A 138,434-nucleotide genomic window follows, 5' to 3' on the forward strand; every position below is an offset into this window, starting at 1 on the left:
TTACACTCTAGAGAGCAGAAATCCAGCTCCACCCACCAGAACACCGACACAAGCTCCCCCAACCAGGAAGCCTTGACAAGCCACCTGTCCAACCCCAACCGCAGTGAGGAACCTCCACAACAAAGAGGAACTTCATACTACCAGAATACAGAAGGGCCACGCCTAACACAGCAATCTAAACAAGATGAAAAGACAGAGAAATACTCAGCAAGTAAAGGACAATGAGAAATGCCCACAAAGCCAAACAAAAGAGGAGGAGATAGGGAATCTATCTGAAAAAGAATTTAGAATAAGGATAATAAAAATGATCCAAAATCTTGAAAGCAAAATGGAGTTACAGATAAATAGCCTGGAGACAAAGATTGAGAAGATGCAAGAAATGTTTATCAAGGACTTAGAAGAAATAAAAAGGAATCAATATAGAATGAATAATGAAATAAAGGAGATAAAAGACACTCTGGAGGGAACCAACAGTAGAATAACGGAGGCAGAAGATAGGATAAGTGAGGTAGAAGATAGAATGATGGAAATAAACGAAGCAGAGAGGAAAAAAGAAAAAAGAATCAAAAGAAATGAGGAAAACCTCCGGGACCTCTGGGACAATATGAAACGCCCCAACATTCGAATCATAGGAGTCCCAGAAGAAGAAGATAAAAGGAAAGGCCATGAAAAAATACTCGAGGAGATAATAGTTGAGAATTTCCCTAAATTGAGGAAAGAAATAGTCACAGAAGTCCAAGAAACCCAGAGAGTTCCAAACAGGATAAACCCAAGGCGAAACACCCCAAGACACATATTAATCAAATTAACAAAGATCAAACACAAAGAACAAATATTAAAAGCAGCAAGGGAAAAACAACAAATAACACACAAGGGGATCCCCATAAGGATAACAGCTGATCTTTCAATAGAAACCCTTCAGGCTAGAAGGGAATGGCAGGACATACTTAAAGTAATGAAAGAGAATAATCTACAACCCAGATTACTGTACCCAGCAAGGATCTCATTCAGATATGAAGGAGAATTCAAAAGCTTTACAGACAAGCAAGAGCTGAGGGAATTCAGCACCACCAAACCAGCTCTCCAGCAAATGCTAAAGGATCTTCTCTAAACAGGAAACACAGAAAGGATGTTTCAACACGAACTCAAAACAACAAAGTAAATGGCAACGGGATCATACTTATCAATAATTACCTTAAATGTAAATGGGTTGAATGCCCCAACCAAAAGACAAAGGGTTGCTGAATGGATACAAAAACAAGACCCCTATATATGCTGTCTACAAGAGACCCACCTCAAAACTAGAGACACACACAGGCTGAAAGTGAAAGGATGGAAAAACATATTCCATGCAAACGGAGACCAAAAGAAAGCAGGAGTCGCAATACTCATTTCAGATAAAATAGACTTTAAAATAAAGGATGTGAAAAGGGACAAAGAAGGACACTACATAAAGATCAAAGGATCAATTCAAGAAGAAGACGTAACAATCATAAATATATATGCACCCAACATAGGAGCACCACAATATATAAGGCAAATACTAACAAGTATGAAAGGGGAAATTAACAATAACACAATAATAGTGGGAGACTTTAATACTCCACTCACGCATATGGATAGATCAACTAAACAGAAAATTAACAAGGAAACACAAACTTTAAATGATACAATAGACAAATTAGATTTAATTGATATTTACAGGAGTTTCCACCCCAAAACAATCAATTTTACCTTTTTCTCAAGTGCACATGGAACTTTCTCCAGGATAGATCACATCCTGGGCCATAAATCTAGCCTTGGTAAATTCAAAAAAATTGAAATCATCCCAGCCATCTTCTCTGACCACAATGCAGTAAGATTAGACCTCAATTACAGGAAAAAAACTATTAAAAGTTCCAACATATGGAGGCTAAACAACACGCTTCTGAATAACCAACAAATCACAGAAGAAATCAAAAAAGAAATCAAATTATGCATGGAAACGAATGAAAATGAAAACACAACAACCCAAAACCTATGGGACACTGTAAAAGCAATACTAAGGGGAAGGTTCATAGCAATACAGGCGTACCTCAAGAAACAAGAAAAAAATCAAATAAATCAACTAACTCTACACCTAAAGCAACTAGAGAAGGAAGAAATGAAAAACCCCAGGGTCAGTAGAAGGAAAGAAATCTTAAAAATTAGGGCAGAAATAAATGCAAAAGAAACAAAAGAGACCATAGCAAAAATCAACAAAACTAAAAGCTGGTTTTTCGAGAAGATAAACAAAATTGACAAGCCATTAGCCAGACTCATCAAGAAACAAAGGGAGAAGAATCAGATCAACAAAATTAGAAATGAAAATGGAGAGATCACAACAGACTCCACAGAAATACAAAGGATCATAAGAGACTACTACCAACAGCTATATGCCAATAAAATGGACAACTTGGAAGAAATGGACAAATTCTTAGAAAAGTATAACTTTCCAAAACTGAACCAGGAAGAAATAGAAGATCTTAACAGACCCATCACAAGCACGGAAATCGAAACTGTAATCAGAAATCTTCCAGCAAACAAAAGCCCAGGACCAGACGGCTTCACAGCGGAATTCTACCAAAAATTTAGAGAAGAGCTAACACCTATCCTACTCAAACTCTTCCAGAAAATTGCAGAAGATGGTAAACTTCCAAACTCATTCTATGAGGCCACCATCACCCTAATTCCAAAACCAGACAAAGATGTCACAAAAAAGGAAAACTACAGGCCAATATCACTGATGAACATAGATGCAAAAATCCTTAATAAAATTCTAGCAAACAGAATCCAACATCATATTAAAAAGATCATACATCATGACCAAGTGGGCTTTATCCCAGGAATGCAAGGTTTTTTTAACATCCGCAAATCAATCAATGTAATACACCACATTAACAAATTGAAAGAAAAAAACCATATGGTTATCTCAATAGATGCAGAAAAAGCCTTTGACAAAATTCAGCATCCATTTATGATAAAAACCCTCCAGAAAGCAGGAATAGAAGGAACATATCTCAACATAATAAAAGCTATATATGACAAACCCACAGCAAACATTATCCTCAATGGTGAAAAATTGAAAGCATTTCCCCTAAAGTCAGGAACAAGGCAAGGATGCCCACTTTCACCACTACTATTCAACATAGTTTTGGAAGTTTTGGCCACAGCAATCAGAGCTGAAAAAGAAATAAAAGGAATACAGATAGGAAAAGAAGAAGTAAAACTCTCACTGTTTGCAGACGACATGATTCTCTACATAGAAAACCCTAAAGACTCTACTAGAAAATTACTAGAGTTGATCAATGAATATAGTAAAGTTGCAGGATATAAAATTAACACACAGAAATCCCTTGCATTCCTATACTCCAATAATGAGAAAACAGAAAGAGAAATTAAGGAAACAATACCATTCACCATTGCATCAAAAAGAATAAAATACTTAGGAATATATCTACCTAAAGAAACAAAAGACTTATATATAGAAAACTATAAAACACTGATGAAAGAAATCAAAGAGGACACAAACAGATGGAGAAATATACCGTGTTCATGGACTGGAAGAATTAATATAGTGAAAATGAGTATACTACCCAAAGCAATCTATAGATTCAATGCAATCCCTATCAAGCTACCAATGGTATTTTTCACAGAACTAGAACAAATCATCTCACAATTTGTATGGAAATATAAGAAACCTCGAATAGCCAAAGCAATCTTGAGGAAGAAGAATGGAACTGGAGGAATCAACCTGCCTGACTTCAGGCTCTACTACAAAGCCACAGTCATCAAGACAGTATGGTACTGGCACAAAGATAGAAATATAGATCAATGGAACAAAATAGAAAGCCCAGAGATAAACCCACGCACCTATGGACACCTTATCTTCGACAAAGGAGGCAAGAATATTCAATGGAGAAAAGACAATCTCTTTAACAAGTGGTGCTGGGAAAACTGGTCAACCACTTGTAAAAGAATGAAACTAGAACATTTCCTAACACCGTACACAAAAATAAACTCAAAATGGATTAAAGATCTAAATGTAAGACCAGAAACAATAAAACTCCTAGAGGAAAACATAGGCAAAACACTCTCCGACATAAATCACAGCAGGATCCTCCATGACCCACCTCCTAGAATATTGGAAATAAAAGCAAAAATAAACAAATGGGACCTAATTAAAATTAAAAGCTTTTGCACAACAAAGGAAACTATAAACAAGGTGAAAAGACAGCCTTCAGAATGGGAGAAAATAATAGCAAATGAAGCAACAGACAAACAATTAATATCAAAAATATACAAGCAACTTCTGCAGCTGAATTCCCGAAAAATAAACGACCCAATCAAAAAATGGGCCAAAGAACTAAACAGACATTTCTCCAAAGAAGACATACAGATGGCTAACAAACACATGAAAAGATGCTCAACATCACTCATTATTAGAGAAATGCAAATCAAAACCACAATGAGGTATCATTTCACACCAGTCAGAATGGCTGCTATCCAAAAGTCTACAAGCAATAAATGCTGGAGAGGGTGTGGAGAAAAGGGAACCCTCTTACACTGTTGGTGGGAATGCAAACTAGTACAGCCACTATGGAGAACAGTGTGGAGATTCCTTAAAAAACTGGGAATAGAACTGCCATATGACCCAGCAATCCCACTGCTGGGCATATACACCGAGGAAACCAGAATTGAAAGAGACGCGTGTACCCCAATGTTCATCGCAGCACTGTTTACAATAGCCAGGACATGGAAGCAACCTAGATGTCCATCAGCAGACGAATGGATAAGGAAGCTGTGGTACATATACACAATGGAATATTACTCAGCCATTAAAAAAAATACATTTGAATCGGTTCTACTGAGATGGATGAAACTGGAGCCCATTATACAGAGTGAAGTAAGCCAGAAAGAAAAACAACAATACAGTATACTAATGCATATATATGGAATTTGAAAGATGGTAACGATAACCCTATATGCGAGAAAGAATAAGAGACACAGATGCATGGAACAATTTTATGGACTCTGAGGGAGAAGGCGAGGGTGGGACGTTCTGGGAGAATAGCACTGAAACATGTATATTATCATATGTGAAACAGAACACCATTCCATGTTCGATGCATGAGACAAGGGCTCAGGGCCGGGGCAATGGGATGATCCAGAAGGATGGGATGGGGAGGGAGGTGGGTGGGGGGTCCAGGAGGGGGAACACATGTAAACCCATGGCTGATTCATGTCAATGTATGGCAAAAACTATTGCAATGTTGTGAAGTGATTGGCCCCCAACTAAAATAAATAAATTTATAAAAAAAAAAAAAAAAAAAAAAAAAAAAAATAAAATTAATTAAATTACCAAAAAAGTTAATTAGAAACATGCATAATAATGTACAAAAATTATCTGACATCATAGTAGTTAGACACATGATAAAGTATTAATGTATAGTCATAGTATGTGTTTCTCTCCTACAATCCTGAATATTCATTGGAAGGACTGATGCTGTAGCTGAAGCTCCAATACTTTGGCCACCTGATGGGAAGATCTGACTCATTAGACAAGACCCTGACGGTGGTAAATATTGAAGGCAGGAGGAGAAGGGGATGACAGAGGATGAGTTGGTTGGATGGCTTCACCAACTCAATGGACATGAGTTTGAGCCATCTCTGAGAGATAGTGAAGGACAGGTAAGCAGGTCATGCTGCAGTCCATGGGGTCACAAAGAGTCAGTCATGACTGAGAGACTGAACAACAATAATATGTATAGAGATAATATGTATTCCTTTCCCTACTTGGCTTTATAACTTTGGAATTCTCATTAGCTTCAAATGGCTATTATGTATCAGATGTCTTTTAGTCATTGCCAGAAAGCTCTTACACCAGCTCTAAAAATAAATCTTTAAGAAGCAAATTGTAAGAATGGATTTTTTGGGGAGTGGGGCTAAGATGGTGGAGGAATAGGATGGGGATACCACTCTCTCCTCCACAAATTTATCAAAAGAACATCTGAACGCTGAGCAAACTTCACAAAACTACTTCTGAACGCTGGCAGAGGACGTCAGGCATCCACAAAGACAGCACATTATCTTCGAAATTATAATGAAGAGGAGAAATTATAATGTAGAAATTATAATGTAGGAGAAATTATAAAAGATAAAAAGAGAAACAAAAGAGTTAGGGACGGAGACCCGTCCCGGGGAGGGAGTCGTAAAAGAGGAGAAATTTCCAAGCACCAGGAAACCCTCTCACCGGCGGGTTTAGGGGAAGATTTCGAATCTCGGAGGGCAACATAACTGGGAGAAAAAATAAATAAAACCCACAGATTACGTGCCTAAAGGCAACTCCCAGCAAAGCACCCCAGACACTCACATCCACCACCAGCAAGTGGGGGCTGAGCGGAGAGGAGCGGGCGGCACTGCTTAGGGTAAGGACTGGGCCTGAACACCCTGAGGGCAATCTGAGGGAGCTAACGTGAGATAGTAACCTAAACTGTGGGACAGCCAGAGAGAGAGAACTATCCCGCGAAAAGCTCAAATCTAAGGCACTGCTGGCCCGCTCACAGAACAAAGGACTGAGCGATACCAGAGGAGAGCTAGCCGGTTGCGGACCGCCCCATCCCCCGCTGGACACAGCAGGCAGGCGGGGCCAGCCAGAGCTGGAAAAGGGCAAATTCGGCCCCAGAGAGGGAACCCCCTACCAAACTGCAAACAGGTTCCCAGTTTCTAAGCAAAGACTGCCTGAGATCCCGGAGGATCGACAGCTGCCGGGAGGGTCGCAGCCAGAGACCAGTTCCCCAGAACCGACACAAAGCACACCGGAGCCGGGCGCGCCCGTAAACCGAGGCGGGGACCAGGGAGGTTATAAGCCGCACCACCCCAACAGGGGAGAGTGCGTTTGCCAAACTCCTGGCTGCCTGAGCTGCTCCGACTGGGAACAGCACAAACTGCGGTCGCAACCGAGTCTGCGCCTTTGTGGAGTACCCGGGAACCTGAACCTGAGCGGCTTAGACCTGGGAAGTGCACGCATCTCAGGGCCCACTCCCTGGCCGAGTAACCTGAAGCCCGAGCAGGGTAGAAGGGGAAAGCACACACGCCGTGAGCGAGGGTGAACCCAGTCCGGCCGAGACACTGCGAGTTCTCCACACACATGCCAGTGATATACGTTTGCAGTGTTCCTCCCTCCCCACAGCACGACTAAACAAGCGAACCTAAAGAGACCACCTCCGCCCCTTTGTGGCAGGGCGGAAATTAGATACTGAAGAGACCTCCAAACAGAAGCCAAATAAACAGAGGGAAGTGAGTTGGAAGTGACAGGCCAACAGATTAAAATCCCTGTATTTAACACCGACTGCATTGAAAGGGGCCTATATATCTTGAAAAGTATAAGCAGGAACAAGGATCTATCTGAAACTGAACAGACCCCACACTGCTCACAACAGCTCCAGAGAAAGTCCGGGATATATATTTTTACCATTATCACCTTTTAAAAAAATTTTTTTTCTTCCTTTTTTCTTTAAGTCCTCTATTACACCTTTAACTTTCATTTTCATAATGCACTATTACCTTGCAAAAAAAAAACCCTATTTTTAAAGTAAACAGCATACATATATCTTATACCATTTGTGTTTTCTTTTTTTTACTGTTTTTTTCCTGTTTTACTTTTTTTACTGTTTCTTTTTTTTTACTGTTTTACTGTTTTTTTCTTTTTACAATTTCCTTTTTTTCTTTTTTTTATATTGTATGTTTTATAAGAGTCTAACCTCTACTCTAGTTTTTAATCTTTCTTTTACATAATTTATATCAATTTTGTACATTTAAGAACCCAATCTTTAGGACCCATTTTTACTCAGGAGTGTGATTACTGGCTTGATTACTCTCTCCCCCTATTGATGCTCTTTCTTTTCCCCCAGGGAACCTCTATCTCCCACCCTCCTCCTTCTCTTCTCAACCCAATTCTGTGAATCTCTGAGGGTGTTCTGGGTACCGTAGAACACTTCAGGAACAGAATACTGCCCAGATCTCTCTCTCCCCTCTTGATTCCTCCCTTTCTACTCATGCTCACTTCTATTACCTTCTTCCCCCCTCTCTATGTATGTCTGTGAACCGCTCTGAGGCTTCCAGACTGTGGAGAGCACAGAGGGAAGTGCTTACTGGCTAGACTGCTCTCTCCACGTTTGAGTCCCCCTCCTCTCCTGGTCACCTCAACCCCCCCCCCACTTCACCTTTCCATGTAACTCAGTGAACCTTTCTGGGTATCCCTCACTGTGGAGAATCTTTTCACCATTAACCTAAAAATTTTATTATTGATGCTGTATGGATGGAGAAGTCTTGAGGCTACTGCAAGAATAAGACTGATAGCCAGGGGAAACATTAATTAATAAGAGATCATCCAATAGCCTCCACATATACACTGAAACCAAGCTCCACCAAAGAGCCAATAAGTTCCAGAGCAAGACATACCACACAAATTCTCCAGCAACGCAGGAACATAGCCCTGAGCATCAATATACAGGCTGCCCATAGGCACACCAAATCCATAGACATCTCAAAACTCAATACTGGACACTCTATTGCACTCTAGAGAGAAGAAATCCAGGTCCACCCACCAGAACACCGACACAAGCTCCCCCAACCAGGAAACTTTGACAAGCCACCCGTCCAACCCTACCCAGAGTGAGGAACCTCCACAATAAAGAGGAACTTCAAACTACCAGAATACAGAAAGGCCACGCCTAACACAGCAATCTAAACAAGATGAAAAGGCAGAGAAATGCTCAGCAAGTAAAGGAAAATGAGAAATGCCCACCAAACCAAACAAAAGAGGAGGAGATAGGGAATCTATCTGAAAAAGAATTTAGAATAATGATAATAAAAATGATCCAAAATCTTGAAAGCAAAATGGAGTTACAGATAAATAGCCTGGAGACAAGGATTGAGAAGATGCAAGAAATGTTTATCAAGGACCTAGAAGAAATAAAAACGAGTCAATATATAATGAATAATGAAATAAAGGAGATAAAAGACACTCTGGAGGGAACCAACAGTAGAATAACAGAGGCAGAAGATAGGATACGTGAGGTAGAAGATAGAATGATGGAAATAAACGAAGCAGAGAGGAAAAAAGAGAAAAGAATCAAAAGAAATGAGGAAAACCTCAGGGACCTCTGGGACAATATGAAACGCCCCAACATTCGAATCATAGGAGTCCCAGAAGAAGAAGATAAAACGAAAGGCCATGAAAAAATACTCGAGGAGATAATAGTTGAAAATTTCCCTAAAATGAGGAAGGAAATAGTCACAGAAGTCCAAGAAACCCAGAGAGTCCCAAACAGGATAAACCCAAGACGAAACACCCCAAGACACATATTAATCAAATTAACAAAGATCAAACACAAAGAACAAATATTAAAAGCAGCAAGGGAAAAACAGCAAATAACACACAAGGGGATCCCCATAAGGATAACAGCTGATCTTTCAATAGAAACTCTTGAGGCTAGAAGAGAATGGCAGGACATACTTAAAGTAATGAAAGAGAATAATCTACAACCCAGATTACTGTACCCAGCAAGGATCTCATTCAGATATGAAGGAGAATTCAAAAGCTTTACAGACAAGCAAGAGCTGAGGGAATTCAGCACCACCAAACCAGCTCTCCAACAAATGCTAAAGGATCTTCTCTAAACAGGAAACACAGAAACGATGTTTAAACATGAACTCAAAACAACAAAGCAAATGGCAACGGGAACATACTTATCAATAATTACCTTAAATGTAAATGAGTTGAATGCCCCAACCAAAAGACAAAGGCTGGCTGAATGGATACAAAAACAAGACCCCTATACATGCTGTCTACAAGAGACCCACCTCAAAACTAGGGACACATACAGACTGAAAATGAAGGGATGGAAAAACATATTTCATGCAAACGGAGACCAAAAGAAAGCAGGAGTCGCAATACTCATTTCAGATAAAATAGACTTTAAAATAAAGGCTGTGAAAAGGGACAAAGAAGGACACTACATAATGATCAAAGGATCAATCCAAGAAGAAGATGTAACAATTATAAATATATATGCACCCAACATAGGAGCACCACAATATATAAGGCAAATACTAACAAGTATGAAAGGGGAAATTAACAATAACACAATAATAGTGGAAGACTTTAATACTCCACTCACACATATGGATAGATCAACTAAACAGAAAATTAACAAGGAAACACAAACTTTAAATGATACAATAGACAAATTAGATTTAATTGATATTTACAGGACTTTCCACCCCAAAACAATCAATTTCACCTTTTTCTCAAGTGCACACGGAACTTTCTCCAGTATAGATCACATCCTGGGCCATAAATCTAGCCTTGGTAAATTCAGAAAAATTGAAATCATGCCAGCCATCTTCTCTGACCACAATGCAGTAAGATTAGACCTCAATTACAGGAAAAAAACTATTACAAATTCCAACATATGGATGCTAAACAACACGCTTCTGAATAACCAACCAATCACAGAAGAAATCAAAAAAGAAATCAAATTATGCATAGAAACGAATGAAAATGAAAACACAACAACCCCAAACCTACGGGACAGTGTAAAAGCAATGCTAAGGGGAAGGTTCATAGCAATACAGGCGTACCTCAAGAAACAAGAAAAAAATCAAATAAATCAACTAACTCTACACCTAAAGCAACTAGAGAAGGAAGAAATGAAGAACCCCAGTGTCAGTAGAAGGAAAGAAATCTTAAAAATTAGGGCAGAAATAAATGCAAAAGAAACAAAAGAGACCATAGCAAAAACCAACAAAACTAAAAGCTGGTTTTTCGAGAAGATAAACAAAATTGACAAGCCATTAGCCAGACTCAACAAGAAACAAAGGGAGAAGAATCAGATCAACAAAATTAGAAATGAAAATGGAGAGATCACAATAGACTACACAGAAATACAAAGGATCATAAGAGACTACTACCAACAGCTATATGCCAATAAAATGGACAACTTGGAAAAAATGGACAAATTCTTAGAAAAGTATAACTTTTCAAAACTGAAACAGGAAGAAATAGAAGATCTTAATAGACCCATCACAAGCACGGAAATCGAAACTGTAATCAGAAATCTTCCAGCAAACAAAAGCCCTGGACCAGACGGCTTCACAGCAGAATTCTACCAAAAATTTAGAGAAGAGCTAACACCTATCCTACTCAAACTCTTCCAGAAAATTGCAGAAGATGGTAAACTTCCAAACTCATTCTATGAGGCCACCATCACCCTAATTCCAAAACCAGACAAAGATGCCACAAAAAAAGAAAACTACAGGCCAATATCACTGATGAACATAGATGCAGAAATCCTTCAGAAAATCCTAGCAAACAAAAACCAACATCATATTAAAAAGATCATACATCATGACCAAGTGGGCTTTATCCCAGGAATGTAAGGTTTCTTTAACATCCGCAAATCAATCAATGTAATACACCACATTAACAAATTGAAAAATAAAAACCATATGATTATCTCAATAGATGCAGAAAAAGCCTTTGACAAAATTCAACATCCATTTATGATAAAAACCCTCCAGAAAGCAGGAATAGAAGGAACATACCTCAACATAATAAAAGCTATATATGACAAACCCACAGCAAACATTATCCTCAATGGTGAAACAGTGAAAGCATTTCCCCTAAAGTCAGGAACAAGGCAAGGATGCTCACTTTCACCACTACTATTCAACATAGTTTTGGAAGTTTTGGTCACAGCAATCAGAGCTGAAAAAGAAATAAAAGGAATACAGATAGGAAAAGAAGAAGTAAAACTCTCACAGTTTGCAGATGACATGATCCTCTACATAGAAAACCCTAAAGATTCTACCAGAAAATTACTAGAGCTAATCAATGAATATAGTAAATTGCAGGATATAAAATTAACACACAGAAATCCCTTGCATTCCTATACTCCAATAAGGAAAAAACAGAAAGAGAAATTAAGGAAACAATAACATTCACCATTGCAACAAAAAGAATAAAATACTTAGGAATATATCTACCTAAAGAAACAAAAGACTTATATATAGAAAACTTTAAATCACTGATGAAAGAAATCAAAGAGGACATACACAGATGGAGAAATAGACCGTGATCATGGATTGGAAGAATTAATATAGTGAAAATGAGTATACTACCCAAAGCAATCTATAGATTCAATGCAATCCCTATCAAGCTACCAATGGTATTTTTCACAGAACTAGAACAAATCATTTCACAATTTGTATGGAAATATAAGAAACCTCGAATAGCCAAAGCAATCTTGAGAAAGAAGAATGGAACTGGAGGAATCAACCTGCCTGACTTCAGGCTCTGCTACAAAGCCACAGTCATCAAGACAGTACGGTACTGGCACAAAGATAGAAATATAGATCAATGGAACAAAATAGAAAGCCCAGAGATAAACCCACACACCTATGGACACCTTATCTTCGACAAAGGAGGCAAGAATATACAATGGAGGAAAGACAATCTCTTTAACAAGTGGTGCTGGGAAAACTGGTCAACCACTTGTAAAAGAATGAAACTAGAACACTTCCTAACACCGTACACAAAAATAAACTCAAAATGGATTAAAGATCTAAACGTAAGACCAGAAACTATAAAACTCCTAGAGGAAAACATAGGCAAAACACTCTCTGACATAAATCACAGCATGATCCTCCATGACCCACCTCCCAGAATATTGGAAATAAAAGAAAAAATAAACAAATGGGACCTAGTTAAGCTTAAAAGCTTTTGCACAACAAAGGAAACTATAAGCAAGGTGAAAAGACAGCCTTCAGAATGGGAGGAAATAATAGCAAATGAAGCAACGGACAAACAATCAATCTTAAAAATATACAAGCAACTCCTGCAGATGAATTCCAGAAAATAAACGACCCAATCAAAAAATGGGCCAAAGAACTAAACAGACATTTCTCCAAAGAAGACATACAGATGGCTAACAAACACATGAAAAGATGCTCAACATCACTCATTATTAGAGAAATGCAAATCAAAACCACAATGAGGTACCATTTCACACCAGTCAGAATGGCTGCTATCCAAAAGTCTACAAGCAATAAATGCTGGAGAGGGTGTGGAGAAAAGGGAACCCTCTCAACACTGTTGGTGGGAATGCAAACTAGTACAGCCACTATGGAGAACAGTGTGGAGATTCCTTAAAAAACTGGGAATAGAACTGCCATATGACCCAGCAATCCCACTGCTGGGCATACACACCGAGGAAACCAGATTTGAAAGAGACGCTTGTACCCCAATGTTCATTGCAGCACTGTTTACAATAGCCATGACATGGAAGCAACCTAGATGTCCATCAGCAGACGAATGGATAAGGAAGCTGTGGTACATATACACAATGGAATATTACTCAGCCATTAAAAAGAATATATTTGAATCAGTTCTATTGAGATGGATGAAACTGGAGCCCATTATACAGAGCGAAGTAAGCCAGAAAGAAAAACACCAATACCGTATACTAATGCATATATATGGAATTTGAAAGATGGTAATGATAACCCTATATGCGAGACAGAATAAGAGACACAGATGCATAGAACAGTCTTATGGACTCTGAGGGAGAAGGTGAGGGTGGGGCGTTCTGGGAGAATTGCATTGAAACATGTATATTATCATATGTGAAACAGAACACCATTCCATGTTCGATGCATGAGACAAATACTCAGGGCTGGGGCAATGGGATGACCCAGAGGGATGGGATGGGAAGGGAGGTGGGAGGGGGGTCCAGGAAGGAGAACACATGTAAACCCATGGCTGATTCATGTCAATGTATGGCAAAAACTACTACAGTATTGTAAAGTAATTAGCCCCCAACTAAAATAAATAAATTTATTTAATAATAAAAAAAAAGAAACTGCCAAAAAAAAAAAAAAAAGAATGGATTTTCCTCTTGCTCATGACCATGCTTTATGCTTAGTAGATACTCAATAAACAGTTTTTGTTTTCATTGACAAAATGTGGAGTCCTCACTCGCCAATAGTTGGAATTCTTTATTCAGATTTTCTTGGGCTTTCTCCCAAATTTAGATTTATGTCATATTAGTCTCCTATTGCTCCCTGGCCCAAGCGTCCAAGAGAAGATGCTTTTGAATTTATCAGATCTTTATCTGATCTTTATCAGTCTTTATCAGATCTGTAGCTTTGATGGACATACTACATGTGATTTAAGTTATGGTAGAATGATCAAGATGTGAAGAGGAAAATGTGAGATGATTCCACCATGAAGTAGAGCAGAATTTTGCAACTAGGGGTAGTTTTGTCTTCAAGAGAAAAATGGAGATGTATGGAGACTTTATATATTTATTCATTTATTTTTTTGGTGTCACAGCTCAGCTGGGAGAGAGGTTTCAGGTGCAGTGGCATCTAATGGACAGAAGCTACATGATGCCTTTAAACATCCTTCAGTGCACAGGACAGCCACACAGCAAAGACCCACAGCAAAGGTCATCTGGCTCCAAATGTAATGGTACTGAAGTTGAGAAGTTTTGCTGCAGAAGCAAACCAAACCCCAGTTAGGTTGGTGATATAGCTAAGGGAAAAGGGTTCAGGTAAAGTACCTTTCCAGGTGGCACTAGTGGTAAAGAACCTGCCTGCCAATGCAGGAGATGTAAGAGACACAGTTTCCATCCCTGGGTCTGGAAGATCCCCTGGAGAAGGGAAAGGCACCCAGGCCAGTATTCTTGCCTGGAGAATCCCATGGACAGAGGAGCATGGCTGGCTATGGTCTATGGGGTATCAAAGAGTCGGACAGGACTGAAGTGACTTAGCACACAAGCAGACACAAAGTAGCTTCTGTGCTTATAGTTTCTGTGTCTGCAGAACCAGAAAGGGGAGAAAAGAAACAGTGTCCCAGAAGGTGATCAAACCAGTCTCTTGATATTTTCTTTCATCTTCTCACACCAATCCTGGCTCCAGTGGTACCTAAAACAGGGATAGTTCAGGTATATTATATGCAAAGCAGTGGAAGCTTAGTCTCAGTCCCACTAAACATTTCTTCTGCAGTGCAATAATACATAAAATTGCCTAATTTCTGTAACTTTATAATCCTGAACACATGGCTTCAAGATTCAGACACTCAATAAGACGTTAACAGCTTTAAGTCTAATGAGTGAGGAAGACTTCAGATTCTTATATTATTCTTTAGATGTTGCTACAAATGTAGAAGGGGTTTCCCTGGTGGCTCAGACAGTAAAGAATCTGTCTGCAATGCAGGAGATCTGGGTTTGATCTCTGAGTTGGGAAGATCCCATGGAGTAAGTCATGGTAATCCACTCTAGTATTTTTGCCTGGAGAATCCCCATGGACAGAGGAGCCTGGTGGGCTACAGTCCATGGGATCACAAAGAGCCAGACACAACTGAATGACTAAGCACACAGATGTAGAAGAGAACAGTAAGGTTGTCTCACGAAGAGTTGGGATGCATCAGAATCTGCCAATAGATAAAGATAAGTGATGCATAAAGAAACAAGGAAAACAAAACAAATCTTGCATTTCCTTAATGCCATTACATATAAAGGCAATTTCAAGGCTTTCTGTAAAGTGATAAAAACCACTGTAATATTCCTTAACAAAATGTCAACTTACTTTTACCCACTGACTAGTGAAATGAAACCGGTCAAGGTTGCAGACTTCCTGCTGATGGATTCAATAATCTGTCTGCATCCCCAACTAGGGAAGGGGGGATTTAATGACTGTCAAATTATGGGCTTTATTACATTAATAATAATTGCATAGTTCTTTCAACAGCATTCAGATAGGTGGAGCAATAGCCTGATAGAAATCAAGAAGAAATAGGCCTTAGGCAAATTGCAGAATTTGTCACACAGGTAACAAAATGAAAGGAAGCCTAAGAAAGATTAGAATATGTAATTTTTAAAGAATATTGAGGGGATTTATAGGAAGGGAAAGATTGATTTAATGGGAAATATCATATTTAAAGGGATGCAGAATAACAATGCTTAAATGAGATCCAGAAATGTTCTTGGACATAAAATGGTCATCTCCGTGTGCTTTTCTGTATGTTTTTCTCATACATATTATTCCAAACTTGGTTTCAACTGGTAGAAAGCAGCATATTTAAATATTAATCATTCTGAACAAGCAAATCTTGATTCAAAATCCTGGCAACTATTAATATAAGAGATAATGAGCCATTTTTTATGAAATCTCTGAGCAGACTGATTAATATGCTTTGTGTGTTTATTGAGACAGATGAAAGGAGAGAAGATAAAGACTGATGATGAAAGTACACTTCTGAAGAATCAGTGATTACTTCCACTTCATTTTATTGTTGTTTTTTCCCCTTGTGCTGTTAATACCCAAATAAACAAAGTACAAATGTAGGATGTAATTTGTGAAAAAATATGCAAATTACATAAAAGCTTTCTTTTTTATTTTTATATCTTTTCTGGAGGTTTTTCTTTTTTGTAAAGAACCATTTCTTGGGTTTATTGATCTATTTTAGTGCTTGAGTCTGTTTCATTTTTTTTTTAAATAAATTTATTTATTTTAGTTGGGGGCTAATTACTTTACAATATTGTAATAGTTTTTGCCATACATTGACATGAATCAGCCATGGGTTTACATGTGTTCCCCTTCCTGGACCCCCAGCCACCTCCCTCCCCATCCCATCCCTCTGGGTCATCCCATTGCCCCGGCCCTGAGCCTTTGTCTCATGCATCGAGCATGGAATGGTGTTCTGTTTCACATATGATTTTTGTACTTAGACATTTATTATCTACTTCTCTCCAAACACCTAAGGCTTTTTTAGGTCTGCAAATGTTTGTGTTGAATAGCTTGTTTTATGACTTTGCTAGCTTGACTAATGTTTATTGAAGATTATATATTCACTTTGAGTATCTCAGAGAGTTTAATTGGGTATGTACTTAAAATAGAATCATGAATGAAGACTCCATGTATCCCTTGCATTATTGCAATAATTATCAATGTTTGCCAGTCTTCTTTCATGTTTCCCAATTCTTTTCCTTGCAAGATATGATGCAATTTTAATCACAAATACTCCAGTTTTATGATTATTTTCATTGATCCCTTAACAGTATTATTTATTAATTTTTCTCTTAATCAAGTAAATTTTAATATGCTTACTAAAGTGTTTAAAATTTTAATGTAGACACTGAACATTTCATTTGACTTAGTCTTATCTATTGTCTCAGTCATTGGTAATGATTTCTAATTGGTGATTGCTAGCTCATAGAAATGTTATTCACCTTTTCTCTTTGCATAATTTATTGTTTTAAAAATATTACTTATGTTTTGTGGAGTTTATTGAGAGACTATAAAGAAGCTAAATTTTTTAAATGGCAGACACTAATAGCTAATAATTCATGATATATTTTCCAGCTATTTCATATAAATAAATATACATATATGTATATATTTATTTACATAAAATATATTTATTTATTTATTTTGAAGTATAGTTGAGTTACAATAGTGTTGGGAGTATAGCAAAGTAATTCATTTATACACACATATATAAGTATATATTTTTTCAGATTTTTTTCCCTTACAGGCTGTTATAAAACATTGAGTATATTTCCCTGTGCTACAGAGTAGGTCCTTGATGGCTATATATTTTGTATATATACTGTGTTTGTGTCAACCCTAAATTTCTAATTTATTCCCTTCTTCCTCACAGTAACTATAAATTTGCCCTCTATGTCTGTGGGTCTATCTCTGCTCTGTATTACAAGTCCATATGTACCACTTTTTTAGATTCTACATATAAGCAATATCACATAAGATTTGTCTTTGTCTGGCTTACTTCACTTAGTATGAAAACCACTAGGTCCATTGTTGCTGCTTCAAATGGCATCATTTCGCTCCTTTTTTTATGGCTGTGTAGCATTGTATACATATACCACATATTTATACATTCATCTGTTGATGGACATTTAGGTTGCTTCAGTACTACCAAACCAGTTTTACAACAAATGTTAAAGGGATTTATATAGTCAAGAGATACAAGAGAAGAAAAAAGATCTACAAAATCAACCCCAGACAATTAAGAAAATGGCAATAGGAACATATATGTCAATAATTACTTTAAATGTAAATGGATTAAATGCTCCAACCAAAAGACAGTGACTGGCTGAATGGATAAAAAAACAAGACCCATATGTATGCTGCCTATAAGAAACCTACTTCAGACCTAAATATACATATAAACTGAAAGTAAGTTCAGTTCAGTTCAGTCGCTCAGTCGTGTCCGACTCTCTGTGACCCCATGAATTGCAGCACGCCAGGCCTCCCTGTCCATCACCAACTCCCAGAGTCTACACAAACCCATGTTCATCGAGTCGGTGATGCCATCCAACCATCTCATCCTCTGTCGTCCCCTTCTCCTCCCGCCCCCAAACCTACCCAGCATCAGGGTCTTTTCCAATGAGTCAGCCCTTCGCATGAGGTGGCCAAAGTATTGGAGTTTCAGCTTCAACATCAGACCTTCCAATGAACACCCAGGATTGATCTCTTTTAGGATGGATTGATTGGATCTCCTTGCAGTCCAAGGGACTCTCAAGAGTCTTCTCCAACACCACGGTTCAAAAGCATCAATTCTGCGGCACTCAGCTTTCTTCACTGTCCAACTCTCCCATCCATACATGACCACTGGAAAAACGATAGCCTTGACTAGACGGACTTTTGTTGGCAAAGTAAGGTCTCTGCTTTTAAACATGCTATCTAGGTTGGCCATAACCTTCCTTCCAAGGAGTAAGCGTCTTTTAATTTCATGGCTGCAGTCACCATCAGCAGTGATTCTGGAGCCCAAAAAAGTAAAGTCTGACATTGTTTCCACTGTTTCCCCATCTATTTCCCATGAAGTGATGGGACCAGATGCCATGATCTTAGTTTTCTGAATGTTGAGCTTTAAGCCAACTTTTTCACTCTCCTCCTTCACCTTCATCAAGAGGCTCTTTAGTTCTGCACTCTCTGCCATAAGGGTGGTGTCATCCGCATATCTGAGGTTATTGATATTTCTCCTGGCAATCTTGATTCCAGCTTGTGTTTCTTCCAGCCCAGCATTTCTCATGATGTACTCTGCATATAAGTTAAATAAGCAGGGTGACAATATACAGCCTTGACGTACTCCTTTTCCTATTTGGAACCAGTCTGTTGTTCCATGTCCAGTTCTAACTGTTGCTTCCTGACCTGCATACAGGTTTCTCAAGAGACAGGTCAGATGGTGTGGTATTCCCATCTCTTTCAGAATTTTCCACAGTTTATTGTGATCCACACAGTCAAAGGCTTTGGCATAGTCAATAAAGCAGAAATAGATGTTTTTCTGGAACTCTCTTGCTTTTTCGATGATCCAGCGGATATTGGCAATTTGATCTCTGGTTCCTCTGCCTTTTCTAAAACCAGCTTGATCATCTGAAAGTAAGAGGATGGGAAAATATATTCCATGCAAATAGGAAGCTGGAGTATCATTCCTCATATCAGATGAAAAATGACCTTAAAATAAAGAATATTACAAGAGATAAGGAAGGACACTACATAATGATCAAGGTATCAATCCAACAGGAAGACATAACAATTGTAAATACCTATGCACCTAATTTAGAGGCACTTCAGTACATAAGACAAACAGTAACAGACATAAAAGGAAAAACTGACAGAAACACAATAATAGGAGGAGATTGTAACACCCCACTCACACCAATGGATAGATCATCAAAACAAAAAATTAATAAGGAAACTCAAGTCTTAAATGATGCATTAGATGATATGGGTCTCACTGATATCTTTAGGACACTCCATCCAAATGCAGAATATACCTTCTTCTTAAGTGCACATGGAACATTCTTCAGGATAGACTACATCCTGGGTCACAAATCAAACCTCAGTAAATTTAAGAAAATTGAAATCATATCAAGCATCTTCTCTGACTGCAAAGCTAAAACTGTAAGAAACACAGACACACAGAGATTAAACAACACATTTCTAAATACCCAACAGATTACCAAAGAAATCAAAAGGGAAATCACAAAATTTCCAGAAACAAATGACAATGAAAACATGACAACTTAAAACCTATTGGATGCAGCAAAAACAGTTCTAAGAGGCAAGTTTATAAAAATATAATCCTACCTCAAGAACCAAGAAAAATATCCAATAGACAACCGAACTTTACACCTAAAACAACTGGAAAAAGAGGAACAAAAAACCCTCAAAATTAGTAGAAGGAAAGAAATCATAAAGGTCTGAACAGAAGTCAATGAAAAAGAAATGAAAGAAACAATAGCAAAGACTAATAAAAGTAAAAGATGGTTCCTTGAGAAGATAAACAAATTTGACAAACATTTAGCCATACTCATCAAGAAAAATACAGAAAAGAATTAAATCAACAAAATTAGAATTTAAAAAGGAAACATTACAACAAACAATGCAGAAATAAATATGATTATAAAAAGCTAGTATGACAATAAAATGGATAACTTAGAAGAAATGGACAGATTCTTAGAAAAGTTCAATCTTCCAAGACTGAACCAGGAAGAAATAGAAGTTATGAACAACCCAATTACAAGCACTGAAATTGAAGCTGTGATCAAAAATCTCCCATAAAACAAAAGCCCATGACCAGATGGCTTCACAGGAGAATTCTAGCAAACATTTAGAGAAGAGCTAATGTCTATCCTTCGAAAACACTTTCAAAAAGTTGCAGAGGCAGAAAAACTTCCAAACTCATACTATGAGACCACCATCACCCTGATACCAAAACCAGACAAAGACAACACAAAAAGAGAAAACTACAAGCCGATATCACTAATGAACATAGATGCAAAAATCGTCAACAAAATTTTAGCGAACAGAATTCAGCAACACATCAAAAACTCATGCACCATGATCAATTTGAGTTTGTTCCAGGGATTCAAAAATTCAATAGACACAAATCAATTAATGTGTTACACCGTATTAACAAATGGAAAGATAAAAATCATATAATCATCTCAATAGTTGCAGAAAAAGCCTTTTACAAAATTCAGCACCTATTTATGATTAAAACTCTTCAAAAAATGGGCATAGAAGGAATCTATCTCAATATATTAAAGGCTATATATAAAATATGATAAGCCTAGAGCAAATATTATTCTCAATGGTGGAAAAACTGAAAGCATTCCCCCTAAGGTCAGGAACAATACAATGGAGTCCACTTTCACCACCATTATTCAGCATAGTTCTGAAAGTCCTAGCTAAAGCAGTCAGAGAAGAAAAAGAAATAAAAAGAATCCATATCAGAAAAGAAGAAGTAAAGCTCTCAGTGTTTGCAGATGACATGATACTGTACATAGAAAACCCTTAGGATAGTATCAGAAAATTAGTAGAGCTCATCAGTAAACTTAGCAAATTTGCAGAATACAAAATCAATACACAGAAATCACTTGCATTTCTATATACTAACAATGAAAAATCAGAAAGAGAATTTAAAGAATAAATCCCATTCACCATTGCAGCAAAAAGAATTAAATATATAAGGGTAAACTTACGTGCAGAGACAAAAGAATTTGTAGACAGAAATTTATAAGACACTAATGGAATAAATCAAAGAGGACATAAACAGATGGGGAGATATACCATGTTTCTGGGTAGGAAGAATCAATATTGTGAAAATGACTAACTACCAAATGCAATCTAAGATTCAATGCGATCCTTATCAAATTCCCAATGACATTTTTCACAGAATTAGGACAAAAAATTTCACAATTCATAAGGAAACACAAAAGACCCCGAATATCCAAAGCAGTCTTCAGAAAGAAGAATGGAGCTGGAGGAATCCACCTTCCTGACTTCAGATTATACTACAAAGCTACTGTCGTCAAGACAGTATAGTACTGGCACAAAAAACAGAAATATAAACCAATGGAACAAGATATAAAGCCTAGAAATAAACCCATGCATGTATGGGTACCTTATTTTTGACAAAGTAGGCAAGAATATACAATAGGGCAAAGATAGCCTCTTCAATAAATGGTGCTGGGAAAATTGGACAGCTACAGATAAAACAACGAAATTAGAACACTTCCTAACACCATACACAAAGATGAACTCAAAATGGATTAAAGACCTAAATGTAAGATCAGAAACTTTAAAACTCTTAGAGGAAAACGTAGGCAGAACACTTGATGACATAAATGAAAGCAAGGTCCTCTGTGGCCCACCTCCTAGAGTAATGGAAATAAAAGCAAAAGTAAACAAATGGGACCAGATTAAACTTAAAAGCTTTTGCACAGCAAAGGAAACTCTCAGTTCAGTTCAGTTCAGTCACTCAGTCGTGTCCGACTCTTTGCCATTCCATGAACCACAGCACGCCAGGCCACCCTGTCCATCACCAACCCCTTGAGTCCACCCAAACCCATGTCCCTCAAGTCAGTGATGCCATCCAGCCATCTCATCCTCTGTCGTCCCCTTCTCCTCCTGCCTGCAATCTTTCCCAGCATCAGGAAGGAAAAGACAACCCTCAGAATGGGAGAAAATAATAGCAAATGAAACAACTGATGAAGGATTAATTTCCAAAATATCTAAGCAGCTCATGCAACTTAATCCCAGAAAAAACAACCAATGAAAGGGGGGGGGCACTAAACAGACATTTCTCCAAAGGAGACATGGCTAACAAACATATGAAAAGATGCTCAACATTGGTCATTATAAGAGAAATGCAAATAAAAACTGCAATGAGATATCATCTCACACTGGTCAGAATGGCCCTCATCAAAACGTCTACAAATAATAACTGCTGGAGAGGGTGTGGAGAAAAGGGAACACTCTTGCACTGTTGGTGGAAATCTAAATTGACACAGCCACTATGGAAGACAGTAAGGAGATTCCTTAAAAAAACAAGGAATAAAACCACCATATGACCCAGCAATCTCAATCCTAGGCATATACTCTGTGGAAAGCAAAATTAAAAGAGACACATGTATACCATTGTTCACTGAAGCACTGTTTACAATAGATAGAACAAGGAAGCAACCTAGATGTCCATTGACAGATGAATGGATAAAGAATTAGTGGTATATATACACAATGGAACATTACTAAACCATAAAAAGGAACACATTTGAGTCAGTTCTAATGAGGTAGATGAGCCTAGAACCTTTTATACAGAGTGAAGTGAGTCAGAAAGAGAAAAAAAAAATACCGTATTCTAACACATATACATGGAATCCAGAAAAATGGTACCGAATATTTTATTTATAGAGTAGCAGGGAGAAACAGACATAGAGAATAGACTTATGGACATGGGGAGAGAGGAGGAGAGGGTGAGATGTATGGAAAGAGTAACATGGAAACTTACATTACCATATGTAAACTAGATAGCCAATGGGAAATTGCTGTATGGCTCAGGAAACTCAAACAGGGGCTCTATATCAACCTAGAGGGGTGGGATGGGGAGAGAGATGGAAGGGAGGTTCAAAAGGGAAGGAATATATGTATACCTATGGTTGATTCATGTTGAGGTTTGACATAAAGCAGTAAAATTCTGTAAAGAAATTATACTTCAATACAAAAATTAAAATATGCTCTTGAACAACCAATAGGTAAATAAAAATTAAAAGGGAGTAAAAAAAATGTCTTGAGACAAATGAAAATAAAAACACTCCATTCTAAAATTTCTGGGATGCAGTAAAAGTAGTTCTAAGAGTATTGTTCCTAGTGATAAACACCTATATTAAGAAAAAAAGAAGGAGCTCAAATAAACAACCTAACTTCACACCTCAAAGAACTATATATAGTAGAACAAACTATGCCAAAGCTAGGAGAAAAAGGACATAACAAGGATAAAAATGGACATAAACCCGATAGACATTAAAAATGTAATAAAAAAGATCATTAAAACTAAAAGCTGATTTTTTAAAGAAAAGATAAGCATAATATGCAAATAGAGTGGTAATGGCATGGAAATAGACTAAAGATCAGTGAAACAAAATAAAGATCCAATAACTAACCCTCCCATATATGGTAAATTAGTTTGAGAAAGGAGCCAAAAACATACAATGGGGAAACAATAATCTCTTCAATAAATGGTGTTGGAAAAACTGGATAACCACATGTAAAAGAATGAAGGTAGATTATTAATAAATTCAAACTCAAAATAGATTAAAGAGCTAATATAAGATCTGGTAAAAACCCTGGTAGAAAATAAAGTAAGCTTCCTTGATGTTAGTGCTGGCAATAATTTTTTGGATTTGGCAAGAAAAACAAAGACAGTAAACGCAAAAATAAACAAGTGGGACCACATCAAACTGAAAAACTTCTGCTCAGCAAAGGAAATATCAACATAGAGAATGTAAGAAACCTAGAGAATGTAAGAAAATACTTGCAAATCATGTATCTGATGTAAGGTTAACATCCAAAATATATAAAAAAGCTTACAAAACTCAAGAACAAAGAACCAACAAATCTGATCAGAAAATGTGTAAAAGAACTGAGTAGTTATTTTTCTGAAGAAGACATACAAATGGCCAGCAAGTTTCTGTAAAGATCATCAGTTCTGTTCAATCGCTCAGTCTTGTCCGACTCTTTGCAACCCCATGGATTGCAGCATGCCAGGCCTCCCTGTCCATCACCAACTCCCGAAGTTTACCCAAACCCATGTCCATCGAGTCGGTGATGCCATCCAACCATCTCATCCTCTGTCGTCCCCTTCTCCTCCTGCCCCCAATCCTTCCCAGCATTAGGGTCTTTTCCAATGAGTGAACTCTTTGCAAGAGGTGGCCAAAGTATTGGAAGTTCAGCTTCAACATTAGTCCTTCCAATGAACACCCAGGACTGATCTCCTTTAGGATGGACTGGTTGGATCTCCTTGCAGTCCAAGGGACTCTCAAGAGTCTTCTCCAACACCACAGTTCAAAAGCATCAATTCTGCTGTGCTCAGCTTTCTTCACCATCCAACTCTCACATCCATATGTGACCACTGGAAAAACCATAGCCTGGACCAGATGGACCTTTGTTGGCAAAGTAATGTCTCTGCTTTTAAATATGCTATCTAGGTTGGTCATAACTTTCCTTCCAAGGAGTAAGCGTCTTTTAATTTCATGGCTGCAATCACCATCAGCAGTGATTTTGGAGCCCAAAAAATAAAGTCTGACACTGTTTCCCCATCTATTTCCCATGAAGTGATGGGACCAGATGCCATGATCTTAGTTTTCTGAATGTTAGGAAAATGCAACTCAAAATCAGGTTGATATCTCACCTCTTAGAATGACTATTATGAAAAATATAAGAGAGATGTGTTGGCAATCATGTGGAGGAAAGGGAAATTTTGTGCAACATTAGTGAGAAGGTAGATTGGTACATGGAACAACAGACTGGTTCCAAATAGGAAAAGGAGTACATCAAGTCTGTATATTGTCACCCTGCTTGTTTAACTTATATGCAGAGTACATCATGAGAAATGCTGGACTAGATGAAACACAAGCTGGAATCAAGATTGCCGGGAGAAATATCAATAACCTCAGATATGCAGATGTCACCACCTTATGGCAGAAAGTGAAGAATAACTTAAGAGCCTCTTGATGAAAGTGAAAGAGGAGAGTGAAAAAGTTGGCCTAAAGCTCAGCATTCAGAAAACTAAGACCATGGTATCCCGTCCCATCACTTTATGGCAAATAGATGGGGAAACAGTAGAAACAATGACAGACTTTACATTTTGGGCTTCAAAATCACTGCATATGGTCACTGCAGCCATGAAATTAAAAGACGCTTGCTCCTTGGGAGAAAATTTATGACCAAACTAGACAGCATATTAAAAAGCAGGCATTACTTTGCCAACAAAAGTCCGTCTATTCAAGGCTATGGTTTTTGCAGTAGTCATGTATGGATATGAGAGTTGGACTATAAAGAAAGCTGAGTGCTAAAGAATTGATGTTTTTGAACTGTGGTGTTGGAGAAGACTCTTGAGAGTACCTTGGACCGCAAGGATATCCAAACAGTCCATCCTAAAGGAAATTAGTCCTGAATATTCATTGAAAGACTGGTGTTGAAGCTGAAACTCCTATACTTTGGCCACCTGATGTGAAAAACTGACTCATTTGAAAAGACCCTGATGCTGGGAAAGATTGAAAGTGGGAGGAGAAGGGGACGACAGAGGATGAGATGGTTGGATGACATCATCAGCTCAATGGACATGAATTTGAGTAAGCCCCGGGAGTTGGTGATGGGCAGGGAGGCCTGGCGTGCTGCAGTCCGTGGTGTCACAAACAGTCAGACATGACTGAGCAACTGAACTGAACTTGGTACAGTCACAATGGAAAACAATGTGGCAGTTCCTAAAAAACTGAAAATAAACTGCCATAAAATTTCAGTTTTGGGTGTATCTATAGAGAAAGACACCAGGTTATTAAAGAGATATATGCACTCTGATTCTCATTGCAGCATTGTTCACAGTAGCTAAGATACAAAAACAAAATGCCTTTCAGTTAAAGAATGGATAAATAGAATGTGAATACAGCTGTGAGAAAGAAATCCTTCCAATTGAAACTGCATGGATGGATCTTAAGGATGTAATGCTAAGTGAAATAATTCAGAAAGAAAAAGATAAATAATGCATGGTATTTTATATGTGGAATGTTACAAAATTGAAACTCATAGAAAATGAGAATAGAATGTTGGTTGCCAGAGACTGGGAACAAGAAGAGATCCGTAAAAGGGTACAAACTTTTAGATGTAGGATGAATAATATCTAAGAATCTAATACAAAACATGGTGACTATAGCTAATAACAATATATTATATAACTGAAATTTGCTGACAGTGTAGAACTTAAATATTCACACACATATGCAAAGATAAAAATGTACAGTGTTGGATATTTTAACTAGATGGTGGAAATCTTTTCACAATGTATATGTATATCAAATTACCATGATATGCACTTATATATTTTATTTGTCAACAATTTTATTTGTCAATTATACTTCAATGATACTGGGGAAACTTTATGTATTCAGTGTAAAAAATAGTATTTTAAACAGCTTCTACAAATCTTCCACTAAGATATCTGTGAAAGCAAGAAATAGATGCAGATTCAGTACTACATCAGACTAATGGGGGGTTTGATGCCAGAATGTGGGGAAAAATTCTCCCAGATGCACATACATCTTAAATAAACCTGCTCATAGTTCACTCCTCTTGGCACACTCAGGCTTCCTCATGATAAAGACAACACTAGAATTGAGATCGAGAGGTTTGATGATTTGTCCCCTACTTACTTCCTGATTTAGAGATTCAGAATCTTGACTAGCTCAGAAAATTGCTTCCTTTCCCCTATAAGACCAGAGGGAACCCTAGTCACCTATGACCTGCCGTGAGACTGCCCCTTTGTGATTTTTTAGCACTTTTCTACAGCTCTTAATGCAGTGAATCTTTGGTCATTTTATTTTATTTATTTTTGTTTTTGTTTTTCTCCTTCTATGCAAAATACTCTTTGGAGACAAGGATTATTTCTTAATTATCTTTGCATTTCTACTGCCCTAGCATATTCTTTATGACACAAAAGCTAATAATAGATGTTTTCTGAGTTGAAATAATGCAGTTAAAATTGAATTAGTGTTTTTTGTTGTATGAAGTATTGTCATACATTTGCACAGAAAAAAATTTATAAAAGAATTTACTGTGATTCATAATAGATGCTTTCAGTATAAATTATTTTTCTCAAAGTATAAGTTTCCAAAAAATAAACACATTCATTCAGATTTATAAATAAAACAAAGCAAAATGCATCTGTACCTGGCTGTGTTACAGATTGTGTAATGTAATTTCCAAATTAATGGAAATTACATTTCCGTTTCTCTGAATAACAAGAGTTTCCTTCTATAGTGTTGGTTCCTGTGAATGATAAGACTTAACAATTTCTCAAGCCAGTCTTCTAGAAACCTTCTTAGTTTCTTGTGCTTATAATGCCTTCTCATTGCTGAATTCTATTTTGTCTTTTAATCACAGAATTAATATATTACTACAGATTCTTCTTTTCATATTTAGGATATAGCAATGCCTGGCAGCCTACGTCAAATTGACACAGCAGGCATGCACACAAAATGCCCTAATAACGAGTTCTTCTGCCTTCTGTTTCACTCCCTTGATGTTTAATTTAATCTCCATGCTACAATAAAATACATATATGGACAAATCAATGCCTTGCTTAAAGTCCATTGATGGCTCCCATCACTTAGATTCCTGATATAATTCTCATGTTTATGACTCATGTTTATCTCATGACTCCTCATGATATAATTCTTGCCTATCTCCCTTTAAATATTATCTGTCATTACTGCCCTCTCCCTTCAAGGTAATATTCTAAGAACTCTATATTTCTCAAAATCTTTAAAACGTTGTCGTCAATCCGTCAAATCAACTGATCACTTCAACTGATTTGTCTTTTTTTGCCTCACCATCCATTAAATGTATTTTCTCCAGGAGAATCAACAAACTAGTTATTCATTTTTATGTTGTAGCAGTATAGAATTTGCATACTTCTATTATTTTACTTATTATATTCTATAATAATTATTTATCCACATGTCTATCTCTTCTTCTCTTTATTTCCCTGCATCCAAGCCAAGAACCTTGTGTGTGTGTACTCAGTTGCTCAGTCATATCTGGCTCTTTCCGGCCCCATGGACTGTAGCCCACCAGGCTCCTCGGCCCATGGAATTTTCCAAGCAAGAATACTGGAGCAGGGTGCCATTTATTACTCCAGGTAATCTTTCTGACACAGGGAGCAAACCTACGTCTCTTATGTCTTCTACACTGGCAGGTGGATTCTTTATCACCAGCGCCACTTGGGAGCCCCATCGAAAATCTTGTTGTTCAGTCACCAAGTCAATCCTGAACCAGTAAGCTGTTCCATACAGGTTTCTAACTGTTGCTTCTTGACCTGCATACAAGTTTCTCAGGAGACAGGTATGATGGTCTGGTATTCCTATCTCTTCAAGAGCTTTCCAGAGTTTGCTATGACCCACATAGCTGAGAATCTTATTGGTCTTTAGATCTACAGAGTATAGAAGAGCAACCAATGCGTAATAAACTTAGAATAAGGATTAGTTGGGTCAATGATTTTTAGTTTTTTTAAGACACTAAGACCTTATTTAACCAAATATTTAGATTTTTGCCTCCTCTGACCCTTCTGCGATTTTAGACAATAATTGTGAATGATACTACTCAATATCTGTTTGTCCAATATGCATTTATGTTCATATTTTGCATAAGACAATGATATGAATATATATTATAAAATCATGTGTAAAACAATTGTGAGGAGGAGAAAATCTTTTTTATTTTTTTCCACATCCTGAATGAATCCTCTCAAATAGTTTTGTTGTACAATATACTATCTATTCTAATTCAGGGCTGTTGCTACTGTTGAAGTGACAAAATAATCAATTTCTACTGTATAGGGTTTTCTGTTTTTATTTATTCTATGGAGAGCATAAACTTGAACTGTTATTTCTTCACAGCATGAGAGGAAAGAAGAGAACACTTTTTTTTTTTAATGACCACAGTAAAACCTGAAAATCTTGAAACTACATGTTTTATATACTATTAAGGAGTGATTTCATGAATCATTAAAATAGACAGGTTTAGGAATTACTATTAAGAAAGATAATCACCATGGAAAAAGAACTTTTTGTTCAGTTGTTTTTAAATGATTTGCCTGTCACTATGTGTTAGAAGGCAATGGTACCCCACTCCAGTACTCTTGCTTGGGAAATCCCATGGATGGAGGAGCCTGGTAGGCTGCAGCCCATGGGGCCGCTAAGAGTCGGACACGACTGAGCGACTTCATTTTCACTTTCATGCACTGGAGGAGGAAATGGCAACCCACTCCAGTATTCTTGCCTGGAGAATCCCAGGGACGGAGGAGCCTGGTGGGCTGCCGCCTGTGGGTTCGCAGAGTCGGACACGACTGACGCGACTTAGCAACAGCAGCAGCAGCATGTGTTAGCTAGACCTGCTTTGTTGCTGGAATCATGACACAGATAAAGATAAAGCCTTCAACCTGTACCAAAGATAATATAAAAGACAATCAAGATTCCATTGCTTGAACAGACTCTAATCAGATAGCTACTATTCTTGAACAAGGGTGAGGAAAATGAGCTTTACAAGGTCTTTTTGCTTAGAGGTCAAGTTCTAGGGAAGAAATATGAACCAAAATAAGAGTTGCCTAGTAGTACTTCACAGTGGGGTGCGTTCTTTCTCTCCCTTGTAGGTGGAATTCTATTGACTAAATGCAATTTCTATTCTCTGTCTTCCATGGTTTGATAACAATGGGAGGGAAACCAGTTTAAAGATGGAATGTGTGGTGAGGTCCTGACTACTCTGTCTCCTCCCTAGTGCTCATCACAGTGACTGACAAGATTTGTTACTATGGGAAAAAGCTTCAGCAACTTTATAAATCAGTAATAGGTATCATCTTATTTCAGGAAGGTGAAAGAATTTCTGCTCTCTAATGACCAATGGAGTCAAACTGAAGCCATCCAGAACTGAGGAACAAACTCCTTCTAAGAGAAAATATTTGATAGGTGTGAGGATGAGGTGGAGAGAAAAGGAAAGTGGGGAAGAAGCCTACAGGCCCTGCTCAGGAGCTGAGGGCTGACGGGGTTGTGGGGGGTGGGCAGGATCTGGGTACCTCCCAGAGTGGTTGACAGTATTTCAATTCTGAAAGAAGCATCTGGTGTAAATAGTACAGTGAAGTACAGGAGTGTAGTACCTTTATGTATACCACACCCAGGTTGTCACGCAGGGAAGATCTTTGGAAAAATGCCCCCCAGCCCCTTCAGGAATCTGAAAGGAGATGGTGACTTATACTTCTCCTGCCAGGTGAAGAAGAAACAATAAGAACACTATGAGAATCTGGATAGACCACATTAATATGATGTACTCAGAACACTTCAAATTCCTACTTCTACAAGAGAAAACTAGATAAGTATAAAACTATGTTTTTGAGAGTAGATTAAAGGGGAAAAACATGGAGCATAATAAAGTCAAAGCATTGCCATTTCTCTATAATGTCTGGGTCTTTGGTAATATCAAGTCACTAAAAGAAAAAGGTAAAATGTAGAAAACACATGTTTCATGTCCTTGATGAAATTTAAAAGGAAACAAAATTTATAACCCTGTTCCTCAGTTTTCATTGAATGAGAGAATCCTTTTAGAATCTTGTGAAAATGATGGATTCCACCCAGAAAAAATACATACGCCAACACTCTCATAGAAAAATGTTTGCAGAAAATTTTAGGAGTTTTATAAGCTCCCTCAAATACATCGGTTGATCACCCTTTATTATTCTGAGCTCTCCAGAGAAGCAGAGTTAATAGAAACAGACAGATTCCTGTATGTATGAATTACCTTATGTAATCATGGAGCCTGAGATCCATACTGCAAGGTCGGCAGTTGGCAAGCTGGAGACCCAGGGGATCTTGTGGTGTGAGTCCCAGTCCAATTCCAGTTCCTACCTCAGTTTGAAGACAGGCAGACAGGAAAAAAAAAATGCTCACTTACTCAGCATTTTTGTCCTATTCAGGCTTTTATCTGATTGGGTGAATCCTGCCCACCTTGGGGAGGGCCGCCTGTGTTCCTCAGTCTACAGATTCAGACATTAACCTCATCCAGAGACATCCTCCCAGACATCCCAGAATAATGTTTAGCCAAATATCTGAGCACTCTGTGGCTCAGTCAATTTGACACATAAAACAAACTATCATAATCATTCATCAAGACAAAGATGTCATGAGAAAGTGAATATATGATATCCTGTATATGTGGCATCTTAAAAATGCTATAAAAGAACTTATTTACAAAACAGAAATAGACTTACAGACATAGAAAACAAAGTCATGATTTTATTGTTGTTCAGTTGCTAAGTTGTATTCGACTCTGTGACCCCATGGACTGTAGCACACCAGCCTTCTTGTTCTTCACTGTCTCCCAGAGTTTGCTCAAATTCATCTCTACTGAGTCAGTTATGCTATCTAACCATCTCATCCTCTGCTGCCCTTTTCTCATTTTGCCTTCAATCTTTCAAAGCATCGGGATCTTTTCCAATGAGTTGGCTCTTCGCATCAGGTGGCCAAAGTATTGGAGTTTCAGCTTCAGCATCAGTCCTTCCAATGAATTTTCAGGGTTGATCTCTTTTAGGATTGACTGGTTGGCTCTCCTTGCTGTCCAAAGGACTCTCGAGATTCTTCTCCAGCACTACAATCTAAAAGCATCAATTCTTTGGTGGTCAGCCTTCTTTATGGTTCAACTCTCACATCCATACATGACTACTGGAAATATCATAGCTTTGGCAAATTTATGATTACCAAAAGGGAAAGGAGGGGAGAGATAAATTAGGAGTTTTGGGTTGACATATGCAAAATGCTATATACAAAATAGATAAGCAGTAAGGTCCTACTGTATAGCATAGGGTACTACAATATCTTATAATAAACTATAGTGAAAAAGACTATAAACAAGAATGCATATGTATATATAAAACTGTATTGCTTTTTTGTTCCAATCCCAAAGAAAGGCAATGCCAAAGAATGCTCAAACTACCGCACAATTGCACTCATCTCACATGCTAGTAAAGTAATGCTCAAAATTCTCCAAGCCAGGCTTCAGCAATACGTGAACCGTGAACTTCCAGATGTTCAACCTGGTTTTAGAAAAGGCAGAGAAACCAGAGATCAAATTGCCAATATCTGTTGGATCATCGAAAAAGCAAGAGAGTTACAGAAAAACATCTATTTCTGCTTTATTGACTATGCCAAAGCCTTTGACTGTGTGGATCACAATAAACTGTGGAAAATTCTGAGAGATGGGAATACCAGACCATCTGACCCGTCTCTTGAGAAACCTGTATGCAGGTCAGGAAGCAACAGTTAGAACTGGACATGGAACAACAGACTGGTTCCAAATAGGAAAAGGAGTACGTCAAGGCTGTATATTGTCACCCTGCTTATTTAACTTATATGCAGAGTACATCATGAGAAATGCTGGGCTGGAAGAAACACAAGCTGGAATCAAGATTGCCGGGAGAAATATCAATAACCTCAGATATGCGGATGACACCACCCTTATGGCAGAAAGTGAAGAAGAACTAAAGAGCCTCTTGATGAAGGTGAAGGAGGAGAGTGAAAAAGTTGGCTTAAAGCTCAACGTTCAGAAAACCAAGATCATGGCATCTGGTCCCATCACTCCATGGGAAATAGATGGGGAAACAGTGGAAACAGTGTCAGACTTTACTTTTTTGGGCTCCAGAATCACTGCTGATGGTGACTGCAGCCATGAAATTAAAAGACGCTTACTCCTTGGAAGGAAGGTTATGGCCAACCTAGATAGCATGTTTAAAAGCAGAGACATTACTTTGCCAACAAAAGTCCGTCTAGTCAAGGCTATGGTTTTTCCAGTGGTCATGTATGGATGTGAGAGTTGGACGGTGAAGAAAGCTAAGTGCCGCAGAATTGATGCTTTTGAACTGTGGTGTTGGAGAAGACTCTTGAGAGTCCCTTGGACTGCAAGGAGATCCAATCAATCCATCCTAAAAGAGATCAATCCTGGGTGTTCATTGGAAGGTCTGATGTTGAAGCTGAATCTCCAATACTTTGGCCACCTCATGCGAGGTGTTGACTCATTGGAAAAGACCCTAATGCTGGGTAGGATTGGGGGCGGGAGGAGAAGGGGACGACAGAGGATGAGATGGTTGGATGGCATCACCGACTCGATGAACATGGGTTTGTGTAGACTCCGGGAGTTGGTGATGGACAGAGAGGCCTGGCGTGCTGCAATTCATGGGGTCGCAGAGAGTCGGACACGACTGAGCGACTGAACTGAACTGATTGCTTTGCTGTACATCAGAAACTAGCACAACATTTAAACCAACATACGTCGATAAAATTTTTTTTAATTAAAAAAAGAGAAAAGTGTCATCAATACAGCACAATCTGAGATAAGCTAATATTGACACCAATACCCAAATTCGTAGAGCACAAATTTTTGAGCCGAACAGACATTTCAAAATCCTAGTTCAGTTTTCACCATTGGCTATGTGATCTTGGGTATATATTACCCAGCTTGTCTGAATTTGATAAGAAACACACAAGAATGGATGAATATGTTTGCTATGGTGATAAAGTTAAAGATTATGATTCTTGAATTTAAAATTACAGTGGAAGCAATAAGTATCACACTGTACGTTGAAAAATTAGATAAAAACTTAGGAAAATAAATAAATGTATTTATATATCTAAAAAAAGAAAACAAATCAGATTGTATATAAACAGGAAATAGGTTGTACTCATAACTCCCCAAAGAAAGCCACATAGTTTAGAAGGAGACAGTGTTAGCAGGTAGCAGCCAGGAAACATTTGTAGGTGGAGAAAATTACCAGGATATTTTCAAATACTAAACAAGTACCAAATACATAGTGCCCTTCATGAACAAGGATCTGAAGAATTTTCTCCAGAACAATAAAAATCAATCAATATGCCAATAAAAGACTGAGAAAACTATGGCCAGAAAAGAAAAGCTAAGAGCACTGAAATCAGTCAAAATGTAGAAATATCAGAGTCATCTTAAATATAGTTACAGGGTTTATTATAAAATGTTTGTGTTTGGAATAAAAAGCTATATAATTTAAGAAATGAGACATACACACTGAGCTTAAATGTTTAAAAATTAGGACACTGGAGGAGAGAGTGCCTCATAACTCATTTTTAAAAATAACATTTTAAAATCACTGAAGCACTGGATAGTGACTTCTGGTAGATTTAGAAATTTGGTATTCACATTATTCCAGAAACTAACACCAAACACAAGAGCCTATACAGATCCAGAAAAGTGAAAGTGCAAATGGTTGAAATTCTTTTTAAATTAACATTTGTGTACTCTTCTCTTTTGAGTAACTGATCAAATTTTTCAGGAAGAACCTTAGTCTGATAGTTATTTTTTATTCTTTCATACCTCAAAATATTTTTCTGTTACCCTGGCCTAATAATACCACTTGGTAGCAAGTTCCAGGTTTATGCTATTTTCAGGTTTGCATTATTTTCACCTCACAACTCTAAGTGATATTACTTATTGTCTTTTAGTGTTTAGACTTATGAAGGAAAATTCTTAAGCAAGTTTGATTTTTGCACATTTTTCATTAGTCTGTTTCCTCCCTCTCAATATTCCAGGATATGAGTGTGAAAAGGATATAAAAAGAATTACAAGGACATAAATTTAACTGACACAGCAGAGCATGTTCTTAGATTCCTGGGTAGTGGCCTCCTCTGCTACCCCCTTATGTTGGCCTCCAGACTTGATGAAACTGCACTGATAGGCATAGGAGCTGCTTTCCTCATAAAACCTCTCTCTCTCTGCAGTCTTGGATGGACAGCAAGGTACATTTTCTTCTTGCAATGGAAGATATATTGTTTGGAACAAAACCATTTGCTGAATATTCTGCCCTGTCCCCTTTGTCTCCTGCTCACAGAACAGTCACCGCAGAGCCTTTGCCTCTCATCCCTCAGCTCTCACTCCCACTGCCCTGAGACTTCATCTTTCCCATCAATTGTAAGCACCTCATCCTTGCCTCAGGCTAAGCTAACTACTGAATTACTTTATGGAAATGTTTGTGATTTTTGAAACAGGCTATCAATCAAGTTATAAAACAATTATGATAATCCATCAAACTGAAAAGTATTTTCTCCCTTAAATGATGGAGCCGTCATAAGGGATATTTTTTGTTTGTTTGTTGTTGTTGTTGTTTTTTCTTTAAAGCATTCATATGTATGATAGGTAAACATGCAATTTAATTCAATTTGCTTGAAAAAGACTTGGCAAGAGATTTAGAAATGCTTCTAAACTTTTATTTCATAATTCCACATCCTACAAAGTATTCTAAGAAATAAATGAAATAACATAAAGCTTGATGAACAAAGAGATCCAACCAGTCCATCCTAAAGGAGATCAGTCCTGGGTGTTCATTGGAAGGACTGATGTTGAAGCTGAAACTCCAATACTTTGGCCACCTGATGCGAAGAGCTGACTCATTTGAAAAGACCCTGATGCTGGGAAAGATTGAAGGCAGGAGGAGAAGGGGAGGGCAGAGGATGAGATGGTTGGATGGTGTCACCGACTCAATGGACATGACTTTGGGTAAACTTCGGGAGTTGGTGATGGACAGGAAGGCCTGGCGTGCTGTGGTTCATGGGGTCGCAAAGAGTCGGACATGACTGAGTGACTGAACGGAACTGAATTGAGCTGATGAAAAAAATGTTTATTTTAACAAAGCTATTAGCAGATATATATTGAAAATGAAGTCGCTCATGAGAGAGGGCAACAGGTAGGAAGGCCAGGGGTCTCCAAACGGAGGAAATAGGCTGCAAGTGTCAGACATTTTATCTCTCTTAAGAGGCAGGAGGAAACAAACTAGCGATATTTTTTCCCCTTCCCTATACAAATTTAAAAGAGGTTTCTCTTAAAATATTGTGTTGCCATGACACCTGGTTTCACCTGAAGTTAACTATTTTCAAACTTTGAGATAACCAATGCATTTTTCTTATGGAAATGTTTGTCTTAAGCTATGTTAATGTACTGTGCATTTACCCCAAACACTGTCTTCCGCCTATTGGCTCAGAACCTACTTGACAAACCAGTATGTTATACTCAGACATTGTTCCCCTAATCTATGTAAATGAAACTATTTGCATGATCTGCCTTTCTGCAAAATTCAAGTCAATCGTTTTAAGACCCGCCCAGACTATTCCAAAATACATCTTATGGATGAGGGGTCTGGTGCCATTCTGAGTTTAAGACATTCCTTTCTTACATTAACCAACTGCTAGTGACTATATAACATCCAGCTGAAGACTAGCAGGGGGGGTGGTGCTCTTTCTGCCCCCTTCTGATGCCTATGTCAGAAGCTTTCTCTATCTCCTTTATACCTTAATAAAACTTTATCACACCAAAGCTCTGAGTGATCCAGCCTCGTCTCTGGCCCAGGATTGAATTCTTCTCCTCCAGAGGCCAAGAATCCCGGCCATTTTTCTGTGGCTCAGCAACAACCTTTCATCTTGGGGGCTCGTCCGGGATTCTTCAGGACAAGGTAAGGATGCTTGGAGCTCTAGTTCTTTGTTCTCCTAGCGAACACGTTTTCTGCTGTACTTTACTAACTCTACGGCATGCTTGTGTGAATGAATGACACACCCTGCATGAAGCAAGTGAGGAGCCCTGCTCTGCGGTTCCGCGGTGACCTCATACGGCTTATGGCAGAAACCTGTCGGGGGTTTATATCGACCTGCCAATGCCAAGAGGCACCCAGTGTCTCCTTTGGGGAGCGATCAGAAATGGGCAAAGCGTGTGGACCGAACTCTCCTTTCTCGGTCAAACTTTTCGGTCTCTTTGACCATTTCATAGCTCCTTGGGAATTAGAAGTACTAACCTATCTGTCGGGCCATAGACTTTCAAGGGACTTGTGATCTATGCTGTTACTGTGTACTGTTACTTGGGTCCCAAACTTGAGGTTGGTAGTCAGGAAGAGCCTAGCCTCGCTAGGAATCGAAAGTTTGGAAGCTAGATGGAGCTCTAGCTGTGAGAATATCTCTGAGGTTAAAGGTTACTCAGATTGGAACTGCAATGGATTTTTTTCCCTTTGGTAACACTGGCTCTTATTGGTCCAGAGGAGGCTCTTATACTGGTGTGGTGATACTTGGAAGGAACATCTCAGTTTTATGTGCGCATTGGTCTTATTGTGGTCAGGAATATACTCAGGGTCGTGCACAGGCACTCAGGTGACGAATGTCTCCCCCAGAGGTCTTGGTCTGGGAGGCATTCTGGAAGGTTACTCTGATTGCACCCCGGGTGGCATCAGAGGCAAGCAAGGTTTTAACAGTGAGGAGCTGGACGTCAGTCAGGGATGCCATCAGGTCTACCCCTGGTGCATCTCCACCCCGTCTCGGTGGTAGAACCGGGAGGGACGAGTACGGCGCCTGCGTCGGTAAGGGACAGACTAAGTCCGACCAGGAAAAGAAAAGCTTTGGTGTAAAGTCTGTCTACACCCCCATCTAGAGCAGGGAGGGATGCCTCCGGTAGAAAGAGGTCGCTGGTCGCTTTTTTTCTCTCTTACAGATGGGAGCTAACAATTCCAGCCTCACTCCTTTGAACTGTATCCTGAAAAACTGGGATAGATTTGATCCCCAGGGCTTGAAGAAGACACACCTGGTCTTCCTATGTGATACTGCATGGCCACGTTACCCACTGGAGGACGGCGAACGGTGGCCAGTTGGAGGGTCTCTTAAGTACAATACTGTTCTACAATTAGACCGGTTCTGTAAAAAACAAGGGAAATGGGTAAAAGTAGCATATGTGTTGCCCTTTTTCTCTCTGCGAAATATGCCAGACTTGTGTCCTAAGGGTATAGTTTTGGGTGTGACACCTTCAGCTCCCTCCTGTCCTCCTACTTTGCCCCCATACCCGGGGCTCCCAACTGAAAACCAGAAAAACCCCACAAGAAGGGCTGCCTTGGTCTCAGTGGAAACTCAAACTGAGATTCAAACTGCCCATGTAGAGGTCGAACCAACTCCTGTCTCAGTACGACCTCAGACTACTTTGGTTTCAGTAGAAACTCAGACCATCGAAGTAAGAGATGGGATGGAAGACAGGAGACAAGGAGATAAAGAAAATCAGGTTTCTCCAATCTATCCCTGGGATCTTACGTGCAGAGCAGCCAGAGAGACTGAGGAACAGCTGCACAAGCTGTTGCCCCTTCATGAAGCACCCACCGGGAGAAATAATCAGTCTATTAGAGTGAATAAACCTTTTTCTTATCAAGAAATACAAAAAATTAAGGCGGATCTGGGAGACTATTTAGAGGACCCAGAAAAATATATTAGAGCTTTTAAAGGTGTTACTTTGCTTTATGACCTCACTTGGAAGGATGTGATGTATATCTTGGGACAAACGCTGACTCCCGACTCAAAGAGTCGAGTCTTGGGAAAAGCGGTTGCTTACGGAGATGAATGGCTTGGTAATGAATCAGTAGGGAAGAGAGAGGACGAAATAGCCGCCCTCCCCACTGGGAATCAGGCGGTCCCAACTATAGAACCGGATTGGGACTACAACACAGCTAAAGGAAGATGGGATCAGAGTCATTTTGTCAGATGCATTCTTGAAGGACTCAGGCAGGCGCGTGCTAAGCCTTTAAACTATGGCAAATTGGCAAACATAGAACAGGAAGAAAAGGAAGCTCCTGGTAAATTCCTAGATAGACTGAGAGAAGCCCTTCGCAGATTCACTGAGATTGATCCCGAAAGTGAGAAGGGAAAAGTGATCTTAAAAAATAGATTTCTCACTTAGTCGGCTCCAGATATCTGCCGTAAGCTATTAAAACGGACCTAACCAGTCTTTAGATAATCTGTTACAACTGGCTTAGACAGTCTATTATGGTAGAGAATATGAGGAAAAGAAAATAAGGCAGAAAAAGACTAAGGAAAAGGCAGAAGCCTTCGCAATGGCTGTAAGAACTGTTCTTAAACAGCCTGAGAAAAATGCCCAGAGGGACCCAGGTGAAAAGGGGTGGGTTTGCTATTACTGTGGAAAGGAGGGGCACCTCAAGCGGAATTGCCCTCAGGCATTTAAGCCGCCCCCGGCTCCATGTCCGGTCTGCAAAGGACCACCCTGGAGGAGAGACTGCCCCCAGAGGCGTAGGTTTCAGGGGTCTGACTCTCAAGATAATCAGGACTGAAGGTGCCCGGGGGTCCCCACACAAGCTCCCGTCCTAATTACACCTGAGGAACCCTGGGTATTAATAACTGTGGGAGGCCAATCCGTTAATTTCCTTTTAGATACTGGGGCAACTTACTCCGTGCTTACCAAAGCCCCTGGCCCACTTTCTTCCCGATCCGCTTCTGTAATGGGACTGTCTGGACGAGCCAAAAGGTATTACTTCTGTGTTTCTGTCAGTTGTGACTGGGATTCGGTGCTATTTTCACATGAGTTTCTGATCGTGCCAGAATCGCCCTCACCCCTTTTGGGGAGGGATATACTAAGTAAGGTCCATGCCTCTGTTTTCATGAATATGGAGCCCTCCCTTTCTCTCCCTTTAATTGAACAGTATGTAAAACCTAGAGTATGGGCTGATGGAAAATCGGTGGGTCGAGCACAAAATGCTATTCCTGTAATTGTTAAGCTCAAAGACCCGCACTTATTCCCACATAAGAAGCAGTATCCACTAAAACCTGAGGTTAAGGAAGGATTAAGACCCATCATCGAAAATTTAAAGGAGCAGGGACTATTAATTCCCTGTAACAGTCCATGCAACACTCCTATTTTGGGTATAAAGAAATCAAATGGTAACTGGAGACTGGTTCAAGATTTACGAATAATAAATGAAGCTGTAGTTCCTTTACATCCTGTGGTGCCTAATCCTTATACTCCATTGTCTGAAATTCCTGAACGAGCCAAATATTTCTCAGTCATTGATTTGAAAGATGCCTTCTATTCAGTGCCTTTGGCAGAGGAAAGTCAATTTCTATTTGCCTTTGAAGACCCTACGAAGGCAGCGTCTCAGTTAACCTGGACAGTTTTGCCCCAGGGATTTCGTGACAGTCCTCACTTATTTGGACAAAGTTTGTCACGGGATCTACAAAACTTTAATAGTTCTGAAGCGCTGGTGTTACAATATGTAGATGATATTTTGCTCTGCGCTGAAACAGAGGAAGCTTATTCACAAGCCTCAGAAAATTTCTTAAACTTTCTGGCAGGCTGCAGTTACAAGGCATCAAGAGAAAAGGCTCAGCTCTGTCAACAGTCTGTTAGATATCTGGGCCTAATCATATCAGAAGGGACTAGGGCCATAGGCCCTGAGAGAATTAAACCTATACTAAATCATCCCCTACCTATGACTTTTAGACAACTGAGAGGATTTTTGGATTCTGGGTTATGGGGAACTTGCCCGGACTTTATATAAACTTATAGCTGAAACTCAGCAGGCCCAAACCGACAAACAGGTTTGGTCTCCAGATACTCAAAAGGCTTTTAAGGTTCTACAGGCGGCTCTCCTGCAAGCTCCCGCTCTGAGCTTGCCCACAGGGTCAGAATTTAATTTGTTTGTCACTGAAAGAAAAAGTATGGCTTGGGAGTTTTAACACAACCCCGAGGGCCTCATCAGCAACCTATTGCTTATCTAAGCCGAGAATTAGATGTAATTTCACATGGGTGGCCCCACTGCCTAAGAGTAATTGGAGCAGCAGCTTTATTAGCACCAGAAACTTTAAAAATAATTAATGGATGAAACCTTACTGTACTGACTTCTCATGATGTGAGTGGAATCTTAAACTCTAAGGTTAATATCTGGATGACAGACAGTAGGCTTCTTAAATATCAGTCATTGTTGTTAGAAGGACCAGTAACTAAGCTTAAGGTTTGTGAAAATTTAAATCCTGCCGCTTTCCTTCCTGAGAAGGAAAACGAAACACCAGATCATGATTGTTCCCAATTTCTAACTTTAAACTATGCAGCTTAGGAAGATCTAATGGATACCCCATTAGACAATCCTGACATGGAAATATTTACAGATGGCAGTTCTTTTGTTCGAGATGGAAAGCGTAAAGCAGGTTACACAGTGGTGACTGCTGAACAGGTTTTAGAAGCAAAATCTCTCCCCCAGGAAACTAGTGCTCAGTTAGCAGAGCTTGTGGCTCTGACCTGAGCTCTAGAGTTAAGCAAAGGGCAGAGAATAAATATCTACACTGATTCTAAGTATGCTTATTTGACTTTACATGCTCATGCTGCCATATGGAAAGAAAGACAGTTTAAAGCAGCAACAGGAGAACCTATTAAGCATTTCAGAGAGATCGAGAGACTTTTAACTGCCATATATTGTCCTAAGGAAGTAGCTGTTTTGCATTGCAAAGGACACAACGGAGATGGGAGTAAAATAGCCGAAGGTAATCAGCTGGCTGACTGTCAACCTAGAAAAGCAGCACTTTACTAATCCCCTTCACTACAGATGACTTTGATCTGGACAGGTCCTGTGGAGCAGGAAAAACCACAATATACTGAGGAAGAATTAGAAAGATATGAGAAAAGAAGAGCAAAGATTACTGATAAAGGATGGTTACAGTTCGAAGATGGACGATTAATAATTCCTGAAAATGCTCAATGGAAAATTCTTAAGGGTTTACACCAGAGCTTTCATTTGGGTGCAGAGAGTACCTACCAGATGGCTTCTCGTTTGTTTGAAGGTAAAACTGTAATGAAAACTTTAAAGAACATTATCAAAAGGTGTGAAGTTTGTCAAAAAAATAACCCAAAGACTGAAAAGCTAGCAAAATCTGGATTACAAAGAAGTGGAAAGTATCCTGGAGAGGACTGGGAAATTGATTTTACTCATATGCCAAAAGCTACTGGATATTCTTGCTTACAAGTTTGGGTGGATACTTTTACTGGATGGATTAAGGCTTTTCCCTGTCGTAGTGAACAGGCTAAGGAGGTTATAAAGATTTTAATCCATGAAATTATCCCCAGGTTTGGGTTGCCACGGAGCCTTCAGAGTGACAATGGCTCCGCCTTTAAAGCTGCCGTAACTCAGGGGGTGTCTAAAGCTCTAGGAATAGAATATCACTTACACTGTTCCTAGAGACCCCAGTCCTCAGGAAAGGTTGAAAAAGCTAATGACATTATCAAAAGACACCTGCACAAATTAACTCAAGAGACGCATGACAATTGGATTAAAGTCCTACCCATAGCTTTAATGAGGGCTCGAACTGCCCCAAAAAAGGAGGGGCTGTCCTCCTTTGAATGTATTTATGGAAGGCCTTTCTTACGCACAGACATTGTTATAGACCCTGAAGCCTTGGAATTAACTAATTATGTAACTCAGCTCTCAGCTTTTCAACAGGCATTAACAGAACTCCGGGAGACGACTCTTGACCCAGCCTCTGAGTCAAGCAAACCTCTATTTGAGCCAGGAACTGGGGTCCTCATAAAAACATTGGGGTCTGGTGGCCAATCCCTTGAGCCCCTCTGGGAAGGCCCTTACCAAGTTATTCTTTCTTCTCCCACAGCTGTCAAAATGCCAGGAATTGATTCGTGGGTACATCACACTTGAGTTAAGAGGTGGCACACTGACCAGAACTAAGTGACTTCATTTTATGTCTTTACTTTCTATGCTCTGACTCTGTACCTTTCAGATGGGCCTGATAATCTATGTGAGCCTACTTCTGCTGACTCCAAAGGTCCTGAGTCTGCCGTTTGATCCTCAAGATAATGCCTTCCTGTCCTGGGCTCACTCCTACGCTGCCTTTCATAACCGGTCTAACTGCTGGGTCTGCGGAGCACTCCCCTCTTCATCAATGGAAGGCTTCCCGTGGTGGAAATCTCCACTTCAAGGAAAAGACTTTCTCCAAGTCTGCGAATATCTTCGACAACAATCCTATGTGATGCCTCTTCTTAAACTAATGACATTTAACAACCCTAAAATGGACTGGTGCAACACTTTGTACTTTAACTATGGACATAAAGTGACTTTTAATTTTGATTATACATTGTCTCGGTTTAATGACTATTTTGCCACAGATAAGGCAAATAGGTCTAGATCTAATGGCTTTTTACCTGATGTTTATCAAATATGGGATGAGTTATATGGCTAACTCCTGAAAAAGGACGTCTAATATCTACTGCCCCTATATGCTGGGAACAAATACAGCCATCCCCAGAAGTTAGTCAACAACTTAATTATAATGATTGGAAACACTTGGGACTTTTGCCTCAGGAAATATGCAATGTAATCATTCCCATGTTTTCCAACCCCAATTCCGGTCCTCCCTTTGTCTGGCCGGCACTGATTGGGACTGGATATCTCAGTCGTGCTGGCTTGCTCCAAACGGAACTTACTGGATATGTGGCTCTTACCTATGGGCATGGCTTCCCCCTGGTTGGATAGGGAGATGCACCCTAGGTCTAGCCTTTACTCATGGCTTTATCTTTTCAGAGTTCCAGAAAAACCTGCTAATTTACCCCACCTTAAAACTCTGTGGGAAAGGTCTATATTTCACTGGTATGATTATTTGGCTGCAGTGTTTGTTACCTCTTTGGGAACTACAGATGTTATGCTACGAGTAGATGCTTTGACTAATTTTACTCAACAGGCATTGCAAGATTCTCAAAAAGCTATTTCAGCTCTTAATGCTGAACAAGCACAAATTAGAAAGGTGGTTTTACAAAACAGATTGGCTTTAGATATTCTGACAGCTGCACAAGGAGGAACTTGTGCCATTATTCATACCCAGTGCTGTACATATATACCTGATATGAGCACTAATGTTACTCATTTTACTAAACACATGAACAAGATGATTGGGGCTATGGATACTCCTGAAGCCTCAACTGCCTCACTTTGGGAGACGTTAACTAGTTCCCCATGGTGGAAAACTATTTTAATTACAATAATTCTGGTTGTTTTGTTTTTGCTGTTTGCTCCCTGCATCTGTAACTGTATAACTGGATTTGTTTCCAGGCACATGAAAGCTTTTAAGTTACAGATGGTGGCTCAAATGCCTGCTACTGCTGCAGCTTCCTCCAACTACTATTTGGGGCCCCTGGATCAGACATCCTCAATATGAGGGTTAGGAGAATATGTTGCCTTAATAATTTAGGGACAACGCCCCTTGTCAGCTTGGAAGCAGTTATGGAATGAAGACGACGCCCCTTTTCCCTAGGCAACATAATTCTCCTAAAAGAAAAGGGGGGAATGAGAGAGGGCAACAGGCAGGAAGGCCAGGGGTCTCCAAACGGAGGAAATAGGCTGCAAGTGTCAGACATTTTATCTCTCTTAAGTGGCAGGAGGAAACAAACTAGCGATATTTTTTCCCCTTCCCTATCCAAATTTAAAAGAGGTTTCTCTTAAAATACTGTGTTGCCATGACACCTGGTTTCACCTGAAGTTAACTATTCTCAAACTTTGAGATAACCAATGCATTTTTCTTATGGAAATGTTTGTCTTAAGCTATGTTAATGTACTGTGCATTTATCCCAAACACTGTCTTCCGCCTATTGGCTCAGAACCTACTTGACAAACCAGTATGTTATACTCAGACATTGTTCCCCTAATCTATGTAAATGAAACTATTTGCATGATCTGCCTTTCTGCAAAATTCAAGTCAATCGTTTTAAGACCCGCCCAGACTATTCCAAAATACATCTTATGGATGAGGGGTCTGGTGTCATTCTGAGTTTAAGACATTCCTTTCTTACATTAACTGCTAGTGACTATATAACATCCAGCTGAAGACTAGCAGGGGGGGTGCTCTTTCTGCCCCCTTCTGATGCCTATGTCAGAAGCTTTCTCTATCTCCTTTATACTTTAATAAAACTTTATCACACCAAAGCTCTGAGCGATCCAGCCTTGTCTCTGGCCCAGGATTGAATTCTTCTCCTCCAGAGGCCAAGAATCCCGGCCATTTTTCTGTGGCTCAGCAACAACCTTTCAGTCAGTCGTGTCCAACTCTTCACGACCCCATGGACTGCAGCCTATCAGGCTCCTCTGTCCATGGGATTTTCCAGGCAAGAGTACTGGAGTGGGTTGGGAAGAGGGCAAATATCAGAAGTTTGACAAATGTGAACTAAATTTGAGTTCATAAGAATATTATTGCACTAGTATATTTACAAAGAATTTGTAATAACATGGACAAATTCTGCTTTATAAGATGAACTAAAACTAATAAATAGTGTAAATGCATATATATTAATATATAATCTAGTTATTTAAACAGTGTAGAAACATACTTCAAAGAAAAATAACAAAATGTTAAACATGTTTGACCTTGGATGGCAACAATTGTGTTTTTCATTTTTATTTGCATACTTCAAATGTGAAATTAAAGAAAATACATCTGTTTGTAATGAGAAACTTTAAACAAAACCATATAATTTAAGTGCAAAGTTGAACAAGACAGATACAATTAAAAAAAAAATCTAACTGAGCCTTCTGGTTTTCCTATTTGATCAAGTGCCTTTTTCCTTTTATGAAGTTTTCTTCAGAAGTGTAGTATTTGGTGACATGGAGGAAAGACCTAACACATCCCCAAGTCTTTGAATTTATTTTTTTAACCTACAGTACTAATCAAGAAAAATTTATGTGACATGACATGTCTGTGAGAAGTCAAGAATAAAATTTTTAATATGTAAGAATAAAATGTTCTTGAGGTTCTGAATGCCAGGGGGGTAAAATACCCACAGACTATTAATGTAGGGAAATTGTATGGTGGAATTTAATGACAAGTTTTTTCTGCCAACTGAGAACAAGAGAAATAGTTAATAATGATAAACTGTGTATATTGTTAAGATTTGTGGAAGCAATTGTTAAAGCTGCAGGAGAGGAAATCATCTTTTCTGGAATTGATTGGCATCCTCCTGTATACATTACTGACCTTTTCTGCCCCTTCTTGCTCTCAGAAAAGTCTTTAGATATTTAAATTAGTTCTTTCATGATTTGACAGTGGAAAATGGTGGATTGAGACCAAACTCCTTAAGCTAATAGCTTGTCACAGATCAATGCAACCTGATATGGTTACTAATGTTCACTAAACATCCAGAAATGCTATGTGGGACCCATGCTTCATCACTGAGCTTGAGTCAAGGAAGCATGAACTCTAATAGGATTGAACTGTATTATTTGACGGCTGTGTCCACCTGACACAGTACCTAAAACTGCCTTGGCTGTGCTCCCCTCCTCCTCAGTATCACCCAGAACCATCAGAATGTCACCCAGTGATTTCTTATTAGTTCCAAGGTGTTCCTCACTTGCCTGGTCAAGCAAAAGAGACTTTGTAACTCTTTCCTGAACCAATGTCTCTCTACTGTCAGTCAAGGACACTGTATCCCAGTGTATGGAAATCTTCTAAGACCATATCCTGTTGGTGTCCATGCCAAATCCTGGTGCTACCTGTGTACCTCTACCACTGCAAGGCACCTTTGCCCAGGACATACCCACCATCACACACCTCTGTCCTGCCATCTACAGGCTCTATTGCTTCTGTCCAGTTGCTGAATACCACAACTGCCAAAATTTGCCAAAATGTCGATTGTCACCATACTTCTGGAACTTTCAATTAAGTTGAATGAACTTGCAAATGAAATCGTGAAGTGCTCTGTGCTGACAGGGAAGAAATCTCTCTTAACTTGAGGGGCAACACATGATACCGGCTTGCACACTAAGGTCTTGCATAGTACAGAGTAAAAAAAGCAATTTACATTTTAAATTACATCTCCCTTCTCAGTGGGATCAGATAGAAGCTAGATTGGCTAGGTCGGGTGAATTACTATGATGGATTCTATGCAATACTCACAATTGTCTTTCTTCACCACCTGCTATGATTTTGTTTGTAAGCTTTTCTAACCAACTTTCTAGAATTAACTCTGTCCTAGGAGGGTTCCTTTCATGAACATTTTCTCTCATTAGTATTAATTATGTGGGAGCCCAGCTTTGATTCACACTGATAAGTGTAAAACAGCATTCAGTGCAAAATCTAACTTTTCATGCTGTCCAATTCTTAATCATATGTGGATACAGTTTTAGATTAATAATTTTTTATAAATCAGAAATACAAATTAAAATTCAAACAAAATATAAAGAGGATTACTTTAAGATGTATCTATACATAAGGGGATTTTGCATTACTTTCCAATGCTGCTGTAAAAATATTACCACAAAGTTAGTGTTTAAAGCAACACAAATTTATTCTGTTACTATTCTGTTGGTTAGAAGTCCAGAATAGTTCCTACTGGGTTAAAATCAAGCTGTGCTGTTTCTTTCTGGGGTTCTAGGTGAGATTTGGTTTCCTTGCATTTTTGAATTTCTCTAAGCTACCCTTGGTTAATGGTCCCTTTCAGCAGTAGCTTGTTGACTCCTTACATTGGGTTTTTTTCTTCTTTTGACCTCATTGCCTGGCTTGTGGAGTCTTAGTTCCTGGACCCAGGATTGAACCTGGGACCACAGCACTGAAAGTACCAAGTCCTGATCACTGGACCACCAGGGAATTCCTTTGGATCTTCTGGGGTCATATCTCCCTCTGAATCTCTTCTGCCTCCCTCTTCCACTATTGAGGATCCTGTGATTACAGTGGGCTCAACCAGATAATCCAGGATAATCTCCCCAGTTTGAAGTCAGCTGATTAGCAACCTTAATTCCATCTGCAACTATGACTCCCCTTTGCCATATAAGCTAATATATTGACAAATTCTATATATAAAAACAAAGGTATTTCAGGTGTGGGAAATAGAAGAGCATTATTCTGCCTGCCACAGAGATGATTTTTTTTTTTAAGGATTTGATCTTGCACTTTTCATTTGTATCCCTTTCTGACTCCCCATGGCTTTCTGTCATGTACACAAGATTAGTGCCCACCAGGGACCTGGGCAGCTCTCCCCTCCATGGGGCAGCAGTTATTCCTTGAGGATGCTATCCCTACCCACTGACTTCTCTCTCCTCTAACATCTCCTTCATTATATCTCTTCTTACAAAAATCCCCCAAACAGGAAAGAAAAGGAAGTCTGAGATGGCCTGCTTTACCTCTTATGAGCTATGTCTTCCTGAGGAATGTGTGGCAGACTGCATATTCCAAATCACCACTTAGATTCCACAAGGCTGCTGATCAAGACAAACCACACCCCTCTTTCTACCTTTGGTCCATTTCCGGGCTGAGGGTCCATGTCCCGTCTTCTCCATTACACCCACCTGCAGACTACTACTGTTGACAGTGCTGAACAGTGTACAAAGTTCACATACTTTTTTGTGTGTGTACAAGAAAGAAACAAAATAAGAAAATATATATGTATATATTACGTTTGCAAAAAGAAACACTGAACAGAATTTAAAAATGAATAAAAGTACGGTCAATGGTATCCACAATATCAACATAGCTCTTAGATGCCCAGAAAAAACATGGTTCTCCACTGGGTGCCCTGGAGCAGGGTTGGAGGCAAGCACAGAATCACCAGACAAGGATGAGTGAGCCCAAAGAAAAAGGAAAAAAAAATATCCACAAAAGAAGACCTTTACAAACACAAACTCTAAAACATGAAAAAACACCACCAACAAAAGAACCTACGAGAGGCAAGAAAAAGACGTGCTAACCAAATGCAAAAGATCAGCCTTTGTAGATTCAGATTCAAATAAACCAAATTACAGTTGGATGTGTTTGATACAATCAGAGAAGTCAAAACAGACTGGGTACTAGATGATATGAAGGATTGTTCTTACTTTTCTGGCCTGCTTATGCAGTTATGTTTCTTTTTCTTTTTTTTTTCTTTTCATACTAAAGTGTGTATGGATGAAAAAATAATAAAAGTAAATATTTGGGAGCAAGAAATAAAGAATTAAGACTGAAAAAGTTGTGAATGAGACTTCTCAATGTATAGCTTTTTATAAATGTGTACCTTGTTTTGAATTATTTGAGTATATTACTAGGAAAGTTAAATTTAAAAATTTTAAATGAAGTAGACAAACTCCTAGAAAACATAATTTATCAAGATGACTCAGAAGTACATAAAATTTGAATGGTAAATAACCATCAAAAATATTGGATGAGTGTTTGAAAAATCTTCCTTAAAATAATCTAAAAACTCCATATGATTAACATTAGAGTTTTTAACAAATGGTCCAGGAACAGATAAATTCAATGCCTTACAAATTTTCACAGAATGAAAAACCATAAAGAATATAACATAATTCATTCTAAGATTTAAGCTTAACTTTTATATTAAATCCAGAAAACCCATAAAATGTATATTAGAGACCAATTTTATTTATGCTTATAAATAAAATTGTGCACCAAATCTTAACAATATAACACACAAAATATCCAAAAAAGACAAAATGAAATATATTATGAACAAGTTGTATATGTTTTAGGAGTGCAAAGATTATTTAATATCAGAAAATTAATCATATAATTCATCAAATTAACAATGTAAAGCAGAAAAATAATTTAATTTTATAAATACATGTGCGAAAGTGTTTGGTCAAATTCAAAATGTGATTATGATAAAATTCTTTGCAAACTATAAAAGGAAGGAAATTTTTTTAATGTACAAAGAATATCTAAAAATTTACAAAAACATTATTCTGTGACATTTTAGATGCATTCCCTTTAACAAGACAATCAGTACGCTATCACAAGAACTATTACAAGTTTTATCAAGATAATAGTCAGATGCATCAAAACTAAAAAAGTAAATAAGAAGTATGTATCTTGAAAAAGACAACGTAAAATTAGAATGGTTGGTTAAAAATAATCTACAGACAAATTATTAACATTAATAAAAAAGTTTTATGATGTGATTTAACATAATATTAACTTTAATAAATCAATTATATTGCTGTATGCCAGAGATATGCAGTTAGAAATTTATTTTTAAAAGCTGACATATATAGTAGCAGCACCATTAAGAACGAAAGATACTTAGAAAAAAAATAACAAAAAAACGTGTTCCAAATTTGTAAGAAGTAAATTATAATAGTTAATTTAAGATTAAAGATTAAAGTAAATGGAGATGTTTACTATATTTATAAATAAGAAGACGCATTAATGTAAAGATTTACTTTTTTTCAGGTTAATCTATAGATAAAACATACCTTCAATAGAAGCCCTCCAAGAATTTTTCAAGTCACTTGACACGCTGATCCTAAAATTAATGTGAAAAAAAAAATCAAAGGCCTGAAATACATTCCTTGAGTTACAAAAGTATTCCCTGAGTTAAGAAAAAAGGCAGTTATTTTTCCAGATTATCAGACTTTATAAAGATACAGAAATTAAGATAATATGGCAAAAGGAAGATTATTCTGTGTAGGTCTCACCTAATTAGGTAAACTCTATAAAAGAAGGCCCCTGAAGGAAGAGATTCAAAACAAACTCCCTTCCTGCTTATCTTGAAGAGGCAGAGAGTCATGTGTGAACTGTCTAGTGGCTTTAGTCTTATAGTTGCAGGGAAACGGGTTCTGTTGACAGCCTGAATGAGCCTGGAAGGGGACCCCAAAATACAGGTGAGAACCCAGCATAGCTCACCCATCGATTTCAGCTTTGTGAAACTGAGCTGAGGACACAGTTAAGTTGAGCCAGGATTCTTGTCCTGCAAATGATAAAATAAATATGTGTTGATTTAAGTCAATAGTTTATGGTAATTTGTTATGCTTCCTTGGTGGCTCAGACTGTAAAGAACCCGCCTGCAAGGCAGGATACCTGGGTTCAATAATTAGTTAAAGTGAAAGTGAAAGTTGCTCAGTTGTGTCCAGCTCTTTGCAACCCCATGGACTATACAGCCCGTGGAACTTCCCAGGCCAGAATACTGGGCTGGGTAGCCTTTCCCTTCTCCAGAAGATCATCCCAACCCAAGGAGCAAGCCCAGGTCCCCCACATTGCAGGTAGATTCTTTACCAACTAAGCCACAAGGGAATACTGAAGCCCAAGAATACTGAAGTAGGTAGCCTGTCCCTTCTCCAGTGGATCTTCCCAAACCAGGAATTGAACCGGGGCCTCCTGCATTGTAGGCATATTCTTTACCAACTGAGCTATCAGGGAAGTCAAATAATTAGTTAGTTCAGTTCAGTCACTCAGTTGTGTCTGACTCTTTGTGACCCCATGGACCACAGCATCCCAGGCCTCCCTGTCCATCACCAACTCCTGGAGTTTACTCAGACTCATGTCCATTGAGTCGGTGATGCCATCCAGCCATTTCATTCTCTGTCGTCCCCTTCTCCTCCTACCTTCAGTCCTTTCCAACATCAGAGATTTTTCAAATGAGTCAGCTCTTCGCATCAGGTGGCCAAAGTATTGGGGTTTCAGCTTCAACAACAGTCCTTCCAATGAACACTCAGGATTGATCTCCTTTATAATGGTCTGGTCAAGAGTCTTCTCCAACATGATAATTCAAAAGTATCAATTCTTGGGGCTCAGCTTTCTTTACGGTCCAACTCTCACATCCATACATGACTACTGGAAAAACCATAGCCTTCACTAGACAGACATCTGTTAGCAAATTAATGTCTCTGCTTTTTAATAAGCTGTCTAGGTTGGTCATAACTTTCCTTCCAAGGAGAAAATGTCTTTTAATTTCTTGGCTGCAGTCACCGTCTGCAGTGATTTTGGAGCCCAGAAAATAAGTCACCCACTGTTTCCACTGCTTCCCCATTTATTTGCCATGAAGTGATGGGACTGGTTGCCATGATCTTAGTTTTCTGAATGTTGAGCTTTAAGCCAACTTTTCCACTGTCCTCTTTCATTTTCATCAAGAGGCTCTTTTAGTGCTTCTTCACTTTCTGCCATAAAGGTGGTGTCATCTGCATATCTGAGGTTATTGATATTTCTCCCAGCAATCTTGATTCCAGCTTGTGCTTCATCCAATCAGCATTTCTTATGATGTACTCTGCATATAAGTTAAATAAGCAGGGTGACAAAATACAGCCTTTATGTACTCCTTTTCCTATTTGGAATCAGTCTGTTGTTCCATGCCCAGTTCTAACTGTTGCTCTCTGACCTGCATACAGATTTCTCAAGAGGCAGGTCAGGTGGTCTGGTAATCCCATCTCTTTCAGAATTTTCCACAGTTTATCACTATCCACACAGTCAAAGGCTTTGACATAGTCAATAAAGCAGAAATATATATATATATATATATATATATATATATATATTTTTTTTTTTAATTCTCTTGCTTTTTTGATGATCCAGTGGATGTCGGTGATTTGATATCTGGTTCCTCTGCCTTTTCTAAATCCTTGAACATCTGGAAGTTCATGGTTCATATACTGTTGAAGCCTGGCTTGGAGAATTTTGAGCATTACTTTACTAGCATGTGAGATGAGTGCAATTGTGCGGTAGTTTGAGCATTCTTTGGCATTTGCCTTTCTTTGGGATTGGAATGAAAGCCAAACTGATCTTTTCCTGTCCTGTGGCCACTGCTGAGTTTTCCAAAATTTGTTGGCATATTGAGTGCAGCAGTTTCATTGCATCATCTTTTAGGATTTGAAAGAGCTCAACTGGAACTCCATCACCTCCACTAGCTTTGTTCGTAGTGATGCTTCCTAAGGCCCACTTGACTTCACATGCCAGGAGGTCTGGCTCTAGGTGAGTGATCACACCATTGTGACTACCTGGGTCGTGAAGATCTTTTTTGTACAGTTCTTCTGTGTATTCTCGCCACCTCTTCTTAATATATTCTGCTTCTATCAGGTCCATACTATCTCTGTCCTTTATTGAGCCTATCTTTGCATGAAATATTCCTTTGGTGTCTCTAATTTTCTTGAAGAGATCTCTAGTCTTTTCCAAATTATTAGTTAAGGAATACATAAAATAAAAGATGCAAAAGATGACAAAAACATAAAATATGAGGAGTGGAAGTAAAAATGTAGTGCTTACAAAATTCACTAAAGTGTTGTTGTTCAGTCACTAAGCCATGTCCAACTCTTTGTGACCCCATGGACTGCAGCACACTAGGCATCCCTGTCCTTCACCACCTCCTGGAGTTTGCTCAAACTCAAGTCCATTGAGTTAGTGATGCCATCCAACCATCTTATCCTCTGTCACCCCCTTTTCCTCCTGCTCTCAATTTTTTCCAGGATCAGGGTCTTTTTCAATAAGTCAGCTCTTCGCATCAGATGGCCAGAGTATTGGAGCTTCAGTTTCAGCATCAGTCTTTCCAATGAGCATTCAGGGTTGATTTCCTTTAGGTTGACTGGTCTGATCTTGCTGTCCAAAGGGCTCTCAAGAGTCTTCTCCAGCACCACAGTTCGAAAACATCACCTCTTTAATGCTCATCTTTCTTTGTGGTCCAACTCTCACACTCAGTGAATGTGAACTTAAAATAGACTGCTATATAATATGTTGATATATAGGTTGATATATAAGAACCTCATGGTAACCAAATACCGACAACCGATAACAAATATACAAAAATAAAGAGAAAAGAATGCAAGCATAAAACTAAAGGAATTTATCAAATCATAAGGGAAAAGAAATAGAAGAAACAAAGAACAACCAGAAAACAAGTTAAAAAATGGCAATAAATACATACTTGTTAGCTGTTATTTTAAATGTAAATGAATTAAATACTCCAGTCAAAAGATAGTTGAATGGATTAAAAAAAAAGAAGAAGAAGACCCATATATGTGTGGTCCAAAGGAGACTCACTTCAGATTTAACAGCACACATAAATTGAAAGTGAAGGGATGGAAAAAGATATTTCATGCAAATGGAAATAAAACAAAGCTGGGGTAGCAATACTCATATCAGACAAACTGCACTTTGAAACAAAAACAGCCACAGGAGACAAAGAAGAATTTAAACCCTCTCCCCAGATAAAAGAGACAAAGAAGAACCTAACATAATGATAAAGGGATCAATCCAAAAAGAAGATATCATGCTTGTAAATATATATGTACCTAACATCAGAGAACCTAAATACATAAAGCAAATATTACATAAAGGATAAACTTACACTCATACAATAATTGTAGGAGACTTTAACACATACTTACATCAATGGATAAATCATCCAGACAGAAAATCAATAAGGAAACATTTGCAGTAAATGAAACATCAGGTCAGATATATTAACACACACACACACACACACACACACACACACACACACACACATATCATATTATTCCCCATACAGCAGAATACACATTCTTTTCTGGTACACATGTAACATATTCCAGAATAGATCACATGTTAGATCACAAGCAAGTTTCAGTAAATTTAAGACTGAAATCACATCAAGCTTTTTTTCTGCTCACTACCATTTAAATTTGAAATAAGTTATAAGAACAAAAACTGGGAAAAACACAAATATTTGAAGAATATGGAACACACCACTAAATAAGCAATGAACCATTGAAGAAATCAGAGGAAACAGAACAATTCTTTGAGACAAATGAAAGTAGAACCATAATGTTCCAAAATCTATGGGGTACAGGGAAGGCAATTCTAAGAGAAATGTTTGTAGTGATATAGGCCTACTCCAGGAAAATCTCAAATAAGTAATCTCACCTTACATCTAAAGGAACTAGAAAAAGAAAGACAAAGTCCAAAGTTAGTATAATAAACAAAACAATAAAGATAAAAGCAGAAATAAATAAAATAAGAGACTAAAAAGCAACATGCTCTGTCGTTTCAGTCATGTCTGACTCTTTGCAACCCCATTGTCTGTAGCCCACCAGGATCCTCTGTCCATGGGATTCTCCAGGCAAGAATACTGGAGTGGGTTTCTGTGATCTTCTCCAAAATAGCAATAGAAAAGATAAATGAGACTAAAAGCTGCTTCTTTGAAAAGATAAAGAAGCTGACAAATCTTTAGCCAACTCAGCAGGGGCCACAGGACTGGGAAAGGTCAGTTTTCATCCCGATCCCAAAGAAAGGCAATGCCAAAGAATGTTCAAACTACTGGACAATTGTACTCATCCCACATGCTAGCAAAGTAATGTTCAAAATTCTCCAAGCCAGGCTGCAACAGTACGTGAATGGTGAACTTCCAGATATTCAAACTGGATTTAGAAAAGGCAGAGGAACCAGAGATCAAACTGCCAACATATGCTGGATCATTAAAAAAGCAAGAGAGTTCGAGAAAAACATCTATTTCTGCTTTGACTACATCAAGCCTTTGACTGTGTGGGTCACAATAAACTGTGGTAAAATCTTCAAGAGATGGGAATACCAGACCACTTTACTTGCTTCCTGAGAAATCTATATGCAGGTAAAGAAGCAACAGTTAGAATCAGACATGGAACAACAACTGGTCCTAAATTGGAAAAGGAGTATGTCAAGGCTGTATATTGAGACTGTGCTTATTTAACTTATATGCAGAGTACATCATGCAAAATGCCAGGCTGGATGTAGCACAAGCTGGAATCAAAATTGCCAGGAAAAATATCAATAACCTCAGATACGTAGATGACAACACCCTTATGGAAGAAAGCAAAGAAGAACTAAAGAACCTCTTGATGAAAGTGAAAGAGGAGAGTGAAAAAGTTGGCTTAAAACTCGATCTAAACGTAAGACCAGAAACTATAAAACTCCTAGAGGAAAACATAGGCAAAACACTCTCCGACATAAATCACAGCAGGATCCTCCATGACCCACCTCCCAGAATATTGGAAATAAAAGCAAAAATAAACAAATGGGACCTAATTAAAATTAAAAGCTTTTGCACAACAAAGGAAACTATAAGCAAGGTGAAAAGACAGCCTTCAGAATGGGAGAAAATAATAGCAAACGAAGCGACAGACAAACAATTAATCTCAAAAATATACAAGCAACTCCTGCAGCTGAATTCCAGAAAAATAAACGACCCAATCAAAAATTGGGCCGAAGAACTAAACAGACATTTCTCCAAAGAAGACATACAGATGGCTAACAAACACATGAAAAGATGCTCAACATCACTCATTATTAGAGAAATGCAAATCAAAACCACAATGAGGTATCATTTCACACCAGTCAGAATGGCTGCTATCCAAAAGTCTACAAGCAATAAATGCTGGAAAGGGTGTGGAGAAAAGGGAACCCTCTTACACTGTTGGTGGGAATGCAAACTAGTACAGCCACTATGGAGAACAGTGTGGAGATTCCTTAAAAAACTGGGAATAGAACTGCCATATGACCCAGCAATCCCACTGCTGGGCATATACACCAAGGAAACCAGAATTGAAAGAGACGCATGTACCCCAATGTTCATCGCAGCACTGTTTACAATAGCCAGGACATGGAAGCAACCTAGATGTCCATCAGCAGACGAATGGATAAGGAAGCTGTGGTACATATACACAATGGAATATTACTCAGCCATTAAAAAAAATACATTTGAATCGGTTCTACTGAGATGGATGAAACTGGAGCCCATTATACAGAGTGAAGTAAGCCAGAAAGAAAAACAACAATACAGTATACTAATGCATATATATGGAATTTGAAAGATGATAATGATAACCCTATATGCGAGACAGAATAAGAGACACAGATGCATAGAACAATTTTATGGACTCTGAGGGAGAAGGTGAGGGTGGGACGTTCTGGGAGAATAGCATTGAAACATGTATATTATCATATGTGAAAGAGAACACCATTCCATGTTCGATGCATGAGACAAGGGCTCAGGGCCGGGGCAATGGGATGACCCAGAGGGATGGGATGGGGAGGGAGGTGGGTGGGGGGTCCAGGAAGGGGAACACATGTAAACCCATGGCTGATTCATGTCAATGTATGGCAAAATCTATTACAATATTGTAAAGTAATTAGCCCCCAACTAAAATAAATAAATTTATAAAATAAAAAAAAAAACAAAACAACTCAGCATTCAGAAAACTAAGATCATGGCATACAGTCCCATTACTTCATGGCAAATAAATGGGGAAACAATGGAAACAGTGAGAGAGTTTTTTGAGAGATTTTTTTGGGCTCCAAAATCACTGCTGATGGTGACTGCAGTCATGAAATTAAAAGACGTTTGCTCCTTTGGAGAAAATCTATGAGAAACCTAGACAGCATATTAAAAAGCAGAGATGTTACTTTGTCAACACAGGTCCGTCTAGTCAAAGCTATGGTTTTTTCAGTAGTCATGTATGGATGTGAGAGTTGGGCCGTAAAGAAAACTGAGTGCCGAAGAATTGATACTTTTGAACTGTGGTGTTGGAGAAGACTCTTGAGAGTCCCTTGGACTGCAAAGAGATCAAGCCAGTCGATCCCAAATGAAATCAGTCCTGAATATTCATGGAAGGATTGATGAGGAAGTTTAAACCCCAATATTTAGCCACCTGATGTGAAGAACTGATTCCTTGGAAAAGACCCTGATGCTGGGAAAGACTGAAGGCCGGAGGAGTAGGGGACAACAGAGGATGAGATGGTTGGATGGCATCACCAACTCGATAGACATGAATTTGAGCAAACTCTGGGAGCTGGTGATGTACAAGGAAGCATGGCATGCTGCAGGCCATGGAGTAGGAAAGAGTCAGACTCCGCCGAGCAACTGAATTGACTGACATGCAAAAGAAGGAAACTAGACCATATATAAAAATAGACTTAAAATGCATTAAAGACTTAGTAAGATCTTAAACTGTAAAACTCCTAGAAGAAAACATAGGCAGTACACTCTTTGACATTGGTCTTAGCAATATTTTTTGGCTATGTTTTCTCAGGCTAGGACAACAAAGGTAACAATTTTAAAAATGGGACTGCATGAAACAAAAGCTGGAGAAAAGAGAATCTATTTGTTGGTGAGAATGTAAATTGGTGCAGCCACTAAGAAAAGCAGTATGGAAGAGTTTCCTCAAAAAATTAAAAATAAAACTACTGTATGATCCAGCAATTTCACTTCTGGATATTCATCCTAAGAAAACAGAACCACTAACTTAAAAAAATGTATGAACCCTAGTGTTTATTGGAGCATTACTGACAGTAGTCCAGACATGGGATCAACCTAAACATCTGTCATTTGGGCTTCCCAGGTGGCACTTGTGGTAAAAACCTGCTGGCCAATGCAGAAGACATAAGAGACACATGTTCAGTCCCTGGGTTGGGAAGACCCTGGAGGAGGCCATGGCAAGATACCTCAGTATTCTTTGCTAGAGAATCTAATGGACAGATGAGTCTGGAGAGCTATGGTTCATAGGGTTGCAAAGAATCAGACAAAACTGAAGTGACTTCATGCAGGCACATACATTCATCAATAGATGAAGGGATAAAGATGTCATATATGATGGCCTATCACCCATCCATAAGAAGAAAATAAATCTTGCCATTTGTGACAAAATGGTTGTACCTCAAGTGTATTATGCTAAGTAAAATAAGTTGGACAGAGAAAGACATACTGTATAGCCTCCCTTATGTGTGGAATCTAAAAACAAGACAAATAAAAGAGTTACAGACTTATAGAGACTTACAGAGTGCAAACTGGTGGTTACCAGAAGGTAGAGAAGGGGGCGTTTGAGCAAAATAGGTGAAGGGAATTAAAACATACAAACTTCCAGTTATAAATATGTCACTGGGATAAGAAATATAGGCAATAATATTATAATAATTTTATATAGCAGCATATGGTTACTGGACTAGTGATCATTATTAATGTATTTGATTCTTGGATCACTGTGTTGTACACCTGAAACTAACATAATCTTATACATCAACTGTAATTAAAAAAAAAAAAAAAGCTTTCTAGGCAATGTGGGTCTTTCTCCTGGCACACAAAATGTGCTTTAATTTAAGAGAAACACAAAAGAGGAAAGTATAGAGAATAACATAAAAAAAGCCTGGATCACTTCTTCACTAACAAAGAGTGAGGGGTGGGGAATGGAATCTAACTAAATAGGGCTGTTGTGAGAAATTATATAATAAATAAAAAGTGCTTACACCAATGGTTCTTACTCCTGATTGACCATTGTAGTTACCTGTGGATCTTTTAAAATATAGTGATGCCCTGGCTACAGCCTAGAACTAGTTAAATCAGAATCTTTTCATATGACTTAGTTGGTGATTGTAATGTACAGCCAGAGCTGAGAACCTTAGAATATTACCAGGCACACAGTAAATGCTCCATTTATGTTATCAATCATCATCTTAATACCAATCCATTACGCTAAAAATATGAACATTCAGTAATATTTGTTTCAACTTATATTGTACAGAGATTTGAATATTAGCTTACTTGCTATCTGTTCATGATCTCAACATATATCTACCACAAATTAAAATACTGTTATGAATTTGGTAGGTATATTTTCTTGCCAGTATTTCCATGATATTAGGATTAATTTTGTATTCATAAGTAGTCTTCTTGAAAATTTAGATGAAAAGAGTAATACTACACATGCTGTCACTGTAATATTCTCACTAAAACTTCATGTCTAAAAAAAAGAAAATAAAAATAAACTTAAATCCAAGTTGAATATTTTCCATAAGAATTAAGTCAGTACAGACCACGAATTTAAATGTAAAATTATAAACATTTAGAAAAAAGGCAGAAAATCTTCTAGATCTAGAGTTAGGTCAGGCACTGAAAGCATTACTCTTAAAAGAAAAACACTGATAAATTAGATTTCATCAAAATAGTAAAATTTTCTCTGTCAGAGGTCCTGTTAAGAGTATTGATAGACAAATTACAGAATGAGAAAAAATATCAGATGTACAACAAAGGATTATTATATATATTAAGAACTCTTGCAAATTAGTGGTAATGAAACACAAATCAAGGAGAAAATGGACAAAAGACGTGAAGAGACATCTTATTGATGATGTTATGGAGACACATAGATGGGAAAATAGCATGTGAAAGATGTTCAACACCATTAAGGAAATAAATTAAAACCACCATGAAATATCACTACATACCTCTCAGATGGTTGAAATAAAGAAAATATTACCACCACCAAATGATGGCAGAGAATGTGGGGAAACTAGGATCTTTAATATACTGCTGGTGGGAATGAAAAATAGTATAGACACTCTTGAAAACAATTTGACAGTTTCTTTATGCAATAATTATACAGCACCATAATGCACTCTTGGGCATCCTAGAGAAATAAAACCCCATGTTCACCAAAAAGCTTGCATATCAACATTTATAGCAGCTTTATTCATATAGTCAAAAATGTAACACTCCAGGTGTCCTTCCGTTAAATAAATGTTGAAATAAACTGAAGTCCACTCATACCATGGACTATGACTCAGGAGCAGAATTGAATGAACTACTGGTACATGTGACAATCTAGATGAAGATTGTGAAAATTATGTTCAGTAAAAAAACTCAATCCAAAAATGTTATGTACTATATGATTTCATTTATGTAACATACTCAAATGTTACAAGTATTAGAAATGTCAGACAAATTGATTGTCTTCAGGGGTTAAAATGTCTGGACAGAGGTTCTCACTGATCCTGTTTATGATGCCAGTTATATTGTTGTTCACACTGTCCTTACTGTCTACTGAACCCAGAGTAGGCAAGGTGTAAGCTAAGAGGCTGGAAGAATATATGAGGGGCTGTAGGAACTGAAGATGCATTTATTCCCGCCCGGCTGGCACAACAGCCATAAAACAGCCTCTCTCCTGGCTGATACAGAAGCCATAACATAACCATAACATAGCCAAAACATCGCCATAACCTAACCTCACATATCATGACCATGATGTTGCCCCAATGTAACCCCAATGCAGAAGAAGCCAAGGTTTTCATGTTGATGCTCATACAGGTGTCCCACAAAAAGTAGGCTGTGACCAAATGAGTACCTCCTTATGTGTATGAGCAGTGTTACAAGTGATCTCATCTGTTGCACAACCATGCAAAGTCATTGTTTACAGTAAATGGGGCGAAAGAGTGTGAGGGAGTGGGGCAAGAGAGCCTGACTGGTGCCATCTTGTTCATTTCCCCACACAGAGGAAAGTAAGTGTGAGTTTAAAAGGTTGGCATGAGGTATTACTACGGTGGCCAGTTCAGTGTCTTGGCTGTGGAGTGTGCTGCAGTTTTGTAAGTTACTTTTGGAGGTAAATGGGATCTCTATCTATTATTTCTTACAAATGCATTTCATATATAATTATCTCAACTTTGCAAAAAAATGAAGTTTAAAATTCAGTTTGTGATTGCTGAATGATAGCCCCCAATTTGAAAGATTTTGAAAAACAAAAATTGGCAAAGAATTAGAATATTGAATATATAGAGCCTACCTTCTACAAAGTAATAACTAGTCAGGAGAAAACTTGGCAAAGGCCTAACAAGCATTTTTTAAAAGTTCGTCACATAAATGGCCAATAAGCATATGAAAGTTAATCAAATTCACTAGTAATTGAGAAAATATAAATTTTGATCATATTTTCCATCTCCCTCTTTACCCTTAACTCCAGGCAACCATTAATTTAGTTTCTGTCTCTATAGATTTGCCTTCATTTGACATTTATTTTTTCTTTCAGTATTTTCTTTTTTTTTAAATTAGTTTATTTATCTATTTTTTAACTTTACAATATTGTATTTGTTTTGCCATACATTGACATGAATCCGCCATGGGTGTACATGTGTTCCCCTTCCAGAACCCCCCTCCCACCTCCCTCCCCATTCCATCCCTCCAGGTCATCCCAGTGCACCAGTATTTTCAATATATCATCCCACTGCCTTTTTTCTTTCTGTTCTTTATTGAATAGTCTCCACTGATTTATCTTTAAATGCTCTGATTTTTTTTTCTGCCACCTCAAATCTGTTACTGAATCCCACTAGTAAATTTTTCACTTTAGTTATTTAGCTTTTTTTTAATAAAAATAAAAGTTATTTTATTACTTTTCGACTCCAGAATTTCCATTTGTTTCTTTTTTAAAAGTACATGTAATTTCTTCTGAAATTAATTATTCTTCTGACTGAACTTCTACTTTCATTTATTTGCTGTCATCATACATAGCTTTACTTTTGTAACAAGGTTTCCATTCATTCTTTATGCATTTATAGTAGCTTCTTTGAAAGTTTTGCTAAATAGGTATCTGATGTTGCTTCAAGACACTTCCTATCGACACTTTTCTCCTGATTATTTGGCATAATTTTGTTTCTGTTCATGTCATAAATTTTGGTTGAATCGTGGTTGTTTAAGACAATGCACTGTCATAACCCATATTTTGTTGTTGTTCAGTCACTCATTTGTATCTGACTCTTTGTGATCTCATGGACTGCAGCACACCAGGCTTCCCTGTCCTTCACCATCTCCAAGAGCTTGTTAAAACTCATGTCCATTGAGTTGGTGATGCCATCCAAATATTTCATTCTCTGTCATCCCCTTCTCCTCCTGCTTTCAATCTTTCCCAGCCTCAGGGTCTTTTCTAATGAATCAGCTCTTTGTTCCAATATTTTGGACCACCTGATGCAAAACATTGGATCACAACCTACATATACATACATTTTCCTCTCTGGTGATTACTGTTTTTTGGTTTGTTTGATAACTGGCCTGAATTGAGATATAAAGACTATGTTTCTGCAAGTGTGCATCCTCATATCTCTACTTACTTTATTTTTCTTGATTTTATTTTTATGATTGGTTCTCCAGGGTGTGCCCCTGTGTTTACAGAGCTTAATTTGTTAAAAGTAGGGCTAAGACACCTCAAAAGGCTTCTACTCCAAGCTCACTTGTGTATAAACACAGCTATTTTCAAACCGCTCCCAGCTTACTTTCCACTAGACTCTGCTTCTTGTCTGTAAACATCAACATCCAGGCTTTGCTGGCCAAAGAGTGACTGGATGGCTTAGCTTCTCTGTGCTCTCTACAGTGCTTATGTGAGCCTCTGGTCTACCAGGATATATGCATAGCTTATCAGACCCTCAGTGACTGTCTCACCTTCTAAAACTTCCTGGTGAATTCCCTGGTGACCCAGTAGTTAGGGCTCTCTCCTTTCACTGCTGTCACCTGGATTCAGTCCCTGGTTGGGTAACTAAGATACCACAGACTGTTATTAATTCATATATTGGGAGTTTAGTGGTGATAAACTTGCTCAACTTTTGTTTATCTGAGAATATCTTAATTTCTCCATCAATTTTTCATGAACAATTTTGTCAGATTTACCAGTTGGATATTTTTTCCCCATTACTTTACATATACCATCCGCCTGCTTTTGACCTCCAAGATTTCTGATGAGAAATTAGCAGGTAATTTTATTGAGGACTTCCTGTGCATTACAAGTGACTTCTTTCTTGCTGTTTTTAGAATTCTCTTTGTCTTCTGAAATGCTGATTATATTGTTTCTTTTCTTAGTGTGAATCTCTTTGGTTCATCTACTTGGAGTTCATTGAGCTTCTTAGATTTGAAGATTCATATTTTTGATCAAATTTGGGAAGCTTTTCATGTTTCTTTAAATAATATTTCTGCTTTTTTCTCTTTGTCTTCTTCTTCTGAAACTACCGTAAGTGCATATATATGCACTTATAGTATATACGTGGGGCACTTATAGTATTCCACAAGTCCATTTCTCTCTGTTCATTTTTCTTCAGCCTGTGTTTTCTTTCTGTTTCTCAGACATAATAATTTCAGTTATCCTTCAAGTAGGCTTTTTTTCCTTCTACATTCTCAAATCTGCTGTTGAACCCCTGCAGTAAATTTTTAACTTTAGTTATTATACTTTAAAGGTCCACAATTTCTCTTTGGTTTCTTTTCATAATAATTTGTATCTCTTTATTTATATTCTCAATTTGTTCATATATTGTTTTTCTGATTTATTCTGTTTTTCTGTCCTCATTTTATCTTAGCTCTTTGAGAATATTTAAGATAGTTGTCTTAAAGTCTTTTTCTAGTATATATGACACCTAGTCTTCCTCAGACATTGTTCTTTGAATCTATTTTCAATTTATTTTGAAATTTTTAATAAGTCATCTTTTCCTTTTTCAATATATGTCATGATTATTTAGTTAAAGATTGGATACTTGACTATTGTCAATGAAAAAGTAATCAGTTGAACTAAGAAATGGAAAATTTTATTTGTGTCAAATTGAAGATTATAGTTCAGGAACACCCTCTCAGAAAGCTCTGATAACTCCTCTCATTAAAAGTCAAAGCACATTTATATAAATTTTTGAGACAGAAAGCTATACATTAAATAATGTATAACAGTTAATAAAATCTAGACAGTGGTGGGGCATGGGTCATCATGAGTCCTTTACCATATTAAGAATGAATGTTATCTTTCAAGGAGTTGTCTTGGTGTTAGGAGAATGTTCCTCTTTGTTGTTGAGTAGGTATTTCCTCCAGTGGGGGAGATTTGTTCCATGCATAATGCAGATACCCAGTGCGTGGAGGAGGGGAGAGAGGAGGCCAAAGGGCTTAGAAAGTTTTTCTGATGTTTAAATTTTTTTGTCTTGCCATAAAATATGGTTATATATGATTATATATATTATAATCACACAATTATAATATGGTAACTCTGGAAATTGGATTCTCCCCATTCCCCAGGATTTGCTTTTATTTTTGATTGTTTAAGGAAGTACTAGTCCATTTGAGACTTATCCAAGCTGTTTTTACAAAGACTATGTCTTCTCATGAGTGATCATTGAGGTCTCTATTCCTTTAGCTCATAGTCATGTTTGACAGATTTTCTTGAATTCTAGGTGTTATAACAAGCAAAACAAATAAACAAACAAACAAACAAACAAAAAACAATTTTAAAAAAAGAGAATGGTCATGTCTCCAGTTTTAAAGTTTGACTCCATGCTAGGAAGCTTTTTAATCACTCGGGTAAGCTTTCTCTGAGCTTAGCCATCATCCTAAGATGAAAGCTTAAAGTCTTCTCTGGACTTTTCTGAGCATATAGCTTCTCTGAGCATGTGGTTTTTAAAATTCCTCTACCTGCTGCTGTTGAGTGTCTAAAATTTCCCAAACCATCTTGCCTCAGCTTCTTTTCTGGGTCTTTGATGGCCTGTTCTGTGTTTCACCCACTACCACTTGCCCAGATGCTTGTGAGGTTGTGATGACTACCTCGTAACTTTTACAGACAGTGTTCTTCACTTTTCCTTTTTACAGTTCAAGTCATGCAAAGCAGAGATGGATATTTTATGTCATTCTTTCAGTTATTCTCCAGAAAGGTTAGAATAGGTGTACATAATAATTTGCAAGTAAAGTCTGGTCTGCTGTCTTTTGTTCAATGGTGTGGATTTGGGCACCGGATTTGGGCATCAAGATGAAGATCACCACTGTACTGGGAATGGAGTGTAAAGATGAGTAAAAATGCCACCAAAGTTTCCTACCACTTTGAAAATGGCCTTTTCTTGAAAGGACATTTGCCTGATGGATAGGAACCACTGATTGTTTTCTACAGCTTCAACAAAATTTGTTCTGACAACTGTTGGTTGCTTTTTTGGTGTTTCTGTCAGGAAGCAAGAGCTTGCGGTGTCCCAGTCCACCATTTTTTTGCTCTGAATTTTTTAAAATAATGTTTATGTATATACTATAACATATATCAGGTTTCCTAGTTGGCTCAGTGGGTAAAGAGCCTGCCTGCAATGCAGGAGATGCTGGAGATGTGGGTTTGATTCCTGGGTCAGGAAGATCCCCTGGAGGAAGGCACAGCAATCCACTCCAGGATTCTTGCCTGGAGAATCCTATGGACAGAGGAGCCTGGCAGGCTCCTCCATAGGTCACAAAGAGTTAGACATGACTGAAGCGACTGAGCACGTGATATATATCAAATAACTTTTCTTATGCATTTAAATTATGTATGTATATAAATAAAACAAAAATAAAAACAAAAACAGACCTCTTTTTTCTGTCTCCATTTTCAAGTGCTAAAAATAGTAAAAAAATGACAATTCTTTTAAAAATGCATTAAAATGAGTTATTAAAAAATTGAATTTAAAACGATACAAAATGCAAACCCTGCTTTTAAAGAATTAGACTCAATATGCATAAAACACTCTGCCATATTTCTATACAAGTTTATAAATGGTTCTCAGTTTCTGTTGCGTGCTTGGGTGCTAAGTTGCTTTAGTCCTGTCTGACTCTTTGTAACCCTATGGACTGTAGCTCACATGATTCCCCTGTCCATGGGATTCTCCAGGCAGGTATACTGGAGTGGGTTGTCATGCCTTCCTCCAGGGGAATCTTCCTTACGCAGGGATGGAACCTGATTCTCTTATGTCTCCTGCATTGGCAGCAGGGTTCTTTACCACTAGCAGCACCTGGGAAGCCCCTCTCAATTTCTGTTACCAACTACTGACAGGTAATCAGTAGTTACTGACTACTGTTAGTAGCACTGATAGTAGTTCTGTTACTGACTACTGACTACTGACCATATGTTAGATTGACATTGGTCAGCAGACCACACTATGAGTACTGTGGGTTAATATTAATTATTATCTATTTTTCCTTTGATTTAGAAAGACTTATAAGAGCAAAGGAAGTATTACAAAGAGAAATATTATTTTGGCTAAATAAAATATTAAAATTTTATATGAAATCATCCAAACATTGAAAGCAGAGAATCATTTGGAAAAATATTTGCCTCCAAATTGTGGAAAGTTAATAACTACATAACAATTTGCAAAGTGTTCATGCAAAAAAGAGAGGTAAACCAATAACATCCTAACAATTAAATGATACATGATATACAAACAAAAAACTGAAATTTGTAATGAAAGTAGGGAACATGTCATTTCCTTAGAAGAGAAGAAACTATCAATCTGAGATACAAATTTTTTGCTGTAAATTAAAAAGTAAATTGTCTTAATAATTTAGAGGTTAGGTCAATGTGTGAAAGATATTTATTGAAGCTTGGTGCAAAAGTAATTGTGGTTTCAGATCATGAATTTAAATTGTTATAACTAGGCTCAAACATATCTTTACAATTAAAAACAGGAACCATTACAATCAACATATTTTTTCTAATGAGAAATAAGTTTGTTTATTCCTGTAGCATAAAATTTTGTGTTTCAGGGTTCTACAAACTCCTGGAAAGCATTTTCTGCCTTCTACTGGTTGTGGAAGTATTTTTCCCTGCAAAAAAGCTGTGTAGATGAAGATGCGATGGTTGGAGAGAGGTCAGGTGAATATAGCAGATGAGGCAAAACTTTGTAGCCCAATTTGTTCAATTTTTGAAGCATTTATTATGCAACATGCAGTTGGGCATTGTTATGGAGAAGAATTGGGCCCTTTCTGTTGACCAATGACAGCTTCAGGCATTGCCGTTTTCAGTGCATCTTATTGATTTGCTGAGCATATTTATCAGATGTTGAGGTGGATCAGACAGGCAGCAGACCACCACTGACCATGAACTTTTTTTTTTTTTTTTTTTGGTGCAAGCTTGGCTTTAGGAGGTGCTTTGTAGCTTTTTCTTGGTCCAGCTGGTCATTGCTGGTTGTCGTGTACAATCCGCTTTTCATCACACGTCACAACGATCAAGAAATTATTGACTGTTGTTGTGTAGAATAAGAGATGACCCTTCAGAATGACTTTTTTGATTTGTGGTCAGCAGATGAGGCACCCACTTATTGAGCTTTTTTCACCTTTCCAATTTGCTTCAAATGTCCAATGACTGTAGAATGGTAGACATTGAGTTCTTCATGTAGTTTTAAGAGGACCAGCTTCAATGATTGCTCTCAATTGGATGGTGTCAACTTCTGATGGCTGGCCACTGCACTCCTCATCCTCAAAGCCCTTGTCTCCTTTGCAAAACTTATTGAACCATCACTTCACTATACATTCATTAGCAGTTGCTGAGCCAAATGCATTGCTGATGTTGCAAGTTGTCTCTGCTACTTTATGACCCATTTTGAACTCAAATAAGAAAATCACTCAAATTTGATTTTTGTTTAACATAATTTCCCTAGTCTAAAATAAACATAAAATAAATAAAAAGTAGTAAGTCATTAGCAAAAAAAACCCCATAAAGTCAGAAATGTGTATTAAATCGATACATGCCATTTAAAAATGTATTCCTATATTAAATAGCAAATTTCAACAATGCAAAACCATAATTATGTTTGCACCAACCTCAGTATCTAGTTGCTAATCATAGGAGCACAACAACACATATAAATAGGACTTTAAATTTCTAATATATGAGGATACTCAGAATATATTGGAGAAGGCAATGGCACCCCACTCCAGTACTCTTGCCTGGAAAATCCCATGGATGGAGGAGCCTAGTAGGCTACAGTCCATGGGGTCGCTAAGAGTCGGACACGACTGAGCGACTTCACTTTCACTTTACCCTTTTATGCACTGGAGAAGGAAATGGCAACCCACTCCAGTATTCTTGCCTGGAGAATCCCAGGGACAGCGGAGCCTGGTGGGCTGCCGTCTATGGGGTCGCACAGAGTCGGACATGACTGAAGCGACTTAGCAGCAGCAGCAGCAGAATATATTGGCTGAAAATGAGGTTATATAACTTAATGGTTATGAGCTTGGGCTCTGAAGTTCAGCTGTCAGGGACTGAGTACCACCTTTATCACATACCATCTGTGTGACCTTGAATGAGTTAGTCTTCTCTCTCCATCTGTAGAACAGTGTTAATGACAACTCCTACTTCACGGGGCTGTTGTGAAGATTAAGGAGTGAAGCGATGTAAAACTGTGCCTGCCTCACATAAGACACTTAATGCATGCTGCTGCTGCTGCTAAGTCGCTTCAGTCGTGTCCAACTCTGTGCGACCCCATAGACGGCAGCCCACCAGGCTCCGCCGTTCCTGGGATTCTCCAGGCAAGAACACTGGAGTGGGTTGCCATTTCCTTCTCCAATGCATGAAAATGAAAAGTGAAAGTGAAGCCGCTCAGTCATGTCCGACTCTTCGCAACCCCATAGACTGCAGCCTACCAGGCTCCTCCATCCATGGAATTTTCCAGGCAAGAGTACTGGAGTGGGTCACCGTTGCCTTCTCCGACTTAATGCATAGTAACTATGATTAAAAGAAAACATCTCCGCTTATAGGTATGACAAGCATGCAGGGTTTACCAAAGTGAACAACCTGTGGTTTAGAATTGTTCTTTACTTCTTTTGACATGTGTTTAAAAGTCCCATCTGGACCAGAGATAGGTAGACAGGATCAGATAGAAAAAGTTGTCCTGGTCATGTTTCTGCATCCACATCCCTCATCCCTCAGCTCTGGGCTTCCCACAACCACAATTTCTCCAAAGATCACTCCTCTAAGAATGCAGTTTTTAATAAATGCTATTCAAAAGAGGGTCACTACTCTGACTCTTCTCAAAGTAGAAGTGTTAGACTTGGAAATGGTACATTCTAGCAAGGTCTTTGGACTCAGTGGGAGTACCTGTGTTTGGGGAGTTGCAGATTCTTGCCAGGGTTTCCTAAGTAGTAGTAGTGGTAAGGACCCCCCGTGCCAATGCAGGAGACTTAAGATTATGTACCTGGGTTCGATCCCTGGGTCAGGAAGGCAAAGGGCACAGCAACCCATTCCAGTATTCTTGCCTGGAGAATCCCTTGGACAGAGGAGCCTGGTGGGCTACAGGCCATAGAGTCGTAGGGAGTCTGGCAGGATTGAAGTAAATTAGCAGCATTCAGATTCTTGCCAAGCTGGATGTCAGACCTGGGTCACTAAATCTATTCTTTCTCAGGAACAGGGATGTCAGTGAAGAGATCGCATCCATACTGGGTATTTATTAAGGGCAATTACATTCTTTCTAATACTTTTAAAATATATTTACATTCTGAACTGTTAACATGTTATTATTATAGGAAAATAAAGAAACTGTAACAACAATAATAAAATTACAAACCTAGGGAAATTTCCAGGTGTAACTTTCTTTGAAACAGCTGGCCTCCAAAGACACTCAGCATGTGAAGAGGACTTTCACAAATCCTTCCATCTCTCTCCCCATCATTGGTGCCCTCAGAACCCAGGGTTTTCCAGCCACCTGTGATGTACATCGCCTGAGTCTATTGTCTCCATCTTCTTGTCCTGGCAAGGGCCCAATTCACACTCCTCCTAGCATTCTTCCCCTTACTCAGAATTAGTGACAGCAAACCTCACAGGTTTTCCCATCCATTTTGCTTCCTGCAGGGACAAATTGTTTTGAGAAAGAGGGAGGATGGGAGAAAAGACCTAACTTTGAGGCCAACTTCTATTTTCAGTGACTACTGAGCTTTCTTAGGAGGAAGAAAAAGACTTCCACATTCAACTGGAGACCAACTATCTGGAAAGAGGGCAAAGCTGAGTTTTTACCTGGACTCACTCACTTTTCTGTAGAGTCTGTGATCACATCTATGATTTCCAACTGCAGCCTGTTTTTTGACTTGGTTTATCAATTTGGTGTCAGGCTTCTGAAGCTGCCCTGAAATGGCTTTCAACCTCCTAGTGTAAATCCTCTATCCAACCCCCACATTTCAGAGCACATTCTTCAAGGGATTAGCTCACACTTGATATACAGTAGTGTTACAGCCAGGATCATAGCTCATTTTACCCTGCCCCTTGGGTGGATCTGTTGTGTTTCTTATATAACTATTCACCATCATAGCAGAGATGTTTCCAAATATGCATAAAATCTCTTGTCAAGAGACTTTGTAAAGGCATTTGTCAAGAGTATGAAAAGGAAAAGAAATTAAATTACAGAATAATCCTCTGGCTCAAAAATTTTTCTGAAGACACATTCTTAAGTAGATTACATGACAAACCTGGCCCTCTTCTTTTCACTAGTTATCACAGAGAGAAGAACAGGACTTGTGCAAACAGTAACCTCTCTGTAGGCATGATAAATTTATCTATGATTGGACCAACTGGGATTTCATGGTCTGAAGCATTTTGCATTTGCCAGTCTTGTTCAATTGTTTTCAGTAGAGTGACTCTATCATATTATTCATGTCATTCAGGGGAAAAAAAAGCAAACAAATTAAAATGGTCTCGAATTGACTTATGTCTTAACTGCAAGCAATCGGTCTTTGTCCAGGTACATAATCCTATCTGCTGATAGATTTCTGTTATGCAACTTAGAACCCATTTGTGACCCATTAGCCATTGTTTCTCCATTACATATCTTTTTTTCTTATAAGACTTTGATTTTCAAGACATTTACCTAAGAGCATCTTACACTCGATAAAAAATAATATCAAATACAATAAGAATCTCACATTAAAGCAATCATTTAAATGAATGTATTTTTAAGAATAAAATGATTAAAACATGGGAAGGTCATGTAAAATTAACATTGCCATAAAATAGCTTCCCAAATAAATAGCACATTGTTGTCTTAGAAAATACATGAGTAGCCAGCACAGCTTTATGGGTAGAAATATGAACACTTTGAAAGTGTGTAAGGTGCAACAGTTCTCAAGAATTTTCTGCCTTTACTACCTGATTACAGTAGTGACAACAGTTGGTAAACTCTTCCACTTACCCCTTGAGTAACAAAAGACAAAGAAAAAAGACTAAGACAAGACAGTAAATGGATTGAAAGTCTAGATAGATGTGGTGAGCAGGTGAGTGTCCTCTCAACTGTCTGGAGATGTCACCCTAGATACCATCTTTGCTGGTGGTTGTCTGCCTCCTATATATCCCAGCATCCCTAGCACTTAATACAGTAGTGTATGTATTAGGAAGATTTAATTTAAAATATATTTTTTTCTAAATATAAACGTCTTTAAGCAGTGAAGGACATTTTCAAAATATAAAAAGCATAATATAAAAAGCAAATAAAATATATTTGCCCATAATCACACGACTCTGTGATAAAACTGTGAGCATGTCATCAATTACCTGATAGCATTTTTAATGCATAAGTATGTTTGTATACACATAAATATATAATTGTGGTTATGCTCCGTATGTCTTTTGAATCTTTCCATTTAATTTTTAACACTGCAATTCTTGTACATATTTTTTAAAAGTCAAATTGAATTGCTACACTTTCAACAGACTAAAGATGCTCCCAACATTTCTTTCCATTCTTGATTCCTGCTCCTCAGTGACAACTGCATTTAACACATGTAGCTGTTTCTTGTAGCATTTAACTCTTTTTTTTTTTAACTTTACAATATTTTATTTGTTTTGCCATACATTGACATGAATCCACCATGGGTGTACATGTTTTCCCCTTCCAGAACCCCCCTCCCACCTCCCTCCCCATCCTATCTCTCCGGGTCATCCCAGTGCACCAGCCCTGAGCACCCTGTATCATGCATCGAACCTGGACTGGCGATTCATTTCACATATGATAATTTACATGCTTCCATGCCATTCTCCCATATCATTCCACCCTCTCCCTCTCCCATAGAGTCCATAATACTGTTCTATTTATCTGTGTCTCTTTTGATGTCTCGCATACAGGGTTATCTTTACCAATTGACTAAATACCATATATATGTGTTAGTATACTGTATTGGTGTTTTTCTTTCTGGCTTACTTCACTCTGTATAATAGGCTCCAGTTTCATTCACCTCTTTATAGTACTCTTGCATAACTATTCACTTTACAGTTTTATCAGCTTCCTACCTGTTAGGAGAGATAATGATTTAATTTTCTTATATCCTTCACCTCCATACATGCCATCTCTCCAACTTTAAGGACAATCACACATGGCTTCCATGGACACTAATATTACTATTATATTTGTTTTCTAATATTGAAACATCTATATACTATAGACCTCTGTCATGTAACCCTTTCAGTTTTGTTTTCTTTAATAACTTTCATTTTTTGCCTATATTTTTATTCATATATTTTCTCCTACTTACTTTCTTTGACATTGCAATTCCTTTTTTTTATTAGTTTATTTTCTATTTTTTAACTTTACAATATTGTATTTATTTTGCCATACATTGACATGAATCCACCATGTTTGTACATGTTTTCCCCCTCCAGAACCCCCCTTCCACCTCCCTCCCCATCCCATCTCTCCAGGTCATCCCAGTGCACCAGCCCTGAGTACCCTGTATCATATGATAATTTACATGCTTCCATGCCATTCTCCCATATCATCCCGCCCTCGCCCTCTCCCATAGAGTCCATAAGCAAGGTGAAAAGACAGCCTTCGGAATGGGAGAAAATAATAGCAAATGGAGCAATGGACAAAGAATTAATCTCAAAAATATACAAGCAACTCCTGCAGCTCAATTCCAGAAAAATAAACGACCCAATTCAAAAGTGGACCAAAGAGCTAAACAGACACTTCTCCAAAGAAGAAATACAGATGACTAACAAACACATGAAAAGATGCTCAACATCACTCATTATCAGAGAAATGCAAATCAAAATCACAATGAGGTACCATTTCACGCCGTCAGAATGGCTGCTATCCAAAAGACTACAAGCAATAAATGCTGGAGAGGGTGTGGAGAAAAGGGAACCCTCTTACACTGTTGGTGGGAATGCAAACTAGTATAGCCACTATGGAGAACAGTGTGGAGATCCCTCAAAAAACTGGAAATAGAACTGCCATATGACCCAGCAATCCCACTGCTGGGCATACACACTGAGGAAACCAGAATTGAAAGAGACACGTGTACTCCAATGTTCATTGCAGCACTGTTTATAATAGCCAGGACATGGAAGCAACCTAGATGCGCATCAGCAGATGAATGGATAAGGAAGCTGTGGTATATATACACAATGGAATATTACTCAGGCATTAAAAAGAATACATTCGAATCAGTTCTAATGAGGTGGATGAAACTGGAGCCTATTATACAGAGTGAAGTAAGCCAGAAAGAAAAACACCAATACAGTATACTAACACATATATATGGTATTTAGTCAATTGGTAAAGATAACCCTGTATGTGTGACATTGCAATTTCTAACTGGAGGACTGTTGTGGCAATTTGTTATATTATTCTATTTTGTTTAATAGTAAATACAATTGTCTTTTTCCTAAGTATTTTATGGTAATATGTAATTATGTAATAGAGAAGGACGAGCATAAATGTACAAATTTGACCCACTACACTAGAAATACAAGCAGAAATACAGGCAGAGTGTACACCGGTGCCCCTCACCCACTGCCGGGGCCTCCGTGCTCAGCGGCCAGATGACGGTGACAGTCATCCTTCGGCTGCCTGGACAGGAGGGGCATTTCGGGGTTCACACAGGAACACAGGGCAAGATGGCTTTCGTTAGTGTTGGCTCAAGAAAGCTGGGGTGAAGCATGCTATCAGAGGCAGATATACACACCCATGGCAAGCTGCCGCCAGGACAGACTAGGGCTTTACTCAGTTTTATTTGGTGGCAAGATTTTTATTTTTTTGGCTATGACACTTGCAAGATCTCAGTTCCTCGATCAGGGACTGAACCCTGGCCAGGGCAGTGAAGGCAGTGAGTCCTAACCATGAGGCCGCCAGCAAGTCCCAAGGAAGTTTTCCATCACAGAAAGGAGCACATAAGCTTTAGCTTCTCTTGCATAGGATTTTCACTTAGAGAAATGAAAAGGCAGACTAACCTTGTCCGTCTTATACCCCTAACGCTGGCTTCTTAAGAGCTGCCTTCTGTTAGAAGCGAGTGTTCTGAATGCTAAGGACGGCTGAGGCACCCAGCGTGCTCGCAGGCGGGTTGGTGCTGTGGCCGAGAGCCCCTCAGACCACCCCCCCCCCCGACTCCAGGTGCCTCGGGGGCCACAGAAACAATACTATTTGGGTTAAAAATGCAATCTTATGAATTATGTATTCCACATATATTCTCGTTTTCCTGTCTTGCCAGGACCTCTGGTAGGTGAACAGTGAACAGGGCTGGGTCCCAAGTGCCCGAGACTCTTACAGTTCAGAGGTGAGCGTCTGCAGTGTGATCTTGCCAGATGCAGGGGCTGAGAGGGCAGCACAGTGGGGTTGGCCGGGACCCACTCACTAGCCCCACAGTGGGTAGGTGTCCTGTCAACACTTCCTCTCATGCATCAGGCCAGGTTACCACCCCCTGTTCAGAGGAAATCAAGGCTTGTCTGGGTCGCAGAGCCGGTGGCTGTGATTATCGAACCCAAAGGTGGAAGAGACCCCAGGCCGGCCGCCCCCTGGGGCAGCTCTGGCCCCACCACGGTCACATCTGTGTGTGCATGGTGCAGATTCATCAGATGGAGATGAACCTAGTCCTCTACAATGAAAGCCTCAAGGGTCCAGGTGCTCTAGACCTAACCCCTCTCTCTTCTCTCTTGAAGTTTGCTCAGGTGAATCTTTGCTCCTTGAAACTGGTTTGAAAGACTTTTCCAACAACCATTTGTCCCCGAAAGGCTAGTCTGAGCAGGAGAGCCGGCATGCGGTCTTGAACCCCCGTCACTTGGTTGCCCTGAGATGACTCCCTGCAGGGCTCCACGTGGGGCCATGGGAGGTCCCCTCCCCAGGCAGCATCTGGGTGACCCTCTGATCAGCTGCCAAGGACAAAGTCTCCCTGGCTTTATTGCAGTGATGCTGGGTAAGGAAGCGACAAAGAGGACAGAGAAAGTGTAACTAGGTTTTCCCTGGACAGGGTCTTTAAAATATGAAATGCCAGGGCACAATGTCTCAGAATCACACTTAGCCTGAACCCCAAACTCAGCAGTGGAGGAAGTCAAAGGATGCTTACAAGTGTGCAGCTGGAAGCAGACTGGATTCATCAGGGGTCAGTGGTCTGATGTGGATGGCTACTGTCTCCCTGCACGTCAGGACTGGAGTAGTTAGTCACCTGAGGTGTGCGGGGAGACGTTTTAAGAGCACACCCATGCAGGACCTCTTCTGAGGGGTGAGGAGGCATGGCCTGCAGCCCGTTCAATGACCCAGAGCATCCTGGTGACCTCGTGGTGCAGGAGTGGCACAGGCCGCCTTGAGGTGGGTGGTGTGGGTGGTGTGGATCCTTCTAACAGGCTTCACCAAAGGTAAAAGGATTTAATTAAATCCCTCAAGCACGTAGGAAGCTCCCTTGAGCACATTTAGATGGAGTTTTCTCTACAAATCCCATTCAACTGACCACACGTTAGACTCCAGGTGAACAGATACATGCAGTGCACTGCCCAGGTTGAAAGGCATGTGAACAGTGACTCTTTGTGACCCCATGGACTGCAGCACTCCAGACTCCTCTGTCCTTCACCATCTCCCAGAGTTTGCTCAAACTCATGTCCATTGAGTCAGTGTTGCCATCCAACCATCTCATCCTCTGTCATCCCCTTCCTCCTGCCCTCAATCATCCCCAGCATCAGGGTCTTTTCCACTGAGTCAGCTCTTTGCATCAGGTGGCCAAAGTATTGGAACTTCAACATCAGTCCTTCCGATGAGTATTCAGGTTGATTTCCTTTAGTATTCACTGGTTTGATATCCTTGCAGTCCAAGGGACTCTCAAGAGTCGTCTCCAGCACCACAGTTTGAAAGCATCAATTCTTCAGTGCTCAGCCTTCACAGATGCAAATAAAACTCAGACAGAAGATGGGCTAACAACCAACACTGGGGAGTGCACGGGGTGGTTGGGGACAGGCTCTCAGTCTCTCCCACTGGAGAGGTGTCACCACTGTTCAGACGCGAGAAGAAGGTATGTGAGTTTTCTGTGGTCAGTGTAAGCTGGTGACTCCATGAACGTGTAACCAAGGCAGACGCAGCCTGTGGGTGTGGACCCAGCAACATACGAGGTGAGCGTCCAGCCTGATCTATCTCTCCCAGTGCCCACAACCCCACGGGCACACTGCAGATTCCAGGCACACGAGCGGGCTGGCTGGGTCCTGGGAGAGCCTGGCTGGTGCCATCCTGGGCACCGATCGGTACACAGGAACAGCTGGGACTTCAGCTTCCTAATGCACTCAGGAGCCATTGGCTCTGGAGTTCATATATTGGTTAAATGCGTTTTTAGGACAACAGAGGTTTTGTAAGCTCTAGATAGAAGTAGTAACCATTAAAGTAGAAACATTAAAAGAGCACTAATACTAAAAATATTAAAACTGCTTTTTTTTATGACGAGAGAATCAATTTGAAGTGGGAGAAAACCAAGCAAATAGGCCACTGGCGCCTCGTTCCCCGGCCTGCCTTGATTTTGCCCGGAGCTGGCCACCGGGCAGAGGGAGGTGTGGGACTCGCGATCTTGGCCGTGCCCCCTCCTCCCATGTGACCGAGGGGCCGGGGCCATGGTCAAGAGCCAGCCTCTCTCTCCCTTCAGCAGCACGTCCACTGGCCCTCAGTGATGTCCTGTCAGAAACAGAAATACGTTCTGGTCCGAATTTTACCCAGAAGGCTTTGCGAACAGCACTGCAGGGATGTGATGCGTCCTTTTCTCTTCAGCATAAAAGACATTGGGCGTCAAGTGCACGAGAGAGAAAGGTCTGAATTTTGCTGGAGGAAACTGTCTCAATCCCACCCTCTGGGGGGGACCAAGGAAACGCTAAATACACCTGAAGGGACCAGGGCCAGGGCAGAGCTGTCCGTGTGCTGAGCTGGGCCCCAGGGTCTGTGCTTGTTGGCTGAGCTCCGTTTTGGAAGGAAGGGCTGGGCAGTGAGGGGCAGAGGCTGTGCGAGCCCTCACCCAGTGGCCAGCCTGAGTGGCTGTCACTGCAGCCAGAGGACAGCCCTCCTTCCACTCCGGGTGCCTCCAGGTGAGAGTTCCCCCTCCTGACCTCAGCCCCACACTGACACACACACACACACACACACACACACACACACACACACACACACACACACACACACACATGCATGCTCACACTGTGCACACAGGAGGCAGCTCCTACATGCTCCCCAGGGGTGCGGGCATGCACACACACACATGCATGCTCTGTCCTGGGTCTTCCGTGCCAAGCAGTTTCTACTTCATGTTTCTGGATGCTCTGAATCGATGGAAGATTTGTCAAAATTACAACTAGGACGATTTTTTGCAGGCTCTCTAGATTAACTGTAATCTCCCTTTCTTGAGGTTTCGCTGGGATGAAGGAGACAAATGAGCATCTTGTTCACTGATAATTGGGGGCCTCAGAACCCAAATAGCCCAGGTAATTCTCATGCTTTTAGAAACTAACTCGATAACATTTTTTTCAGGAGAAACTGGGATGCCTCCAAATCTTCATAAAAAACACAAGTAGGACTGTGTATGTATCACCCCAGTAAGGTCGCCACCACATAACATGCCAGAGGCGCCAGAACCCTGTGACGCATCCGGCAATGCATCATCAGGGCCAGCTGTGATGCTGTGCGCACCTCCAGAAGCAACGCCCAGAACTGCAGCCCAGCACCGTGGGCCTGCGAGCACTCTGCCGCTGCACACGCAGGCCATCAGAAAGGAGCGACTGTTAAACTCCTAGAGGAACGGTGGGTGGGAAGGCCAGGAGTAGCTGAGAGGCCAGAGTCGCCAGACGATCGCTCCCTGTTTGGATCATCCCACCCATGCCCTGCGATCACCCCCTCAACACCGCCCCATGATCACACCTCTAAACCCAACCTTGATAAGCCCCCCAACCCCGCCCCTGATCACCACAGCCCCGCCCCTGATCATCCCAACCCCACCCCCTGACCATCCCTAAACCCACCCCCGATAAGCCCCCTAACCCAGCCACCTTTTAAGCCCCCCAACCCTACCCCTGATCACCCCCCAACCCCGCCCCTGATCACACCCACCCCCTGCAGTCACAGCTGGGCCAGACTCAGAGGCAGAAACCTCCACCACTGGGACTTCACTAACTCCCAGCACCACGGCCTGAGTGACAACAAGGAGCCATGCGGGACACACAAGGCCCAGGACACACTCGGGTCCCCAGTGGACGGGTCAGAATTCTGAGGGGACAGCGAGTGGTCATCTGGGTGATGTCTGTGGCTGCAGAGAAGAGGTGGGGGACCCACTGAGTCCTCGATGACAGAAAGGCTTCAGGAGCAGGGCCTCTGAGGGCGCCCTCCCCGCCCCACCTCCCCCAGGACCTGCACGTGGGGCCCTGGACACGCTCCTGAGTCCCTGCAGGGTCAGAGCTTGGGGGCAGAAGTGTGGGCGGCCAGGCCTCACAGACCCATGGCTGCCCTGAATGGGGAGACGCTTGTTTCCTGCGGACTGCGGGACGAGTGCTCTAGAGGGCTGGACGCCAAGCAGCCCCCCAAACCCCATCGAAGGCCCGCCTTGCCCTCCAGCCCCCTTGGCCCCGAGTCCATTTCTGGTTTAGAAGCTGAGTGTGCGGCCAGCTTGCGGCCTGGCGGGGACTATACCATTCAGTTTCTCAGTGGATGGCAGCTCCGGACCCTGTTTTAAGGACTCCTCGAGCCTCCTCTCCTGGTGAAAGGAGACGCAGGGGCCCAGGGAGGCCCCAGGGGCCCTGTGAGCTCATGAGGGCAGCACCGACGTCAGCACTTGTCACAGAACGTTCTACAGGAGTTTTGGGGGGGGGGTCACTAATGCAAAGTGACAGAGACCTGGTCCCTGACCCCACTGCCTGCCCAGAGCACAGGGCTGACAGTCCTTCTTAACACAGCGTTTGGACTGCCACTGTCCAGTGACTGGGAGGCTGTGCTCTGGGACTTCCCGTCCCCTACAAGGGATGAGAGGTCCTTGGCAGGAGGAGGGACAGACCCTCACTGCCTGGTGAGAAGCTGTGAACTATTGCTGAAAGGGGCTGGGGCATGGCAGCCTTCCTGGGCCTCAGAGGCCTCCAGGGAGACAGTGTGTTGGGTTGGGGAGGCAGCCGGGATGAGTGGCCACATGGCTCTACAGGGCACCTGTGTGGCAGGAGGACTGTTGCAGCCTCTGAGGTGAAGTGATGCCACTCAACACAGAGAGCCAGGCCTGCCAGGGCCAGAAGGACAGATGGGGATGACACTCATGGGGACAGGGGCCGCCTGGGTTTGGGGATGAGTGAGAGGAGAACCCAGAGGACAGGCTGGCTGCTGCCTGTCCAGGGGAAGGAGGTGCCCTGAACCTCTGGGAGGGATGGCCCTGAACCGGCGGCAGAGGGGGTCCAGTCAGGTTCCTGGCCTCTCATCGGGTGAGTAAGGAGGGAGGAGGAGCCAAGGGGGCATGTGAGCAGGTCTGACCCCTGAGAGGCATGGAGCGGGGGTGGTCACATCGGCCAGGAGCCCTTGCTGTGGTCCGAGGTGCACAGGGCCCCTGTCCACCTGTTGGCAGGTGGGAGAGAGGGAAAAACTGTCAGCTGTACCTTCCCAGGGACGATCCACAGGCTGGAGACCATTTAGGAGGCAAATTGCGGGATACGGTTCACAAAACTATCCAGATAAGATGATGGGCTTGTTAGGAAGTTTTCCGGGAAGAGCTGGTTCCATTTCATCTCACTTCTCTCTGATTAAATTCACTTTGTGTATCATGTCACCCAAGCCTGGGTCACACCCCCAGCCATGCTGCTCCTGGACCCCTACCCCCACCCGAGTCTCACCTCTAAATGGATAGACAAGGGAAGAGATGGGCACCTGTCACCTCGCGGGACACAAGTTCTCCAAGCAAAAGGAAGACTCTTCTCCCTGGTTCTGAACACTTCTTTCAGCCTGAAATTCCAAAGAGCAGAGGACAGGGCGTTACCACCTTGAAGCCATGCAGAAGGCAGTCCAGTCTATAGAATCCGTTTTCTGCTGGGCCTTCGGGTCTTCCTCCTTCAGCCAAACATAAAAGTGAGAGAGACGTTTCCCCCGAAGTACCCTGTTGAGGTTTAATCCCCTGAGAGTGCGGGGACTGAGGGGGCTCTTCTTCCACTTTTTCTAAATAAAACTAGGTCTAACTCAGTGCCCAGACACTGACATTAATAGCAACGTAAAGTTAGGCAATTTTCAAAACCCTCTTCATATATCTAGATATTTTTTGCTTTATTTTATTAATTCAATGAAAAGGACTTAGAAGTGTGTTTTAGTGACACAGTCCTATGGTAATTTTGTATCCTTCCTAAAATTTTGAAATACAAGTTTGCTACAAGTAGATTTAAATGTAGTTATCAAAATATTGTCAATCTCTTCTTAATGGTGGGTAAATATTTGTCAATTAAAAAAACACTTTGGTATTTACTCTTGAGAATACAGGTTTTTCTGGAATTATTACACAGTAATTTTAATTTGATGCACATTATTCTTCTATGCTGTGTCCCTCTTAACCACATCAGGTCAGATTTTAAAAGCATATATATTTTTAGTTAGCATACTGTAAAGTTGTTTCTTTTTCTTTTGTCATAGCAGGCTTTTAAATTGTAAGTCACTCTGAGTCCTGAATTCTTAATAGTTAAGATTGTGGCTGATTGTCTGATAACAATGTTAATCGCTTAAGCACATCACAATTTAGAATCAAATAAGAATATGATTTAATACAGAACTATATATAAAAGGAAAATATGTAGATACAGGAAAATTTTTGTTGTTAAATGCCTTTGTAATTAAAGAAGAATAAAAGAAAGCAAAGTAATCAAGTAATATTTTTTTTGAAAGAACAACATAATGTAATATGAAATCAAGATGTGGAAATTATTATAGAAAAATCAAACATTGATGAAACAGCAAATGACAACTATATAGTTCATTTGTGATGACTCATCACAAATTTTTCTTAGAAAACACTAATAAAATAAACATACCACTTAGAAGGATGGTGACTGCAGCCATGAAATTAAAAGATGCTTGCTCCTTGGAAGAAAAGCTATGACAAACTTAGATAGCATATTAAAAAGCAGAGACATCACTTTGCTGACAAAGGTCTGTATAGTCAAAGCTATGGCTTTTCCCAGTAGTCATATATGAATGTGAGAGGTGGGCCATAAAGAACGCTGAGTACTGAAGAATGCTCAGCTTGCAAACTGTGATGCTGGAGAAGACTCTTGAGAGTACCTTGGACTGCAAGAAGATCAAACCAGTCAATCATAAAGGAAGTCAACTATGAATATTCATTGGAAAGACTGATGCTGAAGTTGAAGCGCCAATAATTTGGCCACCTGATGTGAACAGTTGACATTTTGGAAAAGATCCTGATGCTGGGAAAGATTGAAGGCAGGAGGAGAAGGGAATGATAGAGGATGAGATGGTTGTGTGGCATTACTGACTTGATGGACATGAGTTTGAGCAAGCTCTGGGAGGTAGTGTAGAACAGGGAAGCCTGGTATGCTGCTGTCCATGGGGTTGCAGAGGCAGACATGACTGAGTGACTGAAAGCAAAAGAATTTAAAAATAGACATGTTGACTTCATATATTTATGTGAAGACAACAACTTTGAAAACCAAGATAATAACATGATTTCATGGAAAAATATAAATTACCAAAATTACCCAAGCAGAAGTGATGTTTTTAATGGGCTTAGTGGAACAGATGAATCAGGAGGTAATAAAAGATATCCCAGTGAAAAGGACACCTGGAACAGTTCTCTTCGCAGCTGAATTTTAAACAACTGATTAAAGACTGACAATGCTACTGAAATTATCATAGGTCATAAAGAAGATATAAATCTACCTGCTTTATTTAACAAAGAAAGTGAAATTTTAATAATAAAATTTTATCCTGATGGCATCTAAAGTAAATTATAAAAATCTCAATATAAGTAGAAATCAGATGATTTAGAATAAAATGTTGATGGAAGAACTTGGAAATAAATCAAAAAAGTAACAAACACACTATGTTAAGTGGGCTTTAATACAGAAATAAAAGAGTAGTTAAGTATGAAAATATGTATTCTAATAATCAATTACATAAATAAATTATAAGAGAAAAAATATGATAATAGCCACTGATGCTGAAAAGGTATCTCATGAAATTTATAAGCCATTCCTTTCTTTTTTTCTAAAATTAAACAATGGCCCAAGGACAGAATTCATACCTCTTCAAAAAACAGTTTATAGTGAAATCCTTCTTATCACTATTCTGATTTGAAACTACAGAATATCAAAGAAAAACAAAATCTTAAAAGCAGCTGAGAAAGCAATTGAAATTACCTACTAAAGAGTGGCCCACAGCTCAAAAATAGAAATGAATAAGTAATACTTTTTACTACCTAAAGAAAAGCAACTGTGCTGAATTTATGCACTGAATAAAAATGTGTTTCAAGAACGGGTAACATAAAAACATTTTCTGAGCAAAAGTTGTAGCTCACCATCAGACCACCTTGAAAGTTAATTCTAGAGAATGTATTTCAGAGACAAAGTCTCCTAAAGGTCTCAGAAGCAGAGCAGAATAATGAACAAAAATGTTCATAAAAATACTGATTAATTTTATTAAACAAAAATAAAATATGTTAGAGAGTAAGGGAATAATGACTAGCTGATAACATAGCAGCAAAGTTGAAAGGAGGTGACTGTAGTTAAACATCTTTTATATACTTGAATTTGAAAGAGGAAGATAAAACTATTGATTAAGTTTAGGATAATAGCTAAAATGTTAGAACCAAATTAATAAACTATGCAGTGTAAAGAAAAAAATATATGAGGTAATGAGATAATATTACAAAAATTCTCAAAATGAAAGAAAGAAAAAAAGAAGGGAGGGTAGAAACATTGGGACAAATATAAAGCATGTAATAAAGCAAAGCAATACAAATACATCAATGGTGATAGCAAATGCATGTGAACTAGAATCCCCAGCTAAAATGCAAAAATTGTTAAAGCAATTTAAAGACATGGGATTCCCTAGTGGCTCAGACAGTAAAGAGTCTACCTGCAATGCGGGAGACCTGAGTTTGATCCCTGGGTCCGGGAAGATTCCCCAGAGAAGGAAATGGCAACCCACTCCAGTATTCTTGCCCGGAAAATTCCATGGACTGATGAGCCTGACTTAATATATAGTCTTTCCAAATAACATATCTAAAAAATAAGGAAAAGAGACTGGGAGTTATAGAGGAATAGTATACCATGTAAATATGAATGAGAGAAACTAGATGTTATTTTAATTAAAAAGTAATTTTTAATCAACAATCATTACTAGGGATTAAAATGTTTACTAAATAATAAAGGTAAATGTATGTAACTGATAAAGTGACTTTAAAATATATTATATAAATAGGAATATTTATTATGAGATAATATTAATAGATCTAACTTAAGTGTAGTTGATTTTTAACATACATCTCTTAGAAACTGGCAAATTATTAAGCAGCCAAAAATCAGTAAGAACACAGAAGTAAGACTAGGATGATTAATATGGCTTAATGGTGGACACATATAGAATATTATACCCAACAACTAGAAATGCACATTATTTTCAAGAAACCATAAAGCATTTATGAAAATGTGATCAAAAGAAAGGCCAAAGAGCTATGTTCAATACATTTCTAAGGATTGGAAGCATAGAATCATTCCCTGACTATAGTGAAATTAATCTGGAAAACAACATTCAAAATATTAACTTCAAGTTTCCTGACAACTAGAACTTCCTAAAATCTCATGAAAGAAAGAAAAGAAGGAAGAAAAATAGAGATTTCTTAAATCTGAGTGATATTCAGAATGTATTTTATTCAAATGTGTGATGCAGCTAAGGATATAGTTAGAGAGAAATTTAGTTTGTAAACTGTTATATTAGAAAAAATCCTAAAATTTAATTTAATACTCTCTATAAGGACAATAGAATAATCCAAGGAATGAAAACATAAAGATATTAGCAGAAATTAATGAAATAGAAAACAAAAATCAAATAGAAGTATTGAAAAAAGCAAATTTTGATTTCTGAAAAGATAATTAAGAGACAAATCTCTGGAGAGCTTAAGAAAAAGGGAGTGAAGGAAGAAACAAGCAACCCACTAGAAATGACAAACGAAGCACAATTTTGGAAGTGTCAGGGATTAAGCAGATGACAAATTTAGGATATCATAAATAAATCTACCCTATGACAAAATGGCACAATTAGATAGGTAAATTCATATAAAACAAAGCTTATAAAATTGAACATTTATTCACTTCGTCAACAAATAGTTTTAGATATAGCATCTATTATTGTACTTGGAACATTTTGACTTTTGAAATGCTTCAGTGAACAAAACAGCAAAAAATCTCTGATCTTGAGGAGCCTAAATCCCAGACTATCAATGGGAGAAGACCAACAATAAAGCAAGCACAATGAGTTATAAAATTATATGATACATCAGAAGATTATAAATGTTATGGAAAACATAAACAAGAAAATGTTGTTGAAAGGAATATAGTTGAAAGGTTCAAGAATGCTGACGAATGAGGGTAGTTTTTATTGAGAATGTGATGTTGGAGCAAAGACTTGAAACAGGTGTAGGTGCTGCCCAGGCAGACATTGGGGTGAAGAGTGTTTCCAGTGGAGGGAACAGTTAGTGAAAAGGCTCTGATGTGGGAATATGTCTGGCAAGTTTGTTCAAGAAACAGCAAGAAGACCAGTGTGGCTGGAACAAGGGAGGGCAGTGACAAAGTAAGACAAGTAAGATTAACAGAAGATGTGATCAGAGAGAGGCCAGGTTCTGTAGGAAGCTGTAAGTTCTGGAAGTCCTTTTGCTTCTTATCCTATTACAATCAAGAGCTACTGACAGATATAAGCGGAAGATTCACATCATCTGATTTGACTTAAATTTAGAAAGGCTCTTTCTGGCTTCTGTTTTGAGAGTAGACACTAAGGCTGTGATATCAATTCTGTTGTCACCAGGCACATGCAGTTACTTAACTTTAATGTCAGTTTTTCAGTCACATTAACCATCATTTAAGTGTTCAGCAGCCAGATGTGACTAACGAGTGCCGTGTTGAAGAACAGATACAGAACCTTTTAATCACTGCAGAGAATTATTTTGGAAAGTACTCTTCTGGGAAGACAGAAACAGGTAAGCATGTAGAGACAAAGGCAGTAAACCAGATAAGAGAAGATGCTGTCTCCAAATGGGATGGCAGTCTTTCAAATCACAGTCTTTCAACCCCCAACTTCAGGATCTTTATTCCCTGCCCTTCAGATGAAGTCTTGGAAAGAACTGTGAACATTACATTACTCTCAGATAATAAAATTCCTTTCTGTATCTTTAGTCCTAAGAACAGTCCCTCCTCAGTAAAGAAAACCTCTTAATCAAAGCTACGAAGTTACTTTCAAGTTCAGATTTTTCCACATTCTGACTCAATGTTTTACATTCCACCAGCAGTGCGGAGGAGGAGGAGGTCTACTTCCTTATCTGCCAACTGCTCTGTGACCCTTTTCCATTGCTTGCTTATTTTGAGAGAATGGGAGAGGGGTGGAGAAGAAGAAGAGGTAGAAGGATGGGGACAGCTTACCCACTTATACTGCTGTGATCCAGGATTGGAAGCCAAAGAACCTTTGCTAACTCATGGGAAGCTTTGCGTGCTCCTCTTGACAGAATGTCTATGGTAGCCACTCAACTCTGCATCCAGCAGTGCAAAACCTCTTTATCCTGGGTGGCCTCAACCCTGGCTAGAAGCCCTGCTGGGCTGGGTCCTCTTCAAGATGAGCCACAGGCAGACCCCTTCCTAAGGGGAAGGTTTTGCTTGATCCAGAAGAAAACACAGACACTCTTGCCTTCCCCAGTACCACCCTTCATTCAATCAGTTGCAGTAAAACATTTTGCCTTAAATCTTGTCAAGGATAGGTGATACCTGGCTCTTATGCTATCTGAAGCCCTAGGGCAGTCATTCCCAAATTTTTTTGTACTGTGGAATCACCTGGGATTAAGAAAACAAAAACAAGAAACTGAAACAAAGGAACAAAAACCTACTGGAAAATAGCTCCTACTTCCAGACATTCTGAGTTAATTTGTATGGAGTGCAACCCAGGCTTGGAAATTTCTAAAAGCTCTCCAGTGATTCTAATATGCAGCAAGCTTACACTTGTTTCTTTCAGGAAGGAATGTTAGTATGTTAGAGTGGTCATCTTTCGACTCCCTTACTGGCTCCATGTGCATGAGGGCCTCTTGCCCTGATGGCTGACAACTCTCATCTCCTTCTCTGAGTTCAGTGTCTATCTCACTTGGCACTGTGAAGGTACTTGGCATCTATCATTTTGTTCTAAAACGTGGCATCTTTCTTAAATCTGGTATAAAGGAATAGCATTTTCATATCCAGATGTTTGAAAAACACTCTTGAAATTATGACTAAGAAGAAATATAGTCAGTGCTGTGCTTAGTTGCTCAGTCATGTCCAACTCTTTGCGACCCCATGGACTGTAGCCTGCCAGGATCCTCTGTCCATGGGGATTCTCCAGGCAAGAATACTAGAGTGGGTTGCCATGCCCTCCTCCAGGGAAACTTCCCAACCCAGGGATTGAATGCAGGTCTCTCGCATTGCAGGCAGATTCTTTACTGTCTGAGCTACCAGGGAAGCCCAATATTGTCAGTAATTATATAGTTTTTACATATGTGTAATCCCAAGAACAAACTGTTGAAGTATATTGCTACCTGGAAAAATGATAGGTATAATGTCAGTCCTGTTCTTACTAAACATCATGTTCTTTTGGATGCTTATTTTATTTTATAAATTCCATTCTGAGATGTATTTTTGTTTGCCTATATTCAGATCTTGAATATTTTTGAGGAGAAATAGAGTGTGCTAATTTCTTTGGCTAGCTCGTTAAAGATTCTTTAGAAATTCTGACTCAGCTACTGAGAACTGGGAGCTGAATTAGCATCCTCAGCTGGGCACTGCTCACTGAGATGACTATGCTTCTGATTGAAGCAACTGTAGTAACCAAGCAAATGTGCACAAATGAATGGCTTAAATATTGTTTGTGGCTTGAAAATTAGATCTACACAGGCAAGAAAATGTTTCTACACTTTCCTTCTACAATTACGATCAGTTTGTTACAATATTTCCCTTAAACAAGAGGATTGGGACTCTCAAACCTGGTTTCTGATTTTGGCAAAATAGATTTGCAAATAACCTTGATTTGGGGGCATACAATTCCAAATCAATGCTATTTACAGTGCAATTTGGTAGACTGCAATAAAAATCAGGGCTATTTAGAATTTTATCATCCCAAAATTTTAAAAAAATATTCAAAATGAGTTTTCTTTTTCTTTTTGGAAACTTTCTTTTCATTAAAAATTCTTTTTTTTTTTTTTTAAGGAAAAAGCATAGGAAAAAAATCTCATTAATAGAGGAACTGTATCAGTCAGGGTCCTGGCAAAAACAGATGGTACACTCAAATTTGGTAATCTGAGGCGGGTTTAACACAGAGGCTTGTGACAAACATGTGGGCAGGGTAGAGGCTTGTGCCTTGCCTTAGAGAACTGGGCCTGGTAGAGCAAATGCAGGAAGGAATTAGCCAGATCTGGAGACGTGAAGGGCTGTGTAGAGGGTCCTTCACCTTGGGGGAAGACAGTCCTTGAAATCTTGAGGGGCTCAAGGAAAAGAGGGGAGTAAATGACCACCTCCCTCTTTGCCCTCCTTTCTCCTTCCTACTTCCTGCCAATCCTTCTGTTGTCTGAACTCAGCTGAAGGTCAGAGGTAACATATTTAGCTGCGATTGGTCAGCCTCCTAGGACTCTGGCATGGAGGGGAAGGTGGATAGGAGACCTGGAGGGGCAAATGGAAGATATCCATTCAGTCTGTTCCTTTGGTCCCTTGGCCTGTGCTGCTTCTACTTCACCCAGGTGAGCAACCCATATCCTTAACACAGAAAACAGAAAACCCTACAGCTAACAGGCTGTCACTGGAAATACCTGAACAGACATACTCCTACCTGAAGCCTGCACCATTAGCTCCAACTAAAGGCCTGATAATAAAAGGGGAGGAATAAACAGTCAATGTGAAGATGAACTGTTATGGTCCCAAGTTATGTAGCTGTCACAGACCTACATTGGCACCACTACTGTCTCCCTTCCTATCTATTCTATATTCTCTCTACACCTGGTCCAGGTAACTTCTTGGTAGGATGACCCAGATTTTCACTTTGTTGGGTCAGGTGGTCTTAGAGGTTTTATCTTCCTTGGGTGTCCCCACTTCTCTAGTGATAAGGAGTCCCCTAGTTCTCATACAAGCTGTCCTTGCCCTCATGGTGTAACAGCAATCAGATGAACCACATCTGATGATGGAGTTGCCTCCTTCTCTATCTGTTGGTTTGTTGATACGATGGATCCAAAATGGCCAAGGATGAGTCTCAGCTTCCAAATCGTGAAATCATGACTATGTTCCTTGGTGAAAGCACCACTCCCTCTATATCCAGATAGGCTGAGATTGTGCAGCTGAAAGTAAGCATTCATCAGTGGTTTTGTTAATAACTAGTACCACTTCTACTTCCATGACTTGGCTCCCGCCCTGACAGTGGATAATATGGCAACATATTAGCCATTGGTTAATGAATATACTGCATCCTTTAAGACAGTACTTCTCTAGCAGAATACTGTCTCACAATTGGTGTAATGACTGAACATTCAGCTTATGCAATAAGGAGCAGAATTGCTTTGCCACACATACTTCATCACAAAATCAGTTTCTTGATCCAAAGCATTATATGCTGATTACATGATGATGCTCTGTAAGTTTGCAAATAGTGGCATTGACAGAAGTGCAGACAAGAAAGACTAATTTCCATTAGGTATGGACTAAAAAGAGATGGGAATACCAGACCACCTTACATACCACCTGAGAAATCTGGATGCAGGTTGAGAAGCAACAGTTAGAAGCAAACATGGAACAACAGACTGGTTCCAAATTGGGAAAGGAGTATTTCAAGGCTGTATATTGTCTCCTTGCTTATTTAACTCATATGCAGAGCCTCATGCAAAATGCTGAGCTCAGTGAAGGACAAGCTGAAGTCAAGATTACCGGGAGAAATATCAATAACTTCAGATACGCAGATGATACTACCCTTATGGCAGAAAGTGGAGAGGAACTAAAGAACCTCTTGATGAAAGTGAAAGAGGAGAGTGAAAAAGCTGGTTTAAAACTCAACATTCAAAAAACTAAGATCACGGCATCCGATCCCACCACTTCATGGCAAATAGATGTAAAAACAATGGAAACAGTGAGATATTTTACTTTCTTGGGCTTCAAAATCACTGCAGATGGTGACTGCAGCCATGAAATTAAAAGATGCTTTCTCCTTGGAAGAAAAGCTATGACAAACCTAGACAGCAAATTAAAAAGCAGAGAGATTACTTTCCTGATAAAGGTCAGTCTAGTCAAAGCTATGGTTTTTCCAGTAGTCATGTATGGATGTGAGACTTGAACCATAAAGAAAGCTGAACGCCAAAGAATTGATGCTTTTCAACTGTGGTGTTGAAGAAGGCTCTTGAGAGTCCCTTGAACTGCAAGGAGATCAAACCAGTCCATCCTAAAGGAAATCAATCCTGAATATTCATTGGAAGGACTGATGCTGAACCTGAAGCTCTACTATTTTGGCCACCTGATGCGAAGAGCTGACTTTTTGGAAAAGACCCTGATGCTGGGAAAGATTGAAGGCGGGAGGAGCAAGGGACGACAGAGGATGAGATGGTTGGATGGCATCATCGACTCGATGGACATGAGTTTGAGTAAACTCCAGGAGTTGGTGATGGACAGGGAAGCCCAGTGTGCTGCGGTTCATGGGGTCACAAAGAGTCGGACATGACTGAGCAACTGAACTGGAAGACAAGTCAACTATTCCCTCCATGATGAAGGGGGCCCAAGAAAACTTGCCATCAGGTGGCAGCTTGGCTGTCCTAGTGAGCAGTGTCACATTGAAGGCTCCGTGTCCACCTTTGGTGAGGGGAAGTCTATGACCCATCTTGTTTTTGTACCAAACAAATAAGTGAGGCAAATGGGGATGTCATAGGTGACCTAAGCTTCTTTCAAGCGTCTGGTGAGGGCATTTGTTTTTTAGATTCTCTAGAGAGGTGGTATTTTATTGTGACTGACCCTCTTAGTGAGGTTAATGATAGGGGCAAAGGATTTTCAGGGCCTTCCATCTGGGCTTTTCTACTATAATACTCTTTACTCCATTGGTCAGGAAATAAACAAGGATATTCTCTAGGTGACTCATTGACTCTAATTTTGCTATATCTGCTGGGTCTGGAGAAACATCCATAGTGTCACTAGCCCTGCTATGGGAAGAATTCAGATCAAGGTTCATCTTTCACTGAACCTCCATTGTACAATCTGTTTAGTGGGCCAGAGTCACTGGTCCATAGATTACAGGTCTCCAAGAATGAGAATAAAGTCAGAACTAGTGTCTAAAAATCTTCCTTTGAATATTCTTATTCTCACTGCATAATTGTACTGGTTAAAGCTGATAGATTACTCTAGAAAGCACGGGGGAGATTCATGATGTATTTCTGGAACCACAGGGCAGGGTCTTTTCTCAAAAATACAAGCCTCACCCTCCAGGCCTTCGTAATCCTTCAACTAGTGGCAGTGAATCTTGTCTTCATATAAGAATCACCAGGGAAGCTTCAGAAAACACTGATGCCTGTGTCCCACCCCCAGAAATCCTGATGCACTTGATCTAGTTGTGACCTAGGCTTTGTGAATGTTGAAAGCTCCAAGTGCTTCTGACCTGACTGATGTTTAGCTGCTGCTCTGGAGAAGTAGAGGGGAGTAGTAGAGAACAGATTTTTGTAATTTTACTAAATTCTGATAGAATGAGAAAATCTCTGCTAGAATAACCAAGTTCCAGCCTCAATTGAACCAACCCAGCTTACATCACCCCAGGTGCTTGATGCAGTGTGTCAAAACCAAATTCTACAGAGAGAGGAGACATCTTATTGACTAGGGCCTGAAAAAACCTTATGCCTCATCCTTCTTGGTCTGAAGGTTACTTAAATTCTACCTTCCACATGCTCCCAGGCTCCTGCCAGTAGAGAATTACTTAAGCCTGTGGTTTTCGGGGAGTATATATCTGCTTCCAGAGCAGACCTTGTACTTCTTTGTCCTGTTGATTTTGGAGCCTCTGATTCTGTGTCTGCAGGCACCTGGCAGGTGGGCTGTGGGGAGAACTGGCATCAGCTGGTGGAGCTACTGGCTGAGGTGAAGTCATTCATAAGCTTTTACATGATGGAAGACTGGCTTTCTATTGGAAAGTTAAATGGCTCTCTCTGTTGGCTAAGAATTCAGAAATAATTGAGAGTCCAATTTCCTACCATGTCTCTTTTGGCACAAATCTCATGTCTCAGCACCCCGCCCACCCCACCCCCCCGCCACTTCCTCAGCAGGACCCTCACCTTGGTATGGATGAGATTTTGCAGAGTTGAGTACTTCTCTGCAGTCCTTATGATCAGACCTCTGACTTAGTCTTCAGGTCTACCTGTCCCAAAACTCCAAGAGATGAAGATCTCTTTTGATCTGTCACTGAGACTTTGTGATTTCTGCTCAAGTTCTCAATCTGATGTTCACTGCTTTCCATTCCTCCCAAGGGTGAGTTTATCAACTTCTTTGCTGTTGACATTTTGAAGCAGATTAATTCTTTGTTGTGGGAACCTTCCTCTGCATGGTAGGATGTTTAGCATCATTACTGGCTTCTACCATCTAGACACCCAAGTTGTGACAGTCACTGTCTCCAGACATTGCCCAAATGTTCCTTGAGGGACAAAACTGCCACTAATGGGGAAGCTCTGTTGTATATCAGGAAAAAGCCACCTAATGGCATAATCTTTTAACCCATGTTATCACCCTGGAGCCTGATTGCTACAGCAAACTGATGTTCCAACTACTTGCCATTCATTGTATCTACTTTAATTTGAATAATCATGATCCCCTAGATGCAGTTAGTTACTCTTGCCCCTTTCCCTATGGCAAGGAGAGGAACTCTATCCTAGAATTCATGTTGAAGTTCTGTTTCCTAGAGCTATTACCAGTACCAATTTCTGTACCTGTTAACATCCCAGCAGGAAACAGATGTTACACGCAATATGAGCAATTTGACAACAGTTTAATCAAGACACTGTTTACGAAGATGTGGGCAGAGTATCCCATAGCAAAACCAAAAGCGAGAGTGCAGTGCTCTGAGCTCATTGTAGGTGATGGGGGCTCCACTCCTTGCTCTAGACTTTAAGAAGCAAGGGGAGAAGGGGACAGAGAAGTTACCAGAATCTCAGAACCAGCCTGGAGATAGAGAGAGTGACTGGGGAGCCTGGGAAATTACCTCCTTCCCCCAGTCCTCTCTGCTCTTTCTTCTGCTGCTGCTCCCTATTGGCAGAGCCTACTTGCAAGACAGACAGAGAGAAAGTCACTGGATGAAGCCCCTTGATGAAGGGAATTTAGATCATACTTTGATGGATGTTGCTTCTAGGACACATCTCAGAGTGCTCAGGTAAAAGGAATATGATGGAGAGGAGCAAAAGGAAGACATAAAGTGTAGGGGCTGCACTTCCAGCACTAGAAAAAAAAAAAAAGAAACATATTTTGGGTGAGAAAAGTAAATTTCAGACATAGAACGATATTTGAAAAGATTGTCAGGAGCACTACAAAATTTAAGAAAGAAGTAGGACAACTTGGAAAATGGGAAGAAAAATCCTCCAAATAAAGGGTAATTGTAAAAATAAAAACCACGTATACATCTGTGTTTATCTTTCCTTTCTCATATTTTCTAATCGTTAGGGCAAAATTCCCATTTTGCTTGACTGAGGTGAGAATTTCTGTGCTAACAGTCACTTAGCACTGAATCTGGTCAGTCACTGTCCTGTTGATTCTGCCTCTGTAGTGGCCCTGGATTTATTCTGCTAACTTCTCCATGGACACTGGCTTTTTTCAACCAACACCTTCTTTTACCCAGATGGTTTCACAGGCCTGATACTTCCTGTTTTCATGTCTCAACTTGTCCTCTTCACTACCACCAGTTTTCATTCTAAAACAAAATCTGATATGCAGATTAATTGATTAAATGATTTCCAATGTTATGTATGTAGTTTATCAAGTGTTTGTTATAGAACATTTTATGAACAAAGTTTATAACACCATAGTTGAAAAAGAGCCTACCCTCAATCTTGTGGGCCATTCTTGTCTCCTAAAATTCTATACTCCCTGGGATTGCATTAAAGAAATCAGCATTTTCAGAACCTGCACATTTAACGTGCCTGTAGTTTGTGTGCTGCTCATTCTTACCTGGTGCGCTGCCGTCTATGGGGTGGCACAGAGTCAGACACAACTGAAGTGGCTTAGCAGCAGCAGCAACATTCTTTTCTGGAATGATCCTCCTACCCTGATCTCCCCCCACACACATATGCTCCCCATGGGAAAATTAATAGTTTGTTTTCAGAAGTCAGTTCAGCTACCAAACTTACTGAAAATGTCACCAAAATATTTGGACAGATTTAGTGCTAAGAAGTAAAATGATTATGCCCACTAAAAAGACTCAACACTGTTAACATTTTAAAAAATCACGTTCAACCAGTGTGGTGTCTTTTGCCTATTAAGTGGTCATGGAGAATGTACTATGCTGGAGGGATGCAATGTGATGGCCACTCCCATAAATCAGTGGTTAGATGATGGATCAATAAAATAAATTTTTTATAAGGGAAAGCAAAAGACTTAATTAAACCAAGTGCTGACCTAATTTATCTGGTTTTAAGACTTTATGAGAACCAATAATAAGGAACAGGATAATTACTGCTGATAATACCATTGCTACAATTGCAGCTTCATTTTCCTTTGGCATTTAATTTTTTAATAGTACATGGTACATTTAAAAAAATTCTCTTCATTTTTAAATTTCATCCATATTGTTGTGTTTAGTTATAATTCATTCCTTTTTGCTACTGGCTTAATATCCCACTATCAAAATACCAACTATGAGTTTGAGCAAAGTACAGGAGATAGTTAAGGACAGGGAAGACTTGGTGTCCCGCAATCTATGGGGTCGTAGAGTTGCACACGACTTAGCAACTGAACAATATCCTGCTATCAAAATATCAGTTTACCTGTTGTTCACCTGATGAACACTGATCTATGTTTAGTTTTCCCACTATTGTAAAGAATGCTGCTCTGAACACTCCTGTACTTATCTCATTGTGCGAGAGTTGGGACAAAATTGTTGGGTATAGACTGAATATGTGTTCAGCTCTGCTGGACTGGGCTGGGCTGCTTCCATGTGGCTGTGACAATGTACTTTTTCCTCCAACAGGATTAAGTGTCAGTTCTAGTGAAGTAGGACTTCCCTAGTAACTTAGAAAGAATCTGTCTGCAGTGTAGGAGACCTGGGTTCGATCCCTGGGTCAGGAGGATTCCCTGGAGAAGGGAATGGCAACCCACTTTAGTATTCCTGCCGGGAGAATCCCCATGGACAGAGGAGCCTGAAGGGGTACAGTCCATGGGGCCGCAAAGGTTGGACACAAATGAGTGGCTAACACTTTCTTTCAAGGAGATAGACAAACCCTAGAGTTTGTCAAGCAGCCAAAATTGGAGCTTTGTTTTCCCTGACACTCGAAGGACAATGTTAATGGCAGAGGCTGAGCTCTGATAAGTAAAGAAATAAGATGACAACATCTGAGGTCAAGGAAAACTCCCCAACTGCACAGGCACAGACAGATTCCTTGGGTTCATAATGGGTGATGTCAAACCTCTCACAGACCTCTGGGCCAGAATCCATCTTAGCAAAAAGCTGCCCACACATTTTGGGGAGGGTTCTAGGGCAGGTCAGGTTTGGACAAAGAAATGAGATATTGGCCAAAAGTAAGCAAAGACCCCAGACGTACTGTCTTATATAAGTGATTTAAATCACCACCCTTTTCTCTTAAATAAACAAACTGTTTCTCTCTGTGTTCTCCCATATGTTATGCTGTGTCTCTGATAATAAACTTTGTTCTGTTTTTACAGCTTTTGCTTCCTTGAGGAATTCATTTTTCAAATGGAGCAAGAGCCAGGGAAACTTTGCCTCTAACTCCTGGTGGTCTAGCAGCTAAGATTCCTGAGATTTTCCACCCAGGCTACTCAGGTCCAATACTTGGGGAGAGAATTAAGATCCTGCTTCAAGCCACTGCTCACTGCTGTCTCCCTGAGATCAATGACATAAGTTTCAGATGGGTTTGGTACCAACTTCTTTATGCTCATATTATACTGCTCCAGCCTTACTGCAATGCCATATGGAGACCATTAATATCCCCAGTAGTTAATTAACACACAGAAGTCCATGTGAGTAGTAAGTAGGGAGTGATAGCATGGCCTTTCTGACAGAAAGGTCCATGCTTACGGAAGGGACACAAAACTGTAGGAAAGAGATATGATGGTATTTATTGTATTGCTATTTATTTCTTCAATGAATTAGAGAAACCTTCAGTTTCCATCAATAGATACACATTTTATCAATCACACTACCACTATATTATGAAATATGTAGCCAGTAAAATAAATTTGGGGAAGATATTTTAATAACATGGGACATACTCATCACATAATCTTAAATGAAAAGACTATGTAAAATGTACATACCACGTAAATCAAGTATGAAAGAAGTGAATTAATCACTCAGTTGTGTCTGACTCTTTGCAACCATAGCCTGTCAGGCTCCTCTGTCCATGGAATCCTCCAGGCAAGAATACTGGAGTGAGTTGCCATTTCCTTCTCCAGGAGGTCTTCTCAACCCAGGGATTGAACCCAATTCTCCAGGTCTCCCATATTGCAGGAGGATTCTTCAGCAGCTGAGCTACCAGGGAAGCCCAAGAATACTGGAGTGGGTAGCCCATCTCTTCTCCAGCAGATCTTTCTGACCCAGGAATTGAACTGGGGTCTCCTGCATTGCAGGTGGATTCCTTGCCTTTTGAGCCACCAGGGAAACTAAATCACATATGCATATATATGTTTAAATAAAGTAAATGTGATGAATATAAATTTAAATTTTTTTTTCCAGATTGAAAAATGGTAGGTGTTTTTTTTTCTTTCTCATTTATTCTTTTCTATATTTTCCAAGATCTCAACACAGAACATGTACTATTTTCAAAATAAAACTAAAAATAAAGATCCATATTTGGTGCCTACCACAGAATTTTGGGAAACAGCTGTGGTCTGAAAGACAGCTGAGTATTAGGGCATATTGGATCAGTGTTTCTCATTCTTATGTTCTTCAGAAACACAAAGAGGACTTGATAAAATATGAACAGCTGGACCCCCAACCCCAAAGAGTCTGATCCTGTAAGTCTGAGAATAATCCTGAGAATTTACCTTTGTGACAAGTTTTCAGGTGACCTGGTGCACTGCTCTGAGAACCACTGACTTAGGCACAACAGTCATGGGGCCCTCTCTTGGCAGCAAAATTTACGGCCTGTTTCATGGCTGCTGTCCTGGGGTCTTCCTCCCCTCTCTTCCTATAAATGCCATATTTCCCATTTTTGGAGGCTTATTTTCTACTTTTCTCTAGTGAAGTATGTTTTCTAATAACTTCCTGAGGTGTAGCGGATAGGAAGTTCTTCCTCCCCTTTCTGTTCCCTCCTGTCCTTTCTCTTCTTGTGAGATTTTTTTCAACATTCAACTCATCACCACATTGTTCCTTGGCTGAAAAGTCAAATGCATAACCGATTGCCACTTCTTTGCAAAGCGACCAGTTTTCTTTCTGGGGGCTTTTAAGATTTGCTCTTTATCCTTGATTTCTGAAATTCCAAAATCATGATTCTTTATGTAGATCAGTTTTCATCCATTTTCAATTTGGCCAAGTTCTGTGAAAATCTGAACAGATGAATTGGGGATGCGCTGATGTCTCTACAATATTTAGTCTTTCTATCCATGAACAGAATGGATCTCTCTCCATTTTAAGTTCTTCCTTTATGCTTTGAAATAAAATGTTTTATAATTTCTTCTTGAATACCTTTACAATTCTTTTAGATATAAAAGATATTCAATATTCCTAGGTATTCCTTTTTTTTGTATTGGAAATATATTTTGTTAAGTGTACATTTTATAACTGGTTATTGCTGATACATACACAAGCTATTGAGTGTTACATATTGACCCTTAATTTACCAAAGTTAGTGATAGCTGTTCTAATAATTTTTCTCTATAGTATTTTTTATCTTCTTTGCAATCAATCGCATTATCTGTGATTATCTGCAATAGAAATTTTGTTTCTTTATAATTTAAACCTCTTATTTATTTTCATATCTAAATTTTTATTGATGACTATGCAATGTTAACATGTGTCTTTCAATTCTTCCTGAATTTAAGGAAGAATTTTTTTAATTAATTTATTTGTTTACTTTATTTACTTGTTTAATAAATTTATTTTTTTTAATTTGCTTATTTAATTGGAGGCTAATTACTTTACAATATCGTAGTGGTTTTGCCATACATTGACATGAATCCGCCATGGGTGTACATGTGTTCCCCATCCTGAACCCCCCTCTCACCTTCCTCTCCATCCCATCCCTCTGGGTCATCCCAATGCACCAGCCCTGAGCACTCTGTTTCATGCATTGAACCTGGACTGGCAATCTGTTTTACATATGATAATATACATATTTCAATGCTATTCTCTCAAATCATCCCACCCTCGCCTTCTCCCACAGAGTCCAAAAGACTGTTCTACACATCTGTGTCTCTTTTACTGTCTCACATATAGGGTTACTGTTACCATCTTTCTCAACTACTCTAATATTAAGTAGGCTAATTGGCAAGGATCTTAACAGATACACTATCAGGTTAAAAAATTCTCTTTGATTCCTAGTTTGCCAAGTGCTTTCTTTCTTTTTAAGTCAGTGTCATATTATCCAGTGCTTTCCTTGCATTTGCTATATATATGAGTATACAATTTTCCTCAGAATATCTGTTAATAAGATAGATTAAGTTAATCCTTTTTATTTTCTTTTTCATTGTGGCTTATTACAGGATATTAGGTACTCTTGGTACTGCCATCCCTCTGGAAGATTTAATACTGCCTGTTCATGACTTAGATCACCACCCATGTGTTCCATTTCTCCCTAATAAGACCAATTACTGTCTCCCTTTCAGCATTCATCACCCTCATGATTAATCCCATCCTGCTCTACATCTCTGTTTATCTCCATTACCAAAAGAAGCCCGAATCTTTGAGATCATCCTTTATCACCTGGACTCTTACCTAGGTGTGGCTGTACATCTCCTACTGTGATTCAAGAGATTCATCTTCCTCAACCTTACAAATTTCTTCCAGGATCTAGAGTCAGCAAAATGTTCCACATTTTCAGCTGTCTCTTTTAACTTCTTGAAAGTATCTACATTTGCTGTTTTCCCCCTCTGAAAGTGAAAATGTTGTTTGATCAGTCGTGTCTGACTCTTTGTGACCATATGGACTCTAGCCTGCCAGGCTCCTTTGTCCATGGGATTCTCCAGGCAAGAATACCGGAGTGAGTTGCCATTCCCATCTCCAGGGGATCTTCCAGACCTAGGGATCGAACCCAGATCTCCTGCATTGCAGGTAGATTCCTTTACTGTCTGAGTCACCAGAGAAGCCCTCTTAAATGGTGGTGTTTCCTTTCCATACTTCTACAATGATCCTAGAGTTAAGGAGATTGGCTGTGGCAGAATATATTTTCCAAAGATGGCCACATCATTATGAATCCTATCCACACACTGTTCATACAATAATGATGTTGACACTCTTTCACTGGGATGTAGGGTTTTGTATTCTTTTCTCTTGGTTGCAGATGAACCTTTGTAATTATATGGAAGTGGCAGAGAAATTGTCACATGACTTCTAAGGTTGGGCTATAAAAAGCAATGCAACTGGTGCCTGGCTCTCTCTCCCTTCGGGCTGCTTGCCCTGGGAACTCAGCCTCCATGACTCGAGGACACCCAGGTCATGGAGAGAGCCAAGTGTGTGTGCTCAGCCAGTGGTCCCAGCTAGAAGGGAATGAAACATCACAAATTCCAGCCGTAGGCTTTATGCTTTCTGAATGGGGCCTCAGACCTTGCAGCATAGAGACTGACTGTCCCTGTCATTGCTTGTCTGAAATGATTGCTGTTATTTTAGCTTTTGAGATAATTTGTTATGCAACAATAAATAACTAATAGAAGTCCTTAATGTTTCTCATTACTATTTCCAGATCACTACCCCAGCTTTCCTCTCATAGAACCCATGATTCTTTGAAGCTCAGGCTCTTTCAATACATCATATGCCATTTTTGTTTCTTGCTATCCCTCATCTCTGGGATATTTGAGCTGCTAATTTCTCACCTCTTTTCCTAACAACTCATGAGTCATACATTTTGCTATAACAGTATTCCCACAGAAAATGTTTCCAGTACCCCCAGGCCTCTTATCCTGAGATTTCTACTTCCACACCTGTTCTCTCTTGTTATCAGCCCCCTGTTTTTTATTCTCAATGTTGTCATTACTGGTAACTGCAGCCCCTTCATAACCTTAATTTTAAGTATTTTACTTTCTGACTACCACCTTAAGTCATTCCAACTCACTCCCTCTGCACCCCATTTTTAACAACTCCCATCCAAATGGGCCTTCCAATAAATTAACCCACATCAAACTTCACTCGTGCTTCACTTCCTTTCTTTCCTATCTTTGAATTCTTGGTCCATAACTGCAATCACTTCCATATCTTTGCCACTATTTCTTTTCATTCCTGGCAAAATTTCACACCTAATTAATCCCAGTCCTCCATGAGCACCACACCTTCAACACGAAGGGGAAGTAACCAGAGAAAAGTATTCAATGGTACTGACTGGTCTCGCATTCATCATGCCTAGCACACTTAAAAGGGCTTTGGGGGCTCATAAAAGCTTAAAAATCCTTGGAGAGTCCTGCTAATCACATCACATCTCCCTTAAATTTTCGACCTCTCTCACAGAAGTCTCTTTCCCTCTTTTCATGCTCATGTGATGGCTTTTTTCTTGTTTTTATTTCTATGAGAAATATAAACATTGAATGAGAGCACTCACAGTTCCCACACTGAACTACCTACATTTGTATATTCATATTCTGCCTTTCCTTTTGTTACACTCTATGCTCTACACTTCCAAAACCAGCTCTTCTTCTTCTGTAATTATTTCTATCTCCTCTTGCCAACTCAAAGACTCACTTGAAGCATCTCTTTTTTTTGTACCATTAGATTTCCTCACTACTGGACCATCTCCATCATCATATATGGATGCTAAAAAAAAAACAAAAAACCTTACTCACCCCAGCTATGGCCTACTTTTGTGTTCATTTAGTTAGAAAAATGTTTGGAAAACATTTCATGTACTTCCTTTCTCCATTTCACAATATCTTATATTCTCTTGAACCCATTCCAATAAGCTTGAACTCCTACTATTCCATCAACACCTCATCTGACAAGGTCATCTATGAACTCCAAAATGCCAAGTCCAATGGTAATTTCTCACTCCTTATCTTTGTACCTGGAACAACAGCAGCTAACACAACTTGCTCTTATGTGCTGTTTTAAAGCTTACAGACTTCCAGGTATAAAAGGAACAAGTTTTGGGGATTTAATATATAGCATAATGAAGTGGTACGGTAGTAAAGAATCTGCCTGCCAAGAGATACGAGTTCAATCCCTGGGTCAGGAATATCTCCTGGAGAAGCAAATAGCAACCCACTCCAGTATTATTGCCTGGAAAATCCCACGGACATAGAATTCTGATGGGCTGCAGTCCATGTGGTCACAAATAGTTGGACACGACTGAGCAACTGAACAACAACAATAGTGGTTATAGTTAATAATACTGTATTGTACACTTGCAAGTTTCTAAAAGAGTAGACCATACACACAAAAAAGATAACTTTGTGAGGTGATGGACATGTTAACTAACCTTATTGTGGTAATCATTTTGCAACAAATATATACATCAAATCATCACAATATATGCCTTTCACATACACAATGTTATATGCCAATTATATCTCAACAAAGCTGGAGAAAATGTTTTTCTTCACTTGTTTTCTGGGAATAATTTAAATCCCTCACCTCAAGGTTCCCCCCCGCAATGTAAAATCTCTTCAAGAAAAATTCTTTAAGTTAAGTGGTAAAGAATCCGCCTGCCAATGCAGGACTCGTGGGTTTGATTCCTGATCCGGGAAGATCCCACATGCCACAGAGCAATTAAAACTGTGCACCACAAACTGTTGAGCCTGTGCTCTGAAGCTGGGGAGACTCAACTACTGAGCCTTCCTGCTGCAATTACTGAAGCCCACGTGCCTGTGCTCTGCAACAAAAGACGCCATGACAATGAGAAGCCTGTGCACTACAATGAGAGAAAAGCTTGTGCAACAATGAAGACCCAGCACAGCCAAAAATAAAAAAAGAAATAAAATTATTTAAAAAAGAAACATTCTTTAGAAGTCGAGTACTCTAGGGAATTATTAAAGAGAGGCCATTTTTCTAAAATAAAATTTATTTTTATTTATACAAATGGAGGAGGTGAGTAAGCATTGGTTATTTTTCTCCTTATAAAGTTTGTTTACTCCAATTTGCCTATTTATCTCAGGAAAAAGCCATTTTGTGATCAGAAAAGCTGGCTGTTGTTTGATCAATGCAATTTCACTCTGTTGTTTGTTTAATAAGAATTTAAATCGCACAATAGGATGCAGATGCTGGTTTTTAATTGGATTGTTTAGAAGGAGGTGTCCTTACAGTTGAATACCTGTAGATGGACAGAATTCACTCACTGATGGCAGTCATTTGGCCCTACTATTTGTTTACACACATTATATCAAAGGTTTATGGCACCTTCAGAGAAAACTAAAATTCAAGTTAAAGATAAATGGTAAAAGTGGAAGTGACAAAAAGAAAATAAACCAAACATGAGAACACAAAGTGGTACCGAGAATGAGGCAAAATTGAATGAACCGGGTCAGCCATAAGCTTTTCAATAGACAAAGCAAAAGTAAAATCTGTTAATTACATAATTCAGTTTTCTGAAAGTAAAAAAAATTTCCAAAATATATACGAGTCTTTTACGAGCACCAATGAGGATTTCCTCGGAGGGATAATCACTGCATGATGTACATAAAATTATCCTTGACAGTGTCATTTATATAAGCTCTATTAATATGTTTACAGCTTCTTTATTTTTCACACTGACATTCAGATGTATATGCTACTGCTCTAAAGTGAACTAGAATAAGCAAGAATTCTTGTGGCATGTGTGACATCGTCCAGATATTGCCCTCCCAGAGTTTCTTTGACTTAGAGATGGAGGGCAAATATCTTCAGAGGAAGATGGAAATCCTTCCCCTGAATTGTGGATTGTATCAACAAAGCTTCTGATACGTACTGAGTAGTCACCAGCTCAAGGCTGTGTGCCCTTGACATGCAGTATGAATGGATCTAATCTATATTGCCTAGTGAGGACCAATCCTTATGACATCACAGATAATGGCTTGTAGGTAGAGTTGATATTCTCTTTGAAACTTGAGATTTACAAGGCATCTGCATAAATAGAAATATGCTTTCCTTCATTTCACTGAAACTGTCTCTTACAGGTAAACAAAGTGGTTGGGAAACCAGAATGACACCAAAGAGGTTGGCTATTGAGTAAAAGCAGAAAATTACAATTGTGTTAGGAAGCAGAACATCAGTCAAGGAATTTAACAATGGCATGTGTCTGCACAGGACAGTAAACCCATAGATATGTTAAATATTTGCTAGGAAAGTGCAAGATTCTAGTATTGTTTTGGCTGTTGAAGATGTCATTGAGGAGTCCTAAATGACTCCAAACTAAAATTGGGTGCCTTTTCTATTTGTGAATTTTAAACTGCCCCAAAGTTTCCATCACCTCAGGTTCCATTTCTGGTTTCAGATACATGTTCAAGAGTTGTTGCTGATGCTTATTTGTAATACTGAAGTCTTCTAGATCCTGTTCAATTAAACAAATCACCAGTGCATGACAAACAGCTTCCAATCACATAAAATCACTCCTGCCTTGTTAAAATCTCATTTGTTATAGGAACTCTTAAAAACATAAGGTGCCTCCAAGGAAAAATTATTACTACTCATATTGCAATAGGAAATAATGGTCTTATAAATCAATACTAGCAGGGATGCTCTTATTAAAAAGGGATCCACAGGTCAATTGCTAATTTCCAGTTGACAGCATAATTTAGTAGGGCACACTGTGTCCTTATGTTGGCTAGTGATCATTTTTAGAAAGAGTAGGGGTTTAGTCAGGTTCTGATAGCAGCAATTTGCAATAGAAAAAATAAAAAACAAACAGAATCAAAGTTTGGTATATCATCTTGTTTCAGATATTTTCATTTTTAAAAACAGCTTTGTTAAGGTATAATTGATATGTAGAAAATTGCATATATTTAATGTGTACAATTTGGTGTGTGGACACAGGCAAATGCCCATGATACCATTGACTCAATCAAGATAATTGATATAACTAAGGCTTCCCATGTAGCTCAGTCGGTAAAGCATCTGCCTACAATGCAGGAGACCTGAGTTCAATTCCTGGGTTGGGAAGTTCCCCTGGAGAAGGAAATGAGAACCCACTCCAATATTCTTGCCTAGAGAATCCCATGGACAGAGCTATCACAAGAGTTGGATGAGACTTAGCACTATCTTGTAACACTTTCCAAAATTTTCTTTTGCCTTTTTCTATTTTTGTTGTTGTTGTTGTTTTGCTGTTTTGTATGTGGGAAGAGCACCTAACATAAGATCTAGTCTGTGAACAAATTTTGAAGTAAACACCACTGTGCTGTTCACTATAGTCTCTGTGTTGTACAGCAAATCTCTAGAACACACCTTGTGTAATTGTACCTTCATACCTTCCCCTACTCCCCAGCCTCTGGCAATCATGGTTGTATTCTCTGCTTCTATGAATTTGACCAATTTACACTTCTCATATAAGCGAAATCTTAAAATATTTGTCTTTCTGTGTTTGGCTTCTTCCACTTAGCATAATGTCCTTTAGGTTCATCTTTGTTGCAAATGGCAGAATTTTTTTCAATTTTAAGACTGAATAATATTTCACTGCATACGTATTACATGTGTTTATATGTATGTGTGTTGTGTGTGTGTGTATCCATTGTATATACGTGTATATGTATAATTTTCTTTATCCATTAACTTGTGGTGGGAGTGCTGAATCATGTTTTATTTTTAATTTTTTGAGGAACCTCCATACTGTTTCTCATACCTGCTACACCATTTCACATTTCTACCAAACGTAGGTTCCAATTTTTCCACAACCTTGTCAACACACTATTATTATTATTTTGATAAGAGCCATCCTAAGAAATGTGAGGCGATATCTTTCTGTGGTTTTGATTTGCATTTCCCTGATGATTAGTGACTTTGAGCATCTTTTCATGTACCTATTGGCAATTTGTATGTCTTCTTTTGAGAAATTTCTATTCACATCATTTCCCTTTTTAAAATTGGGTTAAAGTCCGGGAGTTGGTGATGGACAGGGTGGTCTGGCATGCTGCGTTCCATGGGGTCGCAAAGAGTTGGACACGACTGAGTGACTGAACTGAACCGAATGTATGATCTTGAATAAATTTTGCATCAGTTCAGTTCAGTTCAGTCATTCAGTCGTGTCCGACTCTTTGAGACCCCATGAACTGCAGCATGCCAGGCCTCCCTGTCCATCACCAACTCCCAGAGTTTACCCAAACCCATGTCCATCCAGTTGGTGATGCCATCCAACCATCTCATCCTCTGTTGTCCCCTTCTCCTCCTGCCCCTAATCTTTCCTAGGATAAGGGTCTTTTCCAACGAGTCGGCTCTTAGAATGAGGTGGCCAAAGTATTGGAGTTTCAGCTTCAACATCAATCCTTCCAATGAACACCCAGGACTGATCTCCTTTAGGACGGACTGGTTGGATTTTCTTGCAGCCCAAAGGAGTCTCAAGAGTCTTCTCCAACACCACAGTTCAAAAGCATCAATTTTTCGATGCTCAGCTTTCTTTATAGTCCAACTTTCACATCCATACATGACCACTGGAAAAACCATAGCCTTGACTAGATGGACCTTTGTTGGCAAAGTAATGTCTCTGCTTTTTAATATGCTATCTAGGTTGGTCATAACTGTCTTTCCAAGGAGTGTCTCTAAATTTCATGGCTGCAGTCACCATCAGCAGTGATTTTGGAGCCCAGAAAAATGAAGTCAGCCACTGTTTACACTGTTTCCCCATCTATCTGCCATGAAGTGATGGGACCGGATGCCATGATCTTAGTTTTCTAAATGTTGAGCTTTAAGCCAACTTTTTCACTCTCCTCTTTCACTTTCATCAAGACGCTCTTTAGTTTTTCTTCGCTTTGTGCCGTAAGGGTGGTGTCATCTGCATATCTGAGGTTTTTGATATTTCTCCCGGCAATCTTGATTCCAGATTGTGCGTCCTCTAGCCCAGCGTTTCTCATTATATACTCTGCATATAAATTAAATAAGAAGGGTGACAATATACACCTTTGATGTATTCCTTTTCCTATTTGGAATCAGTCTGTTGTTCCATGTCCAGTTCTAACTGTTGCTTCCTGACCTGCATACAGATTTCTCAAGAGGCAGGTCAGGTGATCTTGTATTCCCATCTCTTTCAGAATTTTCCACCTTTTATTGTGATCCACACAGTCAAAGGTTTTGGCATAGTCAATGAGGCAGAAATAGATGATTTTTTGTTACTCTCTTGCTTTTTCGATGATCCAGCAGATGTTGGCAATTTGATCTCTGGTTCCTCTGCCTTTTCTAAAACCAGCTTGAACATCTGGAAGTTCATGGTTCACGTACTGTTGAAGCCTGGCTTGGAGAATTTTAAGCATTCCTTTACTAGCATGAGATGAGTGCAATTGTGCAGTAGTTTGAGCATTCTTTGGCATTGCCTTTCTTTGAGATTAGAATGAAAACTGACATTTTCCAGTCCTGTGGCCATTGCTGAGTTTCCCATATTTGCTGGCATATTGAGTGCAGCACTTTCACAGTGTCATCTTTTAAGATTTGAAAAAGTTCAACTGGAATTCCATCACCTCCACTAGCTTTATTCACAGTGATGATTCCTAAGGCCCACTTGACTTCACTTTCCAAGATGTCTGGCTCTAGGTGAGTGATCACACCATCGTGATTATCTGGCTCATGAATAATTTTTTTGTATAATTCTTTTGTGTATTCTTGCCACCTCTTAATATCTTCTGCTTCTGTTAGGTCCCTACCATTTTCGTCCTTTATTGAGCCCATCTTTGCATGAAATGTTCGCCTGGGATCTCTAATTTTCTTGAAAAGATCTCTAGTCTTTCCTATTCTATTGTTTTCTTTTAGGTTTTCCTGTTTCCACTTGCTTGAATGCTATGAATAGTTTTACCTTTGTACTCTATGTGGCTTAAAAGCATTATTTACCACAATCTTCCTGCTATTTAAAATATATACATATACCTTTATTTTAGACCATTAAAATACAACTAAAAATACAAAGGAATGCTAAATAAAAAGAATGGGAGACATATTCCCTAAGTTGATTCAACTTGGTGACAGCTCAGCTTTGAGTCAATACACTCCTATGACATAAATAAAATTCATTTTGATTTGGCTACACAATTAAACAGATGACATCTTTTATATCATATGCATTCATTCTATCACTGACATCTGTGTAGTTGTGTGATAGCATTTTTTAATAAAGCAACTTTATGTGTACATTTTAGAAGTAGCAGTTTCCTTTTTATTTTATTTTATTTTTTTTGGCTTTTTTATTTTTTTATTTTTATTTTTATTTTTTTCCTTTTTATAATTAAATTTTACTACTCAACTATACTTCCATAAAAATAAATAGATGGAATAAATAAAAATGAAATAAAATTACTATATTTCACTCTAATTCGTGAAAAAGTGGCACTAGTAGACTGTGATAAGTTATGTATATATCAATAGAACACCTACTGAAAAAGCTACATGAAAGGATACACTTATTCGGGTTGACATAGCACAGTTTATCTGTCTCTCTAGTCATGTCTGAATCTTTGTGACCCTGTGGACTGTAGCCTGTCTAGGCTCCTCCTCCTAGGCTTCCAAGCAAGAACACTGAAGTGGGTTGCCATTTCCTCCTCCAAGGGATCTTCCCAACCCAGGAAGAATGCACATCTCCTGCATCTTATGCATTGGCAGATGGATTCTCTATCTCTACAATATATAAAATAGATAAGGGATAAGTACCTACTGTATAGCACAGGAAATTGTCTATACTCAATACTTTTTAATGGCTTATTGGGAAAATAATCTAAAAAAGAGTTGAGATATATATATATATATATACACACACACACATATACATATATATATATATGATTCACATATATATATTATGTATATATATTTCACTCTTCTGTACACCAAAAACGAACATAACATTGCAAATCAACTATACTCCAATAATTTTTTTTAAAAAAAGAAGAAAAAATACACTTTATTGAAAGCAATTCAATAGAAGAGGAATAACCTTTTTAATACATAGTGCTGCAAAGACAGAAATATAGATCAATGGAACAAATAGAAAGCCCAGAGATAAATCTAAACACCTATGGACAACTTATCTTTGACAAGGGAGGCAAGAATATACAATGGAGAAAAGACAATCTCTTTAACAAGTGGTGCTGGGAAAACTGGTCAACCACTTGTAAAAGAATGAAACTAGAACACTTTCTAACACCATACACAAAAATAAACTCAAAATAGATTAAAGATCTAAATGTAAGACCAAAAGCTATTAAACTCCTAGGGGAAAACATAGGCAAGACACTCTCTGACATAAATCACAGCAGGATCCTCTATGACCCAACTCACAGAGTAATGGGAATAAAAGCAAACATAAACAAATGAGACCTAATTAAACGTAAAAGCTTTTGCACAACGAAGGAAACTACAAGCAAGGTGAAAAGACAGCTTTCAGAATGGGAGAAAATAGTAGCAAATGAAGCAACTGACAAAGAATTAATCTCAAAAGTATATAAGCAGCTCCTGCAGCTCAATTCCAGAAAAATAAATGACCCAATCAAAAAATGGGCCAAAGAACTAAACAGACTCTTCTCCAAAGAAGATATATAGTTGGCTAACAAACACACGAAAAGATGCTCAACATCACTCATTATCAGAGAAATGCAAATAAAAACCACAATGAGGCACCATCTCACACCAGTCACAATGGCTTATATCCAAAAGACTACAAGAATAAATGCTGGAGCAGGTGTGGAGAAAAGGGAACCCTCTTACACTGTTGGTGGGAATGCAAACTAGTACAGCCACTATGGAGAACAGTGTGGAGATTCCTTAAGAAAACTGGAAATAGAACTGTCATATGACCCAGCAATTTCACTGCTGGGTATACACACAAAGGAAACCAGAATTGAAAGAGACACGTGTACTCCAATGTTCATCGCAGCACTGTTTATAATAGCCAGGACATGGGAGCAACCTAGATGTCCATCGGCAGACAAAGAAAGCTGTGGTGGGGGCAGTCCCAAGATGGCAGAGGAATAGGACGGGGAGACGACTTTCTCTCCCACAAATTCACCAAAAGAACATTTAGACGCCGAGCAAATTCCACAAAATAACTTCGAATGCTGGCAGAGGATATCAGACACACAGAAAGGCAGCCCATAGTCTTTGAAAGGAGGTAGGACATAATATAAAAGATAAAAAGAGAGACAAAAGAGGTAGGGATGGAGATCTGTCCCGGGAAGGGAGTCTTAAAAAAGAAAGAAGTTTCCAAACACCAGGAAACACTCTCTCCGGTGGGTCTCTGGTGAGACTTGGAATCGCAGAGGGTGAAATAACTGGGAGGAAAAATAAATAAATAATTAAACCCCGTGGTTTATGTACTTAACAGCGAATCCCAGCAGGCGCGCAGCCCAGATGCGCGCATCCCCAACTAGCAAGCGAGGGCTGGCCAGGGAGGGGCGGGCTACGTTGCTTTGGGTTAGGACTGGGCCTGAATGCCCCGAGGACAATCTGAGGGAACTAAATTGAGACAGCAACCTAGACCGTGGGGTAGCTTTCCTGTGAAAAGCCTTAACCTAAGACACCGCCAGGCCCACTCACAGAACAAAGGAGTGAACAGAGCAAGACTGCTGCGGACCGGCTCATCCCCTGCAGGAGACAGGCAGGCATGGACAGCCAGACCCAGAAGGGCAGAATTGCGGCCCCAGAGAGGCATCCTATACCAATCTGCAAAAAGACCTCGCTGCTAACCAGGGCTCCTTGGGACCCTGGAGGGTCGACACCCGCCGAGAGGGTTGCAGCCAGAGATCAGCACGGCACACCTGGGAAGCTGCGCCTGTTGTACACCCAGAAGACCGAGTGGCTGGGATGGTGGAAGGGGAAAAGGCACAGCCCCCTGAGCACACTAGCCAAAAACCTGGTCCCCGGAGCTGCCTGGGCCTGGGAAGGGCACAAAACCCAGGCTCAACCAAGTCTGGGCCTTTGTGAAGTACCCGGGAAACAGAACGTGAGCAGCTTAGACCTGGGAACTATAGGCAACCCCAGGGGCCACTTTAGACAGTTCCCGGCAGTGCAACCTAGAGCCTGAGAAGTGTAGACTGGGAAAGCACACACGCCGTGAGTGGGGCAAATCCAGTGTGGCTGAAACATTGTGAGCACACGCCAGTGAGATTTGTTTGCAGGGTTCCTCCCTCCCTACAGCATTACTGAAAAAGTGAGGCTAAAAAAATTGACCACCACCACCCCACCTTGTGCCAGGGAGGAAATTAGACACTGAAGAGGCCAGCAAACAGAAGAAGCTAAAAGAAACAGAGGGAACCACTTTGGAAGTGACAGATGCAACAGATTAAAACCCTGTAGTTAGCACTGACTACATAGGAAGGGGGCCTAGAGACCCTGAGAAGTACAAGCTGGACCAAGGAACTATCTGAAAATGAACTGACCCCACACTGTCCGTAAGAGCTCCAGAGAAAGTCCTAGATATATTTTTACTATTATCATTTTTTTTTAATTTTTAAAACTTTTAAATTATTTTTTTTAATTTTTAAATTTAATTAAATTTTATTTTCTTATTTTATTTCATTTTTAAGTCCCCTATTACTTCTTCAATTTTCATTTTTATAACCTACTATTACCTTGCAAAAAAAAGACCCTATTTTTATTTCTATTTTTTTACTTTTATTTTTTTAAGACCTTATTTTTAAAGCAAACTTCATATATATATATATTTTATAATTTTTGTGACTCTGGGGGTTATTTTCTTTTCTTTTTGTTTTCTTGTTCTCTTTTTTTAATATAGTATTTTTGAGAACCTAACCTCTACTCTAGATTTTTAATCTTTGCTTTTTAGTATTTGTTATCAACTTTGTATCTTCAAGAACCCAATCTTCAGCACCCACTTTTACTTGGGAACAAGATCATTGGCTTGATTGCTCTCTCCCCCTTTTAACTCTCCTTTTTCTCCACCAAGTCGCCTCCATCCCCCCACTCCCCCCTTTCTTTTCAACCCAACTCTGTGCATCTCTGTGTGTTCTGGGCTCTGGAGAACACTTAGAGAACTGATTACTGGCAGGATCTGTCTCTCCCCTCTGATTACCCCCTTTTCTCCTCCTGGACACCTCTGTCTCCTTCCTCCCTCTTCTCTTCCCTGTGTAACTCCGTGAACATCTCTGAGAGATCCAGACGGTGGAAAGAACATAGGGAAGTGATTACTGGCTAGCTTGCTCTGTATTCTTTTTATTCCCTTCTTCTCCTCCTGGCCACTTTTATCTTCCCCCTCCCTCTTCTCTTCTCCATGTAACTCTGTGAACCTCTCTGGGTGTCCCTCACTGTGGAGAAACCTTTCATCATCAACCTAGATGTTTTATCATCGGTGCTGTATAGATGGAGAAGTCTTGAGGCTACTGTAAGAATAAGACTGAAAACCAGAGACAGGAGACTTAAGTCCAAATCTTGAGAACACCAGAGAACTCCTGAATCCAGGAAGCATTAAACGATAGAAGCTCATCAAACGCATCCACACCTACACTGAAACCAAGCACCACCCAAGGACCAACAAGTTCCAGAGTAAGATATACCACGCAAATTCTCCAGAAACACAGGAACATACCCCTGAGCTTCAATATACAAGCTGCCCAAAGTCACACCAAACCCAATGACATCTCAAAACTCATTACTGTACACTTCATTGCACTCCAGAGAGAAGAAATCCAGCTCCACCTACCAGAACACCAACACAAGCTTCCCAAACCAGGAAACTTTGACAAGCCACCCATCTAACTCCACCCACAGCGAGGAACCATCACAATAAAGAGGAACCACAAACTGCCAGAAAACCGAAAGGCCACCCCAAACATAGCAATATAAACAAGATGAAAAGGCAGAGAAATAGCCAGTGGTAAAGGAACAGGATAAATGCCCTCCAAATCAAACAAAAGAGGAAGAGATAGGAAATCTACCTGATAAAGAATTCCAAATAATGATAGTGAAAATGATCCAAAATCTGGAGAACAAATTGGAGTTACAGATAAATAACCTGGAGACAAGGATCGAGAGGATGCAAGAAAGGATTAAGAAGGACTTAGAAGAAATAAAAAAGAGTCAATATATAATGAATAATGCAATAAATGAGATCAAAATCACTATGGAGGGAACCAACAGTAGAATAATGGAGGCAGAAGGTAGGATAAGTGAGGTAGAAGATAGAATGATAGAAATAAATGAAACAGGGAGGAAAAAAGAAAAAAAGAATTAAAAGAAATGAGGACAACCTCAGAGACCTCTGGGAAAATGTTACATGCACCAACATACGAATCATAGGAGTCCCAGAAGAAGAAGACAAAAAGAACGACCATGAGAAAACATTCGAGGAGATAACAGTTGTAAACTTCCCTAAAGTGTGGAAGGAAATAATCACCCAAGTACAAGAAACCCAAAGAGTTCCAAACAGGATAAACCCAAGGTGAAACACCCAAGACACATAGTAATCAGATTAACAAAGATCAAACACAAAGAACAAACATTAAAAGCAGCAAGGGAAAAACAACAAATAACACACAAGGGGATTCCCATAAGGATAACAGCTGATCTTTCAATAGAAACTCTACAGGTCAGAAGGGAATGGCAGGACATACTTAAAGTGATGAAAGAAAATAATCTACAGCCTAGATTACTGTATCCTGTAAGAATCTCATTCAAATACGAAGGAGAAATCAAAAACTTTACAGACAAGCAAAAGCTCAGAGAATTCAGCACCACTGAACCAGCCTTCCAACAAATGCTAAATGATCTTCTCTAGACAAGAAACAGAGAAAGGGTGTATAATCTCGAACCCATAACAATAAAGTAAATGGCAACGGGATCATACTCATCAATAATTGCCTTAAATGTAAATGGGTTGAATGCCCCAACCAAAAGACAAAGACTGAATGGATACAAAAACAAGACCCCTATATATGTTGTCTATAAGAGACCCACCTCGAGACAAGGGACACATACAGACTGAAAGTGTAGGGCTGGAAAAATATATTTCATGCAAATAGAGACCAAAAGAAAGCAGGAGTAGCAATACTCATATCAGATAAAATAGACTTTATTTTATTTACTTATATTTTTTGATCTTTCTTTGCATTTTATTTTATTTTTTTAAATTAGTTTATTTTCTATTTTTTGACTTTACAATATTGTATTTGTTTTGCCATACATTGACATAAATCCACCATGGGTGAACATGGTTTCCCTTTCCAGAACCCCCCTTCCACCTCCCTCCCCATCCCATCCCTCCGGGTCATCCCGGTGCACTTTAAAACAAAGGTGGCGAAAAGAAACAAAGATGGACACTACATAATGATCAAAGGATCAATCCAAGAAGAAGATGTAACAAGTATAAATATATATGCACCCAACATAGGCGCACCGCAATATGTAAGGCAAAGGCTAACAAGTATGAAAGGGGAAATTAACAATAACACAATAATAGTGGGAGAATTTAATACCCTACTCACATCTATGGACAGATCACCTAAACAGAAAATTAACAAGGAAACACAAACTTTAAATGATACAATATACCAGTTATACCTAATTGATATCTATAGGACATTTCACCCCAAAACAATGAATTTCACCTTTTTCTCAAGCACACACGGAGCCTTCTCCAGAATAGATCACATCCTGGGCCATAAATCTAGGCTTGGTAAATTCAAAAAAATTGAAATCATTTCAAGCATCTTTTCTGACTACAATGCAGTAAGATTGGATGTCAATTACAGGAGAAAAACTTTTAAAAACTCCAACATATGGAGGCTGAACAACACACTGCTGAATAACCAACAAATCACAGAAGAAATCAAAAAAGAAATAAAATATACATAGAAACGAATGAAAATGAAAACACAACAACCCAAAACCTATGGGACACTGTAAAAGCAGTGCTAAGGGGAAGATTCATAGCAATACAGGCTCACCTCAAGAAACAAGAAAAAAGTCAAATAAATAACCTAACTCTACACCTAAAGCAGCTAGAAAAGGAAGAAATGAAGAACCCCAGGTTAGTAGAAGGAAAGAAATCTTAAAAATTAGGGGAGAAATAAATGCAAAAGAAACAAAAGAGACCATAGCAAAAATCAACAAAGCCAAAAGCTGGATCTTTGTGAAGAAAATTAAACTGACAAGCCATTAGCCAGACTCATCAGGAAACAAAGGGAGAAGAATCAAATCAACAAAATACGAAATGAAAATGGAGAGATCACAACAGGCAACACTGAAAAACAAAGGATCATAAGAGACTATTATCAGCAACTATATACAAATAAAATGGACAACTTGGAGGAAATGGATAAATTCTTAGAAAATTATGACTTCCCAAAACTGAACCAGGAAGAAATAGAAAATCTCCACAGACCCATCACAAGCACGGAAATTGAAACTGTAATCAAAAATCTTCCAGCAAACTAAAGCCCAGGACCAGATGGCTTCACAGCTGAATTCTACCAAAAATTTAGGGAAGAGCTAACACCTATCCTACTCAAACTCTTCCAGAAAATTGCAGAAGAAAGTAAACTTCCAAACTCATTCTATGAGGCCACCATCACCCTAATATCAAAACCTGACAAAGATGTCACAAAAAAAGAAAACTACAGGCCAATATCACTGATGAACATAGATGCAAAAATCCTTAACAAAATCCTAGCAAACAGAATCCAACAACATATTAAAAAGATCAAACATCATGACCAGGTGGATTTTATCCCAGGGATGCAAGGATTCTTTGATATCTGCAAATCAATCAATTTAATACACCACATAAACAAATTGAAAAATAAAAACCATATGATTATTTCAGTAAATGCAGAGAAAGCCTTTGACAAAGTTCAACATCCGTTTATGATAAAAACACTCGAAAAAGCAGGAATAGAAGGAACATGCCTCAACATAATAAAAGCTATATATGACAAACCCACAGCAAACATTATCCTAAATGGTGAAAAACTGAAAGCATTTCCCCTAAAATCAGGAACAAGACAAGGGTCCCCACTCTCACCACTACTATTCAACCTAGTTTTGGCCACAGCAATCAGAGCAGAAAAAGAAATGAAAGGAATCCCGATTGGAAAAGAAGAAGTAAAACTCTCACTGTTTGCAGATGACATGATCCTCTACATAGAAAATCCTAAAGACTCCACCAGAAAATTACTAGAGAAAATCAATGAATATAGTAAAGCTGCAGGATATAAAATTAACACACAGAAATCCCTTGCATTCCTATACAATAACAACGAGAAAACAGAAAGAGAAATTAAGGAAACAATTCCATTCACCATCTCAACGAAAAGAATAAAATACTTAGGAATATATCTACCTAAATATAGAAAACTAGAAAACACTGGTGAACGAAATCGAAGAGGACACAAATAGATGGAGAAATATACCGTGTTCATCGATTGGAAGAATCAACATAGTGAAAATGAATATACTACCCGAAGCAATCTATAGATTCAATGCAATCCCTATCAAGCTACCAATGTTATTCTTCAGAGAACTAGAACAAATAATTTTACAATTTGTATGGAAATACAGAAAAACCTCGAATAGCCAAAGCAATCTTGAGAAAGAAGAATGGAACTGGAGGAATCAACCTGTCTGACTTCAAGCTCTACTACAAAGCCACAGTCATCAAGACAGTATGGTACTGGCACAAAGATAGAAATATAAATCAATGGAACAAAATAGGAAGCCCAGAGATAAATCCACGCACCTATGGACAACTTATCCTTGACAAAGGAAGCAAGAATATACAATGGAGAAAAGACAATCTCTTTAACAAGTGGTGCTGGGAAAACTGGCCAACCACTTGTAAAAGAATGAAACCAGAACACTTCCTAACATCATACACAAAAATAAACTCAAAATGGATTAAAGATTTAATCATAAGACCAGAAACTATAAAACTCCTAGAGGACAACATAGGCAAAACACTCTCTTACATAAAATCACAGCAGGATCCTCTATGACCCACCTTCCAGAATATTGGAAATAAAGGCAAAAATAAACAAATGGGACCTAATTAAAATTAAAAGCTTTTGCACAACAAAAGAAACTATAAACAAGGTGAAAAGACAGGCTTCAGAATGGGAGAAAATAATAGCAAATGAAGCAATGGACAAAGAATTAATCTCAAAAATATACAAGCAACTCCTGAAGCTCAATTCCAGAAAAATAAATGACCCAATCCAAAAGTGGGCCAAAGAACTAAACAGACACTTCCCCAAAGAAAACACACAGATGGCTAACAAACACATGAAAAAATGTTCAACATCACTCATTATCAGAGAAATGCAAATCAAAACCACAATAAGGTACCATTTCACGCCTGTCAGAATGGCTGCTATCCAAAAGACTACAGGCAATAAATGCTGGAGAGGGTGTGGAGAAAAGGAAACCCTCTTACACTGTTGGTGGGAATGCAAACTAGTACAGCCACTATGGAGAACAGTGTGGAGATTCCTCAAAAAAACAAATAGAATTGCCATATGCCCCAGCAATTCCAATGCTGGGCATACACACTGAGGAAACCAGAACCGAAAGAGACACGTGTACCCCAATGTTCATCACAGCACTGTTTATAATAGCCAGGACATGGAAGTAGCCAAATGCCCACCAGCAGACGAATGGATTAGGGAGCTGTGGTACATATACACAATGGAATATTACTCAGCTATTAAAAAGAATACATTCAAATCAGTTCTAATGAGGTGGATGAAACTGGAGCCTATGATACAGAGTGAAGTAAGCCAGAAAGAAAAACACCAGTACAGTATACTAACACATATATATGGTATTTAGTTAATCAGTAAAGATAACCCTGTATGCAAGACATCAAAAGAGACAGAGATAAATAGAACAGTATTATGGACTCTATGGGAGAGGGTGAGGGCAGGATGCTATGGGAGAATGACATTGAAACATGTAAATTATCATATGTGAAACGAATCGTCAGTCCAGGTTTGATGCATGATACAGGGTGCTCGGGGCTGGTGCACTGGGATGACCCAGAGGGATGGGATGGGGACGGAGGTGGGAGGGGGTTCTGGAAGGGGAAAACATGTACACCCATGGTGGATTCATGTCAATGCATGGCAAAACAAATACACTATTTTAAAGTTAAAAAACAGATAAATACACTAATTAAAAAAAAAAAGAAAGCTGTGGTATATATACACAACTGAGTATTCCTCAGCCATTAAAAAAAATGCATTTGAATCAGTTCTAATGAGGTGGATGAAACTGGAGCCTATTATACAGAGTGAAGTAAGTCAGAAATAAAAACAGCAATACAGTATACTAACATATGTTTATGGAATTTAGAAAGATGGTAACAATGACCCTATATGCAAGACAGCAAAACAGACACAGATATAAGAAACAGTCTTTTGGACTCTGTGGGAGAAGGTAAGGGTAGGATGATTTGAGAGAATAGCACTGAAAGATGTATATACGTGAAACAGATCTCCAGTCCAGGTTCGATGCATGAGACTGGGTGCTCAGAGCCAGTGCACTGGGACGACCCTGAGGGATGGGATGGGGAGCAAATTGGGAGGGGGGTTCAGGATGGGGACATATGTACACCCATGGCTGATTCATGTCAATGTATGGCAAAAACCACTACAATATTATAAAGTAATTAACCTCCAATTAAATAAATTAATTAATTAAAAAAATACATAGTGCTGGAGCAACTGGCTATTGTTATTCAGTCGCCCAGTCATGTTTGACTCTTTATGACCCCATGACTGCAACACACCAGGCCACTCTGTCCCTCACCATCTCCTGAATTTTGCCTAACTTCATGTCCATTGCATCAGTGATGCCATCCAGCTATATCAACCTCTGATGCCCTCTTTTCCTTCTGCCCTCAATCTTTCCCAGAATCAGGGACTTTTCCAATGAGTCAGCTGTTAGCATCAGATGACCAAAGTACTGGAGTTTCACCTTCAGCATCAGTCCTTCCAATGAGTATTCAGGGTTGATTTCCCTTAAGATTGACTGGTTTGATCTCCTTGCTGTCCAAGGGACTCAGGAGTCTTCTTCAGCACCACAGTTCAAAGGCATCTACTCTTTGTTGCTCTGCCTTCTTTACGGTCCAGCTCTCACAACTGTATGTGACCACTGGGAAGACCATAGCCTTGACTCTATGGACCTTTGTCGGCAATGTCTCTGCTTTTCAACACGCCGTCTAAGTTTGTCATAGCTTTCCTGACAAGAAGCAAATGTCTTCTGATTTCATGGCTGCAGTCATCATCTGCAGTGATTTTAGAGCTCAAGAAGAGGAAATCTGTCACTACTTCCACCTTTTCAACTTCCATTTGACATGAAATAATGGGGCCGGATGACATGATCTTAGTTTTGTATTTCTTTTTTTAATATTTAGTTTTAAACAGGCTCTTTCACTTTCCTCCTTCACCCTCATCAAGGTGCTTTTTAGTTCCTCTTCACTTTCTGTGATTAGAGTGGTATCATTCACATATCTGAGGTTGCTGATGTGTTTCTCCTGTCTATCTTGATTCCAGCTTGTAACTCATTCAGCCTGGTGTTTCTCATGATGTGCTCATCATATAGATTAAACAAACAGGGTTATAGTAGACATCATGGAGATGACATGACAGCATGGGAGATGAGTGAAACTGTCTGATGGTTAGCACACTCTTTAGTACTATGCTTCTTGGGAATTGGGATGAGGATTGACATTTTCCAGTCCTGTGGCCACTGCTGGGTCTTCCAGATTTGCTGATATATTGAATGCAACATCATCCTTTAGGGTTTTGAATAGTTCTAGAATTTGTCGAATCCCCTAGCTTTATTAATAGCAGTGCTTCCTAAGGCCCACTTGGCTTCACTCTCCAGAATGTCTGGCTCTGGGTGGCTGACCACATCATCATAGTCATTTAGTTCATCTGGATCTTTTTTATTCAATTCTTTCATGTATCCTTTCCATCTCTTCTTGATCTCCTCAGTGTCTGTTAGGTAGGTCTCTACCATTTATGTCCTTTATTGTGCTCATCTTTGGAAATGGCAACCCACTCCAGTACTCTTGCCTGAAAAATTCCATGGACAGAGAGTCTCATGGGCTGTAATCCATGGGGTTGCAGAGTTGGACTCTATTGAATATAAACACTGGAATAACACTAGGGAAATAACAATGTAGCAGTTTTACTATTCAGGCCTATAAATGGCAAGTTGTCACCTGAATAGGTGGACTATGTCCCCAATCCACGCTGGCACCTGTTTAATAAATTCAAAACTCCCAAGAGAGGTCCAGATACACTAAAAATTCCCTCTTATTTGCAAATGTTCTCTGTTCAGGCTCCAAATTCACAAGTTATGCCCATTCGCCTAAAAAGGTAACAACTGTAGTCTCAATAGATCAACGACAGTGTAAGCCAAATATTCAAAGGAGACTACTACAAAAGTCAGAGACTGTTATGTTACACTCATTTTCTACAGTAAACTTAGCATGCCATGTGAAATTTATTTCCATAGTGTTTCTCAAATCTGTAAACATGTCTCCCTCATCTGAAATCCAAGACCTCTCTCTCCTGGATTACTCCAGCAGCCCCCTCCCTGACCTGCCTCCCTCCATACTGCAGTCAGAGTGATAGGAATCCGATGTCTTCATTCCCTGCTTTTATCTCTACTGGCTCTTCTTTTCCAATAGGAAAGGAGTTCATTCCTTACTGTGACTCTCCTCAGGGACTGGTAATCTCTCGTTGTTCCAGATTCTTCCCTTGGAAGACCTTATTTTGACTGTTTCCCTACACACAGGCTACGCAGGTGGCACTGGTGGTAAAGCACCCGCCAATGCAGGAGACGTAAGAGATGTAGGTTGGATTCCTGAGTTAGGAAGATCCCCTTGAGAAGGGCATGGCAACCACTCCAGTGTTCTTGCCTGGAGAATCCCCATGGACAGAGGAGCCTGGTGGGCTACCATCCATAGGGTTGCAAAGAGTTGGACATGACTGAGCGACTTGGCACTTGGGCAAAATCTTCCCTTGGCATCTCCAATTTTCCTAAAGAGTTCTCCAGTCTTTCCCTTTCTGTTGTTTTCTTCTAGATTTATACACTGTTCATTGAAGAAGGCTTTTTTGTCTGTCTGTGCTGTTCTTTGGAAATCTGTTTAATTGGATATACTTTTCCCTTTCTCCCTTGTTTTTCACTTCTCTTCTTCCTTTAGCTATTTGTAAGGCCTCTTCATATACCTACTTTGCCTTCCTGCTTTTCTTTTTCTTTGGGATGGAATGGAGCAACTGGACATGTAAGCTGAAAAAGAAAAAAAAAACAACAAAATTTATTAAGTTGAAAAGATGATCTATAAATGACCTTAAATCTCATAGTTCAGTGCAATGACCAATCATATTTTGGTTTATATGATTCCAGTACTAATTATGTGTGTGAGTGTATTTGTGTATGTTGTTGTTAATGTAGCTTAGTCATTATAAGTAAAGAATCTGAAACCAAGCACTTTGTTTTAGATCCTGACTGTGTGGTGTACTCTCTCTGAGACACTGAGTAACTTACATGTTACTTAAACTCTTTGATCACAGGATTCCTCGTCCAGAAACTGGGAAAAATTGCCTACTTCATATGTTTATGAGAATGAAGTTAACATATGTAAATATCTTAGAAATGTGCTTGGCACGTTGTGAATATTAATGATATTAGTTATCATCATTGCATTTTTCATAAAATTTCATGTCTTGATATTTTTTCAATAACTTTTCCATGATACTACAAACCCTTAAATGTCCTTTAATATGTCAAAATACTATTTTGATCATATTTCAGTTCAACTCCAGTACTCTTGCCTGGAAAATCCCATGGATGGAGGAGCCTGGTAGGCTACAGTCCATGGGGTTGCTAAGAGTCGGACACGACTGAACGACTTCACTTTCACTTTTCCCTTTCATGCACTGGAGAAGGAAATGGCAACCCACTCCAGCATTCTTGCCTGGAGAATCCCAGGGATGGCAGAGCCTGGTGGGCTGCTGTCTATGGAGTTGCACAAAGTCAGAGATGACTGAAGCGACTTAGCAGCAGCAATATAAAGATTATTTTCCCCATATTTGGGTTCATTTGTTTTAGAGTAGACTGTTAGCAATGGTTACAAATAATCTGAGACTTTATAATTTATTTTTAAATTATTTTTAAAATATCTGTGACATGTATCTGATTGATTTTTGTGATCAATATGAACTGTCTCTAATAAAGTCCACTGTTTTCAGTTCATTTGTATCTTAATCTTTGTACACACGAATTTTTCACCTTTTGCAAAATGTGAACTGAGCTCTGTCAGGGCCTAGGATTTGTTCTTGGGTATTGACTTCCCTGGTGGCTCAGACGGTAAAGTGTCTGCCTACAATAAGGGGGACCCAGGTTTGATCCCTGGGTTAGGAAGATCTTCTGGAGAAGGAAATGTCAACCCACTCCAGTACTCTTGCCTGGAAAATCCCATGGACAAGGGGTGTGGTAGGCTGCAAAGAGTCGGACACGACTGAGCAACTTCACTTTCTCTGAGATTGGTCTTAACCCTTATGAAATCCACCCTGGTCCAGCCTGCAGTCCCTGGACAGGAAATGACTTTGCACTGATGTCCAGGGGTTGATCTAGTGTGATTCTGCTGGATTGAAATGGGATCATCCTTCCCTGCCACCTGGCTTGTTTATAGACACGGAAGAGACGGTGGCAGAGATGAAAACCCACAGCTCACAGATTATAACTGTTGACATCAAGGATAAAACAACCAGTATAAAGGGCAAAATGTGTTCACCTGGGAATAAGGACAAGCAAGCTTTTATGAACCAAAAAGTCAGATCTTAATTTCCTGCCTGGGAATTGAACCTGGGCTGACTGGGTAAAAACCAGGAATCCTAACTATAAGACCACCAGGGACTGGTGGCTAGAAGCAGATCCCTTACTCTAGACTTCTCTGAAAACAGGAGTTTTACAAGAGGCTTAAATAGTAAAATAGGCACAGAATTTATGAGAAGCATAGCACATGTGAGAGAGCACACAGAGAAGCAGTTTATTTAAGACAGAAGACAAGCAGAACTACCCAAGGGTGTAGCATCCTCTAATAAGGAGCCCTAAAAGGGTGGTTTAAATTGCTTATATGGGAGCATCTTCTGGGTCTTTTTTCCTTTGGCCAATCATCTTGCTTCATTTCCCCTATCTTATCTGACCCAGGGCCCTTCTGATATGCGTGTGTATCTTTTAGCTAAGATGGATTCCGGCGGGAAGGTCTCTAGGAGATTGACAGAACATAGTATGGGATAGCACTACCTCCCTTTCTGACCCCTGAGAAACCTTTCTCCACATGTTTATTCAGGGAGGTCTCCTTGACCTCAAGAATGATAGATACGGTCATCTTATCTTTTACTCCAGCAGGACTCAGATCATCTCTGCTCCTGCTATTTTTCCTTGAAATATGAGAGAGAGACAAGCTCCAATTTGCTCAGTCTGACAAATTCCACCTGATCAGCCCAGGGGCCCATCTATCTCTTATCTCACAAAGAGACAAAAGGAAGGTCAATGTTTATTAGGTTTTAGGAGGAACCTGGGGAGAGTTGCTTTGGATAAAAGTTCACTGGAGGAGAAGGAGTTCAAGGTTGAGGCAAGTTCTCTTTGGCTGCAAGGGTGGCTAGTGCACTATTGTCGGGGCAGGGAGGGCCCTTCCTTCCTTTTCTTAAAAGTAGGAGATGAAATTCCCATGTGAAAAATGTCTTCCTTGTAGCAGACCAAAAAGTAAATTCTTACCAACAGGGACAAGAACTTGAAAAGAGAATTATACACAAATAATTCTACACAAACAGATCTTCTTACTTTTGTCCTTCTTGGTTATTCAAGCTGCATGGTGGTACCTGCATGAGAGTCCTCTTTGGGGCCTCCCCAGTTCAGTTCAGTTGCTCAGTCGTGTCTGAGTCTTTGGCCTCCTGACGCCATTTTAAATGAAGTTTTCCCTTATTTATTTTCACTAGGACTTCTGAACTCTCTCCATCTTGTCCTGACAGAGTCCTTTAGCTCAGGGAGCAGATTCTCTAACCACCTCACAGCAGTCACCACTCAGCGGAGGACCTACCTACCTCTTCTGCTCATGGCTCAGCTGTTGCATCTACAAGGGAGTATGGAACATTGGAGCTTGCTCTGTGAGTGTGGCGGGCCTCTGAGGGCACTTCTAAATCCAGCTTTGTTGATGTTTTGGTGAATGTGAAATCCTCACAATTCTGGTACTACACTAATGGTCAACCTTAGTCTTTAAAAATGGAATTTGTTTTCACCACTCTTCACTGTCACTATTGGGAACTTTCTGTATGCTTCCCTAGTGGCTCAGGCTGTAAAGAAACTACCTGCAGTGCAGGAGACCTGGGTTTGATCCCTGGGTCTGGAAGATTCCCCTGGAGAAGGGACTGGCTACTCAGTCCAGTATTCTTGCCTGAGAATTCCATGGACAGAGGAGGCTGGTGGGGTACACAGTCCATGGGGGTCACAAAGAGTCAGACACAACTGAGCAACAAACACAGAAACATGGTGACTGCAGTATAATGTAGGCACAGCTGGTTTTCTTACTCAAAATCCTAAGGCATTGTGCTCTTAGAAAAATGTTTCTAAGAATTCTTAATTACTCATTTTTTTTTTTTTTGGCAAATATGGTACTTCTTTCAAAATCTTAAAGGGTATTGGAAATTGGGAAAACATGAATCAGACATCAGTTTAATCCAAAACTTGATTCAGTGAGTAGTGGGGACCTGTGTGATCATTTAGCTCATATTTTTGAGTCATAGTTGGAAAAAGCATTATGTCCAAACGACTTTCACTATTTGTCATGGGTAACACAAGTAGTAAGAGATCAAATCTGGTATTTTAAATCCCAGTGTTCTTCAGCTGTCTTCCATGTGGAGATAATAAAATGACACTTTTAATTTTTTATTAGCACTTCAGAAACTACTTCACATACATTATCTTACTTGCTTCTTGCAGGCACCACATGAGATAGTCAGGGCAGGACTCATAATTCTCACTGACAGATGAGGAAATTGGGGACCAGGGAGGTTAAGTGGCTCATCATGGGCATGCTACTTCTCTGGTAGAAGGCATCATTTTTGTTGAAAGGAACATGTATGAGAGAAACGACACCAGTTTAGGAAGCAAAGTGTCTTAGAGTCCTGTCTTTTCCCATCTGCACAATCTTGTCCTCGTCATTTAAATTCTCTGAAGTCTGTATCTTTCAAAGAGATACCTATTAATGAAATGAAACACACGAAGTAACAATAACAACTTACATACTAACAAGCTTGAGATAATGTATACGATGAGCAGAAAATGGAGAAGGCAAGCCAACAAAGAGGGAACAGTGGCAAGATGTGGGGTAAAATTGTTGAAAACAGAGTGAGAAAGTATTTTATTACGATTATGTTTATATTTATGTTTACTTTGTTGGAATACTTCTCTGGGCATATAATTCATCACAGACCTACAGCATTTTTAGTTGTGAGGAACATGCAGACTACAATCATGGATGTTGTAACATGTTGTTCCCATAGCACCTGCTACTTCTAGAAAAGAACAGGATGAGCAGGTGTCATTTAGAGAAAGATATTTTAGAAGTAGGCTGAGATGTGTATCTCTAAGACTTGAGTAATGTGTTTGTGTATTGCAGTGTATTGGGGTGTGGTGAGTACAATTGTGGCTGGACCAGAGGCTATCTGGGAAGAATCACTGTGGGGTGGGACTGAGATGGTAGACTGAATCCAGGTCTTAGAGACTTCCAACTGCTTGTTTACATAGTTTATGCTCCATTAGCAAACAAGAGATAGTGAAAAGTTTTGAACAAATTCATTTGCATTTATTGGATGCAGTCACTGGTTTCTAACTGGATTTAACAAATTGATATTTTTAAATTATAAAGACTTCCCTGGTTCTCCAGTGGTTAAGACTCCACACACCCAGTGGAGGGGACCCAGGTTGGATACCTGGTCTGAGAAGTGAGATTGCATGCTGCAACTAAGACTTGGTGCAGCCAAATAAATTAAATTAAAAATAAATAAAATTACAAATTATGTATAATATATTATTTGCATATAATTATAATTGAGTGAAAATTCCTTCATTTATTAGATGTTCACAATAAGAATTCAGACATTATAAAAATATACAGGCTAATGCCTTATAGCAATAGTTCATGAATCTATTCAAATTTCATGCTCTCTTCTGTATATTGTTTTTGAGATTGCATCCAGATACTGCATTTCAGACTCTTTTGTTGACTATGATGACTACTCCGTTTCTTCTAAGGGATTCCTGCCCACAGTAGTAGATGTAATGGTCATCTGAGTTAAATTCATCCATTCCAATCCATCTTAGTTCACTGATTCCTAGAACGTCGATGTTCACTCTTGCCATCTCCTGCTTGACCACTTCCAAATTGCCTTGATTCATGGACCTAACATTCCAGGTTCCTATGAAATATTGCTCTTTATAGAATTGGACCTTGCTTCTATCACCAGTCACATCCACAACTGGGTATTGATTTTGCTTTGGTTCTGTCCCTTCATTCTTTCTGGAGTTATTTCTCCACTGATCTCCAGTAGTATATTGGGCACCTACTGACCTGGGGAGTTCACCTTTCAGTGTTCTATATTTTTGCATTTTCATACTGTTCATGGGATTCTCAAGACGAGAATACTGAAGTGGTTTGCCATTCCCTTCTCCAGTGGACCACATTCTGTCAGACCTCTCCACCATGACCCATTTGTTTTGGGTGGCTCCACAAGGCATGGCTTAGTTTCATTGAGTTAGACAAGCTGTGGTCCGTGTGATCAGATTAGCTAGTTGTCTATGATTGTGATTTCAGTCTGTCTGTCCTCTCATGCCCTCTCTCTGCACCTACCATCTTACTTGGGTTTCTCTTATTTGGGACATGGGGTATCTCTTTACGGCTGCTCCAGCAGAGCGCAGCAGCTGCTCCTTACCTTGGATGTGGGGTAGCTCCTCTTGGCCGCCACCCTTGATCTTGGATGTGGGAGAAACAGTGGGCTGGATAAAGCACAAGCTGGAATCAAGATTACTGGGAGAAATATCAATAACCTCAGATATCCAGATGACACCACCCGTATGGCAGAAAGTGAAGAAGAACTAAAGGGCCTCTTGATGAAAGTGAAAGAGGAGAGTGGAAAAGTTGGTTTAAAGCCCAACATTCAGAAAACTAAGATCATGACATCCAGTTCCATCACTTCATGGCAAATAGATGGGGAAACAGTGGAAATAGTAGCTGACTTTAATTTTGGGTGGATCCAAAATCACTGCAGATGGTGATTGCAGCCATGAAATTAAAAGACGCTTACTCCTTGGAAGGAAAGTTATGACTAACCTGGACAGCATATTAAAAAGCAGAGACATTACTTTGTCAACAAAGGTTATCTAGTCAAGGCTATGATTTTTCCAGTAGTCATGTATGGATGTGAGAGTTGGACTATAAAGAAAGCTGAGCACTGAAGAACTGATGCTTTTGAACTGGGGTGTTGGAGAAGACTCTTGAGAGTCCCTTGGACTGCAAGGAGATCCAACTAGTCTATCCTAAAGGAGATCAGTCCTGGGTTTTCATTGGAAGGACTGATGTTGAAGCTGAAACTTCAATACTTTGGCCACCTGATGAGAAGAGCTGACTCATTTGAAAATAACCTGATGCTGGGAAAGATTGAGGGTGGGGGGAGAAGCGGATGACACAGGATGAGATGGTTGGATGGCATCACCGACTCAATGGACATGAGTTTGGGTGAACTCCCGGAGTTGGTGATGGACAGGGAGGCATGATGTTCTGTGGTTCATGGGGTCACAAAGAGTCGGACACAACTGAGCAACTGAACTGAACTGAACTGTGTATTGTCGAGAGAACAGCATCAGGCCTAAAATGAACAACAGAATATCAATATCTTTTCAGAGTCTAATTTTGCTGAGAGTTTAGTACTGGAATCAGTAATGTTATCTCTCCTTGTTCTCATAATCAATGTCATTAATAGTTTGCTTTTAGAGATTTTTGGTTGAATTTTTGCCTATAAAGATTGTTCTCCCAGAGCTATCTTTGTTATTGTCCAATGCCAACAGCATATTCTTATCTTTGCAATTTTGTTTTTATAAATTTATTTCCGAATGCCCAAACACACATTCTTCTCAAATTAAAGAGAGTTTTTTTCTTTCCACCCTCTTACTCTCTGAAAGAATAAAGAGAAGGATAACGAAACTAATTAATATGTAATGGAAAAATGTGTTTCTCATCTACAAGCATATCTAATATCTCTATGGTTAGGCACGATTTTTGAAGCTTATACAAATCACTTTCATTCACAACCTCCAAACACAGATAATAAAATGAATGCAAGCGTTTAGATAATGTGCCAATGCTGGCCATCCAACCATAGTAGGAATAGGTATGTGTCCATGCTGAGGAACATGAGAAAATGTACTGTTGCCACTAATTTAAAAATGAAATGATGCTTTCATAAACAAAATTCCCATCCTAGTATATTAAAATATTTTAGACATGTCAACCTTATCCATAACTGTCAATGAAGTAATACATACAGAAAACAAGTGCTTTAAGAAAAATATGCTTGAGATAGATGTGGCAATGAGCTCAGTCTCAAGACAACCAATGGTGCTCCTAAGGCTCTTTTCATAGTCTCAGAAGATTGAAATATATGCTAAATACAGAAGAATTTGATGTATCTTTATGATGCTCTGAAGTTTCTGGGCTGTCGAAAGGCTGGTGTTAAAATACTCGGAACCTATCAAGTTTAGAGAATAAATTCAGACATTTGCATTAACGACCTCATCAATGCATCTTCATTGTTTACTTTTACTGTCTTTCTTTTCTCTTTATTTACATGGAAACATTGCATTTTTACTCCAGGAGAGAAGATACAGATATTAAGGATACAGAATACAACTCATGGGAGTTTATGACATGTGCCACTAGTTTCTCCCTGAAGATCTAAGAGTCACATTTCCAAACCTTTGCATTTGAAATGCAAGCAGAATAAAATTCTAATAGCAAAGGAATTTATAACTGTATGATGTGGAAATACATACAGTGCTGTGCTTTAAGGGCTCATTGCCTGCATTATAGTTTTCTTTGCTTAATTATAAGCACCATAAAATTTTTGTTAGTGTAAGATTTTAATGTATATTTTGCATCTTGGTGTGTGAAGCCTTAATTGTTTGGCTTGATTTTTTGTTGACAATACTAATCTCATGATTTAGTAACATTGGAATACAATTTTAAAGACAAATAGTTGTGAAATCATTATCATGATCCCATCACAATCTTTGACTTCAATCTAGCTGAGTCAGTCTGTAGTCAGAGTTTCTTGATTTTTTTTTTTTAATACAGTTAAGTGTGTAGTAATATTTTGAAGCATCTGGGTCAACTTTTTCTTTTAAATTAATACACTGCAGTTTTTAGAAAAAAAATTATGTTTACAGAAAATTCATCAGATTGTACAGAGAGATAAGATACACTTTCTTTTACTCCTACTGTTTCTCCTATTATTAACATCTTCCATTAGCGTGGTATATTTGTAACAATTGGCAAACTAATATTACTTACATTAGTATTAACTGATACATTAGTATTAACTGATACATTAGTATTAACTGAAGCTGAAAGTTTAATAGTAGAGATCACTTTTGTGTTGGACAATTAGTTCCATAGATTTTAACAAATGCACTATGTCACTTAACCAACAGTAAGGTATAATACAGAATAGCTTCACTGCACTTCCGCCCCTGTACTTTCATCCATCTTCTTTCCTCCTTCCCTCTAAGTTCCTGGCAACCACTGATCGTTTACTGTCTTCATTGTTTTGCCTCTCTGTAATGTCATATAGTTGGAATCACACAGTATGCCGCAGTCTTTTCTTTCACTTAGAAATATGCATTTAAATCTTCTCTACAACTTTTCATGGCTTGATTACAAATTTCTTTTTATCACTGAATTACAACTCATTCCATGAATACTGTCACAGTTCTTTAGCCATTCACTTTTCAAAGGGCATCTTGGTCAGTGCCAGTTTTTGACAATAATAAATAAAGCTGTTGTGTAAAACTTTTACGTGTAGGTTTTCCTGGAGACGTAAGGTTTCAACTCATCTGGGTAAATACTTAGGAGTGTAATTGCTGGATTACATGGTAAGACTATACTTGACTATGCAAGAAACTGTCACACTGTCTTCCAAAGTGGCTGTCACCATTCCCACAAGCAATGAATGAGTTTCTGTTGCTCCACATCCTCACTAGCATTTGGTATAGTTTTAATCAAAATTTTGAATATGTAATTAAAATTTTCAATTTTAACTGTTCAATAGGTGTATAATGCCATCTCATTTAATTTTGAATTCCTCAGTGACTTACAGTGTTGAGCACATTTTCATATGCTTAGTTTCCATCAGTATATTTTTCTTCAGTAAGGTGTCTACTCAGATCTTTTGTATATTTTTAAAATGGGTTACTTGTTTCTTATTATTCTCCTAAGCATGTAATGTATACTTTGGATACAAGTCCTTTATCAGAAATGTGTTTTATAAGCATTTTCTCCTAGCCTATGGTTTGTCTTTACATAATTTTTTTTTAAATATCTTTCACAGAAGTTTTTAATTTTAGTAAAATTTGACATCAATTTTTCTCTCATGGAGTATGCTTTATATTATATCTAAAAATTCTCCACTAAATCATCTAGATTTTCTATTTTTCTATGAGTTTTTATAGTTTTATGTTTCACAGTCAATTCTTTCATTTAGATGCACTTTGAGTTAATTTTTGTGAAAGATGTAAGACCAGTGCCAGAATTTATTGTTCTTCAGGTGTTGTCCAGTTTCATTTATTGAAAAGACTACCTTTTTTCCATTGAACTGTCACTGCTTTTTTGTCAAAGATCATTGACTGTATTTGTGTGCATCTATTTTTATCCCTCTGTTCTGCTCCATTGATCTACTTGTCTATTCTTTTGCCAACACCACACTGCCTGGATGACTGCAGCACTACAGTAAGTCCTGAAGCCAGGCAGTGTCAGCCCTGCTACTGTGTTCTTCTTAAGTAGTGTGTTGACTTGAGTCATCCTTTTTATCATTTGTATTGCACTTACCTAGATGTAGGTTAACCTACTTCTCAGAAATCAACCTGACATTGACACAACAGAAATGGAAATCTGAACCATCTCATGATATGACTCTGTCATCAAAAATAACAGTAGAAAGATATATTTACTTTTTATCTACTATATGCCAGGACCTGGGCAAATCACTTTTGGAAACTTGTGTAAAAACATGCTAAAGAGGACTGTCTACAAACGGTTCACTATAAGACAAGTGCCTAGTAGTTTGGCAGTAGGGTTATATATACACACTTTGAGATCTTTCACGAGCTCAGACTTTAAGCTAAAAGCAGCTTTTCTGACCAAAAGTTTTCAAAGCCTATATCTTCCAGCAACAAAAATGACTATATTCAAATTAACGTTGATGAGATAATTTAGGTAAGAAAGAAATATTTCCACAACAAATTTAACATTTAAAGATGTTTTAAGTCCTAAAAGCTTCTGGGGAAAAAGCAGCTGACCAACCCAGAGATAAGATTTGTTCTGGTTTTGAACATTTTCTCCACAATACTGTATGCCAACAATCATTTGGGAAACATATGTCTACAAAGTACTGAGTCAAAAGAAAGAGTATGTAATGTTTATATTTCTCTCATGTTTGCATAGCTTTATAAAACGTCTTCTCTTATAACTTCAATTTCCTCCACATCCTTTGTTTTATTCCTTAGAGAAAGACAAACATTGTATGACTTCGCTTATCCCTGGAATCTAAAAAATGGTAAAAATAAACGTATTTACAAAACAGTCACAGACATATGAAACAAACTTATGGTTACCAAGGGGAAAGGGTGGGGGATAACCTGGGAATTGGGATTGACATATGCACACTGCTGCTGCTGCTGTTGTTGCTAAGTTGCGTCAGTTGTGTCAGACTCTGTGCAACCCCATAGACGGCAGCCCACCAGGCTCTCCCATGCCTGGGATTCTCCAGGCAAGAACACTGGAGCGGGTTGCCATTTCCTTCTCCAATGCATGAAAATGAAAAGTGAAAGTTAAGTCGCTCAGTCGTGTCTGACTCTTCGCGACCCCATGGACTGCAGCCTACCAGGCTCCTCCGTCCATGGGGTTTCCCAGGCAAGAGTATTGGAGTGGATTGCCATTGCCCTCTCCACTTACACACTACTATATACAAAATAGAAAACTAATAAAAACCTACTGCTATAGCTCACGGAACTCTACTCAATACTCTATAATAGTCTATATGGGAAAATAATCGAAAAAAGAGTGTGTACATGTATATGTATAACTGACTCACTTTGCTGTACAGCAGAAACTAACACAACATTGTAAATCAACTAAACTCCAATGAAATTAATTTTAGAATATTTTTTCTTTCTCTAGTAGCTATTTGTGTCATTAGCCAATTTTCTAACTGGGTGTTCCTGCCTTTCTTTCATATATATGATCTGCATAAATATTAAGGATATAATCATCCTGCTTCTTTTTTGCCTGTTTTTCTTTCCAAGTTGTTACTTCTCAAAAGTTATATTACAGAAATTTTATATTTCTATGTATTTTATCTATTCATTACTTTCCTGTATAATTGCTTATTTCTGTTCCTTTATGCTTAATTTTTTCACCAGTTTTTTTTCTTTTTTCCCATGTAATTGTCTAATCCACAATTTAATTGTCTAATATTCATTAATTCATGGTGAACAGTGAATATGCATCCGCCTTTAATAAAATTGTGATTATCGATTAAATAATTTCACTTTCCCAGTTGCTTGTTCATATTGCCTTTATCATGTATTATTTTTTATACACACTTGAGTACTTTCTGGAACATTCATTATGCTCCACTTATCTTCCTGTCAATATTTGGACCCAAACCACATTATTTTAATTATCATGCGTTCATTATCTGGGAGGTTAACTCTCCATTCATTATGCTTTAAATATTTTCTAGGCTATTTTCCCTCATTCCTTCTCCAAGATTAAGCTTAAAATAATTTGGCAAAATTCCAAAACACAAAAATAAAATAAATAAACAAACAAAAAACCATAGCTAGGATATGTTTGAAAATGTATAGCTTTGGGAAGGACTTTCCCCTTTATAAAGAGTCATTCTGAAACATGGTATGCTTTCCAATGATTAATTTTCTTTTGTGCCTTCAGTTGTTTTTTGTTTTTTGTTTTTTTCTTTCAAGTTTCTTCATTTAGGTTTGATATCTTTGTGGATACTGTTACTCTTAATTTGTGTCTATTGTCAAGGTGAATGTATTTCTTTTCCACTATGTTTTTCTAACTGACATAGAGCAAAGTACATGCTGTCTAAGTATATTAACATGTATCTATTACATTATGATTAATCACTAGCCCTAAGCTCAGATAGTTCAGTCAGTAGAGCATCAGATGTTTAATCTGAGGGTCCAGGGTTCGTGTCTCGTTTGGGTGCTCTAGTTTTGGGGCTTCCCTGGTGGCTCAGATGGTAAAGAATCTGCCTGCAATGCAGGAGACCCAGGTTCGACCCCTGGGTCAGGAATATCCAAGGGAGAAGGGAAATGGCAAACCACTCCAGTATTATAGCTTGAAGGACCCTAGCGGACCACAGTCCATGGGGTCACAAAGAGTCAGACATGACTGAGCAACTAGGTACGCATTAGCCCTAAAATATATCAGTACACCCTCTTATGCTTTTTCAGCAGATAATTATTTACCTGAAAATTATATATAGTCTTCTTTCCATTTTTGTTTCTTATTCTTGGATCATCAAAAACTATACAAAATTAGCTGTTCAACTTCACAAATTGTTTTTTAAGAATTTTGAACTTTATCAAATATTTATCATCTGTAGAGGTGATCATTATTGTCTTAGCTATATTATAATCTTATATTATATTGTCTTATGTCATCTTATATTAACACATACTCTTGGGTTCAGTGACTGGGGCTTCCATACACAAAGACTGTCTGGCTGCCACTCTGCCAACGGCCCAACTTGCCTATAGTAGAAACCAGTGTTGAACCCCTGATATGACACCATTCCCAGGAAGACCTAAACAGTAGTAGGCTGATTACACTTGATTCTTTCCATTACAGAAATGACACTATTTATTCTGTGTAGAATATACAAGCATACTGTACATGGGTTTTCTTCCTTTGGCACTATCATCCCAACATTGACTTTCATTAAAAAATCATTCTACAGAAGTGTCCCAAAGGATGCACGCCCATAGAATTCACCGATGTTACTACATACCTCATCACCAAGAAACAACATCAGTAGACAAAGACAGGGTCTATTGAAGACTCAGTTATACCCTAATTGGTATCGATGTGTTCATGCTCAGTTGCTCAGTCATGTCGGACTTTTTGTGATACCATGGACTGTAGCCCACAAGGCTCCTCTGTCCATGGAATTATCCAAGCAAGAATACTGGAGTGGGCTGCCATTTCCTCCTCCAGGGGATCTTCCTGACCCAGGGACCGAACCCAAGTCTCTTGTATTTTCTGCACTGGCAGGTGGATTGTTTATCACTGAGCCACCTGGGAAACCCAATAGGTATCAATACCCAGAAAAATAATGTATGGTTTGAATCAACATCTGATACATGATGCTAATTTTCCAAAGCCAAATTATGTGGGCCCAGGAGCCAAGGCTGGAAGTGAGAATGGCTCCTCATACTGTTATATATAATTACCCACTGACAGAAGTTTTGCTTTCTGTCCCTTTCCACGTCTGCTCATTTGGCAATTTTGGTTCTTCAGGGAAGTATGCCTCCATCAGTTGACAGACAGTGCTTTCCTTGAATTGGAGGTTGAGGTTGCCAGTCACCAGTTGGAGCTTTTTATGCCTCTGAACCTACTATGGATTATCAGAGACATATCTGTTATAGTCTCGGGTTACTCTTAGTGTCTTACCTTTTGTTATAAGTCTTAACATTTTATTTTCTTCCATGTTTTTTTAATCTATCAAAAAAACTTTCTATCTGTTCTTTAAGTTATTTTTACTATATTGTTACTTATTTTTGTGTTTATCTTTTTTATTTCTTCTAATCTTTTGTGGCTCATTCAAATAGTAATTTTTACCTTCTTGGGCTGAGGATATAATTTATACAGTTCCTTGTTTTATAATAAAACATTTAAGAATATCCATTTTTCTCAAATTCAGATTTAAGTTTACAAAGCATTGGTCTTGCTATCACTTTCTTTTATTTTAGTGAGATTGAGTATTTTCATGTATATTGGCTATTTATATTTCTTCTCTTGAAAATTTCAAAGCAATTTTGAATTGTTTTTCCTTTGCTTACTGATTTAAGATGAAAAACATGGAAAGACTATTGATTTGGGCATGTCATATAAGTTGAAGTCTTTTTTCCCTTATTTCTTCTTTTGATTTTGAATTTTTACCTACATAGATTTTATTTTATATTACACTTTAATTTATTATTTCCTCACTTTAATTTGTTTAAAATTTTGTCCAAAGAGTTGATCAGTTATTCCAAGATTGTTTATAGAACTTTCTCCAGTTGATTAGGAAGATTGTTGTTATCATATACTGTATTCATAATATATGTAAAACATGTATATATACAATTTTTATTGTCAAGGATCTGCTGTTGGATATTTCAAGTCAAATTTTGTATGTTCTCTAGATATCTTAGAAGAAGAGAATTTTCTGGAAAAATTATTCAAAGTCAAATTTAAACTTTTTTGTTTATGGGGAACTAATTCTTCAGGACACTATAATCGGGGTGGATAGAGGATTGATGGCATGTCAGAAATAGGGAAACTAAGGGCGTGATATTTTTATGCAGTTATTTATATCTTTCAGATCTTCTTAGATATTGTCTTACTTCTGCATGATGGAACTATTCTGGTATCCTGGACTTTGTAGACACCACTAAGTCCTGATAGACTGTTTAACTGCTTGGTGTTCCAACTTTATTTAATCTCTACTAGGGAACAGTGGTAAATGGTTTCTTAAAAGCAGGGACTTGCCACAGAAAGGATGGCTTTCTTATGAAATTCTGATGGTATTAATAATAATTCTCCTAGAAAGATTTTTAGCAGGCCCCAGAGAGAGTCCTGAAACTAATGAGACACTTTAAACACTGTGGGCCCTACAGGGCTATAAGGGGCAATGGGCAAAGCTACTTCTATTATGGCCTGGACCAAGTAAATGGTACACTCTTCCTCTGGCTTACACTCAAACCTGGCGAACTTTCAGGTCACTGAATAAGTTAATCAGAGCACACCAGACTGTAGAGTGTGTTGCTTTCAAGATCCAAACAGGCCCATGGAACATGGGCTCTTTCTTAGTGTTGGGAGGGACGAGGTATGACAAATCTCTCTATTCTGGAGGGAATGTTCCAGCACATTTCAGACAGTGATTCAACTTTACTTATTCTTGAATTTTGTATGAATAAAATCCTGCTGTATGTATCCCCTTATGTCTTCAATCAATCAAGTATCAATTATGGCTTTAAGATTCACCCATAATGCTATAAATAGCCCTGGTTGATTTATTTGTTGTCCAGTATATCCTTTTATGGGCTTCCCAGGTGGTGCAGTGGTAAAGAATCCACTTGCCAACGGAGGAGACACAAGAGAGGCGGGTTCGATCCCTGGGTCGGGAAGATTCCCTGGAGTAGGAAATGGCAAACCACTCCAGTATTCTTGCCTGTAAAATTCCATAGACAGAGGAACCTGGCAGGTTACAGTCAGTCCATGGGGTCACAAAGGGTTGGACACAACTGAACACACACCCACTATATCCTTTCATGAATATACCATTTATTTATATATTCTATTATTAGTGGTCTTTTGTGTTCTTTCCAGTTGTAGATCATTAAAATGCTTCTAAGAATAGTCTTGTCTGGTAGATACATATCAGCTTCCCATTTCTTTCTTTCTTTTTTTTTTTAATTTCCAACTATCAGGGGAGAATATTCAGGGTCATAATTGAGTATGGTGCTTGCTACAAAAGTTTTGAAAATACTCATTCCTAGGGTAAGGAAGGGCTTTTTTATTCCTAGTGTTCTGAGAGTTTTAAATCATGAATAGGAATTCATCAAATGCCTTTCTTTCATCTACTGAGATAAATGCATCTTCTCTCTTTTGTTCTGTTAATGGTTCAGCAGGAGCTGCTGTAGTCCACATCAGATGAACTTCAGCAAGCACTTCAGTGTATTCAAACACATTTCTCATTGCCGGTACTTGCAGTCCTTTTCCTGAAGATTGTGATGAAAGGTGCAGAGGCTGTTCTTGTGCACAAAGCAGGCTTCAAGGGCACGGAAATGAACCCCGTTACCCTCTTTCTCCACTAGGGAGCGCCACACTCAACTGATTGCTGGCAGGGTTGTTATTTATTCCAGCTTCTCCTTTGCATGCGGGTAACTCTGAGGTGTGTCTTATACCACTTCCCTTCCCGTCGGCTTGACCTCTGGTTCCCACAGTGGTAGCTGACTTGATGACACAGCCTGCCTTCCTTTCTTTGTCTTACCTCCTCCTCCTCTAGTCATGATCCAAGAGTCCCCCAGACAAATCAATTAGACCTGAATCCTGGTCTTAGTTATGTTTCTGGGGACAGCAATCCAAGAGCATTGTCGGCTTTTCCAACTTTGCATTCCTGATATAAGCTATGTTCATTCCATATGATGTATTATATATTATATATTGATGAATTTGTTTTTATTTTATGGATGACTTTTGAATTCACATTCATTAGAGCTGTAATGGCCCTTTCTCTCACTGCCACTGTTGGGTTTTCTAGCAAGGTAATGCTTGTCTTATTAAATGAGTTGAGAGCAAGCCATATTTTTCCATTTTACTGAAATACTTTGTGGAAGATTGAGATTATTACTTCCTTGCATGTTTAAAGGTACACTTGAAGCCATCGTTGCCCTACATTTTTTTTTTTTTAAGAGAGTTTATCTTTCATCCTGTAGGGTATATTACTAAGGGCTCCAGGATGCTGTTTCTTCCTGAGCTCCAGATCTCATCAACATGCTGCCATCACAGTAGCACAGCCAGCAGGATATCTGAGGGGCTGGTGAGGGGGGCTAATTGAGGCCAAGAACTGGAGAATCAATACAACTTTGAAGCAAGACAGTAAAGGAGTATTTTCATTCCTTCCATGTTAAAAAAAAATTCCTTTATTCTAATTGCAGTAAAGTAGAAAATTACTACATTTTTAACTGGAGCTCTGTCAATTTGTTTTCCAGTAAGTGCTCAAGAAGGCACTTCTTATTCTTTCTTCTGGTTCCTTCCTGGAGATCTCACAATCAACCAACTATTTAAAACCGGGTGAGATGGTTCTCATTATCTGCCTGGAGTCGCTTCTCATTCTGGTCACCACACATGCCTTTCCTCTAGTGGTTAAATATCACTGCTCGCATGTCCTCCGTCATTCCCTTGATCTCTAGGGACGACTGGGAGTGGATTCCCATGTGCTAGCATGCCACTCTCCAAGGTACTTCTCAGCTCTGAAGAAGGAAATGTCTCCTGGAGGACTACAACAGTTGCAACTAGGAGTGGGGGATATCTCAAATATACGAAGGGGTTTCAGAAGATGATAAACCAGAAAAGAAAAAGACAGGGACCTAAAACAGAACAGGAAGACCACAGACACAACAGCCTAGTCACTCTCCTGTTCCCAATATGATTTATGCCATATTTCCCTTGGATCACCT

At 39.1% G+C, this 138,434-nt stretch overlaps 1 long non-coding RNA gene across 1 annotated transcript; it reads right to left on the reverse strand.

Annotated features, from left to right (window-relative positions):
• Positions 1–31,924: 31,924 nt before the first annotated feature.
• LOC145523113 (uncharacterized) lies at positions 31,925–79,716 on the reverse strand. The gene is made up of 4 exons (XR_014066358.1): positions 79,638–79,716; positions 51,135–51,198; positions 50,705–50,754; positions 31,925–32,387 (listed from the first exon to the last, which is right to left on the reverse strand). It is a non-coding gene; the product is annotated as an uncharacterized LOC145523113 (long non-coding RNA).
• Between the last annotated feature and the right edge of the window lie 58,718 nt (positions 79,717–138,434).

The sequence above is a fragment of the Giraffa tippelskirchi genome, chromosome 10 (genome assembly GCF_054371585.1).
Source record: "Giraffa tippelskirchi isolate mGirTip1 chromosome 10, T2T-mGirTip1v1.2.pri, whole genome shotgun sequence".
Classification (NCBI taxonomy): Eukaryota; Metazoa; Chordata; class Mammalia; order Artiodactyla; family Giraffidae; genus Giraffa; species Giraffa tippelskirchi.